Source organism: Octopus bimaculoides, chromosome 18 (assembly GCF_046866305.1).
Source record: "Octopus bimaculoides isolate indiv1 chromosome 18, ASM4686630v1, whole genome shotgun sequence".
NCBI classification, from domain to species: Eukaryota; Metazoa; Mollusca; class Cephalopoda; order Octopoda; family Octopodidae; genus Octopus; species Octopus bimaculoides.
Genome location: NC_142945.1, coordinates 11,829,823 through 11,937,322, shown reverse-complemented (window position 1 = coordinate 11,937,322; position 107,500 = coordinate 11,829,823). Strand labels below are relative to the sequence as shown.

The 107,500-nt window shown below is 36.6% G+C and overlaps 4 protein-coding genes across 19 annotated transcripts in view; 2 read left to right on the top strand and 2 right to left on the bottom strand.

Annotated features, from left to right (window-relative positions):
* The window catches only part of LOC106880798 (DNA excision repair protein ERCC-6-like 2), a 30,466-nt gene extending 9,653 nt beyond the window's left edge, over nucleotides 1-20,813 (bottom strand). The window contains exons 1-13 of one of the 10 annotated variants that reach the window (XM_089365759.1): nucleotides 20,594-20,641; nucleotides 19,793-19,893; nucleotides 18,294-18,326; nucleotides 15,597-15,701; nucleotides 14,391-14,519; nucleotides 13,354-13,437; nucleotides 11,319-11,440; nucleotides 10,629-10,728; nucleotides 10,276-10,335; nucleotides 8,715-8,830; nucleotides 5,242-5,357; nucleotides 4,789-4,872; nucleotides 930-1,078 (exon numbers count right to left, since the gene is read on the bottom strand). In XM_089365759.1, coding sequence (XP_089221885.1) covers nucleotides 930-1,078; nucleotides 4,789-4,872; nucleotides 5,242-5,357; nucleotides 8,715-8,830; nucleotides 10,276-10,335; nucleotides 10,629-10,728; nucleotides 11,319-11,440; nucleotides 13,354-13,437; nucleotides 14,391-14,519; nucleotides 15,597-15,689 — 1,053 coding nt within the window. In that variant the 5' untranslated portion in view covers nucleotides 15,690-15,701; nucleotides 18,294-18,326; nucleotides 19,793-19,893; nucleotides 20,594-20,641. Of the gene's footprint in view, nucleotides 1-929; nucleotides 1,079-4,788; nucleotides 4,873-5,241; nucleotides 5,358-8,714; nucleotides 8,831-8,957; nucleotides 9,066-10,275; nucleotides 10,336-10,628; nucleotides 10,729-11,318; nucleotides 11,441-13,353; nucleotides 13,438-14,390; nucleotides 14,520-15,596; nucleotides 15,702-18,293; nucleotides 18,327-19,567 lie in introns of those variants that run through there. The other 9 variants (XM_089365754.1, XM_089365755.1, XM_089365757.1 and 6 more) reach the window with 9 other exon arrangements.
* On the top strand, nucleotides 18,960-35,060 carry LOC106880797 (uncharacterized). Of its 2 annotated transcripts, none has more exons than XM_014930914.3 (2): nucleotides 18,960-19,256; nucleotides 30,250-35,060. In XM_014930914.3, exon 2 carries the CDS (start codon nucleotides 30,260-30,262, stop codon nucleotides 34,958-34,960), a length of 4,701 nt encoding a protein of 1,566 aa, XP_014786400.2. In that variant the 5' UTR covers nucleotides 18,960-19,256; nucleotides 30,250-30,259; the 3' UTR covers nucleotides 34,961-35,060. The 2 variants fall into 2 exon arrangements, with proteins under 2 accessions (XP_014786400.2, XP_014786399.2); XM_014930913.3 differs by lacking the exon at nucleotides 18,960-19,256 and adding an exon at nucleotides 20,919-20,977.
* A 10,438-nt stretch (nucleotides 35,061-45,498) lies between these two features.
* On the bottom strand, nucleotides 45,499-68,855 carry LOC106880800 (AP-1 complex subunit mu-1). 4 transcript variants are annotated; one of them, XM_014930918.3, is made up of 12 exons: nucleotides 68,759-68,855; nucleotides 66,663-66,712; nucleotides 60,858-60,918; nucleotides 60,023-60,247; nucleotides 57,964-58,094; nucleotides 56,750-56,894; nucleotides 55,314-55,440; nucleotides 52,997-53,142; nucleotides 52,412-52,483; nucleotides 50,690-50,848; nucleotides 49,416-49,541; nucleotides 45,499-48,204 (listed from the first exon to the last, which is right to left on the bottom strand). In XM_014930918.3, the coding sequence occupies exons 3-12, from the start codon at nucleotides 60,897-60,899 to the stop codon at nucleotides 48,106-48,108; spliced, it is 1,272 nt and encodes a 423-aa protein (XP_014786404.1). In that variant the 5' UTR covers nucleotides 60,900-60,918; nucleotides 66,663-66,712; nucleotides 68,759-68,855; the 3' UTR covers nucleotides 45,499-48,105. The 4 variants fall into 4 exon arrangements, with proteins under 4 accessions (XP_014786404.1, XP_089221887.1, XP_014786403.1 ...); XM_089365761.1 differs by having other exon boundaries at nucleotides 52,997-53,139; XM_014930917.3 differs by lacking the exon at nucleotides 66,663-66,712.
* A 6,268-nt stretch (nucleotides 68,856-75,123) lies between these two features.
* Nucleotides 75,124-104,520, top strand: LOC106880799 (uncharacterized). Of its 3 annotated transcripts, XM_014930916.3 has the most exons (9): nucleotides 75,124-75,201; nucleotides 78,153-78,255; nucleotides 89,757-91,191; nucleotides 92,566-93,359; nucleotides 95,151-95,428; nucleotides 96,228-96,339; nucleotides 96,866-96,986; nucleotides 100,902-101,017; nucleotides 104,001-104,520. In XM_014930916.3, exons 3-9 carry the CDS (start codon nucleotides 89,766-89,768, stop codon nucleotides 104,034-104,036), a joined length of 2,883 nt encoding a protein of 960 aa, XP_014786402.1. In that variant the 5' UTR covers nucleotides 75,124-75,201; nucleotides 78,153-78,255; nucleotides 89,757-89,765; the 3' UTR covers nucleotides 104,037-104,520. The 3 variants fall into 3 exon arrangements, with proteins under 3 accessions (XP_014786402.1, XP_089221875.1, XP_089221876.1); XM_089365749.1 differs by lacking the exon at nucleotides 78,153-78,255; XM_089365750.1 differs by lacking the exons at nucleotides 75,124-75,201; nucleotides 78,153-78,255 and adding an exon at nucleotides 77,996-78,113.
* Nucleotides 104,521-107,500: the final 2,980 nt, after the last annotated feature.

The following is a 107,500-nucleotide window of genomic DNA, read 5'->3' as shown; positions in this document are numbered from 1 at the left end:
TTCTTCTGGTTGTTTGCCATAAAAATTTCCTATTGACAAGTACTTATATGAAAATTAAAGCATATCTTTTAACTAGTTTCAGTAATTAGATGGCAGCCATGCTTGGGCACTGCCTTGAAGAATTTTTAGTCAAATGAATCAGCCCCTGTACTTATTTTTTTGTTAAGCCTGGTACTTGTTCTATGAGTCCCTTTTGCCAAACCATTAAGTTACAGGGATATAGACACACCAACACCAATTGTCAAGTGGTGAAATGGGGGACACACACGGACACAAAGACACACACATAAATATATGTATTCAAAGGGCTTCTTTCAGTTTCCAATCTACCAAATCCACTCACAAAGCTTTGGTCAGCCAAAGTTATAGCAGAAGACATATGCTATTGATTAATTACAGGATTGATTAATAAATGTGATTGTTGTACCAAGGAACTATGACTCTCCAGGTTTATTAGAAACATATGTAAGCTAGCTGGAATAAAATGTGTAATGGTTAAATGTGTATAATGGTAAACTGATGCAAAAGGAATGTGTATGCCTTTGAAGGAAACAAATGAGTGAATTGATTCATAATTAAAAATAACTTATTCACTGGACTTAATTTGTGGTTGGTACACATAATTCTTCACTACATGCAAAATATTGACAACTGCTACGAGGAAGACACAAAACTCATTAATTGCATCCTATGTGAAACAAATAATGACTAACTATTTTAATGTAATTTATCAAATACCACACAATTAATTAAGCAAGTGAACAAATAAAGTAGAGCCATCTAAATTTTGGGAAATAATTATTGTTGGACAGTAGTGGTGTGGTGTATAGTAAAAATATAAAATGTAGTTTTAAAACTCATGAGGAAAAAATACACCTATAAACCTATAATGTGAATTTATGAAAAAAAAAAAAAATGAAAGCACCAACCTTCCTACAACATTTCTTTTGGGGTTTTCCACTGCCGCATTTACAAGGATCGGAAGCCTGAAGAATGTTCTGGAAGTCTTCATTTCGAGAGATTGTAGAATGTAACTTCTTCTGAAAGTCACTTAATTTACAAAATACTATGTTGTCATCTAAAACAATAATAAAAATAATGATAACGACGATTAAAAAGATTCTAGTAATTCATGTAATGATAATAATTCAGTTCTATATTTAAGAGATGAGGAATTATTTACATTAATTACATTTGACGGATATTTGTCCTCATCTTGTTTGTTGTTAATACGTTTCAGCTGATATACCTTCCAGCCTTCATCAGGTGTCTTGGGGAAATTTCGAACCTGGGTTCTCATTCTTAAGGTATTTTTTGATATTATTGTTGTTATCATTATTATTATTGTTGTTGCTGTTGTTGTTCAGGTCACTGCTTGGAATCGAACTCAGAATCTAGGGGTTAGTAGCCCACGCTCTTAACTACTACACCATATGCCCGTGGGCAATTATGGAGTGAATTTTAGGGCTTATAAAGAATAGTTTTAAATTTTGGCACAAGGCCAGTAATTTTTGATGGGAGCGAGAAGTCAATATCACCAATGCCAGTGTTCAATTGGTACTTATTTTATCAACCCTGAAAAAATGAAAGGCGAAGTCAGCCTCAGCAAAAATTTGAGCTCAGAACACGAAGATGGATGGAATGCTGATAAAGCATTTGGTCCAGGTTGCTAACACTTCTGTCAGCTCGCAATCTTCTCTACCTAGTACTTATTCTATTCGCCTCCTTTGCTGAACCGCTAAGTTATGGGGACATAAACACACCAACATCAGTTGCCAAGCGATGGTGGAGGGACAAACACAGACACACAAATACATACATACATACATACACACATATATATATATATATATATATATATATATATATATATATATATATATATATATATATATATATATACAAATATTTAACATGCAAGTGGCTGAGCACTCCACAGACACGTGTACCCTTAACGTAGTTCTCGGGGATATTCAGCGTGACACAGTGTGACAAGGCTGACCCTTTGAATTACAGGCACAACAGAAATAACAAATGTAAATATATACTGTACTGTCTGTTCTAAAAGAACATCCATGTTTAAGTGAATACAAATATTACCTCTCAGATATTAATACATTGAGGTGATATTTATCCCCATTTAAACGTGAAGGTTCTGTTAGAAAAAAACGTCCGCTTTCCATGCTAGCATGGGTTGGACGATTTGACTGAGGACTGGTGAAACCAGATGGCTACACCAGGCTCCAATCTGATTTGGCAGACTTTCTACAGCTGGATGCCCTTCCTAACGCCAACCACTCAAAGAGTGTAGTGGGTGCTTTTACGTGTCACCCACACAAAGGAAATAGATATTACCTCTTGGCATTGTTCTAACAGAACATCCCCATTTAAGTTGTCGTCATAGCAGTCTTTACCATTCCCTTGGATAACATTGGTGGCACGGAGAGGGGAGGCTGTTATGCATGGGTGACCGATGGCCTTCCATAAACAACTTTGCCCAAACTTGTGCCTCAGAGGGGGAACACACTGACAGGCTTCCACATAGTTTCTGTTTACCAGATTCACTCACAAGGCACTGGCTGACCCAGGGCTATAGCAGATGACACTTGCTCAAGGGGCTGTTCAGTGGAACATAACCTGAAACTGTGGTTGCAAAATGCACTTCTAAACCACACAACCAGGCCCACGTGGTTAACATTTCCAATTTATAAACAAAAAAATCATATTATCATTTCACTAGATTCAGTCACTTGATTGTGGCCACTCTGAAATATCACTAACAAGGAATTTTAGATAACAACTCTATGGAAACACAGGATGTGTTTTATTGGGGTTTATGTACTACAGTGTGGAGGCGCAATGGCCCAGTGGTTAGGGCAGCGGACTCGTGGTCATAGGATCGCGGTTTCGATTCCCAGACCGGGCGTTGTGAGTGTTTATTGAGCGAAAACACCTAAAAGCTCCACGAGGCTCCGGCAGGGGATGGTGGCGAACCTTGCTGTACTCTTTCACCACAACTTTCTCTCATTCTTTCTTCCTGTTTCTGTTGTGCCTGTAATTCAAAGGGTCAGCCTTGTCACACTCTGTGTCACGCTGAATATCCCCGAGAACTACATTAAGGGTACACGTGTCTGTGGAGTGCTCAGCCACTTGCACGTTAATTTCACGAGCAGGCTGTTCTGTTGATCGGATCAACTGGAAACTGCGACGTCGTAAGCGACGGAGTGCCAACAACAACAACAACAGTCTTGAGCCAGCTGCATGGTTTTCTAGCCCATGTACAGGATGATTTTACGAGACACCACACATGTGGATGGCTATCAGCTAACAATAAGCTCGTCTGTTTTTTGACAGGTCTTGTTTTTAGACCAGCGGAGTGCCTATGACTCACTCCTCACCTGGGAAGCCAGGTAGGGGAGCTGGTTTAGTCGACAACCACCTGACATGAAACAGGCAGTACTCGGTTACATGGTACCGGTTTCAGGATTTTCTTGACCTGATCTAGGTGCTTTCGTACCGACCTCAGTACTTTTGTACTTGTTTTATTATGAATCTCTGAAAAGAATGTGAAGACAAACTAAGTGTCATGGGAGGTAACTGAGTTGGAACTTAATACTGCAATGTATATTTCATTCATGTTCTAATCCTTTTCGCCGTTGAACATTGAGACACACAATATCATCATTATTCTTATGTTCGCTTTTTCAATATTAACATGAGATGGATGTGCGTGCGTGTGTGCGTGTGTGTGTACATACATATGTATGTATGTATATATAAATATAAAATACATTATTTACATTATCTACATTTGACGGATATTCGTCCTCATCTTGTTTGTTGTTAACACAACGTTTCGGCTGATATACACCCTCCAGCCTTCGTCAGGTGTCTTGGGGAAATTTCGAACCTGGGTTCTCATTCCTATCGATGTTACTATTATTATTATTATTATTATTATATTATTATTATTATTATTATTATTATTAATCAGGTCGCTGCCGTGAATCGAACTCGGAACCTTGGGGTTAGTAGCCCGCGCTCTTAACAACTACGCCATATGCCCGTGGGCATATGGCGTAGTGGTTAAGAGCGCGGGCTACTAACCCCAAGGTTCCGAGTTCGATTCACAGCAGCGACCTGATTAATAATAATAATAATAATAATAATAATAATATAATAATAATAATAATAGTAACATCGATAGGAATGAGAACCCAGGTTCGAAATTTCCCCAAGACACCTGACGAAGGCTGGAGGGTATATCAGCCGAAACGTTGTGTTAACAACAAACAAGATGAGGACGAATATCCGTCAAATGTAGATAATGTAAATAATGTAAATAATTCCTCATCTCTTAAATATAGAACTGAAATATAAAATATATATGTATAATATGCATATATATATATATATATATTAGACACACACACACACACATATATATAGGAGGAGGGGAGGGGAGGAGGGGAGGCTGGTGGTGATAGTAATGATGATGATGATGTTGATGATGACAACGTAGAATATGACAACCATAATGATGACATATGAGTTTACACAGTTTCTAAGCAATCGAATTTCATTCACAAAGCACTGGTTGTCCTGGGGCTAATGTTGTAGATACACTTGTTTGTCCAAGCAACTGTAGTGCTCTGCAGTAGGATTGAACCCAAGACCACACGGTCAAGAAGTAAACATCTTAAGCACACATCCACACCACACCTATAATCAATAAGTTTGTGAAAAAAAATGTAGTTTGGGCATAGAAAAAAAAAAATTATAACTTACCTTTGTTAGGAAGTTGGTCTTTGATAATTATCTTAGTTCTTCGAATCATAATTTGGTCTCGGATGTCACAAAATTTTTGCTTTGCTAGAAACAATGTAAGAATAAAATAACTGATTGGAACAATTTTACCATTGTTAAGAAACGACAATAGATCGATATTATATTAGTTTAGAGGTAGAATTTAATGTGTACAGACAATTCATTGACAGACAATTCGCTGACAGACAATTCACCGACCGACAGACAATTCTCAACACGGAGACTTACATCAAGTGCCTGGAAGAGGTTGTGTTGCCCTGGGTCAAAAGGGTCGCTGCTGGAACACCCTATTTCTGGCAACAGGACTCTGCACCATGCCACACAATTGTCCTGTCTGTAAGTTGTCTGCCGGCCAACTGTCCGTCGACGAATTGTCCGTCTACCAGAGTTTAATTATGGAATATGTTGTTTTACCTTGCCGTGCTTCTGCTAGTTCCCGTTTGGTAGCATCATGCTTTTGCCCTTGCATAATAAACTTCACATATTCTTCATAAAAATCTGTTTGTTCTCCAAGGAAACCTGGTTGAGCCCTAAATATGTTGCAGATAGAAGAGGTGAAAATAGAAAAAAACTGGTCTGAACCAGTTTTGAAAGTGCAGAACTAATTCTACAGAAAATTATCATAAATATGAGGGTTAACTTTGAATAAATTTTTGAGGAAACTATTATTCATAATAGTTTTAACATCCACTTTTTGGATGGAATTTGTCAAAATGGATTTTCTGCAGCTGAATGCTTGTCCTGTCATCAACCCCCACCTGTTTCCAAGTAAGGTAATATTTTCCTCATGGCCAGACATGTTTTCATGGCAGATTGGAAACAGAGGACACCGCTTGCACTAGGCACACACACACACACACACACACACACACATGTACACACATACATACACACACAGACACATGCATGCACACAGAAATATACATACATATATATATATATATAAATATATCATCATCATCATCATCATCGTTTAACGTCCGCTTTCCATGCTAGCATGGGTTGGATGATTTGACTGAGGACTGGTGAAACCGGATGGCAACACCAGGCTCCAATCTAATTTGGCAGAGTTTCTACAGCTGGATGCCCTTCCTAACGCCAACCACTCAGAGAGTGTAGTGGGTGCTTTTACGTGTCACCCGCACGAAAACGGCCACGCTCGAAATGGTGTCTTTTATGTGCCACCCGCACAAGCCAGTCCAGGGGCACTGGCAACGATCTCACTCGAAAATCCTAAGGGAGCCAGTCAGGCGGTACTGGTAACGGCCACGCTCAAAATGGTGCATCTCATGTGCCACCCGCACAAGAGCCAGTCCAGGGGCACTGGCAACGATCTTACTTGGCTTGCCGGGTCTTCTCACGCACAGCACATTTCCAAAGGTCTCGGTCAGTAGTCATCGCCTCGGTGAGGCCCAATGTACGAAGGTCTTGCCTCACCACCTCAGCCCAGGTCTTCCTGGGCCTACCTCTTCCACGGGTTCCCTCAACTGTTAGGGTGTGGCACTTTTTCACACAGCTATCCTCATCCATTCTCACCACATGTCCATACCAGCGCAATCGTCTCTCTTGCACACCACAACTGATGCTTCTAATGTTCAGCTTTTCTCTCAAGATACTTACACTCTGACAGGTATTCACATTGACATTACACATCCAACGGAGCATACTGGCTTCATTCCTTGCGAGCTTACGTATGTCCTCAGCAGTTACAGCCCATGTTTCACTGCCATGTAGCATGGCTGTTTGTACGCATGCGTCATACAGTCTGCCTTTTAATCTGAGTGAGAGTCCCTTTGTCGCCAGCAGGGGTAAGAGCTCTCTAAACTTTGCCCAGGCTATTCTTATTCTAGCAGCTACACTTTCAGCGCACCCACCCCCACTACTAACTTGGTCGCCCAGATACCGGAAGCTATCGACTACCTCTAGTTTTTCACCCTGGAATGAGATAGAAGTTGTTTCCTGTTTGTTTACAGTCTTTATTGCACCTGAACATCTGCCACAAACAAAAACTAACTTGCTAGTTAACCTGCCTTTGATGTTGCTGCACCTCTTATGTGTCCATAGCTTGCACCGGGTACATCTTATAGAGTTACTACCTACTCCTTTTCTACATACTGAGCAGGGCCATCTACCTGAAGGGGTTTGTGTTTTATCTACCTTCCTACTTATTAGGATTTTGGTTTTAGCTGGGTTGATTCTATGGCCCTTCAATTCTAGACCTTGCTTCCACACCTGAAACTTCTCCTCTAGTTCTGATAGTGACTCCGCAATTAGGGCAAGGTCATCAGCATAGAGGAGCTCCCAGGGGCAACCTGTCTTGAACTCCTCTGTGGTTGCCTGGAGGACTATGATAAATAAGAGGGGGCTGAGGACGGAACCTTGGTGGACCCCTACCTCTACCCGGAATTCATTGCTGTACTCATTTCCAACCCTCACCTTACTGGCAGCATCTCTGTTCATGGCTCGCACTGCTCTCACTAACCATTCTTCTATCCCAAGTTTCCTCATTGACCACCAGATAAGGGATCGGGGGACCCTGTCAAAGGCTTTTTCCATGTCAATGAAAGCCAGGTACAGAGGTTTATCCTTAGCTAGGTATTTCTCCTGCAGCTGTCTCACTAGAAATAAGGCATCAGTAGTGCTTTTACCTGGCACGAACCCAAACTGCATCTCATCTAAATTGATTCGATCCCTAATTAGTTGGGCTATGACCCTCTCTGTAACTTTCATAACCTGATCTAACAGCTTGATGCCTCTGTAATTATTTGTATCTAAAGCGTCACCTTTACCTTTGTAGCAGTTGACTATGATGCTGCTACACCAGTCATTGGGTATGACTCCTTCGTGTATCACCTGGTTCGTAATACGGGTGACTAGGCTATAGCCAACACTGCCAGATATTTTGAGCATCTCTGCAGTGATTCTTGATGGGCCGGGGGCTTTCCCGGTTTTCATACTCTTAATTGCTTTATCTACCCCGGTACTATCAACTCGGATAGCTGGTCCCTCTATTGGGTCGACATACGGCAGGCTCTCTTCCTCCCATTCATTCTCTTTATTAAGCAATCTATCGTAGTGGCATCTCCAGACCTCTTTCTTTGCATCCTCATTTAGTGCAAGCGTACCATCATCCATGCGAACACATTTCTCTCCTACAACATCACTATTCTCTCTCCTACACTGTTTTGCAACACGAAATACCTCGAGTCTTTGGTCCTCACGGTGCAGAACATTGGCAAATCTTTTCTTCTCTTCTTTTATATATATATATATATATATATATATATATATATACAGAGAGAGAGAGAGAGAGAGAGAGAGAGAGAGAGAGAGAAAGAAAGAGACAGAGAGACAGAATGACAGAGAGAGAGAGATACAGAGAGAGAGATACAGAGAGAGAGAGATACAGAGAGAGAGAGAGAGAGAGAGAGAGAAGGACATTACAATTAATGAACATAATAGACATAAACACTTTCCCTCTCCTTGCAGAGAGGGGGAGGGAAGGGGAGAGGAGAGGGGACGAAAAGGCAGAGGAGAGAGAGAGGCGGAGGGAGAGAGGGAGGGAGAGTGGCAGAGAGGACTTGGAGTGGAGTGTAAGGAGTGGCAGAGTGTTGGGAGAGAGGAAAGAACAAGAGAAACATTAAAATGTCTGATGTCATCAAATCAGCGACGACAAATGAACGGCGACAAAACAGCAGAACCGAAACATCTCAAACCCCATACTTATATATGAATGCAAAACAATCAAAAAGACATATCATAATTTTGCTCAGGACCAGATAAAAGACAAATGATTCCAGCAAACAGAAAAAACAGAAACTCTTCCTATGTAGTGTTGTTGATGTTTACTCAAAAGGTTTTTATACGAAAGAAATATATTGAAATACCAGTCTATTATGGACCAAAGCTCCATCATGTCATTTTGCAGTGCAGTGCCAGTCAAGCCATATCGACACAGAGAACGGAAGCTTCGCAAGGCCTGAGTTATTTGGGCTTTGAGTTTCTGTTAAAAAATAAAAGGCAAAAATTTTACAGTTCATCATCGTCACCATCGTCGACATTATCACTACCGTTCTATACTTAAGAGATGAATAATTATGTACATGATTTAAATTATTTACATTACTTACATTTGATGGATATATGTCCTCAAAATGTTGGTTGTTAACATGTTTCGCCTTCATCAGGTGTCTTGAGGAAATTTCGAACCTAGGTTCTCATTCCTAAGTTATTTTTCGCTTAATAATAATAATAATAATAATAATAATAATAATGATGATAATAAACAGGGAGCATGCCCATGCTTACCCCCAACCTCAGTTTCTAGACATGAGTGGTCCCAAGACCAAAGGCCTCTACCACAATTTTTAAGAAATATGGTAGAAAATTAGCTCAGGAAAGCAGGGATGCTACTTCCTGAGACCCCTTTCAGAACCGCCCTTCCTATGTGATGTGGTTCAAATACGAAATGCCTATGATGCTGAAGTCCCATGATGCTTCATGGGCCACCCTGAAAACCTCAATGTAGAGCATAATCTGACTCATAATGTCCCGGAGCTTCATGCGACGGCAACCAGTGCAGTGCTTATACAAAATGTCCTTGGAGGGCGGTTCCATATCACCATAGAAGTCCATCAAGACGATTTCCTCTGCCTTAATATCTTGCAGATTATGTCAGTACAGAAGGGAGAAACGTAACAAATCCAAGATTTACTGATGACATTGGTGGACTGATTGACAGGCAGGTGAAAAATTGGCCAACATAGACAGTCACCTTTAGAGAGCCTCTCCCAACTTTGAAAGGGAAACCATCGCCATCATCATCATCATTGTTTAAGGTTCACTTTTCCATGCTTGCATGGGTCGGGCAGAATTCACTGAAACACATTTACTACAGCTGGGTGCCCTTCCTGTCACCAAACCTCTGCTGTTTCCAAGCAAGGCAGTATTTACCTCATGGCCAGACATGTTTTACATTGAAGACTGGAAACAAACAACATTGCTTGCATGACAGTGATGCTCATCAATAACCATCACATGACATCAAGGCAAGGCTACACACAAACATATACTTACATACACACACACACAAACACAAGCACACTCAAACACACACAACCATTCAGTCCATAAGATAGTTTCCTGCCAATCCAATTGTCCTGTGGCTTTGGTAAAAGAAACTTGCCCAAGATGTCACATCGGGGGACTGAACTCCAGACCTCATGATTACGAAGTAAACTTCTTAACCATTTAGCCATGCTGTCTCCACTTCCTAATAACCCCCCACCCACCCACCCCACCCCACACACAAGCATATGCACATGCTCACACACACATACATACAAAACACACACATACATATACACATACATACACATTCACACACATACACATATACTTTGGTTTAGTTAATAACTGTTAACGAGAAAGAAAAATCCTCAAACTTACCTTAATTTTATGAACTTCATCAACAATCACAGCAGCCCAGTTGTAGTCAATAAGATAATCCTTAGAAAAACGAAAAAAATATCCAAAATTATTGATACTAAACAGATTATTGAACACAATGTAATTGCAGTTAGATAAAAGATGATTATAAAGAAAAAAAAAAACAGTTTTGTTGCAATAAAACTGGCAGAATTTGAAATCAGAACCTAAAGATGGCCAAAATGCTGCTGACCCTTTTGCCGACATGCTAACAATTCTGCCAGCTCATCACCTTAGATAGAGAATGAAAATATCATCATTATTTTTTTTATCCTCAAAAAGAAAAGATGTGAAAGAGAAAAAACGAATCTAACCTTGTTATCCCGAAACGTTTCAAAGGTTGTTAAAACAACTTCAAATCTATCATATTTCATTCCAGTCAAACAGTCTTCTTTATATTTTCTATGGAATTTACTAGAAAAAAATTGTGAACGGAAAAGAATTTTAATTTAATTTGAACCTAGGATGTAAAACCAGACATAATGCCACCAAAGGATTCAAATAATATTAGATATAGTCATAAAGCTAATATTGTATATTTCTCACAACATAATTATTTTCAATTAGATTTTTTTATATTCCCTAACATAACCATAACAAACTGGCCTATACAAAGTTCAAAGGAATTAATAGTTTACACATTAAAGTTTTTAGTGGAAAACTGGCTCCTGTGCAGGTGGCACGTAAAATACACCATTTTGAGCGTGGCCGTTGCCAGTACCGCCTGACTGGCCTTCATGCCAGTGGCACGTAAAAGCACCCACTACACTCTCGGAGTGGTTGGCGTTAGGAAGGGCATCCAGCTGTAGAAACTCTGCCAAATCAGATTGGAGCCTGGTGTAGCCATCTGGTTTCACCAGTCCTCAGTCAAATCGTCCAACTCATGCTAGCATGGAAAGCGGACGTTAAACGACGATGATGACGATGATGATGTTATAGCACTAGAGCCTCTGTAGAGAAATAATCAAGTTAACGATGGAGAACAGTAAATGAATTTTCCTCACCCAACAGCAAAATAACCCCAAGTGTCCAGTTCAGCAACCCAGTTATATAAAACATTGCCAGGTACAATAATAAGGAAAGGCAGACATGTATGAGCTTTAACTGGTTTATCCATTGAGTACATCTGAGAAAGAAAAGCAAAAAGAATATGAAGACTATATAAAAATTTAACCCTTTAGCAGTCAGATTTCTCTGTCAAATGTAAAAAGGTAAAAATGGTAAAGAACTCCTTCGGTCATAAATGACCATGGGATTGCACCTACAAAATTATCCTCCTAGGCACAAGTTCGGGCAAGGTTCTTTATGAAAGACCAGCAGTCACCCATGCATCTCAGCCTCCAGAATTATTTGATGTTCTCTCTCATTCCTGTGTGTTCGCAAATGTTCAAACTGCCTTCGTTCATTTTCCAAACAAAGCTGATCACGTCCAACAATGGATTCGACAACATTGCCAAAAATTTCATTTGGAATTGCATGACTTTGTATTCGAATTTCGTTTTTCAAATCATCAACTGTCACTGGTTTTGCAGCGTAGACCTTATCTTTGGGATGTCCCCATAAAAAAAAAAAAACATCCATTGGCGTGAGGTCTGGGGAACGTGCAGGAAATTCAAAGCTACCTCTCCTCCCAATCCATTTGTTTGGATTTGTTGCATCGAGGTAAGCCCGTACATCACAAAAAACAATACATTAGTTAGTAATCGTCTGTCAAAGAGTGAGTACATCTTTCTGGGACACCCTGTATATGTAGGTATATCCATATATACATGTGTATATACCTACAGAAGAACATACAAACTGTATTATGCAATAGAAACTTATACACGGTCAAGGCTGAATCTACTAACTGCGGTACACGAAAACCTAAGTAATGTAGTAGGTAGAGACCTAAACAACAGGACTTTTCACTTAGTATTATTGCATAGTAAAGAAACAGAACACTGTTAACGCACTAGTAATTTAATAGTCAAACAAGCTGTCAAGAATGTGTTACATATTCAAATTGATCTACTGAGTTCACTTAAGCCTGAAACATAGGTTTATAAGCAGCATATTCAGGGATAGTTAAAAAGGGTGATGAAATCCTGACACAAGACTGAGATATGGTGTACACAGTTGTTCTCTGCTTCTATCATCATTATCATTTAACATCTTTTTTCCATGCTGGCATGGGTTGGACAGTTAGACAGGAGCTGGCCAGCTGAAGGGCAACCCAGGCTCTGATTGTCTGTTTTGACATGGTTTCTACAGCTGGATACCCTTCCTAATGCCAACCACTTTGCAGAGTGTATTGGGTACTTTTTTACATTACGCCAACACAGATGCATTATATGTGGCCTCAGCTTGAGTGCTTCATACATGGCACTGGTACGAGTGTCATTTACATGACACCAAAATGGATGCTTTTACTTATATATATAGACAGATATATTGTTCACATTCTTCATAATTTCATCGTCAAGTTGTAGTGGTCCAAAAATCTATGGTTATATTCTATAGCACAAGATACTCTGGAACTCTACAAAGATCATACTTCATCATCTTCCTTCTCATGTCAGGTTTGCTCGTGCTGTCATAGGCTGACAGGTTGCCCTAAAGCGCATTCTCTATCACACTCCTTTGTTATCCGACATGCACAGAGAGGATATACTATTTTCCTATTGTATATCTTTTTATCCAGTACCAGGCTTTAAAAAAATGTACTGGGTGGGGTCAATTCATTTGACTAAAAACTCTTCAGGGCAATGCCCCAAGATGATCACAGTCAAATGACTGAAATTTTGCTACTCTGTGTAATTGGTTTAATAGTTAACCAATTGATGAATACTAAAGAAGTGAAATAGAACCAGTGCATGTGTTAATTGACATAATAACCCTCCTGAAATATAACAAAGTCTGTTTCAACATGAGTTCACATCAAGAAACTTGCAAACCAAATACAAAAAGAAAAAAAGCATTTTTTTTTTTTTTTGGAAACAAGTTCTGAAAATGTATGAGATTAAAGACTGAAAAAAATGAAACAGTAGCCTGACTTACTTTTCTAATAAAAGCTGGTTTAAGAACAAAAGCATCATCGTTGGTTCCAGTTTTCCCAAGCAATGCAGATATAAATGCAATGACCTAAGAGATACATTAATAAAATTTGGTTAGAATTTCCTAAATCAGGGCTCAGAATAGATGTTGAAAAATCGAATAAAAAATAATTATTAGCAACAGAAGCAATATCAATTCCAAAAGGCCATCTTTATATCCAACTTGATGTGGACGTTTTGTTAAAATGCTAAATACTACAGTATTCACCTTGAGAGGATGTTTCACATGGATGCATAGTGTACAGAAGCATAGAAGAACACATATTTATATTGCTGGCAGATGAGAATCATCTGCCATGGGCACCAGAACTGCCACATTATGTAATTTCGATATGCCTCATCTCCAGTAGCTGGCATCATGAAGCTGCATACAACAAAATCTCACTGCCAGCGATATATGGAATTTCAGTGACTGTTCAAGCACTGGTGTTGCAAATAGACAACAGGCTTATTAAGAAATAATTACTAGTGCCAGAAGCAGTATTAACCCTTTTGTTACCATATTTCTGTTGAGATGCTCTGTGTTTCTTTCAATTTATTTTAAATATAACAAAGAATTTAGCCAAAAAACATACTGTAATTAAACTAGTGTTAGGAACATAAATTGTGACTGAGGTTTGGTGGAAGATTTCAATTCAGAACTTTTGAAAACAAGACATTTATATTACAGAGCCAGAGACGGTTTCAGCCGGGTTAGTATCGAAAGGGTTAATACCAAAAAGCAATCTTTATTTCCAACTTAACATGGGTGCATTGTTAGAGCACCAAATACAGCATTATTTACCTAGACAGAACCTCTCATATAGAGGTCAAGGTTGAGAGAGGGTTTAGAAACATCTCACAAAAGAACTGATATGTTATTGGACCCTGTCCAAGGATGGCCTAATGTGCAGTTGAGAATGATGAGGAAATAAATAAACAAACAAATAAATAAATAAATAAATAGAATTTTTTTTTTTTTTAAATTGAAATAATCCAGACCTGAACTGTTTTACCGAGTCCCATATCATCTCCTAAAATTGCTCCTCTGTTGTTCTGGTAGTGACTCAAAAGGAAGCTAACACCTTCCCTCTGATAAGTTCTCAAGTATTGATTAATTGATGCAGGGATCTGGAGATTCAAAGTTTGGCAAGGAAGAGAAAATGGTAAAAAGAAAAAGAAAGAATTATTTTATGTCTTTTCCAAAGAAATGGGAAAAGTTATATAAAATCCACAGGCTGGGTCAGAAACGCTTTTAATATTCAAACGATATCTTTAATCTTCTGCCTTTTACTTGTTTCAGTCCATGGACTGCAACCGTGCTGGAGCACTGCCTAGAAGCAGTTGGTTGAACAATCTGACACCAGGACTTATTTTTGTGAAGTCTGATACTTGTTCTATCAGTCTCTTTTGCCAAACTGCTAAGTTATGGGAATGTAATTAAACCCATAATAGTTGTCAAGTAGTGGCAGGGGACAAACACGAAGACCCACAACATACACACACACACACACATATTATATTATGTGTGTGTGTGCGTGTGTGTATGTCCTAACTGGCTCCCATGCCAGTGGCACATAAAAAGCACCCACTACACTCTCGGAGTGGTTGGTGTTAGGAAGAGCATCCAGCTGTTGAAACATTGCCAGATCAGATTGGAGCCAGGTGCAGCCCACTGGCTTGCCAGACATCAGTCAAACCGTCCAACCCATGCCAGCATGGAAAGCGGATGTTAAACGATGATGATGATGATGTATAATTGAAGAAATTGGAGTCAAGATTCACACACTTATTGCAGCGATCCTTCAGTTTTTCTAAGCCCTGTAAAGGAACTCAGAAGGTTGGGTCTCGAACCAGGCATTTCGCAATACCCTTAAAGCCAGGAACTTTTCAGCACCCCCATCATATATATCTACACACACACACACGAGTGTGTGTGTATAAGACTATAGTAGAGGAAACTATGGAAACACAGTGGGATCAAGCCTAAAATTTTAGATGGTTGTGAAGCAAAATTCTTCAACACACAGCTATGTTCATACTCAATTCAAAATACCTTAACCACATAGTCAAGCCGTGTGTAGTGGTGCTAAAAGCCTGCCTGACCTGAATGGTTACAAATAACTTATCAGTCAAGTGAATCAGTTACATTTTGCTTACACTTCAATACTGTGTTCTCAGTCATATATTTCACTAGTTTTTACTTACCTCATATTTGGGAACCTCCCCAGGTTTTGTCAGTAAAAATGCTGTCTTCTCAGAAACTGGAGAGAAATCAAATGATGGCCGCTCTGAATCCATTTCAAAACCCTACTGTAATAACAACAAGAAGAAGAAAATAATTAAATAAATAAATAAACAATAAATAAATGTTTTCTGAAATAACAAAATGATTTTTTTTAGTAAGAAATTACATCTGAATAGTATAAATGCCTTGTTTTCAAAAGTTCTGAATTAAAATCTTCCATCAGACCGTAGTCACAATTTATGTTCCTGTGTGTGTATATATATGTGCTTATATATAAAATATAAATATATATAAATATATGTATGTGTGTGTGTGTACATATATATATACATATATATATATATATAGAGAGAGAGAGAAACATTGACAGATCAGATTGGAGCCTGGTGCAACCTCCTGGCTTGCCAGTCCCCAAACAGTCCAACCCATGCCAGCATGGAAAACAGATGTTAAATGATGATGATGATGTTAATGCATATATACGGATGTATGCGATCAAAGGGTAGTAGTTCTTTTCTAGCCAGATGTTGGGTAGAGCTTATACATGGATACAACTGTGTGATCTTGTTGGTTTTCCAAGACCTGATGCTTGAAGGGAGTGTCGTTGATTATATCTTGAAGTAAGAACAACCTTTATTTGTGTCTTACTAAAACAAAAATAAAAGTCAACTATTAGCAAACAGCTGAGAATTATTGATGTAAATGAATATTGATTCTAACATTGTCTTAAGTCCACAAGTTTGGTTAGGCGGCGAAATAGTAGATTAAATGAACACTAATATACAACTAATTCTTTACTTTATTGATCCCAGAGAAGGATGAAAGGTAAAATTGAGCAGGATTTAAACGCTAAACATAAAGCGCCATGACTTAACACTACTGGGCATTTTGTCTGTTGCTCTAACGATTCTACCAAAAGCATCAACAAGAGAAAACAACAAAAAGTTCAATGGTCTTATAACGTTCTTCTTGAATTGTTTCTTAAAATGTCTGGTATCGATTTGCATTGAAAATTTTAACAGTAAGTTGAACATGAGATAGCCCCAAACAGACAGTTAATACAAGGGAGATAATCATTTCCTCATAGTATTTGGTGGGATTAGAAGTTAGAACTTGAAATTAAGGACTACGGAAAAAGATTCATTGAGTTCACATCTTTTTAGTTTTTGTTCCTTACTAGTGAAGTTCTAAAAATTTCTTGCCAGTGTTTGCTACACATACTCCTATCTTCTTCTTTTGTTTTTCTGTAAAATTCAATAATATATATATATATATATATATATATATATATATATATATATATATATATATATACTTTATTTAAAAGCAGCAGAAATATAACAAAAAGCTGTTACTCGGAGTTTCACGTTCCCGTTCATTGGACAACTGCTGCTTGTAAATAAAGCATATTACTCTACCTCTGGTATTTGAGTACTCTTTTTTCCACCTTGTTGCACATTTATGTGCTTACTCCGGTATATAAATATATATATATATATATATTCTTTTCTCCTCTGGGCACAAGGCCCAAAATTTTGAGGAAGGGGGCCAGTTGATTAGATCGACCCCAGTATGCAACTGGTACTTAATTTATCGCCCCCCCCCCCCCCCCGGGAAGGATGAAAGGCAAAGTCGACCTCGGCGGAATTTGAACTCAGAATGTAAAGACAGACGAAACACCGCTAATCATTTTGCCTGGCATGCTAACGTTTCTGCCAGCTCGCCCAATCGCTAGACTGCAACCATGCGGGGGCACTGCCCTGAAGATTTTTCGTCAAGTGGATTGACCCCAGGACCCAGTTTATTTTTAAAGTCTGGTACTTACTACATCAATCTCTTTTTGCCAAACTGCTAAGTTACAGGGATATAAACAAAGCAACACTAGTTGTCAAGTGGTGGTGGAGGGCAGACAGACAGACAGACACACAGAAAGAAATAACAGAAAATTAATAGAAAGAATAAAAAAAACTTGTGGAATTAGTGCTATACACGCGCACACACACAACACAACAGGCTTCCGCACAGTTTCTGTCCACTAAATTCGTTCATCACAGGGTATTGAATGGCCCAAGGATGCTGTGCAATGGTGCTGAACCAAAAACCACTCGGTTGCAAAGCAAGCATTTTTAAATATTGAAAACAACCTAGCGGAAATGTCTTCAGCTTGAAGCTGGTAAACAATGGAAACCAAACATATTCGACATCGTTTTGCTTTCTTTCAAAGACATTTTATAAACATTATTATTGTTGGACCTATAATCTAAAGCATTCATGGTTAATATATTGTATATTTAAGCTTTTCCTGCTTCTATTTGCTGTCTATTTGCTATAGTCGACAACTCAATTATCACGTGGAAATAATAAATTGATGGCGATAACGACAATGATGATGATGATGATGATGATGGTGGTGGTGGTGGTGGTGGTGGTAATGATGATGATGATGAAAATAATGTGATGATGACGATGATCATCATGATAGTGATGGCGGTAATAATGATCATGGTAACGATGATGATGATGATGAAGATGATGATGACTAACATGACGACGATGTTGATCATGATTAGATCGACGGCAAATATGATGACGACCATGACGATGATGATGCTGCTGCTGATGATGATGATAATGATGATGATGATGATGATATTTACCTTCTCTACTTCGACCAATAAAATTGTTTTCATCTGTACATAGAAATATTGAATTTTAAGTGTAGCAGTATCGATTGTTGCCATACATTGTTACATAAATTACATGTAAATAGATTTGTTTTCTTTTTTTTTTTTCAGTAGCAGAACACATAATTAACAAAACAGGATACCTCATCATCATTATTTTATTATTTTGTGTGTGTGTGTGTGTGTGTGTGGTTTTTCTGAAACACCATTGAATAATCAAAACTATCGGGGCGCGGACATTGTATTATATAGTTTACTGAACCCGGAAATAATAAATTAAGATTTAAAGCCAATCTCTCCAGGAAACTTTTAGAAATACGCTGACGTTGAAAATCTCATAAGAAAATTTCAACAACGACTTTTAATTGAATAGAATCCTCCCCCACAATATATATATATATATATATATATATATATATATACATATATACATACATATATATATATATATATAACAACAAAGATGTAGTGTCATTAGTTCGTCCTAACAAGGTGCTTGAATTTACGTACCTAATTCAACTGAATCTAAAATACATTATATATATATATACATACATACACACACACACACATAAATATATATATATATACACACAAGATGTGTCGTCATTAATTCTGCTCTATCTCTGACACAAATCATTTAGTAACGTTGTCGTTGTTGACTAGGTAACACTAATTTCGCGTCTCGCGGGGAAAGCATTTTACAATCGTTTCCTGTCTCTTTAAATACCCCTCACACACCCTTTCTTTCATTCTTCACCCGGACATAGAAATCTCATTGTAAATTTTATTTCCCGAAACCGGCTTTTTTTTACCAGCATCCTATAGATGAATGTCTTGACTTTTCTTCCAGAACTATCGTTATAAACACGCGGTAGACACTGCAGTGTTTCACGAAGTGTCAAACTTTGGCGTTTCGTATTTCCTCTCTAAAAGGTAAGCTTTTTACTATATCTTATCAGCTTTTATTGAAGTCATCTCTCTTCGAATTTAATTCTACCCTCTTATTTTCAGTGAAATTACTCTACACACATTTATAAATAGACACAATTATAATTATTTCATACAACGGCGCAAAAGACCACGAATTTCATATTAGTGTGAGGGTAACTGTTTATTTTCTTTTGGTTAGTGATTGCCCGCTCCGTCTTTGTTTATGTATGTATATAATTAAACCAATCAATAAAACCAAAAAAGAAATATACATTAGTAAAATATTATATATATAAAATCAAATACTTAGATACTTTTCGTTGGATGTTGAAATATTTCTTGATAAACCTGGTAAAACTTCAGTTACTTTAAAATCTGAAGACCACAGTTATTTATTTTATGATTATTTTTTTAAACTCCAGAATAAAAGAAGTCATTTTAAATTAATGACAATAATTTCGTATATCTAATAACCGTTTTTTACTTAGGCAAAAGATCAGAAATATTCAGAAGGAAATATGATCGAGTCATCAACATACCTTTTGCAAATAAATTAGAGGCATTTGTGAAATGAAAAGTTACAAGTGAATGATGGAAAACCGGGTGGAGGAGTCGTTTCTCCGGGAGCTTATCTCTTCCTCTATTGTAATAATAATAATAATTATAATTATAATAATCACGGCGTGTAAGGCGAAGAGCATACACTAACTGAATCGATTCCGAGCATATTATCTCGACCCAGAAGGATCGGGCGTGCAAAGTTGACGTTAAGAGAATCTTAAATAAGAATGTTGAGCAAAGAAAGTAAATAAGTAGTCAACTCGATGCTCTATCGATCGAAGTAATAATAATGGTTTCTTTAATAATAATAATGATGATAATCGTGATGACGATGATGATGATAATCGGTCATTAGCCGAGAAAATATGTTAATATATTTCTGTCTGTTTTGTACCAATTAAAACAGCTGATCTATCCGGGGGTCAACTGTTGAACAAAGAAAATATAATGATAGATGATGAATGGTAGGAATAGGATCTGGGGGACAATATCACAGAGATAGGAGCAAACGATTCGATTACATCAATTCTAAATAAAGAAAGATGTGTAAACAAAGAAAGATGTGTCGAAGCGAGGTGTGGAGCCTTCTGCCGAAATCAGCAAATCGTACACACACACACATCGGGATTTACACTCACTCACTTCTAGATTGTTCCGACTGGAAATGTCTTACTAATGCGAGATCGGTACGAGTGCAACCTTTTACTTTTATTATAGCGACAACGATTCGGAGATAAACCAGTCAGATGGCTGCATGTCTCGCTTGAATCTGTACTTACACTTCTTTATAACGTGACTCCGCAGTCGCCATTGACGGGACCGATTGTGCTAAACATGAGTTCAACATTCGATTGCATCGGATCTAAACGCTTTCAGTAGCTAAGACATCAATTGTATTACAAACAGTAGTTTCAGCCCAATATTTCGAAAAGCAAATATTAATACAAAACCAAGTACTTCATAAAATATATCCCTTTACTACACATGTAATTTATGAACGGTCCCTTAAAAACCAAAGCATTCGTAGAAAAGCGATTTCTATTGGTCAACAACAAGAGATTACCCAATCAGCTGCTCGTTTAGGAAGGAGTGTTTCCAACCTCTGTATAACATAACATGTAGAAGACTGGTTTAGATGGCAGAGTCTTGACTAACATAATACAGTAAGTATTTCACTTCATTAGCATTTTAATTATATCTCTAAAGCTTTCTTTATCCTGATACCCTTCTCATCAGTTGAAATAGATCAATGTCGGGTTAAAGCTATTTAAAATATTACCTCTACTGATTCATTAAATAATTGGTGGTATATAATTTAAGAGTATTATTTAACCCCCAGTATTATAACATATCACATAATATTGTGTCTGTATTGAAATGTGAACTAAAATAAAATAAAAAGAGAAGAAAAAAGAAAATCAAAAACAAAAAGAGCGCCAGGTTAAAAAACGAACCCTCATACATTGGTTAACTTCTTTCTAAATGTAAATATATTATTAACCTTAATGTCACTGGTTGTTCAACTGTTTTCTGCCTAGCAGCTTTTTATATTTATTTAATATTCTTTTGTTTGTCTGCGTTAGGATTCGAATATGTACCATACCATTTGTGAAGATCTTCGTTCTTAATACATTAAGAAACATATGCATATGATCACGTATTTAAAATGACAAAACACGCTATATAAATGCAGGTCCCTGACTTTATAGAAGACAAGTATGTGTGTGTATCTATCTATATATATATATATGTGTGTTTATGTACAGATCTCTATATATTTGTATGCATCCACCTATATATGTGTGTGTGTGTTTATATTCAGATCTCTCTCTCTCTCTCTGTATATATATATATATATATATATATATATATATAAATATATATATATATATATAAATAAAGAGAGCAATATATAAATTTAGTTCTAGCTTCAAAACGCACGCGCGCGCACACACCTTAATTTGTTTACTAATTATATTACGTAACGATTGATATATATATAACACAGTATTCATTAATTCATTATATGTGATGAACAAATGTCATTTCTCATAATGGAAAACCACGAGCAAAATAACTTCTCCAACTCATTCGATACATAAATATCCAGCTATCTGCAATGTGTGAGGTTCGCGTTCAATCTCTATCAGGTTGTCACTGCAGTGTCCCCATTACCGTTTGACAAAACCCTAATCTTGAAACCAGTTTCGTTGTTGCTGAAATTCTTGGTGTTCTTAATGTGTGAAAATTAAATAAAAAAAACGATTTTTAGAACGGGTAACAGTAGAAAATATAAACGAGTTAATATATTCACTCAGTTGAGGACTTTGCCATAAGTCATTTTATAATTATTTGTTGTTGGTGGTTGATAACAAAGTAAATAAATAATAAACTGCCTTCTTCCTATTTCAGCTAGTTTAATCTCCTTTTCGAGATCGCTGTTTAATTTAGGCTTGGCCGGAACAGCTGCTAATTGAAACCTCTTCGATATCATCTGAAAGTATCGACTGTTATTTAGCATCCAAGTTGACCTTTGATCAAAGGCGTTGCAATAGTGACCATCCAGTCTTTTGTTCAGACATAAGACTACATTATCTAATGTCTCTCTCTTTTATTTTTTGGCAATATCGGGGATCCATAAATATGATCCTTACTTAATTGGTGGTTTATGTTGATGTAAGTGGATGGGGTCAGTAATTGTCCCACTGGTCAAGAAGTTAATCCTCCTACAGAATAATTTCCCTGAAGTTCTTGTACAAACACCAAGCAACTAAGGTGGATTGTGACATATGCAATATGTCGTCTTGAACAGAAGCACCGCAAAATACTTGAAGCGGAGTTCATTCACCCCATAACTACGAACTAGTATCACCAACTTATGGGTCATCAGAATTATTTACCTCTCCATGGTTTTTTGCTATGCTAGAAATACCAGCCAGATCTCCCTTAAATCACTCTACCATCTTAAACCTGGAAGGACACTTTATATAACCTAACCCTATAAAGAGACACGACAGTCATGGCTGGAGTATCCTTGATCATAGGTTTTCTGCAATCACGGTTGACCTGGTGCTAAGCAGCAATGACCTAAACTGCCATGTTTTCATGTGTTAATCTTCAAAATTTGAAATCTAAAGTCTTATTTAAAAATCAAATATAACCTCTTTGATGCAGTTCTGGCAGTTTCAAGGGTTACACGACCCACAACTCACCCCTTCAGTCAAGGAGGTGCTTCATGATGAATATTTTCTGTGCAGTTTATGCATCTAAACTGAATCTGGGTTTAGCTACCCATCACACCACATGCACCAAATGTTTGGAGCTATTTCAGAAGATAATAAATAGAATTATTATCAATACCCATGTGGCTGATATCAAATGGTCATTTGCTGGCCTCCTTCTCGCCTTAGTACCATACCTACAACACAAGATATTTTTTTTTCATTAGACTTATTAATTTGAAGGACCTTTGGTTTAGGATTATCCTTCCAAGTAAAGATTCTTTAGATGGCCTATCTCAAACCTTAGCCAGAACTGTTAAATTATTAGCATTGCGAAAGAAATCTATCTCTGAAAACAAATAGCTATTTTCCATAATAATGATAAGGGTTTCATAATTGACTCTTGATGCATAACAACTTTTAAACCAAACTCAAAGTTGGACATTTATTCACACGAATGTGCTTTTGCTAAAGGAGTTCTTTTGTGATGATGAGGCTAAGCAATTTGTAGTAATCTTGAGGGATCTAGTTGCTTGATGTTTGATGGAAGGAGATGTTTTTCTTGATTGTCTTTGTGCTGTTGAAAGAGACAAGATTGGCACGACTCCATTGTGGGATGTTTTAGAGGTCTCTGTTCATGGAATCAATGCACATTTAATAAGATGTGACTCGGTTGCATTTGGATGATACTTGAGTGTGGTACATTTGAAAGGAATGAAGAGTAGTATCACCTGCATGTGATAAAGGTATTTTAAAAAAAAGCCCAGCAGAAATGCATAATGTAAGTTTTGTGATTTTTACATAAAAGAAATAGATGTGTGTTGGAGGTGACTGTAGGTCATTGATGTAAAGAAGAAAGAGTCATTATCATCATCATCATTTGAATATCATCTTATCCATGCTTGCATGGGTTGGATGGACTTTATTGAGGTAGATTTTCTATGGCCTGATGTCTTTCTTGTCACGAACTCACACCTGTTTCCAAGCAAGGTAAATAGTTCATCATGGTCAGGTATATTTTTGCAGAGTATTAGAAACGAATGACACTCATTTACAACTATCATGCTATGTCAAGAGAAGGAAGCACAAACTTTCACACACACACACACAAGTTAACCTTCTTTCAGAGTACATCTATCATATCCACTTACAAGGCTTTGGTTGGTCTGAAGCTATAATAGAAAATACTTGCCCAAGGTGCCATGTACTGGGAGTGAAACTGAAACCATGTGCTTGAGAAGTATACCTTCGTAAAAACGTAGCCATCATCATAATCATTATTTAACATTCATTTTCCATGCTGGCATGGGTCGGGCAGTTTGATCAGGACTGGCAAGCTGGGGAGCTGCACCAGGTTCCAGTCTGATTTGACATGGTTTCTATGGCTGGATGCCCTCCCTAACACCAACCACTTTACAGAGTGTGGTTGGGTACTTTTATGTGGCACTGCTTGAGCATTTTTATACATGACACCACCACAGAACTCTTGCAGGCCAATTTTCTTCACCAGGAGGAGCAGCCTTAAAACTTCTGCTGGGTTGGAACTGAACCTGGGTAAACACCAGAATTCACTTCATTTCTACTGTGAATTTGATTTCATCATTTGTTCAGGAAACTCTGAAAAAATTTTTCGAGTTGACTCAATTACAACTAGAATAATTTGTTTTCATTCTCCACATTTTTTTACATTGTGCCTAAATTAAGAAACAACTTATCATTAGTATTACATCCTTTGCCCTTCCTTTTTGCTATTATTCTGTGGAGCCTGGCCCACAATATGGGCCTAAGTTGCTATAGGGAAGATGTTTCTTGATTGGTAGTGTTTTCCGTAGTATGTGAGCTGATTCCAGTAATTCAGTGTTCTGGACAGTGTAGCTGTTGATGTTATCTGAGATACTGTTGAACTTTTCCATTCTCTTCTTTGTGAACCCTAGAGCTGTAATAGCCACTGGTGTTATTTCAGTCTTCATATTTCACTTCCTGTTGACTTCAATCTTTTGGGTTTTGTACTTGGTCAGCTTCACTATGAGTCTCTTGTAAGGATGTCATAAAGCAATATCATCTAAAAGATGATGCTACTACATCAATAAGGAAACATGTCTTATCCTTCCTGTCTTAAATAATGTCAGACTTGTTGATTTCTATCTCTGTCGATGAGGATGGGCATGTCCAGAGAATGGTAACATTCTTGTCAATGACCAAGTTTGGCTGATGATCATATCACTTCTCAGTCATCTTGATCATGTAACTCATACATGTTTTCTAGTGTAGCTACACTTCTGAAAATTATTATTTTTACTAAGTACCAGTTGAACACTGGACTTGGTAATCAACTGAACCCTTTCTCTGAAATTGCTGGCTGGTCTTGTGTCAGAATGTGAAACCAATACTATTATTATTATTATTATTATTATTATTATAAAAGCGGCGAGCTGGAAGAATGGTTAGCACGCTGGGTGAAATGCTTAGCGGTATTTTGTCTGCTGCTATGTTCTGAGTTCAGATTCCTCTGAGGTTGACTTTGCCTTTCATCCTTTCAGGGTCAATAAATTAAGCACCAGTTGGATACTGGGGGCTAATGTAATCAACTTGCCCCTTCCCCCAAAATTTCAGGCCTTGTGCCTATTGTAGAAAGAATTATTATTATTATTAAGGTGTTGAGCTGGCAGAATCATTAGCATCCAGTCATAGAAACCATGCCAAATGAGACTGGAACCTGGCGCAGCTCCCCAGCTTAACCAGTTTTCAGTCAAACCATCCAACCCATGCCAGCATGGAAAATGGACATTAAGCGATGATGATGGTGATGTGGCTTAGTGGTTAAGTATTCAGCTCATGATTGTGACGTTGTGAGTTTGATTCCTGGTGGTGCGTTGTATCCTTGAGCAAGACACTTTATTTCACGTTGCTCCAGTCAATTCTGTTGGCAAAAATGAGCTGTACATGTATTTCAAAAGGGGCCAGCCTCGTCACATTCTGTATTGCACCGAATCTCCCTGTGAACTATGTTGCGGGTACATGTGTCTGAGGAGTGCTCAACCACCTGCATGTTAATTTCATAAGTAGGCTGTTCTGTTGATCAGACCAACTGGAATACTCATCGTCATAACTGATGAAGTGCCAGTTACCAAATCTAATTACGAGGTTTTGGTTGACCCAGGGCTATAGTAGAAGACACTTGCCTAAGGTGCCATATGCAGTGGGACTGAACTCGGAACCATGTGGTTGGGAAGCAATCTTCTTACCACACAACCACATCTGTTCATATGTATAACCTACCTACGTCTCAACAGTAATAACTATGTACTGTTCCTGTTGTCAGTTACAAATGAATCAGTGAACATGTTTCTGAAATGCAATAATACGTATAATTCAATAGTGAAGTCATTGTTGTGTGTTAGCCTTTCTGCTTAAGGTATTAGCTATTAAAATGCTATTGTTATTCCCATTAAAAATGATGTCCTGTTTATTGTGTACTAACTGGTTGCCTGTCTGTATGCTAAAGGTCAATAGAATATTTAGTTTGTCACTTTCTAAGGCAAGCAACAATTCATATGAATACAACAGAACTTCTTAAAGACAGTGAAATTGGCCAGGCATATGTACAGAGCAGTTTTTCTATGTTGTTTTGTTTCCAAATATATTTAATGGAAGCTTGCATTGAATATGCTAATATACTGTTGGTAATATTTTTTTCCTTTTTCTTTAGAAAATCAGTTATCATCATCATCTCTGCTTTTTTCTATGCTTGCTAGGGTTGGACAATTGTATAAGTGCCATTAGTCTCCTATATTTTAGGAATTAAAGAAATGCCAATTTAGTGATGGTCTATTCCTGTATGGCAAATTTTGTTGCTTCTTCTGCCCCTGTATAGACTGGATCTATTCATTAGGGCAGAGTTAGTTTTATTTTCTTATGTGAATGAAGTATTGGCCTTTTAAGAGAGCATACCTTTATGATTGTTCTTTCATAGTTGTCGATCTCGTTAGAATAGAAATGCATAGCCTTTCAACCTTCCCATGTTGAGGTCAAGTTAATCAATTATACCACTCTGCGTAAATGTGTGATTGTGCTGATTGAATTATGTGTTGTTTTTATTTGAGTTAGATAAGATGGCGAGTTGGCAGAAGGCACCCGTGCTGGTGGCATATGAAATGCACACTTCGAATGTTGGACCTCACAGAGGCAGTGACAAGTGACTGAGACCTTAGGTGATACACTGTGCTTGAGAAGACCTGTCAAGTGAGATCATAGCTGTGGCTGATGCTAGTGTTACGTAACTGGCACCCGTGCTGGTGGTACATAAAAAGTACCCACTACACTATTGGAGTGGTTGGCATTAGGAAGGGCATCCAGCTGTAGAAACCATGCCAAATCAGATTGGAACCTGGTGCAGCTCCCCAGCTTACCAGTTTTCAGTCAAACCGTCCAACCCATGCCAGCATGGAAAACAGACGTTAAATGATAATTAACATATTGGACAAAATGCTTAGTGGTATTTCTTTTGGTTCTTTACCTTCTGAGTTCAAATACCACCAAGGTTGCTTTTGCCTTTCGTCCTTTCAGGTTCAATAAAATAAATACTAGTGGAGCACTTGTGGTTCGATGTAATTGACTTCTCCCTCCCCTCAAAGTCGCTTACCTTGTACCAAAATCTGAAATCCTTATTTAGGTCCAGGTGGTGGATTAGCAGGAATGTTACTACCCTGTGATATTATGTTCTGAGTTCAAATCCATCGATATCAACTTAATCTTTAATCTTTCCAAGGTCAATGAAATAAAGTACTCGTCATGTCCTAGGATCAATGCTATCAACTGACCCCTCCCCCTCCAAGAAAAAAATTGCTCACCTTGAACCTAAACTAGAGACCATTACCATTTGGATCGTGAGAGTGGATTGGCAGAATTGTTAGTCTCAAACTTACTTGTCATATTCATCCTGATTGCATTCTGAGTTCAAATCCCACTGAAGTCAGATTCACTTTTCTAGAGTCAAAGTACCAATTAAATAACTTGGGTCGATATAATTAATTGCTTGTCACTCCCATAAATTTCTGGCTTGTGTTTATGCTACTACATACAATTATTATTTGGGTCAGCCAAAAGTATTCAACAATGTTGACCTAACCACTGCTTATCACCTTTGTAGTTATCTGGCATCAGTATAACACTTGAAGGCAATTGCTTAAACTATATCAAGCTATATATATATATATATATATATATATATATATATGTGTGTGTTTGTTATGCTTGTTTGTAAATTTTTTTATGTCTTAGTTTCATTCTGAGTTGCCCTTCCTTCTAGTAAAGTGAAAAGTGTTTGTAGATTCATGGTTTGTGGTGATTACTTAATATTGATTGTTTTGCTTTGTACATAATCTCATTAGGTTTAGATCAGGGGTTTTCAAACTTTTTGACTTGCGGACCCCTTTATATTTCAGGCTTTACCTTAGGGACCCCCTTATAAACGCTTATGAAATTTATACATAAATATTTGCTTAAAATAATATATTTTTACATTTATTTATTTAACAGTATTTAACAAATAGGTTTATTGTCAGTTAAAAGATTTCGATTAAAAAACATATATGAAATCAAATTGCCCATAAAAAAGTATTTGCTGTCCACGGACCCCCTGTCTTGTCCTTGCAGACCACAGTTTGAAAACCCCTGGTTTAGATAATGCTTAGATATTGGTATCTAGTTTGGGGAGGTTCTGTGCCATATATATTATCATCATCTCCATCGTTTAACATCTGCCTTCCATGCTGGCTTGGGATGGACAGTTTGACAGGAGCTGGCAAGCCAGAGGACTGCACCAGACTTCCGTGTCTGTTTTGGCACGGTTTTTATGGCTGGATGCCCTTCCTAACACCAACCACACAGCAGAATCTATACTTACATGCACATACATATACACAAATGCATGCATATGCACACATGCATATGCAGACATGCATGCTCACATGATGGTAGCAGTACCTTAAAACTATTTTCAGAACCTGTTAAAAACTGTTTAAAGAGCTTAATATTAAAAGAAAAAATCTATTTTAAAGAAATATAAAGAAAAAAACTATGCAGGAGTGGCTGTGTGGTAAGTAGCTTGCTTACCAACCACATGGTTCTGGGTTCATTCCCACTGCGTGGCACCTTGGGCAAGTGTCTTCTACTATAGCCTCGGGCCGACCAAAGCCTTGTGAGTGGATTTGGTAGACGGAAACTGAAAGAAGCCCGTCGTATATATATATATATGTGTGTGTTTGTCCCCCCAACATCGCTTGACAACCGATGCTGGTGTGTTTACGTCCCCGTAACTTAGTGGTTCAGCAAAAGAGACCGATAGAATAAGTACTACAGTCAAATGACTGAAACAAGTAAAAGAGAGTAAAGAGTAAGAGTATGCTAAGACATGTATCATCATCATCATCATTCCATCCACTTTTCCATTCTTGCATGGATCAGACTGAGTCTATCGATGCAGGTTTTCTCTAGCCAGATGCCCATCCTTGTTGCCAAACCATACCTGTTTCCAAATGAGGTAATATTTCTCCATGGCCAGACATGTTTTCGCAGAATATTGGAAATGAATGACTTTGTATGTCTGTTTGTGTGTAAAAAAAATATGACATGCATAATAAAAAGTTCAAAATTGATCTCCAAGATGCAGTGAGTAGTGTAGGCATATTTTAACCCTTCAGCATTCACAATTACTCTGTCAAATATAATAACGTTTATTTATTCACATTGTTTTGAATTAATCATGCATTATTTTGTAACATTGAGATTTTGATGAGCTAACTGTTAATTTTTTAGAAAGATATAGTAAAGTTGGTGTGAGAGACCAGATCTGGCTAATTTAAACATAAAGCAAGTAGAATATATTGGCCAGATATGGTCAGTTTAAATGCTAAAGGGTTAAAGCATTTTTGTGCCTAGACAAGGCCACCCTTTCAGAATTCCTGTGGAGGAGTCCAGTCTTAGAAAATACTTATGGCCACCATTGTATATACACACACACACACACACACATTCACATGTATGTGTATACCTACAAATACATTTAACAAACCACATGTTATACTTCTTTTTTATCTATCGTGATGTATTCTGAGTTGTATTGTAATGTTGTCTCCATTACTATTGTGATAAATAATGAGATTATTATTATGATTGTCTTTTTTTCTATTTTTTTTTTTTTTTTCTGTATTCAGAATTGTGATAATGGAGAAAGGGGAGAGGAAAAAGAGAAAAGACACTGACAAGAAGGACAGAAGGAAAGGTAAAAAGGAAGGTAGCAAGGGCTCAAGTAGTACTGCAGCCAGTGCCACTTCTCTGTCACAGACCAGTGAACTGACCAACAATGAGACTGGTCTAAGCACTAACTCAGCCAACGAGAAAGATATTGGTAACCCCAAAATCGGTGAAGAGGAAAAAAATGCTGATAAAGAAAGTGATGGAAGCCAACGACAGTCACCTGAGCCAAACTGTTCGATTTGTCTATCTAAGTTGGAGAATAAATCCTTCACCGACAGCTGTTTCCATACATTCTGTTACGTTTGCCTTTTGGAGTGGTCAAAGATTAAAACGGAATGTCCACTCTGTAAGCAACCCTTCAAGAGCATTATTCACAATGTGCGTTCCTACGATGACTATGACCAGTACGATGTCCAGAAACATGAACCACCCAATGAGAAACGGTTTCGCTATCGTACAACTTTAACAATTGATCGATTGCTTGGTCTGCAAAACCAGCATCAGAGAGACGAGATCCTGATGGCGCCACAGCAGCTTGACTACAACGCCAGACCTGGTTTGCGTCGTTCTCTACGTCGGTCACAACAACAGCAAACACAGACAGCCTCCGTCGAATTCCGACGCAATATATACAGAAATAATTTACGCGTAGTGAAAAACAGGCATTTACATGGTTGCCGTAACATTAAACCCGATTTCTTGAGGAAAAACCCCACAGCTGTTCATCGACTAGCTCCTTGGTTAAACCGTGAACTAAATGCATTGCTTCGTAACCAAGAAAATCATGTGACCTTTGTGATGGAACTTATTCTTGATTTAGTAAAGCGCTATCCAATCAGCAGTGAGGAATTCTATCAACATATTTTTCCATTTGTTGGTCGAAATACATTGCAGTTCATTCATGAATTTGAGAATTTTGCAAAGTCACCATTGCATGATATGCGCTCCTATGATGCTAATTCACAATATATGCCCTTCACTCAGCTGGTAGATACTAGTGAAGCTTCATCCAGTGATGATGATGTTATTGTACTTTCACCACGAGAGACGACTACAGCAACTGCTACTGCTACTACATCCGGCAATCAAAGCAGTATATCTCTGTCGATCAGCCTAGGTCATCCTTCACAGCAAATAGTTATGACTTCCTCCTCTTGGGAACCATCTGCTGAAACAAGTCAGAATGAAAGAGAGGCAACCACAAGTCAAACAGCAATTTCAGGTTGGGAGTCTCCTCAACCAGGCCCTTCTGGTATCTTCAGCACGTCAGTTACAGAGCCATCAACTAGCGCTGTTGAATCAACTAGTCACGACACAAGCCTAGTCTCTAGTTCCATGAAATCCGAGCCTACTGATCAACGCCAAGATAAGAAGGACAACAGCAGCTCTGACTCTAGTGGAACTGAATTGAACAGGGATGAGGAAAATGATGATGGCGACAGTGATGTGATCATTACCGCCTATGAAAAACCTTGGGCTGAACGTTCGCCAATATTAATATCCGATTTAGACGATGATTCTGTTGAAGAAGAAACCGAGGAGACAAAAGACAAAAATTCATTGACTGTCGTAAGGCAACCATCAACAAGTGGGGAAAATGCAAAAGAGGGCCATTCTGAAAAAAGAAAGTCATCTCGTAAGGAGCGAGGTCAGAGCAGAACTCGTCACAGGTATGTCTCAAGTTCGTCTTATAGTGGTGAACGACGACACCGCCACAGCCACAGACTCAGCCATTATTCCTATAGCCAATCCAACTCTTCTAGATCACGGTCTCGATCTAGATCTCGTTCTCGGCGTTCCAAGAGCAAACGAACTTCTAGTTACTCTAGAGAAGAACGATCTCGTTGTCGGTACCGACATGACGAATCCACTGCATCCTCTTCTTCGTCTCTGCAGCTACACATCTCTCAGAAATCTATAATGTTTCCACTGACATGCAACAATTACTATCGGCTTGGTTATCCTCACCGCTCTTCCCAGCCAGACCTTTCCAGCGGCATTTACAACTATGATACTAATTACAACAATGAGTCATGCAGAAAGAGAGACGGCTACAGACCTTCAAGCCCTGTTGTTTCTCGAAATCGATCGCGTTCTTCAAGTGTAGAAATCATTGCTTGCAAACGGCGGCGGAAAAGTCACAAAAAACACAAGAAACACAAACACAGACGGCATCACCGCAGTAAGCACACCTCATCGAAATTATCATCCCATTGTGATTCTGTTTCTGATAGTAATTACTTAAATAGTTTAGATGTTGTTGCTCTTTCCCCACAGCCAACATCAACATTCAAGAAACACTGCTCAGGACATAAATCTTCGAAACGTTACCAAGGGACCAGCGTAAATACGGATGATGTCAGCATTATTGACAATGTCCATGAAGAGAGTTCTTGTCTAAGCAAATTCTCTAGCTATCACGTAAAGCCATCATCGACCGCAACAGTAGCAACGTGTTCTCATGTGTTGGACCCTGGTCTAGCTGGAAGTAACTTATTAGAAGATCTCACAGCAGATAACTCTTCGTATTTATCTGGTGCAATTGGTGCTGATGTAATCGTTCAGTCAGAAGACAACACGGATAAGCATTGCTTGAAAGAACCGACAGTTCTCGGTGACAGCTCTAAAAATATTGACCTAGATGACATATCGCATGCTATCAGTGTACCTGTGTCAACTTGTGGTTCACTTGCTGAAATCAACGATCCAGATCTTAAACTGATGTTCTCAGATTTCTGTATGGATAAAAGTGCTAAAGCTGCTTCTACCGCTCACACTGCAACCAGCAGCACAGCAAATGAATCCCTTGATGACTTTAACTTGCTTTCAAACAGTTCAATACCGAGTTGGTCGTGTAGCTCATCATCTGAAGCCTGCTCTGTGACAAACGAAAAGAAAGATAGCTCAAATTGTCATACGACAGGCAATGTTAGCTGCTGCTCTATGGACACTGCACAGCCTGGTGTCAAGAGATGCATGAAACAAACACCAGGAGACGTAGCCACTGCAACAGTAACATCAGTGAACACAAATAGTAATGAATCGTCTGCATTATCTGACAATGATAAAAATAATTCCAGCTCTGTTCACCCTGCTGACGAGGACATTTCTCCAACTTCAGAGGGCCTGTCGAAAGAAAGCAGTTGTAAGATGGAGTCTGATGCTGCTATTAGTGGACAGCAACCGTCCCAAACAAGTTCTGCTGTGTCTGATGCTTCAGTTTTATCTGCCGAAAGAGAGGAAAATACAAACAATAATGTTCCTAAACATCAAATATTTTTACCATTATTAGATAATAATACCTCAGTGCTATCTTTTGAATCTGACATTTTGGACATCCAGAAAGCAAGTGATGCAGTTTCATCTAAGGACAAAGATTGTAAATTGCCTCTACTTCCTTTACCTACCACATCTGAAGACTCACTCACAGTTAGGAATGACTCTAATTCACTCTATCAGTCTCTTTATAGCATTGCATCTTCATTGTCGTCACCAGCGACATCATCTTCATCATCTCAGCAAACACATACATCTCATAATACATCATCAAACTTATCGAAACCTCTTTCACATTCTACTTTCCCTGTTAGTCCAAGTGCTGCTTGTCATTCCTCCTCCTCCTCCTCCTCTTCTTCTTTGGCAACTGTTTCCAACTCCTCAACTGCACCAAAAGAAACAAACAGTTCAAGCAGTGACAACCATTCGTCAAATCCAAACGTTTTTGGCAAGAATAAAGGCAAAACTGAAAGTTTTCCTGTTTCTCAATATTTCAAGAAAGATAATTGTAAAAATGTAAATACTTGTTCAACATCTGAATCGCAAATGGTTAAAGTGAAGAAAACCAAGGGTAAAGTCTGTGAACCTAGCAAGGATGATAACGAAGATTCTAACTGGTCATCTTGTGGATCATCATCACCATTTTTATGGTACGAAGAGGCAGAATTTTCATGGTCTGAACCGACAGAATCTCCAGCCAGTCAACCAGTAGAGAAATCTTGTAGCAACACTGATAGCAATGCAACCGGTTCTTATGAATTTTCGTCTAACCTGTCACTGAACAATACTAGCATCAAATTAACCATTAAGGGGTTACCTACCAGCAGAGACCACGGCAACAAAGAAAGTGCCAAAGATATCACAGTTAATGTGAACCAATCTCAAAATACACACAACTCTTCCAATAATGATTCGTCATCAAATAAGCAACCCCAAAAGAAGATATTGGGCACTGCCAGTAAAAGTAAAGATCTGTGCGAGCAGTCCTTATCCGAAGACATTCTCAAGGAGCAAGTTTCCACCGAGCCCTCAAATCTAGCGCATTGTTCCTCTCAGGACTATTTATTTGACACTGAGTATTGTGGTGACCTACACAGCCACAGTTCTAAATCTAAGGCTTTTCAGATATTGAATGAAAATTCAAATAAACCAGCTTCTCTGCTATCACAACAGAACAAGGTTTTAAACAAAGTAGACGAAGTGAAGTCAAAATTGTTTACTGCCAATAATAGTTCTTCTGATAAATTAAATGACTCAGAGATCAACAATGAAGACTTTTCTAAATCCATGTTTTCTCTTTCTTCACAGGATTCTAAATGTGAATCGTTAAGTGTAAAAAAAGATGACTTATTAAGTGATATTTCTAGTGGTGATGACACAAACACATCATAAAGTCTTAAATATCAACCTTTTAAACATACACAAAGTCTTAAATATTGGTCCTAAAACCCCACTTTATTCCAAAACAATTAAAAGGAAATGTCTAGAATGATTGCTTGTTCTGACTAGTTATTTAACCCATGTATGTATGTGTGTGTACGTACATATATATGTATCTTTAGATATAACTATATATATATATATATATATATATATATGATGCACGTGGCATCGGATGTGATGGACATGTCCTACATTCTCATGGAACTTTAATTCATGTGGAGCTGGGTCAAACCGCTATATAATATATAAGTATGTGTGTGTGTGTGTGTGTGTATATATATATATATATATATATATATATATATATATATATGAATGTGTGTGTATATGCATGTGTATATATATTTGAATATATGTGTGTATGTGTGTGTGTCTGTCTATATGTTTGTATGTATATATGTGTGTGTGTGTATTTATATATGTGTGTGTCTGTGTTTATGTATATGTATGTATATATGTGTGTATTCATATATATATATCAACCCTGTATTAATTTTTTTTTCTGCCATATATGTAACAAGGTATTGGTGTAGGTATGTTTTAATCAAAATTAACCAGTTTTTTTTTTTTTTTACATATATATATATATATTTGATTTCATTGTCCTCATGAAATCATTATGAAATATTTGCTAATAATGTTATCTCTGAATATTTTCTATTCCATTAGATATTTGATAATGTTTCAGTCTTCAGACAAAATAACATTTCCCAAGCTCTTTCACCTCGTTTACTGCTGTTAGAGCTCTGATGTCTTTCTCAGCCTAGTTTTTATTGCAGTAAATTTTCAGGGATTACTCTTAAAAGTTACCTAATTAATCTCTTATAGGAAAATTTTACATGGAAAAAAAAAAATTATTTTTTCAATTTTTCTCAACTGTTTTTGATTAGAGGAAATTTCTTGCAACTGACAGGATCATGCACCAGAGGATTTTTTTTTTGCTCAGAAATTGTATCTCCTTCTCCAACCCTGAAACCTCTTTCTCTTCCCCTCCTTCCACTCCAATACTACGCGTTTATTTAAAAAAAATTTTTCGCATCATTATTTTGTGGTACTTATTTTGCCTTAGTTTTGTCTTAAACTACTTTAGGATTACAATATACTTTTCATAGTGAAAGATTTTTTTTTTTTTAAAGATATTTGAAGGTTTATTGGGCTTTTTTTTTTTTTTTTTTTTTTTTTTGGGGGCTCTTGTAGATATCTCCAATTGTTATATCTTTCTCTTCAATTTTACCCTCCGTAAATACAACCGTGAGTTTTTAATCCCCCAGCCCTCCTTCCCAAAGAAACTTTATCACTGATGTCAAATATATCATTTATATTTATACTGCTTTCCTATATTCATACATATGCATACAAACACACACACATTATATATATATATATATATATATATATTCACATACACACGCACATATATTCACATACATATATATACACACACACACACACTTATCTATATGCACACATATACATATATGTGTATATATGTATATATGACAAATATGAACTCTAATTTGCAATTTATTGCTAAAACCATTGAAATGTTGACTGTAACAGACACCAAATGACCATTGTGTAAATACTAAATATCTTGCTACCCTTAACTATGATCTTATGATTCCTTTTGTATAATACATATATATATATATATATATATATATATATATATACACACACATATATATATATATATATATATATATATATTTCTTAAATGGAACAAATAAAAAGATTTTAATCTAATGACTCATCTGCAACTTCCAGCTGCCTAAAATAAAAGGAGAAAGTGCACTTTCCAAACAATGAGTGACCAAAAAAAAGCAAAAAAAGAAATTGAAAAAAAAAAAAAAGCAAAAAAGGGATAAAATGAAATGAAATAATGAAAAAATAAATGTTTTAAACGAAATATTTTTTCGACCTGAGATTATTGTTTGAGAAGCAAAATTACTTCTGTATATTTTCAGGTTGTGATATTTTGCCAGTATTGTTGAAATATTTATATATCTATTACAAATTGCTTGGAATATTTTAGAATTTTTTTTTTATCCATCTGTTGTTATTTAATGCCAAATCAACTGTGTTGGAGCAGATCTATTGGTTAACCACTTCAGCATTTAGATTACTCTGTCAAATGCAATGCTTATTTATTCACATTATTTTGAATTAATCCTGCATTATCTTGCAGCTTCAAGATTTCAATGTTGTAATTGTTTATTTTTAGAATGACATTGTAGGGCAAAGTGTGAGAGACCAGATCTTGTCAGTTTGAACATAAAACAGATTATTTGGGACTGATATGACTAGTTTAAATGCTTAAGTGTTAACCCATTTCGCATTCAGTTTGCTGTCAGATGTAATGCTTATTTATTCAGTTTGTTTTGAATTAATCACGCATTATCTCATAGCTTTGAAATTTCAGTGATGTGATTTATTTTTAGAATGATATTGTAGGATAGGTTTAAGAGGCCAGAATTAGCTGATTTGAACACAAAACAGGTAGATATTTTGGGTCAAATATGACCAGTTTAAATGTGAAAGAGTTAAAGGCATTTCAGCCATGACCATGTCATTTAATTTTCAGGCATAGTGTACCTCGGACAGCATTGTCCAGGGTTTTTTTTTTCTTTTGTACTTTTTTACTGTAAGTTATAACTTAAGAGAGATTTAATTGTTTTAGCAGATCTAGTGACTGCATAAAGTTTCTCTTATCGGCTCATCAATCCATTGGGTTTTTTTCCTGCTCAACGGCAACTTCTAAAGTCTAAATTTTTAGATCCACATCTGGTTTAACCATTTCACAGCAAGAGTGAAAGCAAATATCTAGAGTAATGATGAAGATGAAAGAGTAGGATATGCAAACATTTTATTCAACTGGAATTTATTTGATATCACATTTTGTCAGCAACCATAGCATCATTGGTTATATGTTTCCAACAGGCCAACCTCTGGTTTGTAACGTTTTCAATTGCAAAGATGACAAGGGTTTGATTGCACAACCTGGGTAGAACATATCACAAGGGACTTCATTATTTGAAAGCATCAGTTTATTGGTTTTCTAGTTGATGTTTACATCTTCCACCAATACATACATACATATATATGGAGGAAATCAGAGAGCTTTTACCTTTTTTGGCTATGAAAGGAAGATTGTACAATGCATGTATACAGACAGCAATTCTACATGATAGTGGACCCTGAATGCAAAGGTTAGAGAGAAATTAGGTTTGTATGATCCGCTGGATGTGTAATGTAAGTGTACATGTTTGACAGAGTGCTGGTGTATTGAGAGAGAAGTTAGACATAAGAGGAATTAGATGCAATACGCAAGAGAGAAGACTGCTGGTTTGGTCATGTGATGTCGATAGATTCCATCAGCTCCATAAAGAAGTGTTGATCTCTCAAAGTAGCTGCAACATGTATAAGCGAGAGACCCAGGAAGACATGGGACAAAGTACTGAAGAACAATCTCAGGATGCTGAACCTTTTAGATGAGATGACAAAGGACCGAGACACCTGATGCTTTGGTGTACTCAAGAAGACCTGTACTCCATCGTAGAAGTCTTAAGGCCCCTGGTGAAGAAGATTGACCACTCACAATGCTTTGATCGGGCCCAGGATTAGAATATAAGACACTTGCTTTATGTGCCATACTATAAGATTGAACCTGATACCAATGGGTTGGGAAGCAAAGTTCTTAACCATATCTGTACCTATTACCATGACATGTCTAGGAATGACACCAAATAACAACCATCTTGGACTGTGACATACCCTTCAACCCATATCAGCTCTTGGAAAGCTGAATATGTGACATTTATTCTCAGTTGTAACCATTTTCTTTCACTCATTGTCTTTGGGAAAGTCTTGAATATCATACCCCTCTTAGGTGCTGGTGAGACTGTGTGGTTAAGAAGCTTGCTTACCAACCATTGGGTGTTAGGTTCAGTCCCACTGCACAGCACCTTGAGCAGGTATTTTCTACTGTAATTCCAAGTCCACGAAAACCTTGCGAGTGAATTTGGTAGACAGAAATTGAAAGAAGCCCATTGTATAAATATATCTAATTTGTCGAGGTAGATTTTCTATGGTCAGATGCCTTCCCAGTCACCAACTCTCACTTGTTTTGCCATATGTGTGTGTGTATGTTCTCTGGTCTTGAAGTCACATGATGGTTCTGAGTATCAGAAGTTTCCAGTCTTGTATGGTAAACATATCTGGCCTTGCTTGGAAACGGTTGTGGTTTCATGATCCTCATTTAACGTTTGTTGTCCATGCTGGCATGGGTTGGATTGTCTGACCAGAGCTGGCACGCTGGAAGGCTGCACCAGACTCCAGTCTGATTTGGCATGGTTTTCTACAGCTGGATGCCCTTCTTAACACCAACCACTCTGAGAGTGTAATGGGTGTTTTTACGTGCCACCAGCATGGATGCCATTTGCGTGACACTGGATTGTGTTTATGTGCCACTGGTATCTGCCATGACTGCAATTTTGCTCAGCTTGATGGGTCTTTTCTTCAAGCATGACATAATGCCAAAGGTCTTGGATATTGCCTCCATGAAGCCCAACATTCGAAAGGAACTCAGCTACTTTGCCTCCGTTGGTGGCAAGAAATGCATCTGGCCATAGAAAATCTGCCTTGACAAATTCTGTCTGACCCATGCGAGCATAGAAAAGTGGGTATTAAAATAATAATGAGGAGGAAGAAGATGAAATTATGCATCATTATCAACACTTAATGTCCATTTTCCATAGCCTGTTTTGGCGTAGTTTCTACAGCTGGATGCCCTTCCTAATGCCAACCACTTCACAGAGTGTATTGAGTACTTTTAACTTGGCACCATCAAATTTATCAAATTTGATTAAAAAAAATAAAGAAAACATTTATGAGTTTGTGTTGGAAGATTCTTGATGTGAAATTGTGTGTTGAAAAAAATATTGTTATATTTCAAGACGGTATTTTTTTTTCCTTGCCAAATAAACACACACTATATATACTTGTCTTTTACTTTATTATTGTTCTTATTTTATGTTATACCATTTTATTACATAACATAAAATAAGAACAATAATAAATAAGCGTGTGTGTTTATGTGGCAAGAAAATAAACGACCTTCCTGAAATATAACAATAAAGTGAATTATTGTTAGATTAGTGAATTTGTTGGAGCAAAATCTACTATATAATTAATTACGGTTTAGTACTGGCATTTAATTCATTGATTCATGAATTGGCAGTTGTTAAAACATTGATCAAAGAATGTTGTGGCATTTATTCTAGCATTTTGAGGGGACTAGTCGATTACATCGATCCAGTGCGTAACTGGTACTTATTTCATTGATCCCGAAAGGATAAAAGGCAAAGTCGACCTCAGCAGAATTTGAACTCAGAACGTAGCAACGGACGAAATACTACTGTGCATTTCGTCCAGAGTGCTAACGGTTCTGCCATAATAATAATGAGCTTATGGTATACAGTACCCAGGTGCACTACAGCTCACCAGAAAAAAATGTAACCAAAACTACATGCACGGTACATAGAAAATGCACAGGAAGTGAATGTCTTTAAAAAAAACATGCGAGAGAGCAACGGGTGTACTACTGTCGGCAAAATTCAGGAAGCAAGACAGTCTCGAAGGATGTAGCGTTTTGTTCATGAACACAGTGCATCACTTGGTCCAGGAATCGAAACTACGATCTTGTGATCGTGAATGCAACACCATAACCACTAAACCACGCGCTTTCACTTCTGTAATTGATACCAGAGAAATAATTTTTCAGTGAATGCAAGACAAAACACCATTTCATTTGTTAATAAGGTGAGGAAACCAAATATAACTGAAATAAACGATGCAGAGTAAAGAGAATCTGCCATTAGGATAAGAGCAGAAGATTTATATCAGTTCGTGAAGAATGACTTCAAATTTAATGAATTTACGTTAAGACTTCGAACCGGACACGCAAGAACTGAGAACAATGTCATACACAAGGGAGACAACTGCCATGGCTTGCACGTCTCGTCTCTGAGACCTCCGTCTGTCATTAAATGACCATGTTTACAGTCACGGCTGGGCGGAGGTAAAGACAATTGACCGCACCCGCTTTGGGATTGGTTTTTTTTTTTTAAATTTTTTTTATCGAGTGCGGAGATTCTGAATCTGCAAAAAAAATCTGCATTTCAAAATTTAATTTCTTAGATTTTCACTTTTTTAAGAAGTTTTTTTTTTTTGCGAAATACGTAGAAAAATACGGAGATTATGGTTTTGAAAAAAAAATTCTGTAAAATTTCAATTTTTCAAAAAATAAATAAAATAAACACCCCTCCTACCCCATGACAAGAAGTGAAATTGACGTGTTTTCTCTACTAATGTTTTATGGCGTACATAACCCAACATGTTGTGGTTGGGGGTCTTTTGGAATTAAGAGAGGTATGTAAAAATTAAATTTTTTGAACACACTCACACACAACAAAATGACATTTAAAATTTTTTTATTCTGTTTTGGTAATTCGTATTTAGAAAGTTGATCCTCGGTTTGGCTGTTGTTTCTAGCTTGTCAGATTTCCGGTTGGGGCGGATTTAAATTTTGAATTTTTTTTCTTTGGTAATTCGTATTAAAATTTTGAAAACGTGTTTCTAGCATGTCAGGTTTTCTCTTTAGATACTTTTTGCGTCTGCTATTTTATAATTATATGCGCATGCGTAAAACATAAGTAGAGAAAACACTTTAATTTCACTTCTTGTCATAGGACGGAGGGGAGGGATGTTTATTTATTTTGGGGGAAAAATTGAAATTTTACAGATTTTTTTTTTCCAGAATCATAATCTCTGTATTTTTCTGCGTATTTCGCCAAAAAAATCTTTTTAAAGTGAAAATTTAAGAAATTGGGTGGTGGAGATTAAAATTTTGAAATGCAGATTGTTTTGCAGATTCGGAATCTCGCACTCAATATAGTGGGTTCCTGTAAAAAAAAAAAAAAAAGCGGGTGTGGTCCATTGTCTTTAGGCTGTCCATCCTACTACAACAGCGTTGTCCATGACTGAACAGTCCGATGTGTGAAAGGCAGTCTCTGTCACACAAGCCGCACTTGTGGGCTGTCCTGGTGTTGTTCGAGTTGTAGCAATGACTCATATACGGTAACTGTTACACCCCATGTTGTGTTGACGTTGTAGACGAGGTTGGATAGTTCTCTCCAGGATAGTGTATTTGATAGGATCCAAGCCTGGGTAGGATAGTAGCTCTCATAATATACAATAAAGTCATTCGATTACTACCGACGATTAAATATTCCACAAGCAAAGAAACTTGTACGTGGTCACTCGATGTGCTAGAAATAACAGCCAATTTTCCTTCGAATCATACCCTGTCGTTTTGAAAAGAGGACACTGGAAAGTGTAGTCTTAGATATGCCAAATACATAACAGACATGGCTGGAACTCCTTTAGTCACAGATTTGCTTAGTCAGAGCTGATTAAGTCTAAACAACAACAAATGAAGAAAAATTACACTGGAATGATTCCCTGTTGCCCTTTGACCCCATAAAAGGATATAAATTCCATACTGTAAGCCAATGAAACATTCGTCAACTTTACAGTGCTGTTACTTGCCCACAGCAATAGACTGCCATCAGGTTGCAGCAGATATGTAGCCCCATAACGTCTATAGTAATTGAGAATACTTTGAATTTTACACGTACCCTACAATGTCATGCTAAAAATAAACAATCACGTCATCAAAATCTCAAAGCTATGACTACTGCATGATTAATTCAAAACAATGTGAATAAATAAGCGTTACATTTAATAGTAATCTAAACGTTAAAGAGTTAAAAAAGACAGTTAAAATGTATTGCGTGTACCAGATCAAGAGGTTGGAGTGAACTTAATATGGTTTTTTAAAGTATAGGAGGGATATAAGCAATTGAGAGTTCAAGACTCTCTCTTCAACAGGATACTACAGGGTGTCCACAAGGTCTGGGTACATGGAGTAAATAAAATCATAACAAACAATTAAATATAAGAAATAATAATTTCTTAAAGTATGTGTTAATCCCCATGTACCCAAACTTTGTGGACAACCCTGTAGAATACCACACTATCAGAATGAGGCAATTAGGCACAGCTGTGTGGACATGGCTTATTGTTTCGGCAACAGTACTTTTTGCCACTGAAGACAAATACACATGCATGTAGAAATATACGCATACAGATTGAAAGAGAGAGAGACAAAGATTACAGTTTATTAAATGAATATAGTTTACATGAACACTTTCTCTCTTCTCATACACATAAAGAGAGATATACTCAGACATATAAAAAGAGCATGTGAGAGAGAGAGAGAGAGAGAGAGAAAGAGAGAGAGAGAGAGAGAGAAAGAGAGATAGTGGAGAGGAAGAGAATGAGAGAAACTTTAATGTATCTGATGTCAAATGAGTCAGCATTGAATCAGTGATGCCAAATGGGCGGCGCCAAAATGGCTGTGCCAACACGTCTCACACTCTACAAGGTTATCCTCCAGTTGCTGCAGCTGGTACTCATTTTCATCTTAGTAGATTGAAGCTATATTGAATAAAGTGCCTTGCTCAAGGACTCAATGCAATGCAGGGTTTTGAAGCCATGACCTGGTGATCACGAGCCAAACACTTTTATCGCTAAGCCATGTGCTTTCATTTCACGTAAAAGTCAATATTGCTCACTTATAAGAGATAGTGCTGTTGATATACACATCCATACACACAAATAAAGCATCCTAGATCACACAAAAACCCCCACCAACTGACTAACTGGTATGGATTCACTCACCAAACAACTTATTGACAGGTTGGGTCTTCTCTGACTCTAACTTACTCAATGCATCTAGCCCTCTGTTTTTCATCATTTCTGTGTCCTCTCTCCAAAACTGCAACCACCAACATCCTGTCTCTGCCAATATTTTTTCTCTCTAGGTGTAAAACTTCCAGAAATTCAAGCTGAAAATCAAATTACTCTGACCTCCAGTCTACAACCTGCAACCTGCAAAGGTCATGGGCGCTAAGTCCTGTACGAATGGCTAAATATTGATTTAAATCTTGGGCTAGTGTCTACTATAGCCCCAGGCCAACTAAAGCTCTGCCTTTGTGAGAGGATTTCATAGATAGAAACTGAAAGAAGCCCATCATATATATATATATATATATATATATATATATATATATATGTATGTGTGTATGTATATATATATATATATGTGTGTGTGTGTATGATATACACAAACACACACATTCATTCAGTGGGTTTCTTGCATATATTACATATATATATATACATGAGTATGTGACACACACACACACATTCATTCATTCATTCATTCAATGGGCTTCTTGCATATATATGTGTGTGTTTTTGTCTTGACATTGTGTGCGAGTTGTAAATGTGTGCCATCATCCTGCAAGTAGTGTCCATTTTCAACCTTCCATGAAAACATGCCTTGGTGATGGGGAAATACCTTACTTGGGAACAGATATACGGCTTGACAGGAACTGCTAAGGCCAGGGGTCACACCAGGTTCCATAGTCTGTTTTGACTTGGTTTCTATAGCTGCATGCCCTTCTTAATACCAGATACTTGTTTTAGCCAACCCAAAAGGATGAAAAGCAAAGTCAGCATCAGCGGAATTTGAACTCAGAACGTAAAGACGGATAAAATGCTTCTGAGCATTTTGCCCGGCATGCTAATGATTCTGCCAGCTCACTGCTCTAACCTATTAGCATTTATTTATTCAGGCCATATCAGGCCCAAATATTCTACCTTCTTATATGTTTAAACTGGCCAGATTCAGCCTCTCACACTTACCCTACAATGTTATTCTAAAAATAAACAATCACTTCCGTCAAAATCTTGAAGCTACATGTTCCTGCATGATTAGTTCAAAACAACAAGCATCACACTTGACAGAGTAATCTAAATACTGAAGGGTTAAACAGCAGATTAGTAATCCTTTCTACTCAAGGCACAAGGCCTGAAATTTGAGGGAACGAGACTAGTCAATTACATCGACCCCCAGCGTTTCACTGGTACTTAATTTATTGACCCCGAAAGGATGAAAAACAAAGTCAACCTCGGCGGAATTTGAACTCAGAATCTAAAGACAGACGAAATGCTGCTAAGCATTTCGCCCGACATGCTAACGATTGTGACAGCTCAGCACCTTACAGCAGATTGATAACTAGATATTTTACTATATCATTCAGTATTAAAAAAAAAAAAAAACGGTAATTAAAAATAATCGAAATAAAGACAATATATTTCAACAGAAATACAGTAACAAAAACGATTAATCAGTAATTACAAAAGAACGTTTTCATTTAGTTATATTATATTCTTTAGAACACGTATCAGTTTCATTCACAGGCCATCTGGAACTATGCAGAAAGAAGACAGACTGAAACAATGGGATAAATGCAGTTAACTGATATCGGTAAGACAGTAATTGAGCGAGAAACTAACACTAAACACTCACAATATTTATTTCACCTTTCTAATATACATGACAGTGATTAAAATGATTGCAATCAGTCATGAAGATTATTATTATTATTATTATTATTATTATTGTCATTTATGATGGCCAGAACATGGGATCAACAGCGCAGGATGATAATGGGGGTTTCCCAAAATAATGGATAGCAAAAGGAAGAAAAAGAAAACAAAAACAAAAAACAAAAAACAACAAAGAAAAACAAAACAAACAAACAAACAAACATGTAACAAAAAAAACTCTCTTAACAAATACATCAGATATGAACAAATGTTGCAATTAATTAAAATAAAATTTTTAATAAACATTGTATGTATCAAACAGCAGAGTTGCTTAAAAAAATCTGGTTTGATTTTTCGCTCTTCACCGATGATAAAATTACTGAATTAGATGGATGCAAGAAGAAGAAGAAGAAAAAAAAAAAGAAATAACATTTTCCATTAACAGTCAATTGAAATATTGAACAACATTAGTTTCTCATAATTAGTTATGATTGCTTCATTCAAATGTAGCTGCAATTAACTCCTCTTTTTCTCTCTCTCACTTGCTCACACACACACTCTCTCTCTATCTCTCTCTCACTTTGTGTCTTTTTTCTCACACTCTCCTCATTCCAAATAAGTTGCAAAACATTGAGAAATAGAGCAACAATAGATTGTCTGGGAACCCGAGCAATTAACAGTTGACTAGTTTTTCAGTAAAAGTTGAACAAGTCAAGTCACAGTTAGAACACCAGAAAAATGCAGCAAAAATTTGAAAAAAAAAATAATAATAATAAATAAATAAACAAACAAATAAATAAATAAGTTACAAACTTGAAGGGAAAAAATTGATTCCACATAGTGAAATAATTACCCTTATTAATTAGAGATATGTTGTAAAATGATGTCCAACAAAAAAAAAAAAAAAAAGATTTGATCTCATCGTCATTAGTAAACAATCTGCTAATCTTTCAAAGTTCGTTAATTTTAGATTCACTGAAAATCTACAATTTGAATAAGGAGATTTTTTTTTCTTTTTGAAACATACAACATTAACATTAATCTGATGTATTTTATAATTAATGCATTCAGTTCTAAAATACTGACAATATACAGATATTAACCTCATTAACAGTAAAAATAGGTAAAAGTTAACTAAACAACATCTAGTACTACAAAGTTTTGGAGAGCCTGGCCTCAAGTGTCAAGAACTAGCCATAACACTTACTGGCTTTTTAAACATCTGGATGTTGGTAATTGGGGAAGATTAGGGACACTGAAGATGGAACAGTGGTCGATGAGTGATTGTGGCAGTCTTTTTCACTAAACAAGACAATATAAATAAATTGGATCTTAGAGAAGTAGATTCTGAGAGCAGACTGCACCAGAAATAGGCTCCCTCTGAAAATCTATCTTGTTTGTTATCTTGGAAGATTATTTAAATTTCAGTCAGACAAAAATCTGTCCTATTGCGAAAAAATTACAGATGTGGAAAATGGACTGGAAAGTGATAAAACCGTGACAGAATGGTGGCATAGAAGAACTGATTCTCTGGGTTTCTCTTGTATTCATGCTCTTTTCAAAAGGAATAAAGATAAGTCATATATTTAATAAAAAAAATTAAAAAAAGTAAAAAAATAATAGGAAAAACAGAAACAAGCAATATCTGTTCGCCTTCAGATTTGCTTACTTTGTACCGAAAGAAAATGAGAAAGAAAAAAAAACTCAGTATTAAGTAAATACTAAAGTCTTCAGTAGACTGACTTGTTCTAATTGTAGTAAATATTATCAACAATATATTCTGATTTAAATTGAACTAAATTTGAAACCTAACAGAACAACAGAGAGAGAAAGTAAAAAAAAAAAAAAAACGGTAAAGAAAGAAAGAAAATATGTTTTACAACTCAGCTACTTTGTAATCACTGAAAAACAAACTGATCAAGTTTAAGATTAAATTAAAAAGTAACTGATAACAAAAAGAAGGTGTCTACTTTCAAAAGTTCAGTAAATATCATTGATAAAAACTAGTCATGTGTTCATAAAGTTTTAAACAAAAGAGTGAGTGTATCTGCGTGTATGGGAGTATATGTGTGTGTGTGTGTGTATGTGATTGTCTGTCTGTGTGTGTGAGTGAAAACATGGAAGTATCTAATGTAAAATATAACCAATGGAAAAATTAATTTATTTTTAAAAGGAAAAAAAAAATAAACAAACAAAAACAATAAATTCATAAATTATATAGATAGTTAAGGTTTTAATTTATTTTTTAAAATAATTTGTCTAGATAAAAAAAAAAAAAAGGTAATTGAATAATCTGAATGAAATTAATAATTGAGTTCACAAACATATACATATAAAAACGCATGGATATTCAACGAGGTTTACACGACCTGTTGAACTTTTCCCTAACTGTAAATAATGTCAGATAGAAGCAGCGGCAATATGTATCTGTGCCAATATTCAAATGGATCGTTACAATATTGATTGCACTCTATCAACATCTCATTCCCTTTTCCAATCTGTTAGTGAGTTTGTTTTGTTTGTTTGTTTTTTTTTGTTTGATTTTTTTTTTGTTTTTGTTTTTTGTTTCTCATTCATTAATTGGTACGTAATTGGTAGTCTCCGTTTTGGGTGATATAACGCACCCATGGTAGAGCTTGGTAACCACTCTTCTCAATGATTTTCAAGTAGCGTACCTGAAAGTAGGAAAGAGAGAAAATTTTTACATGGTCTTCGATCAAACAAGCTGGCATTCATGTTAACTGGAAGCAAGTTTCATGTATGCAAATATGTGTGTGTGTGTGTGTAATAGTCATTTGATGCCCATGTTCCATGTTGACATTGGTTGGAGGGATTGACAAAGATCTAAGGAACCCCAAGAACTACTTCATGCTCCAGTGTCTGCTTTGGCACAGTTTCTATGGCTGGATGCCCTTCCTAATGCTAACCACATTGAAGCCTGTACTGGGTTTGCTTTTCATTCCACCAGCATTGAGATGCCATGCAGCTTACAAGATTAAGAATAGTCTATGTTAAGAGAAGAGGGATTAAATTATGAAGAGGGATTAAATTATGAAGAGGGATTAAATTATAGTGCCTAAAATGTCCACCAGTCACACATCCCACCATCCACCTGCATATTCAATTATGTTACAAGCTGTCAGCCCTTTGCATATTTATTGTCCTCAATACTCACAAAGCATTTATTTTCCCAAAATAAAATTTTAAAAAATATTTCCATCGTGCTACAACTGAAAAGCTACCATTTTCTAGTTGATGAATTATTTGGAGTAGTTTAACCCTAGGTCATAACCAGCTCAGCCATAACAATCATTATTTTTTCTTTTCAGAGGAGTGTATATGGGACTATGTGATCCAATGAGAACTTTGCTGTCCCAAGGCAGTAGAGTTTGATTTGAAGGAATTTCAACTGCTTTTTCTAGCAAGAAAAAGTGACCATAAATATTGTAAACTATAGAAGCTATAAAATATCTTTGATGAATTGTTCATGATAAACAACTTTCCTAGAACCATTCAAATAATTTGTTATGGTTTGGTACTTCCTCTTCAGTATAGACACATATTTTGCAATGATTTTGCACATAAAAAATGTTCATGTCTATAAAAAAAATCAAATGATAAAATGCAAGAAATTGAATGATTATTTTCATAATGTAGATATTTGTTGAAAGGCATACTTTTCTTCCAATTATATTCACAACTAGATTCATAAATAACAAATTCTATTTTGAATGAAGCACAACGTTTGTGAAGTTAAAAGTATTAATAAATGCTCATTATCTACCCTCATCAATTCTATTTGATAATGATTTGAGAATGACTTGAGAATGGCTTAAGATTATATTTTGTGCACCATAAGTAAGTTATTTGAAATTTTGCCACTTACCTGTATTCCTGAAACTGTAAAATAAGGAATTTCAAATTTGACTTGTATAGGGGGCTTGCCTTCTGAGTCTTCTCCAATAACACTTGGGAGACCAAAGTGAGCTCTCATCAAATATTCTTTCCCACCCTGAAATGTATAACAGCAGCATTTTAGTAAATGATGCACAACTAAACATAATTGTAATAATTTGTATTTTAGGCAGAACACAGTGTAAATCAATGGTAGTAATAGATTGACAGACATATTTAACCCTTTAGCATATATATATATATAATGGCCAAATCCGGCCCAAATATTCTATCTGTTTTATGTTCAAACAAACAAGATCTTGCGTATCACACTTACCCTACAATGTCATTCTAAAAATAAACAATTGCATCACTGAAATCTCAAAGGTACAAGATAATGCAAGTTTAATTCAAAGCAACGTGAATAAACAAGCATTACATTTGACTGCTAAAGGGTTGCTGTCTAGCAAAGTGAATCTATGAGGAAATGAGAGAAATTATAGCAGTACAAGGTGATAAGCAGAATGCATCGACAGTTGGATAACCTAAAACAACTAATAATAATAATAATAATATTGTAAAATGAATGAAGCAGTGTAGTAGAAGTTTGACAGAAGATAGTGAAACCATTACAGCTGTTAGGAAATGACAGTAAAAATGACATTGATAGATGGATACTATCTTTACCTAATATAAAACAACGCATCTTAATCATTGGACAGCTGTGATTAACAGATTAAATGGCGAGCAGAATAAAGTTTGAATAAAAGCCTTCTTTGAACTGGTTTATGACAGATTGGCAACAGGAAAAGCATCCAGCCATCAAAAATCTGCCTCAACAAATTCCAAGTGACCCATGCAAACATGCTTTCCATGATAGAATGGGTTGGACGATTTGACTGAGGACTGGTGAACCGGATGGCAACACCAGGCTCCAATCTAATTTGGCAGAGTTTCTACAGCTGGATGCCCTTCCTAATGCCAACCACTCCGAGAAAGTAGTGGGTGCTTTTACGTGCCACCGGCACAAAGGCCAGTCAGGCGGTACTGGCAATGGCTGTGCTCAAAATGGTGCATTTTACGTGCTACCTGCACAGGAGCCAGTCCAGTGGCACTGGCACGATCTCGCTTGAATGTCTTTACACGTGCTACCGGCACAAGTGCCAGATGATGATGATGATGATGATGATGATGATGATTACATGCTTTGCTGTTTCCTAATGCAGAACAAAAAAAAAAGTAAGATCAAAATACATCAATACTCACGGGAAAAGATTTTATTGTCCAGATAACAGCATTTAATTCTGGGGTATATTTGCAGCTTCCAACAGTAGTCTTGAATTTAGGGGAGTCAGCATCTTGTGGGACTGGAATGATGATTTCCACATTGTTCGCTGTGGAACGGCGCTTGAACTGACTTTTAGCCTTTTAAACATAACCAAACGATTCATGAAACGATCACTTTAACGAATTTTAAATCACTGATTCAAAACCAACTTATTACATCATATCACAGACAACAAGAAAGAACATGGACTTGATCATAACACATTAACTGATGTTCTTCAGCACTTGGTGGTGGTGGTGGAGTATCTCACAGCCATGTTGGAGGCTATTAGAGGCTATTAATGTTAGTTATTTTTGTTTCTATGTGGGGATTTTTAAAGATTTTTGGGGGATTAAGTAGGAGGAATGTGGTTATAATTTTGCTTTAGGAAGCTGTTGTAGTTGTGTTCTGAAGTTCTCTGTATTTCTGGGTGTTTGAAGGTGAAACTGCTCAAGATGAAGCTTGCTACAGCAACAAACAGTACTTCTCTCACCTATTCAGGTGGGCTTTTATTTTCAGCAATTTTGTTTTGTTGATTATGATGCATAGTGAGATGTTTGGTATAGTTTATAGTGAATTGTGAGTTATTGTAGACTAACAGAAAATTCATGATGAATCTAATGTATTGTTTCTACACCACTGTTAGAATTTCTTTCTACTAGGTAAATACTACACTCTCGGAGTGGTTGGCATTAGGAAGGGCATTCAGCTGTAGAAACTCTGCCAAATCAGATTAGAGCCTGGTGTAGCTATCTGGTTCACCAGTCCTCAATCAAATCGTCCAACCCATGCTAGCATGGAAAGCGGACGTTAAATGATGATGATGATGATGTCATTATTCTAAGTATGTTAAGGCGGTGAGCTGGCAGAATCATTAGCATGCTGGGCAAAATACAAAATGATATTTCATCTGTCTTTACGTTGAGTTCAAATTCTGCTGAGGTCAACTCTGCCTTTCATCCTTTTTTGGGGGTGATAAATTAAGTACCAGTGAAACACTGGGGGTCGATGTAATCAACTAGTCCCCTTCCCCCAAAATTTCAGGCCTTGTGCCTTTAGTAGAAAGGATTATTCTAAGTATATCCCTGCAATGTGTATTGTGAATGTGGAAGCACACTATCTAACTCCTAGTATGCGTGGTGTATTTATGTTGTTGAGTGTGATGGTTAATTATATATGATGGTCTTAAGGGTGCTGGTAAGGAGAGAAAACATTGAATTTTGCAGGTGCTAATTTAATAGTATACAATATGTCGGGGTTGACTAACTGAATCTCATCAATTCATTGAAGTTATAAGGAAATTTCACTGATATTTTAATTTGAATATGAACACTTTAGTACAGGTAATTTCCAGAATGTTGGTATTAAAACGTATTAAAAGGGTTAACATTGCCTCTATATCTGAGTCCCTACTGATTCAAGTCACTTTTAATATTAATACTTTTAATCTTGCATCCACACATACCTACAATTAAATAAAACAAAATAAGCGATCATATTTATAACATTACAAATAGCACAACAGTCAAATGACTCAAACATATTCTGCTCTTCTAGATGTGCGAGTTATAGGTATCCCTGGAAAGGAATATGCTGTAGAATATATTACAATGTAATTTAATAAGTGTTTCAAAACCAAACCAAATTAAATATCATCTTACTTTAATCATATATTCGACACGGCTATGGACGTGACGCTCAATCACAGACTCAACCCAAATCAGAGGTTTCACCTGGAAAACAGACAAGTGAATTGATCTTCAGGTTTTATAAAACATGCAAGGAGATAAGAGGATAATTATTCATCATACTGAAATTTTATTTTGAAGCAGAGTGTAATGATAAAACAAATAGAAAAATATTTCTCGATTAACTAATTACAATCTTGTTAGATTGTAATTAAGATTATGAAAATCATAATTTGATACATTAAAGTCACCATGTGTAAATACTTGAAACGTCAACATCACAGCAAAAAACCATGTTTATTGACATAAACTGAACAATGATGATGATGGTGGCATATGTATAAGTGTGTCTAAAACCTATTTTTCAAGTAAGGATCTTGTCTTCCATGTGATTTCGAAGCCATGAAGCGAATGAGCAACTTATTGACAGGAGAAATGTCAACAAGAACACCATACGAACAAACAACATGACTTTCAAATAAGCAAGAGCGGATGTAAACAAACAGGCTAAAAACAAGAAAGAGAAACATGAAACACAAAAAAAAAGATGATATTTACATGAGTGGTTAAGCGGTAAGACATAAGTTCGAATTCTCCATCTGGTGGAATGAAGGAGATGGTGCGATCATTTTCAAATCTTGACAACCGAACGCATTGATGGAATTTCACATCTTCCAGCTCCACAGACTTGCTTTTTCCTCCTACATTGGGTGTTAATGAAGAAAAATAAATTAAAAAGACAAAATCGAGCCTTAAAACTAACAGGAGACCCTTCCACATCGGAATTAACTTTACACACATACACATGCACACATACATATACAAGCACAGTTACATGGTTAAAAATTTTAGTCTGCAACCACACACACCATTTCAGGTTCAGTCTCTCTGCATGCCACCGTGAGCAAGCGTCCTCTACTGTAACCCCTAGCCAACCAATGCCTTAAGGGTGAACTTGGTAGATGGAAACAAAGTGGAAGTGTGTTGTGTGTGTGTGTACATGCGTGTGTCTTTGGGTTTGTTCCCATCACTTCTTGGCAACTGGCGTTGGTTTGCTTACATCCCTGTTACCAAGTGGTTTGGCAAGACACTGATGGCTTAAGGATCAGTCTTAAAAATAAGTAGTGAGGTGGTTGATTTGTTCAATTAAAACATTCATGGTAATGTCCCAATGACTGAAACAAGCAAATACACACACACACACATATCAAAAAGTCAAAGCTCCATATATTTGTCATCTCTCTTTCTTTTTTATTTCCCCTCACCCTCTTCAGTAATTTCTCAGATTTGTATTTTAATGTAACAAATATTAAATAATTCTTTATTAAAATCAATATACTCATTAACGTTTTTGCTTTCCTTCCCACCTGAGATTTTCTATTAAATAAACACAAACTTTCCTGTAAGCTGATCCGTTTTATTAAGAAGTAATTTAGCGAATATGAGTTCAAGTCACAGGCATGGCTGTATGGTTAAGAAGTTTGCTTCCCCACTATATGGTTGCGGGTTCAGTCCCACTGTGTGGCGTCTTGGTCAAGTATCTTTTACTACAGTCTCAAACTGACCAAAGCTTTGTGAAACAGAAATTGAGAGAAGCCTGTCTTGCATGCATGAGAGTTGATGTCTCCTCGTCTTGACAATGTATGACAGCTGCAAATGAGTATCACTGTCAAACAGCATCCATTTTCAATCTTCCATGGAAGCAGGTGAAATTTGGAGACAGGAAAGGTACCCACAGGTAGAAAATCTACTTCAAGAAATTCCATCCGACTCATGCAGATATGGAAAAGTTGATGTTAAAACAATGAAATGATAATAACTCTAAACATATAAAAGATATCTGTCCGAGTGGATACTTATCTGTGTGAGATGCTTCTCTTTTATGTGATTGACTAGTGAAGCATGTTATATCAAATTTACATGGATTATCTTTAGTTCCTTTGTACAAAAAACGGTTACAGGAGAGTTATAAAAACTAGAATAATACAGAATTTAACATCTTATTGCACTGACAATTAATTTTATGAATTTCAAATAGTAAAAACACACTTTAATAACATTAAAATATTTTGTCAACAGAATTGAACACTAAAGATTTCTTTAACTCAAATACCACATGACCTCAGACACAACTATATTTACGTCATATATAAACAAACATAAGTTTGTTTTTTGAAGCATTGAAATGTATTGTAGAACAAGTAGAAGAATAAATTTTTTTCAATACGTAAATATTGAACAGTATATATATATATATATAAAAGATAAAATCTTTTTAAGAGCAGAAAAGTTTGCTGGCAACCAGCCATGAGGTTCAGTATTTATGTGTTGAAAAAAATTTATCTTTCTACTTGTTCTACAACTATATTTTTATTCATAGTTCCACTTTGCTATGGAATCTCTCATATCAAAATAAGATATACAGAATGAATTAAACATGAACTGTTGCACATTAGCCATGATGACCCAAGACATCTGGGTACTTTCATCAGAGGTTGACTACAAAGTAAAATACAGTTATCAGAGTGCTTTTGCTGTTTAGAACATCAACTTGTACTAACCAGTCAATAATATCAACTGATAATTAAGTAGACTGAACTCGCAAGAGTGTGTTAGACATAGACATAATGCAATGCAGGAGATGAGGTATCGAATTTCATTGTTTTGGACATTAATCTGGCAGCCACTTTAGCACATAAAGTCTCATACAAGAGAGGTTCATATAAAATCTCACAATAAGATCTTTTCAAGTGAGAAAAGTAGACTACTTTCTTCAAAGCTGCATGCAAATCAGACAAAGAGATTACACACAGCACTAAGTTTCAAAACCAGTAACACAAGACATGACAACCAAGAATATGCTGTAAAAACTTACTTCCAGTACTCTCAAAGAGCACTTTATCGTTGAGACCAAGTCGAAGCTCTGGCATCCCAGACAGATAAACTCGCATCTTGATGCAGCCAACAATTTCACTACGCAAAACATTGCCGTTAGCACTCACCTAATGAATGAAAATTAAGAGTATTGACAAACTCTTCAAAAACTGTTTGGGAGAATTTTCAACTAAATAGAGAACACATAGTTTTTAATTTACACCAAATTTTTTACCGTTTAGCATTGGTGAAACGGGTTACATCTATTCTTTATCTGAAGTAGGTAGTTTCTACGCAGAAAGTCAACATTTCCCTCAAGTTTTCTATTGGTATACCAGTGTGATCTTTTGGAGAGGTATCCGTTACTAGTTTGTCTTGAATCACCGAATGCTTCATTGGTTGGGACTTTGGTAAACAGACTTATCACATCTAGACTAACCATCTGGTTGGATCCAATGGGAGTATCTTTGATCAATTCTGTGAAGTGAGTGGAATTCTTCATATACGATGTTGACTTACCTGCTAATGGACTGATTATATCCACAAGGAAGCAATTCAATGGATGACATGCCGAACCTCTACAGCTCACTATAGGTCTTAATGGAATACAATACCATCCTTATGAATCTTAGGGAGACCATACATGTGTGGTAGCTTACTGTAATGTTGGGTCAGTTGTCTGCACTTCATTGGTATGAAGTGATCCTAGTTCTTCATTAAGATCTGTGACAACTTCCTCTCTGTTTTCAGAGTTGGGTCTTTCTTTCTTTTGCTGTAGCTACTATCACTTATGAGACTTGCCAATTTTTCCAAGTATCCAGACTTGTTCAGCACCACTGTAGGATTTCCCTTGTCCACTGGAAGTATTATGATGGAACTATCAATCTGTAATGTTTTAATAGCAAACTTTTCTTCCTTAGTGATGTTTGGTTTGGGAAATTTCGCTTTCTCTAGTACCTGTCTCACTTTCCACCTTAGTTCATCTGCCTGAGCTTTTGGTATCTTTATGGCTACCTCCTCAATAGGGACTATTATGTCCAAATATGGAATATGCTTGGTAGAGTTCCAATCAATTCACAGGTTTGTAAGGAAGAGATTTAGATGTGTCTATTTGTGGGACATCAGTTTTCTTGTTTTGTGTTAGATAAGTATTGAAGCAAAGACATGATTTCACTATTTTCACTCTTCATAACAGGACGACACTCTAGTCACAACAAACTGTAGTGAAGCCATTTACGGATGATTGTGATCATCCACTAATACATCATTTCAAATTTTTCAGATGCAACCACAAATATTTCGTTACTTCAGTTTTTTGGTCAGATGATTGTAGAATATAGAAAATGACAAAATCTGGTTCTAATGACATGTCTGTAAATAAAAATTTGTGTTAAAATTTTCCATGTTAATATAGAGAAAGAAAACTGGAATGTTTACCAATAAATTGACCGATTCAATCACATCCAGGAAAACCTCATTCTTCCTGTATTTGATTCCCTCTGATCTCCATGATACTGCGTTAGTGACAGCCATTGGAGGTCGGGGGGCAATCTCCAGTTTGTGGCCTTCTTGAGTGATATACCTGTTTTGCAAAGTAAAAAAAAAAGAAAAAGGGCTTTCTTACAATATGCAGTGTAAAGGGAGAGAAAACATCGATTAATAGTGAAAGAACAAACAATGACTTCTATTGGTTTAACACTGAATGATGGAAGAAATGTCTGTCTATCCAAGCTGGATCCTATGCAAGATATCGTGAAATATCTACTCACTACTTACACCAATTTCAACACATACAATCGTAATTATAGCTGAAGGCCTTCCAGCCACTAAACTCTCAATCTTAATGTAAAAATGTCATCTCTAGTCAATTAGTTTAAATCAAACAGAATAAAACAGTTTGAGGAAACTACTGATGGTCTGCAGTGGTAAAAATCAGTTTGTGTGCTGTAAAAAGAAAATACTTTAACATTTTGTGGTAGGGCCTGAACATTCTTTTCCATTTACTGAAAGGTCTAACATGAAACATCAGTCTTCTAACAGCACACGAGCTAATTTTATTTTGGGAATATATCGAATAAAACAGAGTTATGTACCTTACAAAAAAAAACTATTTGTAACTCGTAAAACGTAATTCTTAATAAGTAATTCTATTTTAAAAGAGTTAAACAATTATAAACCATCTTTATATATCCGGGCCCACTGCTTGCTTATTTCCAGTTCCCATACTGTTCAGTAAGTGAGAGATAAATTTATCGTTGGAGAGGTTTCCGGTCTTACTGCAGGTAAGCAATTCCCACAGAAGAAATCGAACATTACTCGTCAAATCAATAGTACTGCTACTGGTTGGAGTGGTCAGTATTTCCTAACCTGTAGTACATATTTTACACTCGGGTAGATAAGGTCATTTGAGAGTTTTACAGGGACAGGATATGAGATGATAACCTCCATGTTGGCTCTCTGTCAAATCAAAACCTAATAACTCAGCTATCCATCTCCATCTCTCTCTCTCTTCCTCATGTGTCTCATTCAAATCATTCTTTTTATCTCAAAATCTTGTTATCTATTTCCTGCAGGGAATCCTTAAACAATTATCTTGTCATGTTGTTGAGACAGACGACTCTAAAGAAACTAAAAAACAGTTTCATACTTACTCCTGTAATATTTTACTATCTGTGGTCTGGGGATAACCAAAATCCATTATTTCATCCAAAAGCTCATAAATAACTACAAAATTATCACGGATACTTTCTTCTTCTAGTTCTTTAAAATATTCAGCAAAAATCTGGGGGGGAAAAAAACAAAACAAAACAAAACCCAATCAATTCGAGATAGAAATGTAATTTTATGAAACAATGAGTGCAGAGTAAAGAATTAATTGATTAAAGTTTGAATGTAAGTAATTAGTGGTGTAATTGGTTACCAGGTAAGTGACAGGCACCGAGCTCAAGTCCCATCAGTAGACTTCTTTTTCTATGCTGTCTTAGACTGGATTAAACTGTCATCATCATTTTAATGACCTTTTGACCATGCTCATGTGGGTCACACAGAATTTTCTGTGGCTGGACGTCCCACCTGTTGCTGACCCTCACCTAGTTCCAAGTAAAGTAATATTTCCCCACTAGCCAGACATGTCTGGTTTTAGTCAACTGACAGTGGCCATACTTCAGCAATATAATTCATTGTATTTTATATATATATATATATATATATATATATATATATATATATATATATATATATATAAGAAAGAATAGTGCCAATGACCTTTTTTTTTTAGGGCTTCTAAGATGGGTAGGAGGAAAAAAGAAATTATTTTGAAGCTGGAGACCTGAGTGCTTGCAGCAGAAAAGCCTCTTTTAAAGGCACCCAAGATGCTGGGAGGTGGTTTACAGCAGGCAATAGATTAAGCCTACCACCTAAGTAGATGGGGTTTAAATGCTGAATGCAAAGAGCCAGAACAAATACCACAAGGTATCCTATCCAATATTCCAAGGATTCTGCCAGACACAACTGATTGTTATTTTATTCAACCCCTGAAAGGATCCAACTCCTATTCTGGTAAACCTGTTAGAAATAGCAGCCAAATCTTTTTTCAAATCATACCTTACTGTGTTAACCCTTTAGCATTTAAACTGATCATATTCAGCCTAAGTATTCCATCTTATGTTCAAACCAGCCAGATCTGGCCTCTCACATCTACCCTACAAATGATGCCATCCTACTGGCTAGGTGGGTAGGCCAACATTCCCACTGAACATAGCATCAGTCCATCGCAGAGTTACCACCTATTTACAGCTGAGTGGACTGGAGCAATGTGAAATGAAGTGTCTTCCTCGAGAACACGACATACAACTGGTCTGGAAGGTGAAATCAGAATCTCGCAATTGGGCATACAACACTCTAGCAACTAGACCATGTAATTTGAAATAACGTCTGAAAAAAAACCTAAGCCAGTCATGACTAAAATTCTTTTAATAAGTCTGCTGGACCAAATGCTAAACAAAAGGAGTGATTTATCTAATCTACTTAACACTATAGGGACTGAGGATTATAAAGGCATTAACTATATAACAATCCTGAATGCCAAAGCTATATCATCATCATCATCATCATCATCAACATCGTCATTTAACGTCCGCTTTCCATGCTAGCATGGGTTGGACGATTTGACTGAGGACTGGTGCAACCGGATGGCTGCACCAGGCTCCAATCTAATTTGGCAGAGTTTCTACAGCTGGATGCCCTTCCTAACGCCAACCACTAACAAACAAATCAGCATGTGGTGGCAAACGACATCGAATCATTAATAAGATAATTATATAGATGAGAGGATGAAAATATAGAGATTAAACCTTTTTTTTTTTTTTCATGTATTCTTACTCATTATATATCAAAGCTTACATTCTTTCTATTATAGGCACAAGGCTTGAAATTTTGGGGATGGGGGCTAGTTGATTCTATTGAACCTGGTGCTCAACTGGTGCTTGTTTTATCAAATCTGAGAGAATGAAATGCCTTGGCAGAATTTGAACACAGAATGTAAAGCTGGATGAAAAAGCACTAAGCACATTTTGTCCAGTGTAGTAACAATTCTGCAGGTCTGCCACCTTCAGAAAAAAAAAAGAACTAAAAACTAAAAATGAATGCTGCATTATATTGATGCATAAATATCTAAGTTGGTGATGGACAGTTTACAGATAATATACCTACCTGTACAATTTTATGTAAAAATGAAAAGACCATAGTGGCGCTAGCATTTTTCTTGGTAGTTGACACTAAATAGAGGTTGTTGTATTTTATGTAGACATAGGCAATATTTCCATGTTGTAGTATGGGCGTCACATTCCCTTCTTCTTCCTTATCCATCAACAGTGGCATAAACTTGTCAATCGCTGACATATCTATATCTCCTCGGTAGTTGCGACATATCAGCACCTGAAACAAAGAAACAATTAAAAGAAAGCTTATTGATTTTGATTAATGATTTTGATTAATGATAAAACATTGATACTCTAAAACTATTTAATATAGGAAATATCATGAAGTTATATTATGAAGTTCCCTAAATCTGATACATGTGCCCTTAAAATAATTCTCAGGCAGAATCAATATGGTAAAGAGTGCGACAAAGTCAGACTTTTGAATTACAGGTACAGTTCGCCTGATGAGCTTCCACACAGTTTCCGTTTGCCTTATTTCAATTACAAGATACATTTCAGCCTGTAGCTATCGTAAAAGATATTGGTTCAAGACACCATGCTAAAGGAAAGAACATTGAATCTTGTAATTGAGGAGTGAGTTCAGCCATACTAAACACACAAACGCACACACAGAAGTCACGCAAGTATGCACACACATATGAAAGAGGTGAGAATGTGATTGCAACAGGGTTTATTTCAGAAAACTTCAGGGAATCCAAAAGAAATCTAAAATTCAAATTCATAGAAAATGTGAATTTTAATTTTGTTAAAAAAAAACAAAAAAACAAAAAAAAAAACAAAGAAAAAGAAAATTAATTGAATAATTAAAAAAAAATCATTTTTACCTTTCCTTTGACGTCTAAAATATAGATCGCTGAGGAAGACATGATTCCACAGTATATTTGTCTGAAAGTATAAAGGAGGTCAAAATAGTAGCATTAGTATTAATTAAGCTTGTTTCAAACAATAGTTGGTTGATGTTTCAGAGCTGAAAGAAAACTTAAAATTTAACAGACACACACATCTTTAGCATTTAAACCAATCATATCCGGCCCAAATATTCTTCCTGTTTTATGTTCAAACTGGCCAGATCCAGCCTACCCAACATTGTCGATTGGAGATGCATTTCTGCATCTGCAATTAATAATAACAATGATCATTACTATTATTATTGTTATTTTCATAGACAAAAGACCACGAATTTGTATGTTAGTGAAGATGAGTTGGGGGGGGGGGGTACTGTTGAGTGAATTCATAACTGATCGAGATTACAGTTATGGATAATATTTCTTGTATGTGGAGCCCTCCTCATTGTTTGTAATTATTCAGTTTGTAGGTAGTGATGATTATAATACAGGAAACATCAAGTTGAAGGTGATGAAGTATGTAATATGTAATATGTAATATGTGAAGAACAAACTTGAAATGACAGCCTCAAAATAAACCCTACATATATACACAAACACACGCAAACACAAAAGACAGAAAAAACATCTGATAAGGAGAAATAATGATAGTATCAGGTAAAATTAATTGAGATTTTCTAATTATGATATTTGTAGATAATGTGTTTAGGTTAGAAGTTCTAAGATTAATGAGAACAAAGTACAGGTATTACTAAATATATTAAAGCTGTATTAATTGATTCTGTTAAATAAGCAGATATAAAAAAAAAAATATTTTGAAAACCCAATGTAGCCTCAGTCTCGTCCAAGGACTAAAATCAGTCAGGAAAAGAGAAGAGTACAAATAGCACATGACCATACATTTCATGTCTCATATAGATAGGTTTTGATATGAGAAGAAAGGTTTATTGTCAAACAATAGCAAACAATAGACATTATACTATTTAACTTGCTTCTTCTTTACAACACTAATTATGTCATATATATAAGGTGGGTGCTGAAAAAGTTCCTGGCTTTAGGTAAAAGAAAATACAGGAGGATCAGTTAATTATGATTTTATGCAACATATTCCCCTCTCCGATTCACACACTTATTGCAGTGGTCCTTCAGTTTCTTGAAGTTCTGTAAAAGAACTCAAAAAGTTGGGCCTCCGGCCAGGCCTTTTCTGATAACCTTAAAACCAGGAACTTTTCAGACCCCGCCCCCATACATAAAACATGTATGCATATGTCTATTAATACTGCTCTTGTTGTCAGTCATTCAGTCATCCATTTTATTTGGTGAATGAGTGTATGTGTGTGTGTTTGTATGCCACTCCAAATGTACTGATTCCACCTTCAGCCTGCCCTAGCTATACTACATGAAGGATATCACATTTTGATTTTTGTTTGACTAATTTTTGTATATTAATTTCTTTTCCACTGCTTCTGCATATTCCCATGACTCTCTGTTGCCATCCAATTCCATTATTATGAATCAGAATTAAGAGCTTGAATCATAGTGGATTTTTCATTAGCTGATTACGCAACCCTAATGGATGCATTGCAGTTACTCTCTTGATAGAGTTTGGTGATCCTAACTGTTGATCTTCTAGGATTTCTCCGCTCAGCATCACTGTAAGAAGCACCATTGGTTCATTTGAGGTCTACCTCTTCACAATCTGCCATGCTGCAGCCCCATGAATTTGTAGCATCTCTGGCAAGATGGCTGAACAGGTACTATATCTTGCCAAAGGGCAGCCTGTAACTATGCAGAGCACAGTCGTCACCCTATAAGGTATTTTCAAAATACTCACGTACCGCATGTACTAATTCTTTGCATTAATTACACATTATTACGCCCCCATCTACTTTCTGTCTACCTTTCCAAGTAAGCGACAATCAAAGATACTGTTGGACTTTATAGCTCACGATAATAAATGTAAACAAACTAAGTCCATTGTGTTAGTCAGGTTCACACTTTCATGGTTTGACTTAAGTTTATAGTTAGGACAGTTTGCTGCTCTTTAACATAATCTGCAATAAGGATTAGGTCGTTAGTTTAACTCTTTAACCGTGAAATCAAATTTCATGGTCATTCCAGTAATGATGTTAATAAAGATCTACCAAAAAATAGAATTGTTAATTTATGCAGGTCACATTGCCTCAATAACTCTGACATAGCAAAAAATAGTTTCAAACATGACATTCCCCAACAAAAGATAAATTGGTATAAAAAACTGTTTTTTTGTAGCTAAGTGTAATGAAATTTTGTGTGGATATGTCCAATTTCCACAATAAGAGGATTTTAAATCTTCTTTGTGATTGTCTCTCAAATTCTGAATCAAATGATACAGAGATACATAGGCATAAGAGTGGCTGTGTGGTAAGTAGCTTGCTTACAAACCACATGGTTCCGGGTTCAGTCCCACTGCATGACACTTTGGGCATGTGTCTTCTACTATAGCCTCGGGCCGACCAAAGCCTTGTGAGTGGATTTGGTAGATGGAAACTGAAAAAAGCCCGTCGTATATATGTATATATATATATATATATATATATATATATATATATATATATATATATATATATATATATATATTATATGTATGTATGTGTATATGTATGTGTGTCTGTGTTTGTCCCCCCAACATCGCTTGTCAACTGATGCTGGTGTGTTTGTGTCCCCCGTAACTTAGCGGTTCAGCAAAAGAGACCGATAGAATAAGTACTAGGCTTACAAAGAATAAGTCCTGGGGTCGATTTGCTCGACTAAAGGCAGTGCTCCAGCATGGCTACAGTCAAATGACTGAAACAAATGAAAGAGTAAAAGAGAGAGAGAGTTAAAAACACCTATACACAAAACCCTTCACTGAGCTCACTACCAACTTTAATGCTACGTTTAGCACTCACGTACACAACCTTAAAAGCTTTTTGCACCTACAATTCTACCACTATCCAGTAGACAACAGTAATGTTCTTTCTAATTCTTAATAGTTAATGTGCAGTAGATATTTTTCCTATGACAAAATATGTGTGCACTGAATGCAAAACAATATGATTATTAATTACTGTATTTTTAAGGCAATTAACTTTTTGTGTGCTGTGTGCACACATGCATACAGCTTAGGAGAATTGCGAGAGAGCAAAGAGGACACTTGCAACATCTGGTCTTACAAGACCTGATACAAATGATAATTAAATTCTACCTTGAAAGAATCCTGTTGTGTGTGTGTGTGTGTGTGTGTGTGTATATATATATATATAAATATATATACCTGTGTGTGTGTGTGTGTGTGTATATATATATATAAATATATATACCCATGTGTGTTTTTGTGTGTGTGTGTGTTTGTACCCTCTCCATCACATGACAACTGATGTTGGTGTGTTTACGTCCCCATAACTTAGCAGTTCGGTAAAAGAGACCGACAGAATAGGTCCTGGGGGCCGATTCTTCTGACTAAAGGTGGTGCTCCAGCATGGCCGCAGTCAAATGACGGAAGCAAGCAAAAGAGTAAAAGAGAGCAAATATTTCACTAATATTAGCGCACAAACAAGCAGTTGGGGAAAAACAAATCAAATATATTCTACCAGAAACTGGTTTTTCAATGAAGAGCATATAGAATATATGACACAGCAAGAGGTAAATACAGGTGTATAAAATAAAAACTATATACAATGAGAGTTTATTTAATTATCATCGTCCACAACACCAGGATAAAGTAAAACAGTATCTTCAAAGCCTGAAAACTGCTGGCATTCATATCATTCCCCTTTATTGCTGGAATTCTCAGCAGCACGGTCTGCACCAGTAAAATTTTCTTGAAACAACAAATTGTCTTCAGGGCATTTGTAACGCTACATTTTTTTTTTTTAAATGATTTCATAACTACATCTTCTTTTACAGCGTTCAATGAACTTTTAACCTTCTCAAACATTTGTGTAATAGCAGATCTCTTCTTCATTCTTTTGGCACCACTTCCCGGTCTGAAAGCTTGCATCTATTTGTTCCATTCCTCCCTTCCGAATCCCTTAAATGGCTTATTGAGACATCTAAAGGCAGCTAGTGAATGGTTAGGTTTCCTGGTTTTTGGTTGTCCGACTTTCCTCTAAATAAGCTCGAGTGTGTGAATCTGAAGATGGTCCCAAACTAATAAGGCAGGTTTCTTTAACAACTTAACAAGACCATCTTTTATCTATCAAGAATTCCATTCCACCCTTATCTATCCAATCTTTTAGATGTACATAATAGGTGCAGGCATGGCTGTGTGATTAAGAAGCTCGCTTCTCAACCATATGGTCTCGGGTTCAGTCCTGCTGTGCGATACATAGACAAGTGTCATCCTCTGAAGCCCTGGGGCCAACAAAAGCCTTCAAAGCCCATCGTATATATGTGCATATGTGTGTAACTTCATTCTGACATCACATAATGGTTGCAAAGGAACATCACTACGACAGTGATGTTGTTCGTTTCCAGTCTTTCATGGAAAAACATGTCTGGGTATGGGAAATGTTACTTAGCTTGAAAACAGGTGAACATTGGTGACAGGAAGGGCACCTGGGCTAAGAAAATCTGCCTCAACAAATTTCTTGAAGTATCAAAATTTTCATCACCCAATGACAACCTGATTGCTAATGCAGTTTCACAACTGTGAACAGGTTGCAGCTATGTGGTGAAAATTGTGACACCATAATCTTTTTTGCCAAATGAAACGTGTTGCCAAAATACAACCAGTTTTGTACATGTTTCTAGGTATATGAACTTTTAATGAGCTACACCCTAATGAGAGGATGATGCAAGTAGTGTTTTAATAATTGTACTGAAAAAGAAAAGAAATAGAATAGACTCTATTCTTTACCTATTATAAAGAACCTTGGACTGCAACTTTGTTTCTTTCTCATCTAGATGCCTGATCTTATAATGATTGCCCTTCCAATTATTTTGTTGTTTAAATAGTAAGATAATTAACAAAGTTGGCAATTATTCAGCAATAGTTATTTTTTTCTCTTTTTTTTCACTAGCAGTAAATTCTTTCTAAACAAATTCACCGAAGATTCAAATCTAACTAAAATTAAGTATTCTATTCTATACTGCCAACAAAATAATAAGCACTTAAGAAATGTATAAATATACCATTCCAAGTACTGTTTCATCTCTTTCTGATATGCAACTTAGGGTTTGCTTCCTCCAAACCTTCATATTAATACACTAATACACTGTTCTATAACATCTGCATAGATGTTATTAAATTTTTTTTTTTTTTTACTGGGGGTAGTGTACTTTCAGAAATGCTGTTAATCCAGATAGATAGTTCAAAAGGATTAAATACCAAAAATGAACAAATGTGTTATTCATTTATCTGTCCATAAGCTTTTGATTCCATATGCTTAATCCATTACCCCTTTTTTTAACACTACCACCTTGCCACTTGGGTGCCTTTTGCAAAGTACTGAGGCAACATCCCTAGTCTGAAGTCAGAGAGACCCTGAGAAGAGTTAAAGTAATGAATGCCCTACTTCCTTTGACTAAGCCACTAAGAAAAACTTGAAGGCTGGATAATAACAGATGATCATGTAAAAGAAAATATGGTACACACTTCCAAATCATTCTTTTTTACCATACAGCAATGGTTAGCATACAATTCCTAAAAAAATTACTATCACCATAACAACTACATTAAATAAGATGTATAGTTTTTTGTTTTTTTTTGCATGAATCATTAGGTAGGAGTGGAGAATGAGTATAATTAGCCATGTAGGTTACCTGTGCAAACTTTCTCCCCAGAGACGGAAGTCTTGTGTACAGAATGCCCACTGAAAGTAAAAGGAATTGTGATGCCCACTGTTTAATCGTGGTATGTATAACAGATAAGTAAATGAGAGAGACAGTTATCTATGGATAGAACGCTAGTCTCTCGTAAGTTAACTTTCTTGTGTATTTTAAACACAGAATGGCGTGTCTTACCCAGGTAGACAATAAGATGCTTTCTGTAAGGTTTTAATTAAAGGCATATGCGCTCGTAGTTTCTTCCACCTCAGTCTGAAGTGATCTTAGCAGTTGAGAAAATGTTTAGAAATAAATCAACTATTCAAAACTTAACCTTATTAAGATGAATAGTCTTTTGTTAAAATTCACAATCCTTAAAAAAAAAACTGTAAATTTCATTAATTAGCACGAGAAGGTAGAACTATACACTATATTCCTTTTAAACAAAGGGCAACAGGTGGACCGCAATCTGTAAATGAGTCATTAAGGGGTTCAATGTGAGCCTCGGACTTTTTATAAAGAATTTTCAAATTTAATGTATTTCTGGCCCTGTCAACATGTGATGGCTTTCAGATAGTCTTTTGTGTCGGGGTTTGTTCAATTTTTTTGGTTGCATAAACATTGTCAGTAATGTAAATGGGGAAATTTTTGTACCGTAATATATACAGGTGGGAAAAGACAAGTTTAAACAAAATAAGAGCAATAATCAAAAGTGGGCCATTACAAAAAGAATCTGGTGACCCCCTGGTTAACAGTTTTGTTAAAATCAGAGTATATGAACACGAAGGTTGCTCCAGACTGTGTTGTCATGAAGGAATTTGGTCAAAGTGATCTGCGGAATTGAGTAGAGTTAACAGGTAGAAGACTAGGTGATGTAGAACGTGATTAAGGTTGGGTAGTGTAGATCGGTGAGTTCATAGGATAGAAATATGAATTGGGATAAAAAGTCGGTACCTAGACAGAACTAGCAGTTTCCTTGCTTCTAGGCAACTCTGTTGTCTGAAAAGTTGCATTTTTCATTCCTCACGACAAATCAACTCATTTTTTTTCTTTCAAGAAACTTTCACGCACACACCATTTATTTATTTACACGTTGACGAATGAAATAAGATAATTCAATTAAATTATCGCCCACTTTCTATAACATCATTTATAGCGTATATAAATCTTCATCTCAAAGGAAAATTGTTTATATCGATCAAAAAAGAAAAAAGAAAAAGCACGATCTTTTTATTAAATACTAAACCTAAATGATCTACAGGTAAGAAACTAAACAAATATGTGTTCTCCCTTATCGCAAAAGTAACTCGATTTCCTCGACAGGGGTAGTAAATAACACTAATGAATTATTGACGTGTTACGAAGGAAATTAGGAAAAGAGGCGTAACCGAAACCATCAGATCAGTTTGGTTATTAAACATGCTACACCTCATCTCTGATTGACTCTAAAAAAGAAAATTACCAGAATCAGTTACAAAACATCCATTTATCCATTCATATATCGATATTAAAAACCATTTATTAGCTGCTTCCGAAGAGATTCTGTAAATAACCTGGTATATTCTTAGATCTGTAAACACAATTGGTATTCTGTGAATTACTAGTAGCTTTTTTTTTTTGTATCTGCATATACTTTCACATATTCTGTTTTGTTATATATAACGACGTTTTAAATAATTGCTATAAAGTAATAATGAAAAGACAATTAGACAATTCTTGAGGGACAGTTATGTGATGTGTGTGTGTGTGTGTGTGTATATGTGTTATGTGGCTGAGTATTACATTGACAGTTATAGAATGTGAAATCGATTACTTAGAGAATGAACGACAATACTAATTAATCGAAACAGATCTGTAATAAAATTAGATGATTATTTCATGCAATTTATAGAAATGTAAATAGAAGCGGGATGGGAAGCAAAAAATGCGAAGTAAATATGTCGTTGTAGAAAGGGAGAAGTAACAACAGATAAGAGACATATGCTTAGAAGCTCGGGAAGTATTTAAGTGAAATTAGAGCAGGCTGCAAGATGGAGTGGAGACAATAATTTAATTATGAATAATGGGATGTGTCTAAAATCATTTTAACCTACCAGCAGAACCCGTCAGCCTCAGTAGATAGGAGTAAATGCCGACAGTTGAGGCAATCCGAAGGTGGTGCCCGTCGCTCAGATTACTTCGCTGGCATACAGGAAATTAGCCTAGACCAGCATGCAACAGTATGAGCTCATTTCCGGTTGACATGTTTTATTTTTCTATTGATCTTGGCTGACATATTTAATCTTCTATTTTGTTACAAGATACCTTTTTTTTTTAATTTTGCTGTCAATTATATAAATTGATCTTATAGCTTTTTGATTCATATGCGACCTGGCTGGTAAGATATTCTCGGAAACAGCAGGATTAAACGATGCAATGCCTTTTTTTTTAATATATATGAATGAATGAAACTAAATACCACTACAATTTCGAAATCTATGTTGTGTGAAGAAAGCGATAATAAATATATTCGAATGACAAGCGTCATAAGGCAAGCGGCGAAAGTAAACGACGTGTACACCACCTATTTCGGTGTTTTCTTCCTTTTTTTTTTTTTCAAATTTTTTTTTCGGATTTCTATGTTTTCGATATAGGGAGAACATGATTTTGCCCCAAAATCACGTTTCCGAAATTTTAATTTCCCCCACCCCCAATTTATTAATTTTAACTTTTTTTTTCGAATTTTGTTTTTTAATCTACGTAGAAAAATAGAGATTACGAATCTGGGAATTTTTTTCTTTCAGAAACACTCAACGTTCCTTCTCCCACCCATCATCTCCCCGTTTTCAAAAAACTATAAACTCAGTATGTTTCACTTTCGTCTGATGTTTCGCGCATGCGTAGAATTCTACTGAAATAGCAGACGTAAAAAATATCAGACCACCACTAGAAAACCCGACATGCTAGAAACAACAGGTAAACGACATTATTTCTGGAAAAACTTCCCTGCTTTCTAAAAAGCTAAAAGTGAAACATTCGGAGTTTTTAGCTTTTTGAAAGTGTGGAGGTTGGGGAAGGGGATTTGAGTATTTCTTTAAGAAAATTTTTTTTTTTTAATTCTTAAAAATTCGTCATCTGTATTTTTGTATGTGGATTACAATAATCCACTTCATGCCTGCAAGATTCACTACAAGTTAAAAATGAAAAGCTTGGGTTGGAGAGAGGGAAATCAAAATTTTGAGAATGTGTTCTTGTGGCAAAATCTTAATTTCCTATATCGAAAACATAGACATTAGAAGAAATTTTGGAAAAATAAATTGGGGGACACACAAATTATGCAATAAATTTTTTTCTAAATATTCCCCCCGCCCCCTAATTCTAAAACTTACCACTGTTTTTCGATTTCTTTTTTTTTTTGTTTTTGTTTTAAAATATGGACAGTCCAAACCCTCATTTGGCCAACAATTGTTCCTGACTTAAGGAATTTAGTCTGGGGGAGCTTACACAAATTAGAAACATTGCTCGTCTATCTCACTCGGCTAGAAATAGCAGTCTAGTCTTATTCAAATCATATCCTATAAAAAAAAGTCCTTAAGAAACAAAGAATTGGATAATGTAGTCCTTGATACTATGTTGAAAACAAGAATAGATGGGAAGTCTTTGATCGTAGACCCCTTCAATGCTGGCTGACACAGACCTAAAAGACAATGTTACTTTATATAATTATATACCAAACCATAGATAGAATAATGATTATTTATGAATACTAAGATAAAAGTGTTGCCTTGATCTTTCCAATGTTTTTGTGAAACAGTTGCTAAATTAGTGTAATATATTTAATGCTGCAGGCATTAAAAATAATTACTTGGTGAGGCAAAAAATAGCATTAGATCAATGAGTAATTTTATTTGTATAAGTTTGGTAAGCATGGGAGCTAACTCTTGATATGTTTTGATATCGTTGGAAATCTTCAGAGAAATCTGTGCTTCACTGTACTAGCAAGAATTTACAATGAGGGAATCACAAAGATTTACAATACTGTACATGTTCGGGCACGCAAATTAGCATAATTAACAATAATTAATCATCGAGAAAAATTAATTACTCAGAGATGTCATCTGTAAGAAAACAAAACAGGGTTAACATATTTATTGGAGTAAGCATCAAAAAGTTAATTAAAAATGAGATGCCATTTGTATGAAAACAAAAGATAAGGTTAACATTTAAATGCAGCGAGCATCAAAAAACTAATTATAAAATAACTTTGCAGAGAGAAAAAACCCCCAAAACAATATAAGCTCAATGGCAAATAATGTTTGAATCATTTCATGAAATAAATGAGGAAAATAATTAGAGTATCTGGAGATACAAAATTTAAGCCCAGAAGGACTGAGATCATCATCATCATCGTTTAACGTCCGTTTTCCATGCTGGCATGGGTTGGACGGCTCGACTGGGGTCTGGGAAGCCAAGAGGCTGCACCAGGCTCCAGTCTGATTTGGCAGTGAACTTGTTGGTTTTGTGCCAAAATTTGAAACCAATATGTCTGTGTGTGTCTTTGGTTTGGCCTCACACAATGGTTGTAAGTGAGCCTCACCAGCATACAAGCGCTATTGTTTCCACTTTTCCATGTAAAACATGTCTGGCTATAGAGGAACATTACCTTGCTTGGAAACAGGTGAGGGTAAGTGATAGAAAGAGCATCCATCCACAGAAAATATGTCTCAACATGCCTAGCACAGAGAACCGAACATTATGGTGATGATCATGACATTGATAGCAATATCAGCGGCAGATTACGTTGATAGAGAATGCCTCTAAGACCTCTATTGCCATTGAAGAAAAGTTTGCACAAAGATAAACTAACATGGCTTCTTGGTGGTAATGTTTTGGGAGCTCTGAAATTGGTATAGCTCTTGGAAAGAACATTTTGTGCATTGAAAGGGAGAAATAACTTATTGTTGCCTATTTACTGGAAGTATGTCAGACAGGAATGATTCTCAGACGGGGACACAAACCAGTTTTACATTGTTGTATACAATTTCTGCATCAATATTGATTTGTTACCCAAAGTTATTCCTCTGTCAAGCAATGCTTCTGGCTATTGTCCAAATCTTGATGAAGTTCAAACAAAGCTTAAAGTAAATGTAGTTTATATGCCTCCACACATAGCATCTGTTCTGCAGCCAATGAACTAGGATGTAATAATCCTTTCTAATAAAGACACAAGACCTGAAATTTTTGGGGAAAGGGTTAGTTGATTACATCGACTCCAGTGCATAACTGGTGCTTATTTCATCGACCCTGAAAGGATGAAAGCCAAAGTCAACCTTGGCTGAATTTGAACTCAGAATACAAGAACAGACTAAATGCTGCTATGCATTTTGCCCAGCATGCTAACTCAACACATCAGCACAGTAACTGACATATACCCATTAGTTCAAAATATTACACACACACACACACATTAATATCATTGATGGATAAAACTTCTTTATTTATGGGTTAAGGGTGTCATTGGTTTCATGTTACAAGAAAAATCCCATAACAATTATCAAGACTGCTACATAGAACATTGGTGTTCGTCTCTTCCTGGTGAAGAAGATTAGCCCAAAAGACTTCTGTGCTGGTGCCACATAAAAATCACTCGTACATATTAGCACACTCCTGTGGTACCACATAAAACCACTCAGCACACTCTGTAAAGTGGTTAGTGTTAGGAAGGGCATCCAACTGTAGAAACCATGCCAAATCAGACTGGAGACTAATGCAGCTTTCTAGCTTGTTAAACTGTCCAACCCATGCCAGCTTGGAAAACGGACGTTAAATGATGATAATGACGATGGAATTCATTTGACCCCACACATGGAAGAGTGGTTATTAAAACAAAAGATATATATATATATATATGTATATATATATGTATATATATATATATATATATATATGTCATTGTAAGAATAAGCAGGTTAGACAGATCAATATATGAAGTATACGAAATACATGAAATACAAAAAGATGTATATATGTTTACATACAAACAGCTGTTGGATTGGTAATACTTTTCTTCAACCCCTTTAATTTTCTATATCATTTGTATTCTGTGTAAGCTAGACTTTTTCATATGTAAACATATATACACTTTTTGTATTTGATGTATTTAATATACCTTATATATTGATCTTTCTAATTTGCTTATACTCCTACATTTATTTCTATACCCGTCCGAGTTTAAATCTGTTGAGCAATATTAAGTGTATTCTCATTTATGAATTATATGTCTGAGTGTATACATACATACGTACATACGTACGTGCGTACGTACGTACGTACGTACGTATATACGTACGTGCATGCGTGCGTGCGTACGTACGTCTGTCCGTCCGTCCATACATACATACATACAAAAATACCCTGTTGTTGATGTTGAAATTCCAACGAAGAGCCTTGGATCTAGGTTAGAAACCAGCTCTTTCTCTATTAGCAAGAAATTTTGAAATAAAACTGAACAATGACACATACATATCTATCTATCTATCTATCTATCTATCTATAAATTAAGAACTAGTTGCGTACTGGGGTTGATCTAATCGACTGCCCCACCCCCGCAAAAAAAAATTTCGGGCCTTGTGCCTAGAGTAGAAAAGAATAGGTACGAGACCTGTAATTTGGGACGGGGCCGGAGCTAGTCGATTACATCGATCCTAGTGTTCAACTGGTTCTTATTTCATCGACCTTGAAGGGATGAAAGGCAAAGTTGACCTCGGTGAAAATTGAACTCAGAACATAAAGACGGACGAAATGCCGCTAAGCATTTCTCCGGTCTGCTAACGATTCTGCCAGCTCACCACCTTACATTGTTATATAATAACTTCCTTGTCTCATTGGTTGCAGAACGAGTAAATAAACATTAGGATATTTGAATCTAACTTCTTTTTTTTATATAGTCATAAATTGAATGTTCTTCGTTTTTAAATTAAAGACCCCGTATGGTGTTCATTTCTATGCTAGAGCTGCTGAGGGATTTGTCGAAGTGCAGCACCTGCACTGATTCCTTCTTAACTATTATCCTGTCTTTGCTTTTCCCCTCTATAAACGATCAACTATTTCTGATTGCTTTAGTTACTAAACAATGTAAACACCTGAAGAAGGGCGGAAGGTATGGCCGAAACTTTGTGACCAAAACGACCAATATACATGAAAACACACAGTCGTGTGTGTATGAGTGTGTCCGTCCGAATATATCAGAATATAATAATGGTTTCAAATTTTGGCACAAGGCCAGCAGTTTTAGGGGAGAAGGGTAGTCGATTACATCGACCTCAGTACTTGACTGTTACCTTATTTCATCGACCCAGCAAAAATTGAAAGGCCATCGATAAAATACTGCTTTTCAGCCTTTCGGAATGTATAAATAAGGATGATTTCTAATCTCAAGAATTCACACATGTATGCACACATTTATAGAAGAAAATATAAACATAGCTTAAAAGACATATATTCCTATATTTTTCCACCTTTATCTTCGTTGTCTGTCATTATATATATATATATATATATATATATATATATATATATATATATATATATATATATATATATATATATATACACATAATTAAGGGATCAGCAACAGTTGCTTCACCGCATACCGAAATTTAGAAATAGCAGTTAAAGTGCTAATTCTAAAATAAGTCTCCAACAGATAGCAATACCCGTAACTCACAAAGGCAAAACAAGAAAACTGATCCCTTAATTATGTTTATAAATTTAAAAGAACTTTTTAAATAAGTTCTTTACCGATAATGTTTTTTTTACATACCGAACTACTTGGTAAAAATTATTAATTATTAATTCATTAATAAATTAATAATCCTTTACCCTATATTTCTGCGCGTCGCTCTCACTTCTTACTACAAATCTCCTCTTATAGATGTAATAATCCATTCTTCTACTATTACCGTCTCCGATGAAGGGATACATTGGATTTTCCCTGAAACAGCTGTAATACTTTATCTATAAAATATAATTCTAACTTTGCCATTGGTCTCTTTATCCTTTTCTTTATATATATATATATATATATATATATATATATATATATATATATATACACACACACACCTTTCGCCAGCATATATTAAATACCTTTTTTATTATCAATTTCTCATCATCCACTTAATATAATAAAAATGTTTATCTTCTTTACATATAAACATAATAAAAAAAAACCCCTCAGTTTTACCCATTTAAAATATATCATCAAACTATATTCAGATATTAATAATTTCAGATTTCCTACTTAAATTCGAGCCAGTAACACACAGGAAAACTTATATAATAAACGTTTCCACCGTTAATTGTCCAGGTTAGAAACTGACATCTTCATCATTCAATGATGTAATGTTTTTTTTTCCTTCTTTTTCTTCTTCTTCTTCTCTCCCATTAATGATTTCAAAACCGGATGTTGTTCCGGTTTACCATCTGTCTCTAGCAAGAAACTCATCTATTGTCGTGGATATAGTCTTACCATAACGCATAATTCAAGCGAAGCGTTGTAAGTTTGATATTTTCTCTAAATTTACCCCGTGCACAAGAGTGTCAGCTTGTATTTGATCCCTTTATCTGTTCTTTGGCTTAGCACTGGGTTAAATGTTGATAGTTCGCTCTGCTTTATTTAATGGCTGACTCCATCCACCAAAGCTGGCGGCTGCTTGTTTTATCATCAAATACAACTTGTTAGTCATGTAAATAGCCCAGCGTGCATATTATTGAATGCTAGATATTGTCACAGTGTTATTCGATCTTTATTATTAAGGGTAATTGATTGTTGTCATCTCGTGGAATATATCTAAACCGGTATGTTTGTATGTGTATACATACATACATACACATACATACATATATTTATATATATATAATATATATATATATATATAATTAAAACTGCGGTTTAAACGATAAATTACCTGCCTCTGGATACCTTCTAACAAAGACGGTACCCACACAAGTAATCTCCAGAAGTGCCTTCGGATTTAACTATCCCCTGGTTGCTTAGATACTTCAGACTACCCCTGAAATATTGAAACAATCCTATCATATATATATATATATATATATATATATATATATATATATATATATATATATATATATATTATGTACGTGTATGCAAACATACACGTACATAATGAACACGTATGTACGTCTGTGTGTATGTGTTTATTGTACAGAGTATCTTTTACACAAGCCTTAGGTTGACACAAAATCTTACGAGCAAAATTTTGTAGATGGCAACATTGTGTGGGACTGTGCCTAGAATTCGAATGGCCCAGGCTTGTCGAGCATTGTGCCATGTTAAAAATTCTGTCTGAGAGTTACGTTAAGAGATACAGGTGTCTCTAGAATACTCAATCACTTCACTATGATGTAATGGTTTCGGTCATCGAACAACCGAACTGGAACACCTCGTCAAACATCGATGCCAGATCCATCGTCGTATACATCCTGAGTGCATCGCCCTACGTAAAGGCTGGTTGTATGTAGCTGGCTTCTCTCTATTTATCCAGTATAAAATACTTGGCAAGTTATCGTTTAGCTCTGTGTCGGTACTGATCGAGCAAACCTACGATTACACATTTTGAAAATGTGACCATTTCTTTGGATAACTCTTTCCAATGTCTCTCCTATTTCGTTGGGAATATTTGACTGTTCTTTCTAGCAGGTTTACCGTCTACATTGAGGACTTCCTCGAAAAGCAGTGTTTGTGATGTGCATACATGTTGAATGCGTTTACAAATGTATTTAATGTGTATATAAAGACATCGCGTGTAGACAGGTGTCTAGAATATGCTTAATGGCAGGTATGGAACATATACCAGGTGTGTGATTTATGTGAATGTTTGTGTAAATATCGAGTACATAAATGTATGTAATATCTGGCGTATGTGACTCAGCATATAAAGACAAAAGACGAACGAACAATAAAATGCAGCTACAGTTGCCATTTATAAAAAATCTAAACCATTTCGAACCGCCCCACCACCACCTTTTCTGTGACTGTCCAAAGAACCTGTTATGTATTCGCACTACTTATTAGAAATAGCAGCTAAATCTCCCTCAAATTATACTCCCACCGTCTTTTTAAATAATGATATTCCAGATATGCTGTAATGGAAAAGTTGGGACGGCCACGACTAGAATGACTTTGATAATATAAGTTTTGATCAGCCTGGTTTCATCGTGTAATTAACTAAGTCACTCGTTGCATTGCTCTGAAAGTGAAAATGAGTTTCCTTATAGATGTCTGTAAATATACAGGTGCATATTGCAGGTTTGCTGTAATTTGTGGTTAGTTTCTTTTATATTAATCTCTGCATAATCTTTTGTTTTTATTTATTTATCAGTTTTGGAAGCACACACACACACACACACACATGGATGCACATGCACACAGATACTTGTTTCAAGTTAATAATTCACTCCATCGTAACTCAATAGTTTCTCGCTATTTAAAGGATCGCAAATAGCCAGAAACACTGAGTTGCGACGTAGTGTATCATCAGGTTCTGATGGATAAACTCTAATGCGTGTATTGAGTACTTTTCTCCCGTCTGAACACACACACACACACCACATATGAGAGAGAGAAAGAAAAAAAAAACTTATGGGTTGCTGCCATTGGGCGTATGACGTTTTATTAGTATGTCTGTTTTTAAGAAAATGTGTTTGTAAGTCAGTTTTATGTTAAGCAGTTAATTTTTTTTTTTTTTCTGAGAGTTTGTCAGGTTAATGCGGAGACTGCTTCAATGCACCTAACCAAAAAAATAAATAGACAAATAAAAATAATGTCGCTCATACTGCACCTCAATGAGGATACGGTTGTACAACTTGCCCAGAAATAGCAAGACCCTCCCTCAAATCCCTTAAATCAAATCTAATCTTGAATAATTATGTGTTACATAGGTTAATGAAGTCTAACACACACACACACACGTGTGAGTGTGTACATATATATATATATATATATATATATACACGGGCTGGTCACAGTTGGAGCACGTTTGATTACTGGCCTGCTTTCAAAAACTAGCCTGTGGTTATATAGCTACCAACAACAATAACAGCAACACCAACAACAACAACAACAACAATTTGGCTTTGTTCCCATTTCTCTTCCACCTCCCATCTTCTTCAAAGAACCACTGCATTAATAAGAGTTATGCAATTGTTATCACAGACAAGACTGAAGCGTGACATTCACGATTGCGGAACTGGTAGCCTGCTCGTAAAAGTTTCATTGGTGCACCTCTATTAGTATCAATAAGCAGACATGTTTACACTGTCTGCTAGCAGATGAAGTTACCTTTTGCGACGAAGCCTGTCGTAACCAACGTACAAATCTCAGTTTTTGTTATTCAACCCTAAATCTTCAACTACAATTCCAGTCACACCTAGGATGCATTATAGGTATATAAAATTGATTGATACATTATTTATTGATTACAGATAAAACTCAGAGCATAAAGGGCAGTGACTAACTACCTCGTGGCATTTTGTTTGTCGCACTAATGACTGCCAATACACCACTGAGCTGACCAATGATGAAAAGGTATTCCACAGCTGTGACCTTTCCTTCTTATCTTTTAAGGTTTAGCATATTCCGGATTCCGTTATCTGAATGTCCTTTCTTTGTTAAAATAGCTGAGTGTAATTTAAGGTAAATTAGGCTGCTGTTTGTAACATGTCAAAAACGAGTACCATATTTGATGGTATATGAGATGTATTTTTGTTTTTTCTAAAAAAAGATATTACCCTGGGTCCTATATGCAAAGTTGCATTAAATGTTACATGCTTTTATGTTCTAAACATTTTTTCTTCTTAAATAATGTGCTACAGAAATTGGGGTTCGTCTTTTCTGCTATCAAATACGGCATACACACATAGACAGAGTTGTTGTTGGCTTGTACAAATTTCATCTCTTTATGCATATCCATAAGTTGATATTTGTAGTGTTAAAAGGAGGGACAAGAAAATTATTTTTTAAAAACATAGATGGAAAGGGAATTTCAGAGAGCTACAACTCTTGGGGAAGAATTATTCTGAAACCTGTTTAGTGGATGATTTGTGAGATGCAGTAAAGATGATAAGTAGCAGAGATTGGTGAACTTGGGTGGAGGTGGTATGCAGCTTGCTAGTTTAGAAGTGCAGAGACTGTTGCAGTAGTTTGTGGCAGGAGAGCCAAAGAGGAGAAATGATGTCTGTGGGACAGTGATTTGTAGAACATTGATAGAGAAGGTTTACTAATGAATCAGACAGCTTCTTTGTTTTTTAAAATGGTTGGTTTACAATGATTGCTAACCATATGAGTTGCATGATCATTGCCCTAAATTTGTTTCTCAAAAGTGAGTTTCATGAAAAAATTTCTGGGGTTCCACAATATAAAGTATCTCTGAATAAAATTTGGCATTCATTTATTTTATAAAACAAATGCTGTTCACCATTTTAAACAAGTTCTGTTTTATATGTGTGTGTGAATATCTTCTTTCTCTAAAACAATTTTTGTTTCACTTAATATCCTATTAAAATTAGGATGGTTGTGGTGGTGGTGGTGGTGATAGTGGTAGGATTGTCTGTAAACTATAATTATAGGTTCTGTAATTTTCGGAAAATGGGTTCCATGAGTTCTTTACCAAAATAAGTGCCCTGAATATTTTAAAAAGAACTTAATGTGATTAACCCTTTAGTGACTATATTTCTGCCTTAGCGTTTTAATTTTGAAAATTAACAACAATTATGAAAGATAATGAAATAACAACTGAATTTGATAGCATATAAGATGCACAGTTTTTCCTTAAAAGAAGTTTCAAAAAATACCATCTAGAGCCCTAAATGTGAAGTTGGGCCTCCTATAATCTTTAACCCTTTAACATTCAGATTCTTTCAAATGTGATGCTTATTTATTCATCTTGCTTTGAATTAACCCTGCATTATCTCATAGCTTTAAGACTGCAATGACGTGATCGTTTACTTTTAGAATGACATTGTAGGGTATGTGTGAGAGGCTGGATATAGCCAGTTTGAATATAAAAGCAGTTGGAATATTTTGGCCAGATTAAATACTAAAGGGTTAATGAATATGCATTGCGAGAATCAGGATGCATTTAATATGCCCACGTGTTTTTTCTTCTATAAAATATGGTATCTTTATTGATAAAATGCAAATGTTTATTGAAAGTTGATATTATCTGCCATGTAATAATGATATTTCAGTTTCAAATTTGAATTTAAATATAAATATTTTGATATCGGATATTTCAAGCCGGATAGTCTTGAAAGAGTTAAACCACTCCAGTTGATATGTCAATATGTTTTATGAGAGACTTTACAGCCAAAGAAGGAGCTTCTACTTGTTCATTCAGAGTATTTTAATGATTTGGTGGAGGCGCAATGGCCCAGTGGTTAGGGCAGCGGACTCGCAGTCATAGGATCGCGGTTTCGATTCCCAGATCGGGCGTTGTGAGTGTTTATCGAGCGAAAACACCTAAAGCTCCACGAGGCTCCAGCAAGGGATGGTGGCGAACCCTGCTGTACTCTTTCACCACAACTTTCTCTCACTCTTACTTCCTGTTTCTGTTGTACCTGCAATTCAAAGGGTCAGCCTTGTCACACTGTGTCACGTTGAGTATTCCCCGAGAACTACGTTAATGGTACACGTGTCTGTGGAGTGCTCAGCCACTTGCACGTTAATTTCACGAGCAGGCTGTTCCGTTGATCGGATCAACTGGAACCCTCGACGTCGTAAGCGATGGAGTGCTAACACAATGATTTGATTCAGAAGATGTGTGTACCAGTGGCCTACATAGACTCTTTGAGAATGGTGAGATTGAACAGTTCATGCTCCCCATGAATAGCTGCAGTCAAAAAGACATGGGTAAGAATAAATTTCCAAGGGTTTGGCAATCTGAAAATGAGAGACTGGAGAAAGTAGTTAGTTCAGGGTCTGCAAGCTATGGGTGTGGACCCAATATAGGTGATGAGAGTCAAAGGAACAATTGAATCAAGAATCTGAATGGAGTTGGCACTAGACCAGCACAATTCTGAGAAACAAAGCCCACTATGGCAGTGTTAAGAAAAGAAGACCAAGGCAACAGCCTTTTGTGGGCTGTAGGTTGAGAGGTGTAGTCGAGCATGATATCATGCCAGTCATCTTTTGATATGATCTAAGACATAGAAAAATTGTGGCCCACAGGGCTCTCTGATTGGCACACCTAATGAAACATCATCATCGTCGTTTAACGTCCGCTTGGACGATTTGACTGAGGACTAGCAAGCCAGCAGGCTGCACCAGGCTCCAATCTGATTTGGCAGAGTTTCTACAGCGATGTTGTGGGGACAAACACAGACACACAAACACACATAATTACATATGTATATATATATACACATATATACGACAGGCTTCTTTCAGTTTCCGTCTACCAAATCCACTCACAAGGCTTTGGTCAGCCCGATGCTATAGTAGAAGACACTTGCCCAAGGTGCCACGCAGTGGGACTGAACCTGGAACCATGTGGTTGGTGAGCAAGCTACTTACCACACAGCCACTCCTGCGCCTATATGTGTATGATGTGCTTACGAAACACTTTTGACTGTATCCAGCAGAAGGCCATCCAACCAATTTGGAAAGCCTCATTCAGCAATCAACTCTCAACACCTCTGGCCCATAAATGCATTAGCTCCTCTTTCTGCCTGTCCCGTCACTACTACAACAGCCATTGTTCTTCTGCAGTAGCTCATTGTATACCATTTCCACTGGAGCACCACCTAGCACACTACTTCACCCTCCCCACCTGTACCTCATCCCAGTCTCTTCCCATCAAGCACTACATCAATTCTTTCCATTCTTAAAACGTCATGCTTCTGGAATTTCCTCCTTACAAGCATATTTGCAATCAGACATCGACTTCACAGATGTTTTAAGCTGAATATAAATTGCATTGATCTGACTAGTCTCGGAGAGCCTGTGAAGGTCACGAGCACTATTCATGCCTCCTGGCTAAGTTGTAAAGAACTATATGTATTTATGTGTATAAGCCATTATATAATTAAATCGAATGATATGGAAGCTTCCATCTAAGTGGATGTTAGTGATCCTTGCTGGATTTAAAGCATTTTAGAAATGGTGTATGGAGTTAATTATACACTTACCTATATTAAAGATACAGACATCAAACAAACCAGATACAAGTGAATATTGTGCATGCACTTTTATGCTTCGTGCCCATAAACCACAACATACATACTGTCATATATATATATATATATATATATATATATATATATGTGTGTGTGTGTGTGTGTGTGTGTGTGTGCATGCATGAACTGATACATACATACATGTATATATATATATGTATGTATATATGTGTGTTTGTGTATATATGTGTGTGTGTGTGTATGCATGTATATATGCATGTGTATATATATATATGTATGTATGTGTATATGTATATATGCATGTATGTATGCATATACGTATCAATTAACCTAAAATACTAATTTTTTTTTTTTGCTTTCTCTTTCAATTCAATAGATTCATTTGCAAACAAGAATATAGAAAGTTATGTTCTTTTACAACCCCATGGCTTTGATTCTCTCTCCCCCTCTCTCTTCTTCTTCTTCTTCTTCTTCTTCTTCTCTCTCGCTCTGTCCTTCCCCCCTCTCTCTCTCACATTTGTGAAAGCAATAGAGATAGTCTCTTTTGCAAGCGAGGAGGGATAAACAGACTTAAACCATCACGTTCAGAAACAAAGGACCTACTTGGCAGGGTTAACTGAGTTGAAGGCAAAGGAGGGAAAAAAAAAAAGAAAATTAAATGACACATTCATATTATATCATGTATTGATTGTTCCCAGATTGTTTTCAACTCTCTTTCTTTATTGATTTCTATAACTGTTCTACATTTTAATGTTAGAATAAGTATTGTATCTGTCTGTTTGTGTAAATATAATAAGCACTGTGTGTGTGTGTGTGTTTGTGTTATTTCTTTACTACCCACAAGGGGCTACACACAGAGGGGACAAACAAGGACAGACAAACGGATTAAGTTGATTATATCGACCCCAGTGCGTAACTGGTACTTATTTAATCGACCCCGAAAGGATGAAAGGCAAAGTCGATCTCGGCTGAATTCGAACTCAGAACGTAGCGGCAGACGAGATACAGCTTGGCATTTCGCCCGGCGTGCTAACGTTTCTGCCAGCTCACCGTGTGTGTGTGTGTGTGTGTATATATGTGTGTGTGTGTAGACCAGTGATTATGCATGTGTGAGAATCTGAGTCTGTATGTGCATACTTTTTGAGAATGCACTGTGTATAACCATATATATATGTGTGTGTGTGGAGGCACAATGGCCCAGTGGTTAGGGCAGCGGACTCGCGGTTACAATTCCCAGACCGGGCGTTGTGAGTGTTTATTGAGCGAAAACACCTAAAGCCTAAAGCTCCATGAGGCTCCGGCAGGGAATGGTGGCGAACCCTGCTGTACTCTTTCAACACAACTTTCTCTCACTCTTTCTTCCTGTTTCTGTTGTGCCTGTAATTCAAAGGGCCAGCCTTGTCACACTGTGTCACGCTGAATATCCCCGAGAACTACGTTAAGGGTACACGTGTCTGTGGAGTGCTCAGCCACTTGCACGTTAATTTCATGAGCAGGCTGTTCCGTTGATCGGATCAACTGGAACCCTCGACGTCGTAAGCGACGGAGTGCCAACAACAATATATATGTATATATATATATATATATATATATATATATATATATATATATATATACAGTAATACCTCACATTACAAGGGCCTGCTTTATGAGACCCTGGGTTTACACGTTTTATTTTTCAGCTCGCTTTTGTATGGTGAGCTGAAATTTTTCAAGCACAAGATCCAAATTTTGAACAAGATGCAGAAGTTTCTACTACCATAAAAAAATGCTTCTGCATGTTACTAAGAAATTTATAGAGAGCGAACTAAAGCTTCTTCAAAGTAAACAATTCTAGACTTGTTTTTAAAAAAGAAATCTGCAAGTCTGTCTACGAGTGCTTGTGAATCAGTGATCATAGCTACAAATGATGGTGTGCGCGAGTCTAGAGCAAGTTAAAGTGATTCAGAAAACGATTATAATAATAATATTTTTTTATCATAAATGATCTTGACATTCTTTTTACTTTACATAAGATATTCTTTACATTCTACTGTTGTTTTATTGTCATTTGTTTTCGAGTATTATAAATCTTATAGGCAAAATATTTTTCTGGGAACGAATTATGATTTATAACATTGCTACTATGGGAAATTATTGCTCTGCTTTACGAGTTTTCGCTTTACAAGCGGTCTCCGGGAACAAATTAACTTATTTACTATATATATATGTATATATATATATATATATATATATATATATATATATATATATATATATATATATATATATATTGTTGTACTTGGGGATGGTCATGTTGCCAGTTTAGCCAATAAAAACACACGCACTGTATATTTGGTGTTAATTTTCTTTTTTTTTTTCAGCTTTATATTACATTAATCTTAATCTTAATCTTATTTCGGCCAGAGTTCTTTCGTCACACTTCTGTGACCTCATCAGTGGTCCTTTGTTTCCTTCTTCTTTCTTATGTGTGTCTCACCTTGCTAACTATCAGCCATTTTGTATTTTGTATTCCTATTGTATGTGAGCCGGGTATACCCGACAACATTACCCTTTAACAAAAGAGTCTGCATCCCTAAACATACTCATGACCACATGGAAGCACAGTTCACTATAGCTAGGACAAAACTTAGACAGATTTTAGAATTATACACTAAGAGACAGAGACAGAATAAGACAGAGGCCCAACAACTTGGGAATATACCCGCAAGTGGCCTACACAAGCTCATGCAGCGCACGAAAAAGGGAGAAGTGGTATGCCTTCCCACAGATAAGTCCGGCAGAATATCAATAGACAGCCTGCCGAACTATATCCAGGCAATGCAACCTCACATCGCCAATACGAAGGTAACAACCTTACAGGCGCATGAGGAAAGAGAAAAAGTCCTCAATGCCCACATGATGATGTGGACAATTGTCCTTAGACCCCAGAAGCGCACAGCCAACAACTTCCAAGCCTGGAACAATGATATCCCGACGCTGTATGGGCTCCGTAAGGACCACAAGTAACAACTAATCCTGTAGTGGGACCACCAACAAGACCAGTCTGTGGAGCGAATGTCGCTAGTAACTACAGGATCTCCTACTTCCTCTCAATGATCATACGCCCCATAATCCAGATGTCACCTGATGTCTGTGACAGCACGGAAGATCTCCTCAGCAGGATCAACGACTGCAACAACACTTGCAACCTGACAGGGTGTATAGTGGGTAGCATGGATGTGGTATCACTATACCCATCTATCGACGTGGATTTTGCAGTGGAAAAGTGCGTGGAAATGATCAACGAGAGCGAAGTAGAGTTCCAAAAAGTCAACACAGAAGAACTGGGCCTCCTACTTAGATTGACATATGACGATGCATATCTAGATAGATACGACCTTAGAGATTTCTGCCCTAGTAGACGTCTAAGAGGTAGACCACCCACAATTACCTCTATGGCTAGGAAGACCCCTATAGAGAGATGGAGTGGATGGACCAGAGCCATATGGACCCCCACTAATATCCACCAGGTAAAGAAAATGATCGCACATGCACTAGGAGCTAGTATAAAGGTCACCCTAAAAGGCCACACCTTTAAATTTAACAACAAATTATACGCCCAGGACGAGGGGGCAGCCATCGGGGTTAGTATCGCCGGTGATGTGGCCAATCTTTTCATGGTATGGTGGGACAGAAGGCTTAAGGAACGCCTGACACAGAACTCCATACTCGTGAATGTGTACTCTCGATATGTTGATGATATCAACTTAGTGGTAAAGACACCCCCACAAGAGAGTACCCCTGATATAGAAATAGAAACTAAGACTATGGAGAGCATCCAGCAAATAGCTAACTCCATCCACCAGAGTATTAGGGTTACGATAGACTACCCTACTAAACACCCTAACCATAGATTACCTGTATTAGATACTGAACTCTGGCTAGAAACTAAGAACAATAAAACCAGAATCCTCCATTCACACTATACAAAACCTATGGCCTCCAAGTACCTGATCCACCGGAACTCGGCTATTGCGGACAATGCCAAATTCAACGTATTGATGGCAGACCTCGTCAGAGTAATGCGAAATGTCTCCTGCATGTGCGACCCTACAGAATTAAAGAGACATATACAACATTTCGTCCACCGCATGCAGTTCTCGGGTTACAGCCATAAAGAAAGGATCAGGGTTTACAAAGGAGCTATGAAGAAGTTTGAAACAATCAAACGCAACGATAGGAATGGGATTTGCCCACTCTATAGGAGCAAATCATGGAACACCATAGAAAGAACTAAGAAGAAAATAGGGAAGGCAAGCTCATGGTACAATAGCCACAAGTACCAAAGCGTCATGTTCGTCGACACCACCCCGAGAGGCGAACTGGCGTACCGCTTTAGAAGGGCCCTAGACAAACTTAAGCTAAGAATTAAGGTTGTTGAAAGGCCAGGCAACCCTATCAAATCCCTTATCAGTAGAACATACCCTTTCAGTAGAACCCCCTGCACTGATAGGAACTGTATCGTATGTAGATTTAGCCCACAAACGAACTGCAAAACCAGAAATGTGGTCTATAGTATAAGATGTACAGAGGGACGATGCAGAAATAAGACAATGACATATGTAGGCGAAACAGCAAGGAGTATAGGGGAGCGGGCAAACGAACATTGGAGGGAACTTAAGGAAGGGAAGAACTCATCAGTTCTGTACCAGCACGCTGAGCAAGAACATAGAGGCTCAATCAACAACATAGAAATTAAAATCTTATCTACACATAGCAGTGATGCAGCACTTAGACAAATTACTGAAGCTACACACATAATAGAAGGGAAACCTAGCCTGAATAGGAAACTAGAATGGAACACTAACATACGCCACTAACAAACCACAGCATGTGACAACATGTTACCCATAAACCAATAATAGGAACAAAGTATAATACAATACATAGATAAACAAATGGAATTAAATACTACATACGTTAACAAAATTTAATTAAACATAAAAAAAAAAAAAAAAAAAAAAACCACACACACACATGAACATATAAATAAATAAAAACTAATACAAACGAACACGTATTAACAGAGAATATAGGTGATACAAACACTCCCCATACACACATGCACTTATAAAAGACACAGACACATTGAAGGACACGCATGCGTAGACACATACAATAGGAATACAAAATACAAAATGGCTGATAGTTAGCAAGGTGAGACACACATAAGAAAGAAGAAGGAAACAAAGGACCACTGATGAGGTCACAGAAGTGTGACGAAAGAACTCTGGCCGAAATAAGATTAAGATTAATGTAATATAAAGCTGAAAAAAAAAAAGAAAATTAACACCAAATATACAGTGCGTGTGTTTTTATTGGCTAAACTGGCAACATGACCATCCCCAAGTACAACAACATCTGTTTCAACACACGATTTCACATAAAAAATCTTGCAAAACAAATATATATATATATATATATACATGTATATATTATATATATAAGTTCAAAAAAAGGAAAAAGACAAAAAAACAACAACGTGAGGACGTGATACGGATAGTGTTATTAGACGCTCGGGAAAGGAAAGAGAGAGAGAGTATGACGCTTCGAGCGGAGTTCTTCGTCGGAAACAAGGAAAGTCCAAAGAAGGGAAAACGGAGGAAGAAAAAATTGTCCACGAGGTTACATTACACACACACACACACACACACACATCCTTCATGTATGTATAGTGTTGTATGGTTGTTCGGCATTGTGTATGTACATGTTTTTATCTGTCTGTTTGTCAGTCAATTAATCAGTCATTCAAACAATCAATCAAGTATAGAAGCACATCTGTGTACTGAATTAAAATTATTTATTTTCTATGTTGACTTCCACCCCTCCCCTTAATGCCATCATAATGGTGCAAACATTGTTGTGTGTGTCAATGTTCACTTTAGACTGTCCAATGGTGGCTAAGCTAGCTGAAAGTTCCAAGTCACTGTCGACAACATTCTTGGGTAAGAATACTAAATTTGTCATCTACAAAAGTATAGAGTAATCCATCAGATTAATGTAAAATCGCTTTTATTATAACTGAACATAAAAACAAACATTATCATATATATATATATATATATATATATATATATATATATATATATATATATAAATGGCAAACAGGACACAGTAGTGTGTCGATAAGCCAGCTGGAGGAGATGTCCTCCTGGGGCTAAAAGCAACAGTAACATCCACCCCTAGGGGTCAGCCACACTTAAGTGGCAATATACTACACTTTATCGTGCAGTTACTGTTAATACTTCATTTAGAGAATTAACATTGCTATATATATATATATATATATATATATATATATATATTTGGAAATGTGCTGTGCGTGAGAAGACCCGGCAAGCCAAGTCAGATCGTTGCCAGTGCCCCTGGACTGGTTCTTGTGCGGGTGGCACATGAGATGCACCATTTTGAGCGTGGCCGCTGCCAGTACCGCCTGACTGGCTCCCGTAGGATTTTCGAGCGAGATCGTTGCCAGTGCCCCTGGACTGGCTTGTGCGGGTGGCACATAAAAGACACCATTTCGAGCGTGGCCGTTTTCGTGCGGGTGACACGTAAAAGCACCCACTACACTCTCTGAGTGGTTGGTGTTAGGAAGGGCATCCAGCTGTAGAAACTCTGCCAAATTAGACTGGAGCCTGGTGTTGCCATCCGGTTTCACCAGTCCTCAGTCAAATCGTCCAACCCATGCTAGCATGGAAAGCAGACGTTAAACAATGATGATGATGATGATGATGATATATATAATGCCACAACACACACACACACACACACACACACACACTATCAGAGCATATGTATGAATATCATTGACATTTATTTAAGTCATTTTATTGGACTGCTTCAATTACATCAGTGGATTATTGAAGTAATTTGATAGTTTTGTTTGCTGTTAAGTGGTCTAGATATAATTACAACTGTCCACTACATATTAGTCAGGTATATTTACACTGCTGGCCATTAGTTAAAACAGTGTTACCCTCCTCCTCCACCTCCTGCTTTTCAGTGTCTTCTTCGTCATCATCATTGTCATCATAATCATCATTGTTATACAGGTCTCCACTATGCAACATATTCAGCTGTCACGCTCTGTTTCATCTTACGGACTTTTTACTAATCAGTTTTGTCTGCACCAATCATCTCTAGTTTCATTAGATTATACATCATCGTCATCACCATCACCATCGTTGTTTAATGTCCACTCTTTCCATGCTTGCATGGGTCGGAATTTGTTGTGGCAGAGTTTCGTCAGCTGGATGTCCTTACTGTCACCAACCTTTACCTATGACATCAACGATGCTGCTGCTGCTGCTGATGATGATGATGATGGTAGTGGTGGCTGTATGTTTCCAAGCAAGGTAGCAATATTTTCCTGCTCTTGGTCAGTCATGTTTTGCTGCCAGAGAAGACCAAGACTGGAAACAAATAATGTTGCCTGTATGACAATGACACTCGTTTCACAAACTACGAAGTAACCACAATGATCTCACTGCCAGCTCTCACAGAACTAATGCAGGAACTTTTTAATACCACTTTGTATTTGTTAGTATTCCAAGATTTTCTATCAAAGGATGCAGGCTCAAATCTCATATTTCCCTCACTTTTCATTCTTGTATCCCTACATTATTCAAATATACAGATGCATTCTGTATTTAATCCTAGCTTAACCGTCAGTTAATAATAATGTTGTAATAATGTTGTTATAATGTTATGCTGGTAGTGAAAGCTTTGTTTTGTTTCAGTGTTAAATATTAGGACAAATTAATTATTTCTGTTTACACTGACATTTTAATATTTATAATCTTTGACCTTATGATTTGTTTTTATTTATATAAGTTTTGGTTTTCATTTCAGGGTGTTTCAATGTTGTTTTGGGTTGCTAAGATGCAGGATAATCAGCAAAATCCACAGCAACATTTATCTATGAATGAAAACCCATCTGATTCTTCGGATGACGCAAGTGGCACAGAAAATCCTGATGATTTACCCCACAGCAATGTTACCGCCACTTCAATTACTATAAAAGGGGCAAGACCTAAAGTTTACTCATCTCTTTTGACGTTAAGTAAGTCCAAGTCAGCACGTTTCAGTCAGAAAACTGATGAAGGGCAAGAAAATGCTTGTCAGGAAAATGCCTCTGTAGACTTAAATTTTTCTTCCTTGACTACGTCAAGCAGCTTTCTGTCGAACCGTCATTCCATTTTACCAGATATAAAACCTTTAAATTCTATTCAAGAGAATCCTTGCAACCACGACGAACCTTTGCAAAGATGGAAAAATGCAGGAAAGGCCTTACGTAAAGCTTTATCGTCTTCAACTTCATCTTTTGCTGTGTCGTCTCCCTTAACTAGTTACGTCAATCAGACATTTCACTTTTCCACACAAACCTTGCCATTGAAAGGTAAGGGGGCAATGAGAAACAGTCGCTACCATTTGGCAAGAAGAAATTTATTGGATAATGATTCGATTGCCGTTTGTGAAACATCGAAGCTTCTAAATGATATGCCTAACCCTTCTCCTATTCTGTCTACAAATAAAATGCCCTTATTGTCAACAGTAGACTCTGCCAATGTCGATATAAACATAGATAACCAAGCAGAATTATTAAAAAATTCTGTTGCTATTTCACTGCCCAAACCAACGCCTTATACTAAACACCAAAAAGATGATAATTGTTCGAAATCTGAAAATGAAATCGACCCAAAGACTGACAGTTGCATGCTTGAACGAAGCCCTGGAATGTTTAATTTACGTGCAGATGATTGTGACCTCCCCCAAATCACAGACCATAATAACTCAAACTGCATGTTGTCTTCTTCACACACAGACTTAAACCTAAGTCGTTATCAGAAACAAATTATTTCTTACCCTCATCAGCTGAAGACTGCGTCGTCTCCTTTTACAGCCGTCACCAAAATATCAACGTCGCCCGTATGTTCCTTCGAAGACAGTTCACATAGTATTCAACCTCAGACCTTTAAGATGCTGGAGTGTAGGCTGAGCCGTCTCATAAGTAGTGATGATAAGAGCTTCTTTGAATTGTCCAGTAGTGATTCAGACATAACTGATTGTAGTTCAATATTCGAAGATGATTACATACGGAATTCTTCACATCAGCAATACCGGGGAACTGCTCAAAACGAGGAACAAGAACCTAAGAAACAGAAACGAAAATCTCAGACTTTAAGAAAGCACCGCAATGGAGAAACTGCTTGTTCGTCTGATTCCATACACGAAGGAACTAAAAATTACTTACGACAAAAGAAGAAAATGAAAGGGGGATTAGAAGGTAAAATTTGAATGTGTTTGTTGTTACCTGTATCGTTATTGAATTCTCACATTATTATTATTTTATTATTTTATTTGGTTTGGAATGTTTTTGATGTGAACTTATGTGTTGGAATATATTTTGTTGAATCCTAGAATAGTTATTGTGCTAATAAAAAACACATGTTCAGATTATATATTGATGAGGTCAGGAATAGTGCCTGAAGGACTTTGACAAGCCTAGCTGAGAGCAAGATAGAATTATGCTAGGAAACAAGAGAAGGGATTAGAACAGAACAGGTTTCTTGCTGTAGAAGAGCTATATAACTACTCACATAATAGGAAAGTGAGTGGAAGTGATCAGGCTGGAACTGGAGTGAGATAAAGCAGTAGTGAAGAGGCATCAGGTTGGATCCTCAAGGTACAAGGTGAGTAGCAGAAGTGAGTGGGGGCAGGGAAACAAGGAATGCAGGTGGGTAGAAGTAGTAAGAATGTATGGGAAAGTGAGAGGTGGTTAGAGATGGGGAATGAGTGAGTGGGTGGTGGATATAATGAAGAACAGGTGTTGGGGGATGATAAGTGAAGAAGTTAGGGGAGAGTAGGTGACAACTGTAAAAGTTGGAAAAGCTTGAAAAATGGATTTAACCCTTTAGCATTTAGATTGTTTTGTCAACTGTAATGCTTATTTATTCTCTTTCTTTTGAATTATTAATGTATTGTGGTTTTGAGATTTTTATGTGATTGTATATTTTTACAGATCTGGCTGGTTTAATCATAAAACAGGTAGAATATTTGAGCTGGATACATCTGGTTTTAATGCTAAAGAGTTAATGGATGTTGATGGATAAGGGGTGGAGATAACCAGTGATACATATAAGTTGGGGTGGGGGGAAGTGAGGCATGGGTTAGGGGTTAGACAGTTTGACTGAAAGTAGAGAGCTGTGCCAAGTTCCAGTCTGATTTGGCACGCCCTTCCTAATGCCAACCACTCCAGGAGTGTGCTTTTTACATGCCAGTTATATGACATCAGCTACAACTACAATGTCACTTGGCTTTGGCAAGACTTCTCAAGCACGGCAAATAGCCAAAGGCCTTGATCACTTGTCAACACCATATATACATATATGCTCACTATTCTATAAGACTCTTCAAATGCATATGGAACCAAAAGTACTCCTCTGTACATGCGCATGTGCATGCACACACACACACACATTCGTGCACACACACACTCAGTATAGTTGCGTTTTCTACAAATACCTAGTCATTAGTTTTATTCTTTTGAAATGAATCTACATTATTTATTCATCTTCAAACTGTAACCACTTACTCCTATGATTTTGAATTGATTTTAAGCTATATATGTTGTAATATTTAGGTTTTCTTTCTTCTTCAGAAACAGTTGAAAATGTACCCTTAATAGCCGGTGGCTGCTTAGCTGCGTTACATTCTAACGTACCCTGTTTGGGTTTGAGTCACTCGAGTGAAACTGATTCAGATGCTGCAGCAAAAACTGTGACACCTCACTGGAGGTTACGGAAACGTTCTGGAATTGTATCTAAACGACATGAAAATACAACAGAAAATAACTCAAAGGACAATGAAGAATTCAAGTTGCCGCCATTGCCTTCAAAGCAAGGGGCAAAAGGGAATTGGAGATACATGAGAAACAGTGCCCCTGTTAAGGAACGGTCTGGCAACTGTAACCCCACCGATCCTGTGTTGGGTAATTTACAGAGCTCTCGGCCGTCGCTTGTTAATTACAGCAGTTCAAGCAGCTTGGACATTTTAAATGTTTGTGATCCCGACCAAGCTCTACCTCCATCATGGAACATTGTTGATAGTTTAAACACAGAGGCAGATAAAGCCAGCAAAGCTCTGCCAACCGGGGGAGTTGCCGAAGACTTCAATAGCTGTGGCCAAGAGAAAAACACGGAAAAGTCACAGATACGAACTTGGCCTTTATTAGACGATTTATATAGTTATTCCAATGAAAACGTTTCCAGTTTAATTAATGTGGGCTGCAGTCAAAACGATGTACATTGTTCGGATGAGGATGATTATACAGGACTCAATCAAGCACATTGTGCTTGTAATAAATGCAAACCATCTACCTGGGATTTCTGGGATTTACCCCCTAGTGAGTCGACATTAATTGACATAGCAATCGATGCTGACTGCCACAGTGAAGTAAGTAATTTGATAGAATCATTCTGAAACTAATCTGCTTACTTATTGCACAGAAGTCCAGAAGTTGTTTTTTATATCTTATTGTCGCCGAGTTTTTTGGGTTTTTTTACCTATTGTCAGAAATGCTTTTTTTTACTTATTGTTCAGATTGCTTTTGTTTTTTTTAATTATTGTGCAGAAGTCCAGAAATTGATTTTTTTTTTTTTTCGTATTGTCCAGAAGTTAGTTTTTTTTTCTTCTTGCCCAGAATTTTTTTTTAATATGTTTTCTTTCTTATAGCATACATTGGAAGCAATAACGTTGTACATGCACATCTTATGCATTAATTACTTATTTCTTTATTGCTCACAAGGGGCTAAACATAGAGGGGACAGACAAAGGGATTAAGTCGATTAATTACTACATTTCTGATTTGAGAGAGTGACAAGGGAGTGTCTGTGCAGCCTGGGCAGAAGAAGTATGACAAAGTATTTTGTTTGACGTACTAGTTCACCAGCAATTCCATCATGAAGCATATATCTTTCACCAATACACACACACACATATATATATATATATATATATATATATATATATATATGTATATATACACACACATGCACGTGTGTGCATGTATACATTTATATGTACACACATGCACATGCACGTGTGTGCATGTATACATTTATATGTACACTCTAAGGTGGGGGGCCAGGCCTAGGTGCTCTTCAGCGGAGATTTATTGTGCATTCAAACTGTAGGGGGGTGGGGGTAAGTAAAAGCCATTCTGTGTCCTGTCACTGGAAAACACTGTGTGATCTTCATAGTCTAGTTTACTTAGCTGTGGATTTTTGTTTTTATTGTCCAGTTTGGACAGAAGAGTAGTGAATTGATTCCTTACAGGGAATCTGAAATTAGTTGAGGGGAGGTATTTTCAGACGGCAGACTTAGTCCCTAATGCATGCTGCTGAGTTGGACTCCAGTAAAAATACCCTGGGACAAGGCAGTGGTGTGAAATCATGTGAAGGATTAACCCTTTTGTTACCCTATTTCTGTTGAGATGCTGTGTTTCTTTCAATTAATTTTAAATATAACAAAAAATTTAGTAAAATAACTTGGTTATCATTAAGCTCGTGTTTGCACAATAAACTGTGACGAAGCTTTGGTGGAAGATTTTAATTCAGAACTTATGAAAGCAAGACATTTGTACTGCAGAGCCAGAGGCAGTTTCAGCCAGATTGGTATCGAAAAGATTAAGTATGATGAGGAGTTTATAATTCACTTGGTGAAGCCATTTTGTCAAGTTTGCTGTACTGTCATTGAATCTTCTTGTAAGCCTAGAAAATGTCACAGTAAACCTCCTCTTTTAGGGATTCTCTCACTCTCACAACAAGACTAGTTGATGGATTGAAGTATTCAAATCATCCAGTGTGATATTAAATCTAAAACTAAGGCAAGAAGTCTTATGGTCTATCTCAGGGCTCAGTATCAGCTTGAACCAAGTACAGCAGTAGTTGCAAAGATTCACCTACTACACTTCTTGTAATAAACTTTTGCTTCAGCCAACTAAATGTTTTATTCAATCATTTAATTATTTATTTATTTATTTTATATATATATATATATATATATATATTTTTTTTTCCTTTATATTCTTGGGAATAGAAATTTCCCTTATGAATTTTTTTTACACACTGGCTTCCTGATAAAATTCTTGGAAAAGATTTTTATCCTTTTTTGAATTTATTAATCAAATATATTAATTTTTTCCTGTATTAATTGTACCTGTTGTGGGTTTTTTTCCCGTTGCAGTCTGATACGCATTCAGATCTCGAGAGAGACTCCGACAGTGCCGATGCTGATGACGAGTTTGAGTGTGACTGCATCCATTGTTTACAGATGAGGGAAGTACTCGGTCACCGACACAACTCTGAGGGAGCAAGCTTTGACAGAGGTGATTCTGATCTCACAACTACAACAGCAGCAATCGTTGCCAACAGCAGCTCACTGCCCTACACTATGTCCACTTCATCGTCGCTCCAGTTTGCTACGAGACTGTCAACACCTTTAAACCAAGACCATAATCACTGGTAAATTTGTCACTTTCCCTATTTTTCATCTTTGTTTCATAGCATAGCTACTTCATAGGATTGACTTACTGTGTCACATAGGTGGTTATATGTCATCATCAAGGACGGATGGATAAAAATGTTTCATAGGTGCAGGAGTGACTATATGGTAAGAAGCTTGCTTTCCAGCCACATCATACTGGGTTCAGTCCCACTGTGTGGCACCGGCTTGGCAAAAGAAACCAATAGAATAAGTACTAGCCTTACAAAGAATAAGCCCTGGGGTCGATTTGTTTGACTAAAAGGCACCAACATCAGTTGTCAAGCAATGGTGGGGAGACGAACATAGACACACAAATACATACATACATACACACACAAATACACGTGCACACACACACATATACATATACGATGGGCTTCTTACAGTTTCCATCTGCCAAATCCACTTTGAAGGCTTTGGTCGGCCCGAGGTTATAGTAGAAGACATTTGCCCAAGGTGCCATGCAGTGGGACTGAACCTGGAACCATGCGGTTAGGAAGTGAGCTTCTTACCACACAGCCACTCCTGCGCTTCACTCAGTCTTCACCATGCATTTATTTTTCTCAGATACTTGATTTTTCTTTCTAATCAATATCGTTATATTGAATACAGTTCATGAATATATTAATTTAACAAAAAAAAAAATTTACTTGTTGAATATTGAAATTTAAAACAGGTTGATTCAGTTAAATCTTTTGTGTTGTTGACATTAATTTCAACTTGAGAAAAAAAAAAAAGAAAAAAAAACTATTGATGTTATTTCAATATGAATTTCAGGTCAACTGCATTGTCAGAAGATAGTCAGTTAGACATTGCTGAACTGAATCCCTTAGACTTATTGTTAATGCGTCAAGATGCACGGAGGGATATGTTGGAACTGATGTTTCAGGTAAGAAAAATTGTTTAATATAATTCCTAAACCTCTGGACTGTATGTCTACAAAAGATATTATGGGACAAAAGCAAAACCACCTAGTATACAACAAATTTTAGAACTCAACATATCTAATAGCTTATATTTACAGTTCAAGATTTGTTGTTACTTCCTACATATTTGGCTGGCTACCTCTGTGTTCAAGAATCATTATTATCATTAAATCGTCCAACCCATGCTAGCATGGAAAGCGGACGTTAAACGATGATGATGATGATGTAGCCATGTTTGTTCTTCTTCACATGACCTATTCTCTCAGAATATTAACGGCCATCTGTGTATTAACACATTAAATCAGGGTCCTGTCCCATTCTTTAACATTAGTGAGAGAACAACAATGATTTATCATAGTCTTTTAATCTTCTATCCTCTTCCATACGAGGATTAAACATGTTAATCAACCATGAACTCATCTTGCCCCCCCCTTTTTTTTTTGTTTAATTACTTCTTCTAAAGTTACTTTGTGTTTTTCTCTTTAACAGAATGTTATTTTGCAGATGCTGGCTGTCCATCCAGATTTACTCAATGACCAAGCCCCACCCCCTGCTCCTCTGACCCTCATCGAAAACTTGCAGACTGTCGTTGTGACACAGGAAGATGTCAGTAAGTCTGTCATTATTACAAATTAAGCAAAAAAAAGATACCAGTAATTTACTGTTATTAGTGGCACTTGTGGGTTTTATGATTGTAACATATCTCTTTTATCTTTCTTGGAAATGAACGACACTCGTTTACAACTATCATGTGATGCCATGACAAAGAGACAGAAACATGTATGTACGTATGTACGCACTCACACCCGTACACATATACATACATATGTAGATGGCGTTAGGAAGGGCATCCAGCCGTAGAAATCATGCCAAATCAGACTGGAACCTGGTACAGCTCTCCAGCTTACCAGTTCCAGTCAAACCGTTTAACTCATGCCAGCATGGAAATCAGACGTTAAATGATGATGATGATGATATATATATACGATGGGATTCTTTCAGTTTCTTATTTCTTTATTGCCCACAAGGGGCTAAACACAGAGGGGACAAACAAAGGGATTAATTCGATTAATTAACTGGTACTTAATTTATCAACCCCCGAAAGGATGAAAGGCAAAGTCGACCTCAGCGGAATTTGAACTCAGAATGTAACGGCAGACGAAATACCGCTAAGCATTTCGCCCGGCGTGCTAACGATTCTGCCAGCTCGCCGCCGGAATTCTTTCAGTTTCTGCCTACCAAATCCATTCACAAGGCTTTTGTTGGCCCAGGGGCGTAGTATAAGACACTTGCCGAAAGTGCCATGCTGTGATTGCCCAAAACCATGTGTTTAGGAAGCAAACATACCTGCGTCTGTCTTAATCGTAAATATCCTCTAGTTTTCCCATTCTTCATTACATCTCGTAAGTTATTCTTTTACTAGTTTCAGTCATTAGACCGCGACCATGATGGAACACTGCTTTTGATGATATTTAGTCATTTTATAATTAACCTAATTACTCGTCTCGCTTATTTTATCAAATGATTAAATTCACCCGAGTTGTCCTTTCAGTGAGTTACTTCCCTTCGATCGACTTGCAAACCACACTGAGAGAGGGGAGTGAGAGGAGACTTAAACGCGTATTGTCTGTCATTTCTGTCACCTTTTGTAAATAATTGAAACTCTCACTTTTCTGCGGATCGTCATATTTTAGCTATGGTGGCATAAGGGTAAAAGACTTAATTGTCGCCTGGTTTAACATCACCACCTGGCCTATAAGTCGTTTTAGCAGAGTCCACAGTGTAGCAGAAGACTAGTTCTCTAGTTTGATGATATCGAAATTTCTCTTCTTTGTCTCTCCAGTTTTAGTGACCACAACAAAGATCTATGGAAGTTAGGCTTCTCTCCTTGACTAAACTATTAAAAAAATAAGCTATATAGTAGATACAAATATAATAATATAAACAAATCAAAATCGCTGACGTGGCTGATGACAGTACCTGATTGGCACTCGTGCCAGTGGAACGTTAAAAGCACATCCGAGTGTGATCGTTGCCAGGGCCGCGGATTGGCTCCTGTGCCGGTGACACGGGAAAAGCACCATATGAGTGTGATTGTTGCTAGCGTCGCTTTGCTGGCACATGTGCCGGTTGCACGTGAAAAACAACATTCGAGCGTGGTCGTTTCCAGTGTCGCCGGACTGGCTCCCGTGTAGGTAGCACGTAAAAACACCTTTATCTTTTGAGCGTTGTCGTTGCTAGAACCGCCTGACTGGCCCTCGTGCCGGTGGCACGTAAAAAACACCCACTACACCCTCGGAGTGGTTGGCGTTAAGGAAGGGCATCCAGCTGTAGAAATTTTGCCAGATAAGATTGAGCTTGGTGCAGCCTCTGGCTCACCAGTCCTCAGTCAAACCGTCCAACCCATGCCAGCATGGAAAGTGGACGTTAAACGACGATGACGATGATGATGATGATGCAGCTAGATTTATCTAGCTGGACTGCATTTTCAACTGTACATATGTAAAGAACTGAAACTATCTAGACTTTATCTATAAAAACGTTGTTTGTCTGTGTTACTAAATGTCATTTTAATTTTTCTTAACCTATAACATTTTGGCGGGAGGTGAAGAGCATAAATGTTGTTACCACCTTTGAAGGAACTTTCTCCTTTGGCCATCACAGTGGATGTCACATTTTAAAAAATTGCTTGGTGGTAAGAAAAAAATATCCTTCATCACTATATAAGAAGTTCACACAAACATCACACGCACACATACATATTCAGTAATCCCTCAACCATCACGGGTGTTACGTTCCAACCCCCCTCCCCTGCGATAGGTGAAAATCCACAAAGTAGAAACAGTATTGAAGGCGGTGAGCTGGCAGAAACATTAGCACACCGGGCGAAATGCTTAAAAGTATTTCGTCTGCTGTTACATTCTGAGTTCAAATTCCGCCGAGGTCGACTTTGCCTTTCATCCTTTCAGGGTCGATAAATTAAGTACCAGTTACGCACTGGAGTCGATGTAATCAACTTAATCCCTTTGTCTGTCCTTGTTTGTCCCCTCTATGTTTAGCCCCTTGCAAGCAATAAAAAAACAAGAAACAGTACTGTACTGTATATTTTTTGTTATTATTTTTATAATTTGTATATATTTTTTTATTATTATTTTTATATATTGTGGTAAATACCGCAAACCATTTTATTCAAATCTCTAACAATTTTGCTAACTTAACGATGAACATCACACTTACCTTTCAAATTCAGGCACAAGGCCAAAAATTTGTGGAGTGATGTTGGTTAAATTGACTCCATTATTTACTGGCATTTTATTTTATTGACCCTGGAACAACAAATAACAAAGCTGACTTTGGTGTAATTTGAACTCAGAACACACAACTAAATACCACTAATGATTGTATCAATGCGCTGAATAATTCTTTTCTACTCTAGGCACAAGGCCCGAAATTTTGGGGGAGGGGGCTAGTCGATTAGATCGACCCAGTATGCAACTGGTACTTAATTTATCAACCCTAAAAGGATAAAAAGCAAGGTCAACCTCAGTGGAATTTGTACTCAGAACGTAAAGACAGACAAAATACCACTAAGCATTTCGCCCGGCATGCTAACATTTCTATCAGCCCACCACCTTAATGCACTGATTAATCTGACAACAACGTTGCCAGTAATTATTAGGAATTATCCACCTCAAAGTCCTGGACAATAGGAGATATAACCTTTATACATCATTAGATGATAAATTTTGTATTCTTAACTTAAATACCCTCTGATAAGATGTGTCAAAACTGATAAAAGCCAACTCGGTCAGTATCACAATACCTTAGTTGTTTGGCTTGTACAAACTCTTTCTAATTCCAGAATTATTTTGGAGCAATTCTAGATTTGTATTCTTGTACAAATGATAATTATAAATGTGTTATTTTTTATGTGTATAATCTACATTTTTGTGTTTTAGTCTTCTGGAGGCTGGCGAAGACTTTGGCTTGTTGGACAAAATGCTTTTAGTGTGTGGCATTTCTTCTTGTACTTTATGTTCTGAGTTCAAATCCAACCAGGATCAACTTTGCTTTTCATCATTTCAGAGTCGATAAAATAAAGTACCAGTTATATACGGAGTAGCGGGGGGGGGGGGGGGTTTAGTATCAAATGACATTGATGGCTAGGTATGACAAGCCAGATCTGGCCAGTTTGAACATAAAACAGGTAGGATACTTCAACTGAATATGACCAGTTTAAATGTTAAAAGGTTAAGACAATAAAGTATGAGTTGAAAGAGGTTTGACTGTTATTTCTAACAGGTTGGGTTAGCATGTAGAGGTTCCCTTGTTAGTTTGCCAGAACATGAATTGGATCTTGTTGGTACCAAGTAGAAGTCAGTACTTATGGATGGATTCATCTCCTTTGATCCTGAATAATCTAATGGTAGAGGGTTCGAAAATGTCTGGGTTATAATTTTGTTCATATGAATATGCCTAATCTATTGTGTGTAGTTATCTAACCGAGAGTTATTTTCATTTCAAGATGAAGAAGCCAGCTGTCCAATCTGTTTATGTCCATGGGAATTAGAAGAGAAAATGGCTAAACTACCATGTCAACATCTCTTCCACATGTTATGTATTCGGGCATGGCTTATAAAGGTAAGCATTATACAAGTAATTTTCCTCTTGTTCAGATTTAATCTCAGACTGATAAAATACATTGATTTCTATTTTCATTTTATCAATGTCTTAAGGTACTTCATTTATGAGTGTTGTTAAATACCAATACTGTATGTCTTTAAAGAGACCTTCCCTGGATGAAATACTAGTCAGGAAGCATTTAACAACACACATATATCAAGATTGTGACATTGATAACGTTTGTTATGCTTCTAATTCAAATTTTGAGTTTTGTTTTACTTGTGTAGCACAGTTTCACATCAGGAGATAGATTTTACACTATCTGTATATACTTGAGGCCAGGAATTTGAATTCGACTCAAGGTCAAATTAAGTATGTATGTATGTGGCACCAGTTAGCTGAAATAAAAACAAAATATTGATGTGTCATTCCCATTTGCCTCCAAGGTGGTTCATTTCAACTGGTTTTGAAGTATACAATGTGTGTTTTTTAAACATTGTAATCTTTAAAGAGACCTTCCGTGGACGAAATACTGCAGTCAAGAAGCATTTAACAACCCACATACATCAAGATTGTGACATTGATAATGTCAATACAGAGCTGCTTCTAACTCAAATTTTGAGTTTTGTTTTACTTGTGTAGCACAGTTGCACATCAGGAGATAGATTTTATGCTATCTGTATATACTTGGGGCCAGCAGTTTGAATTTGTCTAGAGTTCAAATCAAATATATGATGAGCTGAAATAACTGAAATATCAATGTCTGTAGTTCTCATTCACCTCAGCAGCAGTTCGTTTTGCCTGCCTTTGAAGTATACAATGTGTGATTTTTAACATTGTATGTCTTTAACCCTTTAGTGTTTAAACCGGCCATATCCGCCCCAATATATTCTACATGTTTCATATTCAAACGGGCTATATCTAGCCTCTCACACCTAACCTACATTGACATTCTAAAAATAAACAATCACATCATTGAAACATCAAAGCTGTAAGATAATGCATGATTAATTCAAAGCAATTTGAGTGAAAAAGTATTACATTTAACAGAGTAATCTGAACACTAAAGCGTTAAAGGGACCTTCCCTGGACAAAATACTGCAATCATGAAGCGTTTAATAGCACGCACGAACCAAAGTCTGTGACCTCAATAATATTCAGGTTATTAGAGCTACTTCTGATTCAGAATTTAAATTTTCTTTTATTTGTACAACAATGTTGCACAATAGCAGATAGATTATATGCTATATGTATATGTTTGAGGTCGACAATTTGAATTCAACTCAAGGTCAAATCGGGTATGTGGCACCAACGAGCTGAAACAAAAAATATTAATAGGTCATTCGTCTCAAAAGCAGTTTGTTTCACCTGGCTTCAAAGTATACAATCCGTGTTTTTTAACACTATGTTTTTAACCCTTTAACATTCAGATTATTGTTTTAAATTAAATCATTCATTATCTTTTAGCTTTGAGATTTTGACGAGGTAACTGTTAATTTAGAGAATGATATTGTGGGGTTGGAGTGAGGGGGCCAGAGCTGGCTAGTTTGAATATAAAACAGCTGGGATATTTTGGCTAGATATGACCAGTTCAAATGCTAAAGGGCTAAAGGGACTTACCCCTGGATGAAATACTGCAGTCAGAAAGTATTTAACAACACACATTATGTGACATTGATAATGTTTACATTATAGTACTGCTTCTAACTTAAAATTTCAATTTTATTTTTAATGTAACAAATTGAATAAAGCCAATTATTATTTATGTTGTTGTTGTTTTTAAAGAGCTGTGAAGCTTTTTCTTCTTCCATATTTAGTTTTCCAAACTAAAGATAATTGTCTCTCACAAATACATAAAATATTCAGGTTGGAACCCTATGCTGTTGTATAATGGTTGTAAACAATGGTTGTATGAGACATGGTGTGGGGTTGTAGGCTGGCTGATAGAATAGAAGGTATTCATATGTAGTAGATGCATAGAGAAGTTGGTGGCACTAAGAGCAATCCCATGAAATGAATTCTTTTGCCCTCTCTCTCTTTCTCACTCTCTCTCTCCTCTCTCTTTCTCTCCCTCTAGTCATGTTTGTACATATGTATGTATCTATGTATGTATGTCTCTCTCTTGCTTTCTATATGTATATTTTTGTATGCATGCTTGTGTGCATGTGTGTGTGTGTTTGCCTGCCTGCCTGCCTCCAGTGCCAAAAAGTACTGTCACCCAAACAGGCTGCATGTCTGGTCAGCCATGCCAAATCATCGGTGTCTAAACAACCATGCCCGACTGTTCCATTCCAACTATTTTGTATGTAGGTAGAATATATGACCAGTTGGTCACCAGTGAAGAATCTTAATCTCACAGACATTTTGTTCACTAACAAGAAGATAAAACGTAACATATATCCTTTTATTCTTTTACTTGTTTCAGTCATTTGACTGTGGCCATGCTGAAGCACTGCCTTTAGTCGAACAAATCTACCCCAGGACTTATTCTTTGTAAGCCTGGTACTTATTCTAGCGGCCTCATTTGCCAAACCACTAACTTACGGGGACGTAAACACACCAACATCGGTTGGGGGGAAATCACAGATATACAAATATATATACAACAGGCTTCTTTCAGTTTTCATCTACCAAATCCACTCACAAGGCTATAGTAGAAGACACTTGCCTGTGATGCCACGCAGTGGGACTGAGCCTGGAATCATGTGATTGGGAAGAAAACTTCTTACCACACAGCCATGCCTGTGCCTACATTCTTTTATTCTTTTAGTTGTTTCAGTTATTTGACTGGCCATGCTAGAGCATTGCCTTTATATATATATATATATATATATCTTTAAATTTTAGATTTTAGAATATTTTACCTTTTTTTTATATATAAAATTTTTTAGATATTTTACCATTTTATGTTATCAAAAAAATTATAATTTGTTTTTCATGCTCAATAAATATATGAAATTGTGAAAGTAACTAAATCCTGTCTATTTTCTTCTCTTTCTAGTCTGGTACGTGCCCTGTCTGTCGCCATGTATTATAGCCTCCCATAAACCCTTCATTGTTTTTTTTTTTAATCCCCTCTCCCCGCCGTTTTTTTTTTTCTGATGTTTTAATCATCAACCAAATTAAACTCGTTAATGAGTTACATCTACCATGAACCTGTTAAATCTTTTAAGAATATTCAGAGGAGAATAATCAACTTGAATGCTGTGGCAGTTTTTACACCTTTACCTATTTGTTACTGTTGGATTATAAAATACGAATTTGATCCATGTTATTATTATTATTATATTCTAAGCTCATAACACGGCTACTGCCATATTGACACTGTAGCCATGACATCAACCAGCCACATGGAAGATGAACTTCACTGAAGGGGGTCTCAAAGACTGACTTTACTATATTGTTCCCCCATCTCAGCAATGTTTGTCTATTCCTTTTTACTACGGACTGCTTAAGTCATTTTTTTTTTTGTTTTTCAATTTATTTATTTATTTATTTATTTTGAAAAAAAAAAAAGAAAACTTTTCGGTTACTCTTCTCGGTGCTCTAGCTGTCAATATTTTACTAAACCGAGAGAGAGAGAGAAAAATCCTGAGTCTATTGCTGCATATTTATTTCATTGCTTCTTTGTTTTCAGTGCAACTGTTTAAACACAAGTCCACCAAGCTGCTAAATCTTTTTTGTCTATATATATGTATCACTCAATCTTCACACACATATGTACAGACATACATATATATATACATGTGTATACTAGCACACTCACATATATAGTTTATTTAAAAAAGACTTTGTTCTATATATCTGTTCTTCAGAAGCCCTTATCTATCTCACTGAGGTATCAGAACATATTTAGACAAATTCGTCTGTCAGTTTTGATTCCCAGTTAGTGCCAATTAAATTTGCTTATACTGATAAATGCCTTGTTCACCCCCTCTCCTTGCCCTGACCCTCGCCTGCAACAAACACCAACAAACTTGTGGTCTGTTGCCAAAATCAGAGATCGATATGTTTCTAGTTCTTCAAGCTCGGTGAGTCAGCAGGAAAATAATATAGTGCACCAGGTTAAACACATAAATGGTGGCGTTTAGCTGCGTCCTTTTACGTTCTGAAATCGTATCCCACCTTCATCAGTGTCTCTTCTATTTTCCTAGACTTAATCGAATATATAACAGTTAATGTACTGGAGAATTTGAGTCGACTGTATTCACTTCCCAACAAATATTGACCCTTGTGCCTGAAGTGAAATAGCTGCTTCTTTCAACTGATTAGACTTTTTGTATACAAAACTATATATATATATACATATATATATATATATATATATATATGTATATATTAATTATTATTAGTCAGCAGAAGTTACAGAACCCTTGGGTCACTCTGCCAATTAATGATACATAAAAAATATACATACTCATGTTTTAAATTCTGTTTTCCTGTTTGTATCACCAAACTTATGCATACACACACACACGTGTATGTATGTATGTATATATATATATATATATAATGTAATTAGAGGATATGTTAACCTCGTGAAGGGATGGTTGCATCCAAGGAAATGTTGGTTCCATACCTACTATTGTTGGAGAATGAAATTCCCTTAAAACAATAGGTATATATTAAGCATATAGTTCATATCCAGTTAAAAAAAGAAAAAGAAAATGGAGGTAAGGAAGTTAGCAATTATTTATTATTAACAAATTGGTCATCTTCGCTTCTTACAGCCGTTTCAATGAATACTCAATAATTTAATTATAAATTTGTACATTGAATTTGCATTTATATGACATGAGCATAATTTCATCAGAGAAAAAAATAATGTACCTTGAGATCTTATATGTGGACCTGTCTGTTCATTTCAGCAGACTAACATATCAAGGCACATCTGTTTTCTCTGATGAAATTATGCTCATGTCACATAAATGCAAATTTAATGTACAAATTTGTAATTAGATTATTGAGTATTAATTGAAACGGCCATAAGAAGCAAAGATGTTAATTTGCTAATAATAAATAATTGTTAACTTCCTTATCTCCATTTTCTTTTCTTCTTTTAACTATATATATAAATATATATATATATATATATATATATATATATATATATATATATATATATATATATATAATATTGCTTCAAGTACTAGCCTCTTTTCAGTTCAGGCTCTGCAACTTAAAACTGTCTTCTGTGCAGTAGTTACTAATGCTGTATAACTGCAGTGCATCTTCAGTGAATCCAATATTTCACAAACTGCAGTGTGTGTACTATTTTCACAAATACACCCTCTTCATTCTGTAATATTTACATATGTGCATCACATGCACTGTAAGCAGTATTTACCTCTGTGCATCGTCTGCAACATTCACTCGTGTGCACCATCTGTAATAGTCAGTTATGTGCATCATCTTCAACATCTCTTGTATGCTGTTTGTGCAATACCTGCAGTACAATACGTGTGTGCAGCCTCCAAATCATATGCAATATTTACATGCAATATCCGTGCACTCGGTGCAACATCAAATTTATTTATTTTATACAATAGTTGTACATATTCATATCGCGTCTCCATCATCTTCCATACTACCTCAGTAGCAATGGCATCTACACTTGCATAAGCCCTTACAACATCACCTCGTGAGGAGTTACTGCTCACCTTGCTAATTAATTAATTAATATTGCATTGTCATGCTAGTAATGAACCCTGAAGCATTATCATAACGGTGACCCCTCACCTCTAAGCATGAGTCCACAAGTAGCAAGCATCCTGCTTCTTCTGCATTATCATGTTGTAGTAGTAGTAGTTTTTTTACATACCCCTTATATTATTGCTGCGATTGTAGAAGCCCCCCGCCCCACTCCTTTAACTCGTTTAGCATTCAGACTGCCCCATCAAACATAACGCTTATCTATTCACGTTGCTTTCAATTAATCCTGCATAATCTCATAGCTTCGAGGTTTCGGTGACGTGATTGTTTATTTTGAAAACGACATTGTAGGTGGGGGGGGGGTCGGTCAGCGCTTAGAAGCAAGACCCCCGGCCGGTTTGTTCATAAAGCAAATTGAATATTTTGGGGCTGGATTTGGCCAGTTTAAATGCTAAAGGGTTAAAATATTGTAGCAGTAGTGAAACCAACTGTAATCTCAATCCATCTTCCCCCCCTCTTCTTCCTCCTCCTCCCATCACCGCTGCCACCATCATAACTCCTTACAGTATTACCACTTAATTAGTGACCCCTAACCACCCCCCCTCACACACGCCCCCTTTTTGTCATTTAGTGTTGACATGTTAACCAGTTGTACATGCAATAGCTGTTACAGTCAATTATTATAATAAAGTACTGTAGTTGCTAATTATATTTTATAAAAAAGAAAAAAAATATTATTTAATCCAAATATTTTGTCAGTGCCTCCTCGCTTTATTGTTGGAATAAATGACCAAAGTTTTTTTTTTGTTTTTTTTTTTACCATCAAGATTTATTTATTTGTATATTTGC

Bases quoted from the DNA above. Each gene is read 5' to 3' on its own strand.
- LOC106880797 (XM_014930914.3), top strand. From the start codon at position 30,260: ATGGAGAAAGGGGAGAGGAAAAAGAGAAAAGACACTGACAAGAAGGAC.
- LOC106880800 (XM_014930918.3), bottom strand. From the start codon at position 60,899: ATGTCTTCCTCAGCGATCTATATTTTAGACGTCAAAGGAAAG. The intron at 55,441-56,749 runs GTAAACATTCCA...TTCATTCATTAG, and splicing joins TTGAATCGGTCAATTTATTG to GTGAGTGCTAACGGCAATGT. The intron at 52,484-52,996 runs GTAAATATCATC...TCTGTTTTCCAG, and splicing joins CTTACCGCTTAACCACTCAT to GTGAAACCTCTGATTTGGGT.
- LOC106880799 (XM_089365749.1), top strand. From the start codon at position 89,766: ATGTTGTTTTGGGTTGCTAAGATGCAGGATAATCAGCAAAATCCACAG. The intron at 95,429-96,227 runs GTAAATTTGTCA...TATGAATTTCAG, and splicing joins AACCAAGACCATAATCACTG to GTCAACTGCATTGTCAGAAG. The intron at 96,340-96,865 runs GTAAGAAAAATT...TCTCTTTAACAG, and splicing joins TGTTGGAACTGATGTTTCAG to AATGTTATTTTGCAGATGCT.